This window comes from Daphnia pulicaria, chromosome 1 (genome assembly GCF_021234035.1).
Source record: "Daphnia pulicaria isolate SC F1-1A chromosome 1, SC_F0-13Bv2, whole genome shotgun sequence".
Taxonomy (NCBI): Eukaryota; Metazoa; Arthropoda; class Branchiopoda; order Diplostraca; family Daphniidae; genus Daphnia; species Daphnia pulicaria.
The window spans coordinates 22,086,658-22,227,941 of record NC_060913.1 but is presented as its reverse complement, the minus strand read 5'-3'; the positions used below and the strand labels follow the sequence as shown (position 1 = coordinate 22,227,941).

Here is a 141,284-nt window from a genome sequence, read left to right as displayed (position 1 = left end):
TGCGGTTACCTAATACAACTCGGATGCTCAATCAAGCGCGGGAAATTTTAAAAATAAAAAGGTTTTTAAAATGGAGGATAATTGCAATTTGCTTTTATTTCACATCATAATTCTTCGTTGTGTACACAGACATGAAAGCAAGATGCTGTGTGTAATTTCACGAACCGATGTTGTTGGAAGAACGAGAAATAGTGGCGAATAACGACGACAATTAATCGACGAGTTCCGAAGCTATTCGTGAGTGGCTTTTAAACCGTACGCTTATCGCGGATCAATTGGGCCGTGATCTCGGCCATTTGGCGGAGTTTTTTTAGTGTGGCGATTCTCTGCTGATATCCTAGGCGATTTTCTTGTTTCTCGGTGGCTATCATCAAGTCGATATAGTCGGGCGCGGAGAAAGGGTGAGGCCGGAGAGCGATTTCGTCCAGCCGCTGGATGCACGGATAAGTGGATTGCATCAACTCCATCAGCTGTGACTCGTATTTGTCAATTTCTTTCTGAATGTTTTTCAGCAGCTGTTCATTGGTTATCGCCTCATTCTTGGCCCCTTGATACTGTTGCCGGATGGCGTCAGATGAACGCTTGACTTTCTCCTTCACCATTTCGTACCTGTATACTTTTGATTGAAGTGTTCATTCCAAGGGCACTTGCAGATTCTGCAGCTACCGTTCGAATCCATAACGGAGCAAAGATGTTTATCTTCGTCATGAGCCCGTCCACAAGGGAAATGACAAGTTGTTCGACACTTTTGGCAGTTGGTGGTGAATTGGCCTGTCCCGCTAATGTCCGTCTCCTCTGGAACCAGAAATTCGACATCAAACTCAAAATTCTTGTTTGCGTCTATCTGTTCGTGATTATCTGTCAGAATCTTCTTGATTTGCTCAAACTCGTCGATACGGGCCAGTTTAATTTGTGTACGAAGTTGAAGACCTTCGACAAGAGCTTCAAGCCGCTTTCGTTCCTCGAAAACTTCCCGGGTCAGCGTCAAAGATTTGGCTTCCATGCGACTCAAATCGTCAAAGAATTTGTCAAAACCCTCGACTGCCATGTCGAAGTAGGTCCGGTTGAATTCGTTCGTCTGGCGGTCGCCCTTGTTTCGAAGTAAAGAAAATGGAATTATTAAATTTGTGGTGAAGAGGAAGACCGGTGGATGGATCCATGGCGACGGGATGCCGGCCTCTTTGACTGCACCAAGGACCGGCGGCAAAGCGCCGTCAGCAAATGTCACCATCAGCCGAATATTGTCCTTAATATCTTGTCCGAAAATAGACAAGATGGAGTCGAAAATGTACTGCTGAGTGGCCGTCAATCTGGAGAGAGACGACTGGACGACGAAACAGACGGCCTCCAGTTGCTGAATTCCATGACGGCATTGGAAATAATCCTGAATTCTGCATAATCTTCTTGTCTTTCTCCAGCCCACAAGTGTCACCAAATCCTGGAGTATCGACCACACAGCCGCGTTAAACTGCTTATTTTAACGATTTCCAGTACCTACACACCCCTAACAGTTTCAGTACCCTTCAATTTGGTCGAATATGCTACTGAAACGCAATTCAGTATTTTGCTGTACTTGCTTAACTACAAATTCTCTACTAACAATTCATTTGCCTACTTTTTATGTTATTCCTAGTGAAACTGTTAGTAGGCATAGTTGTGTTCAGTAGGTTGGTCCAGCAGTTTATAAAGATTTAGTTAGTAGTCTGAAAAATTCAGTATGTTCGGGTAGGGTTAGTAGTTTTATTTTGAAAAGTAATCAATAATAAAAGCAATGTAGGTTATAGCTAGTAGTTTACAAAAATTTAGTACTTTTGTTATATGAAGTATTAACAATTCAACGTTTTTCTGGACGGCAAATGATTTCCAGTTGTGAAATTGAATCGAGCGCCGAGACTTTCTTGCTGGAGCAACAACAATGTACCACCACTTCGTTTTGACGAACAAACGTTTCCGCCTTCCAGTCCGCCCAGTCGGCCGCGTACTGCCAAGCTCTTCCGGATGGTGGACGCAACATGCCGGTCATCAGACTCATCGCCGTGTGATTATCCATTCCTAAATAAGATAGCCAAGGCCCATCACATTCTGTTACATCGTCTTTATTATCACTGGTTTCCTCAGTCGCCATCGAATGAACCTTGACAGTTCCTTTTTTTTTCGTTTTTACGACGACCAAACTGACCACATCGTCTGGATCCCACAAGCGCATATCTGAATAACATTTCAAAGTACATTAATTACAAATTCTATGTGTTTATACAGTTATTGTAGCTTACTTGGCACGATTGTATCTTCGGCGTAATTGTAAAGTATTCCGATGGTGAATTGGCGGCCTAAAGTCATCATCTTGACACAATCTGGATCGGGTATTTCGAACAGTGTAGTTATACTTGCATATTTAACGTCTTAGCCGAAGAGTGTTATTAAAATCTGCAAACTAAACACCAAATTTTTTGAGTCTGTTGTTAAAACAAACAAATGCAATCGCTACGACTCCAAAATGCCCAATTTTCCTTGGATCTGATCGTGACGAATTCCGTGTCCGATTGCGTAGTGTTGACTGACTGACTTCATTTCACAATCGATGTCCTTGTCCTACGGTGACGCCACCTATTTAGTCCAGACTATTTCAACATATGCCTCGTGATCGGTTCATAAAAACATAAAAATAGCGTTATCTTTATCTAGAAAAAAACCTGAATGCTTTTGCCGACTAGTGAATAGAATGCACACACTATTTAAATTTGAGTTACAAAGTCTATGTAGATGGGCAGGGTTTTGTACACCTGAAAAACAAACTCTGCTGTTATCTTTTAATGGCCTGACCTTCTGTCCGCAATGATACCAACGTGAAGGGATGTTATCGGGGGTTGGCAACTCACAACTTGGGTGTACGAAGATTCGGGATTCTAGAGAAATTCCGGAAGATTCTATCAGAGGAGAGATAGGGAGATTCTGGCCAGGGCGGACCAGGGTGTACGAAGATTCTGGGGAGTTGCCAACCCCCGGATGTTATATTATCACTTGCATGCGGAACATCTACTTATAAAACTATCGGGCAGACCGTGCACCTGCGAGTTTCCTTAGCCATATAATTATCCGTGGCAGCACAATCAACTTTGCCGCTTAAAAACTTTGCCAGCTTAAATTGTGGATTGAACTGATTGATATGTAACGTTTTTGATCAGTGCCCTTGTTCAGTTTCTTCTGGATTCCGCCTGTATGAATTCCTAGCGTCAAAATATAATTCAAGACAACTTATGTTTTTACTCCATTGACTTAACGAATTAAACAATTCCTAAAGGCATAAGTTAAAAAAAAAAGATGAGTTCTAGTGCCTAGTCATGTGCAGTTCCATTTTGGATAGTTAGCCCTTTATCTGCCGTAGGGACTTTTTCTCTTTTTCTTTCTATTCTTCTCTTCCTTTACCTACGAAAGAAAAAGAGAAAAAGGCGCAAAATACTGGGGGTACGGTAGGCATCGTAGTATCCCTTCCGTCAAATTAAACTTAAAACATAGAGAGCCATTTGCCTGTTCAAGAAACTTTCACGGATGACTGTATGTAAAGGTTTTGAGGTGATAAAAAAACTGTTACTCAGTATTTTTGTTGAAGAAATTGTTTCTAGTTTTGAGAAAGTCGTATTTAAGGAGGTATAAAAGAAGTGTATTCCTGGAGTCCATAATTTTGGACATTCCTTTCATTGGAAACAGGCTGGATTACGTAAGGCAAGATGAATTTTGGTTTCGGCTGAGAATATCCTAATATATACACATAATATAACTTACAAAGTTATATTACACCGCATTTCACCATTTCTTCCCAAACGGACTCAACTCTCAACAGTAAAGTGGAAACAAGAAAGTCCATAGATAAACGGACATACAATATTTACGCTTATGAACAAACCCGAAACTTATTACTTGTCTCTTCCCCATAAAATTTTCACATTTTTATAGAGCTCAATGTAAAACATGTCATCATATATTTAAATTTTCATCGAAAAGTTAAATGAATAGCTGGCATCTGTTGTCCAGGTAAATGATTAGGTATATTTCATAGTCTTATGCGACTTATTTGATCTCCAATTCAAAATGACAATTTTTGAAAATCAATTTTTTAAATCAAAATGAAATGTTGAGAAAAGGAAACTTATCCTTTGGCTGATCCCTATATCTTTTGACCATTGTAAAGGAAAAGGAAATGTCACTACGAAAGTTGAGTTTATAAGTTACCCAGTATTTATTATTCTTTCTTTTATGGTTGTCATTGGGGTTATGGTAGTCTAAACAAAGAGCTATTTTAACGAATAAAATTTATACAGAAAAGCAGATTGAAGTAATCAGAGTTATACAATATAAATTACTGAAATAAAAACAATGAAATATTCACAGGTGTCCTTAGAAATAAATTTGTTATTGAAAAATTGGAGCTTCAGCCTATACCGCTAGTGTTTACACAAACGTAAACAACCAGCAAAAATGGTGGACCCCAAAACAATTGACACGCGAAACCGTGAAGTGAATTGTCTCTATAGCGACGAACACAAGGGAAGAGAACGACAGAGAAAACGACAGAAGTTGTACTTTTAAATAAAAGGCAACGTCGCATAAACAAAGCTCAAGGCAAATTTAAACGCTCTTCAATTTGATTAAGCATTGTTATAACTTGGCAACTTTGCCGCTTTCCTCTTAGAGAATGAATATTGCAGTTGGTCTTGAATCTTTGGTCCAGCAAGCACGCATTTTATGTCGTTCCTAATAGAGTCCAATCTAACTTCATTCCAAGCATTTTTCAAGCGATGAAATATTTACAGAATTGACCAGTATTTTATGGGATTCCGAACAATTTTATGGAAAGGTTAAACAAATAATTAGATTGAGTTTGGGTTTATCCAAAATGAAAATGCCATGAATGAGGGAATTCCTCAATCTGTGAATTTCTATAAAGTCATTGCTCACACTTATCCAGAATTCATAAATTCTCTTCCTGCGATAAACAAATATTTTAGTTTATTAAATCTATGCTTAAACATTTTTAATGTTTCTATAATCAGATAAACATGGACAAATACAGGTTTTTTTATTTGGAACATCATATCAATGGTATTTAGTCTCCTTTCTGGAATTCTTTCAATACCGAAAACAATCTAGATTAATAGGATGCGAATGAGTACGCAGTAGTCGGGATTTGGCTCAATGCTGTCCGTAGGTAAAGAGCGATATCACTACTACTGCCACAGCACTAAAAATAGATTGATTAAACGAAAAACTTGAGAAAAACTACTTTGAATTTGATGTTGAGATGAAAAATGAAAAAGTAGAGCAATTCATACACATACTAAGCATAAGCTTTAAAAATAATGCAAATATTTGGCCTACCTTGCATGGTTTTCGAACACGACCAAAGGTTCCACCAAGGCACCGGTTCAGTGACCATTCATCATCTTTCTAAACAATGTAAAATGAGCCTGTCAAATAAAGCATTTTTTAAGTGACTGGAAAAGTTGTAAAAAAAACAAAAAAAAAAAACAATTATCTTTCCAAACTCCTCTATTTTAAAAGCCAAATAATTTTCCACTTATTTCCCCACCGCATGGCCAACGCGCGGTGCTGATTCGTCTGTCAATGGGAAATGTCACCTTCAGGGGATCATGTACGTTTCACTGATCACAGTAGTTATTGTTAACACGTTGAAACAGTTTTCTTCATCGGCTGATAAGAGGCGAAAATAAGTTTCACCGTGTCATAGTCTTAAATAATAGATGAATATTGACAACAAACATTAAGAGCAGAGCATAATTCTCCACAACTCGTCACTCGTGAATCAGCAATAAAACAAGTTCCGATGTAAACAAGGCCTTGTGGACTGGGCTGGGTAGTGGATAAGTGCCAGCTCCCCCTAGGGCTGAAAACCACAAACAGTTTGTTTTATTTTGGTAGGCTTCATAGAGGATTGCAATTGTCTGGCAAATCTGTTTTCCTTTTTCAACTCTACCCTTCAGGCTTCCGCCAAAATAAAACGCCCATCGTGAAATATTTACTCTCAATTGAATAAAAAGAAAAACAAATTTCGATAAAGGATTTCGAGCAATGAAACTGACCCAGTGGCATTAACTTTTCAGTTTTCCTTCCTTTGCAGCTTCCGCATGTTCCTGAGAGCGAAGCGAATTTTCCAACGGCGTTCTCGACTATATGCGGAGTACGTCCGTCTGCGGGCCACGCTTTCTTCCCTGTAAGTTAATTTAAAAAAATGCCGTTTGTTAGTTGATGAATAGACCTACTTGACGGTGGAACACTAAGATAAAGTTTAAAAAAATTATGTTAAACAAAACTGCAGAATATACACATGGAGGTGGAGGAATGACACATCTTCTCATCCTAGTTCAATGGAAATGGAATGAAGACGTTTATATGTTTGAATTATTTTGTCTACATCTCTAATATCCGGAAAAGGTCAACACACGAAAAATCCTGTTAGACAAGAAAAAATATTTATGCAGAGAAGGAAAGCCTCTGTGGTTGTGTCTCTAGTCTCTGGGGTGTGCATAGCCCCTTGAAAATTCAAACGATTTCTTTTGTTTCCTTTGTCATACCCCAGGTAACAATTTTCATGTCGTTTTGATGTGCTGTTGAAATACTTTTGACATCAACTTTTAGACAAAAAAAGAATGAAAAGAGTAATATCGTTTGGACATCAATGTTGTCGCGCCAACGAAGTTCGTTTGGACATGAAAAAATAACATCAAATTTGTCACATGAAAATGACGTTTGAATATATTACCACCGTATGACATTGAAACCACGTCTAATTATGTTTATAATAAAGATATACAAAACACTGCCTTAAATGGATGTCAATTAAACCGCATGACATTGATATCAATAGAAATGCATGAATTAGATATCGTTTTAATGTTTCCTTTTAAATATTTTTAAATATCAATAAAACATCCAAAAGACATGTTTTTTTTAAATCCGAAATATCTGTATTGCAAGAAATTCAAGTGTCAACCAATTCAATAACTAAACAATTTCAAATAAATTATTAAATTGTTTATTTGTTGGCGGCTTTCTTCATCTGATTCCTTGTTTTGGTGAAAACTTCAATACATTTCCCATGTATAGCAGTCACGGTCTCCTTTGGAAATCTATTGCGGATCGCATCTGAAAAGTAATAGTTACATTTTGTTAATTTGATTGAAATGCCCTATATATTAACTAAAAATGATTACTTTCGATGCATTGATAGACGTCAAGGCCTTTGAACTTGCGAACAACGGTTTCGCCAGCTTTGCTTTCTATCCCACAAAATGTGTAAAACGACCATAAATCAGGGCCAATTACGTGTTTAAAAGTGTTGTTCACAGTTTTGTTGAACTTCCCTTCCTTGCCACAAAATGCAAGTTCTGACGTCTGTAAAAAAAGTGCATTGTTCATGACATATATATAGAGATCTGCGATGTAATAGAAACTAATTTACCAATTTTCTTACGACTTTACGGTCCATTTTCAATAAATTATCCAACCTTTCTAATTCCGCAATATTGTTTAACGGCAACTTAAATTTTGAATCGCGAACAATATCATCGTCTTCAGGTTCATCACATGCTACTTTCCTAACATTAAGCAAAGTTTTCATTCCTATTACGATAAAATAGTTGCAATTAGTGATATGATTCCATGAATAAATTGTAAGTTTAATGTTCTTGTTACCTTCTAGTAAACTATCCATTTTAAGGTCCATCTCAAAAATTTTTCTTTGCATGGCTTCTGGGCTACTACCAAACAAATTTTTCGTTAAACAATTAATATAACATTATAACAATCACAATTATTACTGGTTACTTACAGTACAATCTGCGGACGTGACATAGACTTATCAGGAACCAAACTCTCGTTGAAAGTATTCATGTTAGCAGGAGCTGCCTTGATTCTTCCTTTATCTCCCTTCTTGGTCAATTTCCTTTGGCTGTGTACAACATAATCATCTTGAGATCCGGATGAGTTATTGTCATCTATGAACCAAAAAAAAGTTGTAGTGAAGCGTTGAAGACATAACATTCAACAAAGGGAAATTAACCTGACAAGTTTTCTTCGTTCCTGGTTTCTTCATACTTCTCTGTATCAGAGCTTCCTGAACTGTTATCGTTGACTCCATTGTAGCTTGGATCTTCAAAATCACTTTCCGTTCCAAGAGGCTGAGCATCTTGATCATGTTCATCAGCACGTAACTCTTCATGGACTTTCTGGGTACTAGTAAGAAGAGGATCTCCAAGAACAGAAACAACTTGAGAGGCTGTGATATCTTCAAATACACCTGCAAAAATGTAATAAAATTAGTAATTGTTTTACAGTTTCATTATTCACTTTTACTGACCTAGTTCAGGGGCATCAGGTTTGTTAACTTTTGTAACACGAGTAATAGATTTAGGTTTTGTAGCTATTATTGTGTCATCATCCTCCCCGAAAACGGCCTTTCTTTTTCTTGGCCGGCTTGATTGTCTAAGCGAAGTTGTGTTACGATCAGTAGAACCACCAGCTTTAGGAGAACAACTTTCTACGGGATTTTGTGAACTATTAGCTCGTGCACCTCCTCTTACTGTGATTTTAGCAACGGTTTTCTGTTGTTTCAGTGCTTTCCCCTTATTACTACTCATCTTTCCTTTTGACGTTCACAATGAAAATGAGTACAATTGCGTCTTTCTCTTTGTTGACTTAAACAATATAAAATTAGTACACTCACTTCCATAAATAACTTTACAGGCCAAAGCGCGAAACAACGCACCAATGTTGGCTTTAACCAAAATTCTCTTTTCTTACATTGAGAAAAATCTAACCCTTCCCTCTCGATTACAAACAACAAAGACTGTACACCACTGTGGCCAACACAGGTGCGTTGTTTCGCGCTTTGGCCTGTAAAGTTATTTATGGAAGTGAGTGTACAATGGCGTCTATATATCTCTCTAACTGAAACACTCGAAAATTGGTACAATGGCGTCTATATCTCTTTTTTCACTGAAATAAGCCTTTGTTTGTCTTTTGTTGACAACGTTGCCATATATAATTATGATGAAATACGATATTTTTGATTTAATTATTATACTTGGTTATTGTGAAATAACTTTTTCAACTTATACTTCATAAATAACAAATAATTTATTTATCAAATTATATTTTGAATTTCTTAAAAATAAGTTTTAATAGCGAAAACTTAAAATGGATGTCCAATTTATGTCGCTGCGCCATCTATTGGTATTCGAGGTATGTATACTGCTCAAAAAAATAATAAGCAATTGCCGATGTCTATTAGACGAGCTCAGCAGTTGCTGTTCTGAAATTATAACTCGTGAATTCTCTATTATTTAACTATCAAGAAAACAAGTGTCGTTTTACCATGAATATGGATTATTCAAAAAGAACTTTGCAAAGATTAGTGACCAAGGAAATGAAACGGTTTAAAATGGAAGACAAACATCTCATTGATAACAGAATAAGCTCCCAAAGCAGTGATAATTCTGTTACAGCGGACACAGAAGACGTTTGTGAAAATAATTCTCTGTCACATGATGAATCTCCAGAAGGTCTTGAAGAATACATTGAACGTCCCGAAGTTCAAGAAGATGTTTTCATCGGGCGTGAAAGAATACATCTTGAAAAGTTCCAAGACTATCATACATCTTCAGACGAAACAAGTGACAACGACGACGATGGAAGTGAAAGCAGTGAAATGCCGAGTGAAATTCAAGGTTGGAAAACAAGTGACACAATTCATTTCTTTTTTATAAAGCAATTTTCCTTGCAGTATATATATTTTTTGAAATTAAATGGACATGAAATTGATATTTATTTTAATTTCTAATTACATAGATGAATCCGGTTCTTTTGTACGATATATGAATGCTGATGAAGACTATTTTGAGCGCAGCAATGACGACGCAAGCGCTTCTTCAATGGAATTCTCCAATAATTATGTCATAAAAATGAATAATGAATTAAGAGGAAATGTGGCTCGTATTTCCTTGAAAAACAATTTAACGCATACTGCAACCAATGACATTTTGCGTTTGTTATTATCACTTGGCCATGACGTACCCAAAGATGCTAGAACTCTTCTTGGAACCACAACCGAAAAAAGCGACAGCAACTTCGAACACTTAGGATTGATAAATGGAATTTTAAAAAAAATTAGACACGGTGTGAGTGATGATGTTCATTTCCTACAGTTGATCATCAACATCGATGGCGTTCCGCTGTATCGGTCATCTAAATCAAACGTGATGTGGCCTATTCTCGGAAGAATCACAAACATCACCGACACTAAACCTTTCGTGATCAGCATTTACTACGGACATTCAAAACCACCTAATTTAAATGAATTCTTGAGTCCATTCGTCGAGGAAATGAAAAAATTGGAAAACGGAATTTTAAAAGTAGACGGAAGATCATTCACCGTAAAACTAAATTGTGTCGTTTGTGACGCGTCAGCAAGAAGTTTTGTAAAAAAATGTGTTGGTCACGGTGGATTTTATGGATGCGAGCGTTGTGTTCAAAAAGGAGAGAAAGTAGGAGGTTCAATGACATTTCCAGCTACCAATTCTGATTTAAGAAGTAATATGTCGTTCCGACAGACAAGGAATAAACAACATCATCAGGGAACAAGTTCATTCACTGAATTAAACATCGATTGATACATGGTAATACTTATATATCAGAATCAAACTGTATGTACTGTACATTTTTTAAACATAGTAATTCACTTGCACTTTAAAATTTCGTAATATTCAATCCATTATATTTACATTGGCTGATTTTTATATATGATATTCTAGTTTAAAAGTATAGAAAATTCATAATTTATACATTTTTTGCTATAGCTATGATTATATTATATATTGCAAAATAATATCAATATTTATTTTTACTATTATATAGGTTTCCCTTTGGACTACATGCATTTAGTGTGCCTAGGCGTTATGAAAAAATTATTACTGCTCTGGCGAGGGGAAAAAGGAAAGGCAACAGATAGGAGGCCTCGGAAAACAAGTCGTTCCAACAAACAAGCAAAGGATCGCGTTTTTCGTCTTTCTTCTTCTTCACAGAAAACTATAAACGAGCGAATAACGACCTGCAGTAAGCGACTTCCAGAGGAATTTCAGCGAAAAGGGCGAAGTTTGAATGATTTAGAAGATTGGAAAGCTGTCGAGTTTCGAACATTTCTGTTATACACTGGACCATTAGTGTTGAAAGGCGTTCTTCCTGAGGAGCAGTATGAACATTTCTTACATTTCCACGCAGCAATTAGAATTCTTTGTTCACCTTCGTCCACAGAAAGTCAGATTAATTATGCCGATGAATGTTTAAAATATTTTTCTTATCAATTCGGTGTTCTTTACGGACGATACCAACTAATTTATAACGTCCACACTCTTAGTCACTTGGCAAATGAATGTAGAATGTTAAAAGGACCTTTGGATTGTTTTAGTGCATTTCCATTTGAAAATTTTCTTGGACGATTGAAGGTTCTGTTGCGTGGAACCAGAAGGCCATTAGCTCAATTAAAAAAACGTTTGTCCGAAATTGATAATTTTGACAATTTCGTTGAGGGTGATGTTACAAAACATCATTATGGCCCATATGCATTTCATTTTGAATCAATTAAAGCAAGGCCAGCTGACTTTTTTGTGATTAGTAATAAATGTCGGGTCCTGAAGATAGAGGGAAAGACAAAAGAATTTCTTTCTTTCAAAGAATATTGCTTAAAAGACGAACGCGGAAATTTCATTAATTTATATGAATTCCCAATGAAGGCCCATCTTCTAAAAATCTTCGTCTCTGACACACATGAACAGGATGAAGAAGGAGATAACATTATTATGCCAATTGCTGATTGCAAGGATGTTGTGAAATGTGTTTCCTTAAATTATGGAAAAAGCCTTGTTTTTTTTCCACTTCTTCACAAACTATGATTTCATTTTTGAACCATTTTTTTTATAATTCCCAGCAACTAATTGTCTTAAAATTGTTATCTCTGAGATGGGGTTATGCTTTCGGTAACTATTTTCCCCTAAACAAAGACATACTTAAAAAATTTGATGATTAATACACAATTTTGGTTCACTGCACGTCATTTTCATGTGATCTATCCTTTCAATTTTATTTGGGCAGTTAACAAAATATATGTTATTGGTAAAAGCAGTGGAACATTAATGTGTGCGTTTCATATTTCAAAAAGGATGTTAAGCAATAGCATTAATTTATTTATTAAGATGTCCATTTTCTGTTTGAAAATGTTATATAAAAATAGTACATAGTTTAAATGTCCGTTTCATAGCATAAATTGTAAAAGAAAAACTATGTGAATAACATAAATTTGTAAAGTACGTGTCCATTTTTTATTCGAAAAATGATATAACGAAAAGCATGTCAATAGCAAGTATTTGGAATATGATGTCAATATTAATATATCAATTTCATGTCAATTTTGCATTTCAAGCTTTTGTATCGTAAAACGTTACATCGATAACATGTCGTTATGATATTTTAAAAATGATATCGAATTTTACACTTAAAGTACGTGTCCATTTTTTATTCGAAAAATGATATTTAAAAAAGCATGTCAATAGCAAGTTATTTTCTTATTTGAAATATGATGTCAATATTAATATATCAATTTCATGTCAATTTTTTATTTCAAAAAATTGTATTGAAAAACGTTATACCAATAACATGTCGTTATGATATTTTAAAAATGATGTCAAATTTTACACATTATTTTCGCATGTTTTTAATTTACGTAAAATTACTTAATGTCAAATTCACGTGATTTGCATATACAAAAATTGATGTCAATTTTTGTATAGTAAATAATACATTAAAAAATATCAGAAAATAGATTAGAATTTTTCATTAACAAATGTAATGTCACATACATATCCATTTCGTATCATACATGGGATGTCAAATAATTTATAACAAATTCATGTGAAATTCATGTCAACTAATTGACAGGAACATCAAAATGACATGGGAATATCAAATAGACATCCCAATGACATCCAATGCTACCTGGGACTGGTTGTTATTTGTTACTTTCCGTAATTTAATAAATGCGAGGTTAAAAATAAATGAGCTTCATTTAACGGTGGATGGAAAAACCGACGCTTTCTACTGTGGAGCCCTTGTGTGTAGCAACCTATGTTTTAGAACCACTTATGAAATTAACGTTAAGCAGGCTGTCAATAGAAAAGGGAAATGTATAATTATTTAGCTTTATTGTTAGTATTTTCACAGTAAATTCGCTGTCCACGAAAAAACGGAACATTACGGAAATTTCACAAATGCGATTCAGAAAGCAGTGACGTGCTGTACTTCCGGATCCGGAAGATCTGAGGAAGTACCTGATACTTCATCGAGCAGCGAATTTACCTCCCTCTTAAAAACATTAAGAATAAATAGCGACTATAATTTAATTACGCAATAATTTGAAATGGCAAAATCTATAAACAAATACAGTATGGAAATACAACACGCAATTAACCTCCGCAAAATTAATTTTTTTAAATCTGCGCACCGAATACTGCTTGATATTGCTCGTTGTCAGAAAATTAATCAATTATTCACGCTTATTAATTGCTTTGAATAAAAATCTGAAAGTTTTACGCGGCGGACGGGAAGTGAAAACCAGTCAGCAAGATGATTTTGCAATGTTAGCAATCGCACTGTTGACTACAATCGCACGGGAATTACATTTTGAGATTGATTTATTACTAATTACAGTACCCACCAAACTATTAGGTACACCCCCCTATTTTCAATGCATTCTTATGGCACTACGTGTCCTAGAAAAAATGCAATAACTCTTGAACCGCTTAGGCTAGATTTTTTTCCTTTTGGCCCTGAGTAGATCTAATGATGATCTACATTTTTTCTACACATGAAGTTGTCGTAGGATTAACCCCCACGGCGCTACGGTATCGTTCAGTTTATTAGGTACACCCGTTTTCCCCCCCATATGCGCCGTGTTAAATACGGCGTTTTCAAAAATTTACAAAAAATACTAAAAATCAAGCTAAAATCTTTTCCTTTGTGCCAAAAGATGCACAATTCTTCACTCTATACGAATATAAAGAATGATTTACAATCAAACCAACTCAGAGAACCCTTCCCTATACCTCAAAGTTTTCCACTTCAAAATTTGTACTTTTTACTACACACTTGCACTGTCGCCCCCAGTTTTCCACTTCAAAATTTGTACTTTTTACTACACACTTGCACTGTCGCCCCCATAGGCATTAGAAATTTCGATAAATTTTGAAGTGGAAAACTTTGAGGTATAGGGAAGGGTTCTCTGAGTTGGTTTGATTGTAAATCATTCTTTATATTCGTATAGAGTGAAGAATTCTTCATCTTTTGGCACAAAGGAAAAGATTTTAGCTTGATTTTTAGTATTTTTTGTAAATTTTTGAAAACGCCGTATTTAACACGGCGCATATGGGGGGAAAACGGGTGTACCTAATAAACTGAACGATACCGTAGCGCCGTGGGGGTTAATCCTACGACAACTTCATGTGTAGAAAAAATGTAGATCATCATTAGATCTACTCAGGGCCAAAAGGAAAAAAATCTAGCCCAAGCGGTTCAAGAGTTATTGCATTTTTTCTAGGACACGTAGTGCGATAAGAATGCACTGAAAATAGGGGGGTGTACCTAATAGTTTGGTGGGTACTGTAAGTTACGACAACAATGTTAAAACAATGAACTATATTATTCTTTAAATAAAAAGTCAAAATATTCTGGTTCTCGTCCAATTGAAAGGTACCCGGTGCGAGTGTCTTCGTTCATGGACTGATAGTGACGCTATTAGTTAGTTGCAGAGAAACACTTTCTTTTTTCATTTTATTTCAATCCAATTCGGATAATGAGTGCTCACAAGACTATAACCTAGCTGAAATTTCAAAACCTTGTTACAGGAGTTAGCGTCTGAAATGGGTTGGCTAATTCCTAGCACCATCACATTGTAAAGAACTGGACTCAAAAATCCAGAAAATAAATACATCTTCGCTTACTAATCACCGATAGCTAAGTAAAATTAAAATATTCTACGAACTATGTGTAAGAAAAGAGACTCCGTCGAAAACAACTTGAGTTTTCGGCACACTATCAATGCAGTAATAAAGTTCACTGTCAACCTTCGATATAAAACTCGTTGATGACTAGAGTTACTTTTACCAGAGGCGGGACTGGAAGAAATAACTGAGATTGTCGTCCGCTTTTAGAATCGAATCAAGATCATCAAAATAAAAGATAGTCCTGATCGGTATAAATAGTGTCAGCTAAACAAGCAACCGGCAATCAGCCGGTGGTTGATATTCAATAAAGCACGACCAAACAACCGTCTAGGATGTCAATTCTTGCCTTCTTCTTGTCAAAGCTCGCCCACCACACCCCACACCACGGGTGTTTGTTACTTGAAAGAAAAAAGTGATTCGACCAAAATTCACGAGATGCAGCAATGGTAAATAGCTAACAAATCGGAAAAAATTGAAACCACTTAGAGCATCCCAGGTTCAAGAACAAAAGTAATGTAAGCATAACTAAAAAAAAAGTTAACAAATAATTCTATAATTACTAACCACGACCACCACCCGACCAGCTCTTAACAAGCTTTTTGCTGAACTCTAAAAAAATACTGTTTCTAAAAGATAATACGACCAAATAGATAGTGTTTATAAAGTATATGAAATTCTATTGAGATTACTTACTTAAGAGTAAGACTACAATAAAAAACAGGCATCTGCAGCTGGTTACGATGCGAAACAATAGAGGAACTGAGAAGGCGGTTCACGGAAGTCATCAGCTCAGTCAATTGCTTCTTCTTGTATTGTTTATCAACAACTCTGCACATTGACTGGATGAATAATGAACCTATACCAAAAATAAAACCCTAACACAGATTGCAACAATAAACTTAAATTAAAGAAATCGCGGTTTACTGTTCTGCTAAGCTCTTACCAGAGTCCCCATTCCTAATTGCCTGAAGTTCCTTGGGTTGACACGCCCATGCCAGGAAAAATGCTGATGTGGTGGGAAAGGCGCTGCGTACAACCACGTCCTGATTCACCCCGCTTCTACTTGATGGTTCGGAAGCGATAAACGGTGGAGTGGCTGAGCCACAGTATACATAACTGTTTAAAACGGTGAATAAAACGTTCAATATAATTTTCAAATGTCCAATGTTTAAAAAATTACTCTCATTAAGACGCTCTCTTCAACAGACGTCGAGGAAAACAATTTTTGGTTTCCATCACAGCCCAGGGAATTTTTCGCCAGAAAATTCTGAACAAATATCGTTTATGTCTTTTTCGCCGCTATCGGCAGTTAAAAATCTAAAGCGTGTTTAAAGCGTCTATGTGACATTATAGCAATGACCAAGTGATCAAATAGATTCCAGTCAATGTCCTGGAGACTGTCTATCTTTTTGATCTCTTGGTCATAGGCAAGATCTCTTTTTAATACAACTGTGACGCCTAAACTTATGAATGTGAAATCCAGTGCATTGACATCTTTTTCAGATCCTGTTCGAGTTTTGTCTAACTAAAATGTCATGCAATTAGTTTTACATGTTACACAAAGTAGTATACCTTTCAATTTTGCACGCAGTTTCCGATTTTCCTCTTGAACCATGGCGATGTTTTGCTCTTGTCCTGACCGGGGGATTGGCCCTTGAATTGGTGGAAGCAATTGCCGATTTCCTTTTGAAGAATGGCGATGTTTGCTCTTGTTCTTGGGGTTTAGACTTTGAATTAGTGAAAGCAGTTGCTGATTTTCATTTAAGAGGATGGAGATATTATTTTGCTCTGGTTTTTGCTGGGTCTGCACACATCAATCTTTAAACTTTATTTTTATTGAATTTCAACGAGTTTGTTAAACTAAATAAAAATATTTATTATATTAAAATTGATCCTGCAACAATCCTTGGCTTTTCGAAAACGGAACTGTAATTTTTGGTAAGGGCTTTATTTGCGTAACGTAAATTTCTTTGCAAAATTGTTTCATCAATTGACCCCATCGGTTTAAATGGCATTAAAAAAAGATCTAAAATCACTTCTAGCAGACTTCAAACCAAAAAAGCTATTGCAAGCATATGGTTTTGTTCCAAGATAAGCATGGAGATCACTTCTGCTGATAGAATATTAACAGAATCGAAGCAGAAAATGATGAAATTAAATTTTATATCCGGTTCTTTAAGCTGTTTTGCAGATTCCTCCGTTAATACGGGTCTCTTTATATTTGAAATTCTGTTTTTTAAACCTTCTTACTATCTTTGAGAACAAAAGCAACGTAAACAGTTTTGGAGGTAAAAATTTTTCTTTTTAAGATTATGGCGTGTACTACAACCAAGTTACTTTTCAAATTAAGAAACCGTCACAACTTCCCAACACCGCAATGCCGACATAAGTAAAATCTCAATTACCAAAACCACGATTTCGACACAAGTTCAAATTCCGACGTGCCAACTTCCGCCATTCGGCAGTATAAAAACTCCCGTATTTTCCTCCAGCAGGGCTGGCTCGTTCGAGCAAGACCACACTGGCAATCCCTCTTAAGTATTCAGTAGTAACTTGTGTCTTGATACTTCTTCTCTACTATCCCGTCGTTACTGAAATACATTATAGTCATCCTCAATCCAAATTTGTGCACCAATTTCATACGACTAAAGTAAGGCACAGAACAAACCTTACAATATTTTAAAATATATTTCTATTTCACTTTCAGAAGAACGGGAAAAATTCACTTGAGTCGTATACCAGGTATATACTAAACGGCCTAAGCTCCTACTAGTTAGTGTCTGCAAGCGGTCAGTTGAAATAAGCATCTATTTTTTAATATGATCAACTCATTATCAAAATTTTCGAATTGTTACTCTTCTTAAATCAAGCTAAAAACAACTTGTTTCTTTTTTTGCTTCTTTTCTTCCCTGGTTTCAAATTGTTTTTCCTACCCCGAAATGAGCAAGACGCGTAATTATAAAAAATACTTTAAATACTTTTACTGTTAAAAAATAAACGAAATACCAATTCTTTAGTAGTAATTATGGCTTCAAAATGCATAGTTAACAGCTGTGACTCGTGAGTCCCAAAAAGGTTATCACAAACAGGCCTATTTTACAGAATGCCTTCGGATAAGAAATAATGCAATTGTGAGTGTCTATTATCGAAAATTATTCCGGATTATGACCACTTATAGAAAACATTGTCAATTAAATAATGCGGTAGTAGGTGGAAAGCATTTTGGTGCTGAAAGTTTCCGTATAGCCATTCTGTGTATGAAAACCTCAAACTACTATCAATATCAATTGTCTTCGCTAATCAGGAATAGTAATCCTTCCTTCGCCTAAAACACTCCCTAGCTCGGCTCTATCTCGGCTCACCGAAAAGGGATGGTATTACAAATATCGCCAAGGAAGTAATGGGAGCAAAAATTGAAGAGCTGGGAGGAGGACTTAGGTTCCGTGAGTCTTATTTGAAGTTGAAATGAAACCAAATGAGACTTACGTTAGACATGCGACAAGCTGGGGGCGATTGGTTATCAATGGCCAATTATTATCTGCATATCTGTTTCTTCGTATTCGAGGTTTTTTACTGGAAAAAATTAAGGAACGACTGCTTGCTATTCTGATTACAACATAAACAATTGAATTGTACATTTGCAGCCAGGGGAAAAAAATTAAATAGATTACATTTTTCAAATCGATAAAATGTGCACAGATATACATAAATGTACCCTTTTTAAGGGTGTGCGACGTTCAGGCCCAGTCATTCAGGCCCACTTTTTCTTGGGGGGGGGGGGGGGGGGGGTGGCCTGAACGTCGCAAAAATTGGGCATGGAATCCGGACTAGAAAGTCATTCAGGCCAAATATTTTCTTTTTTTATATTGGGCCGTTGTAAAAACGTTGTAAAATGTCTGAAAAAAATATTTTCCTAAATGGAGTTACTCGGTAGCCCCTGTTACAGAGATTTATGCAAACAACATTAAATTGGCTGCCTTCATTTATAAAATTGATTCATCAGTAAGAAACATTAATAGTTTTAGATGAGATCAAGTAAAGGAATATTAGTCAAGGAATGCTTATCAAGGCAAAAAATTTAAAAATTGTATTATTAATATTGTAAAATTCAAACTTGGTTGGAAAGTCCATTGAATTATATTGTCAACATAAATTGTATCCTGGCATTGTATAACCAGGTTGTTTTGATTGCTTTCCTATTTGTACTCTTCTTTCTCTTCTTTCTTATGCATTCAGACCAGTAATCACAGCAGAGAACGGGGATTATCTAAAAGTGGGATGGATGATGGTACGGAACCACTACCGTCGGGCAGTAACGACGTAACGCGAGTCGTAAACTGCAGAATGATAAAGAATTTGGGCTAGTGAATATCAATTAAACATAAGATGTTTTATATTGTTTTAACTTTTGCTTAATAAAGAACATACCGAGGTCTATGTAGATCGTTCGCCGTTAGCTGGCAGTGAAATTTCGATTATTTTCCAATCGCGATAATATCCGGGTTGTTTCAATAACCAGAGTTTACACTGATGTATATTTTTCAGAGAAGGAATTCAAGCTTTATTAATTGTTCAATAATCCTAAAATTATAATGTAATTGTCAGCTAAATGGTTAACAGGGGTCTTATATTTTATACTTTATTTCGTGTTCCTTTTAGAATTTGAATTTACAAGAGATTTCAAGTTTGAGGTATTTCTTCTTGTATTCCTATTAATGACGCTTGGAACTGCTGCTAACAACAACAAAAAATTAATTTGCCACTTGAGTATCAATTGCGGCTATGACCCCTTCCAGTATCTCTTTCCTTGGGGTATAGAAATGAGTACAAAATAATTCAATTAAAATTGTCTTTGATTAGATCCTAACAGGACCCTATTGGTCCCACTTGATCCTGGAGCTCTTCCGATGCACATTGAACTTCCGGCAGACGTACTCGTCATCATTTCTCCACCCCATCTAGGGTACCCGTTTGCCCCATGGATCCATCCTCAGTTTTCAGTAACTGATTGACAAAAGCCTTCAGTCTAGAACTGTTCATTAACCGTACAAATAAGTCGTCAGGCGAGTTCTACTCTTCATGCCCAAGTGTCGATCCATTACCTCCGCGTCTGCAGAGCGAACCCAACTGCTCCAGACGGTGATCGTCAATAAAAAAAAGCAACAATCGATCCCAGACAGCAGTACAGTAAGTCCAGGGATTTGATTTGATTCAAAACACTGGGCTCCGTGGTTTTAGTTTTGGGCGGCAAAATGGATCAGTTGGTGGTTCTATGATGAATCAGAGCCAATTTGGGATTGGATATGCCGCTAATGAATATGCAACCGAACCTGCATCAGATCCCATTTCTGAGTACCATTTTCTTACTTTTTTTCAGGCTATGTTAGATCGCAAGGACCTCATAACCACTAAACACAGCTATCGACCAGTGTGCCTGAATCGATAACGAGTCCAAGGCCTGGTATGATTCTTAACGAACGGCACTGCAGGCGTAGCCATGCCTTCACCTCGGTCCGCTGCAGGTCTTAATTTCTTTGCTGATGGCCAGCTGATGGCTCTCCCCAATCCCAACAACGGTGGCAGAGACCGGTTGATGAACCACCGAATACCAGTACGCCACCAGCTGAACCATGACTGCATGTCTCTCCCAGAATAGTAACCTCATGTATGCAAGGCAACCTCAACCTGGTAATTAATCTAATAGAATCATTTTATGGTGTGCAGTTTTTTCAATAACATTTCGTGTTGTAAATGGCGTGTCTTCTTGGCCGCCAGCGGCAATCATTCAACCAGAAGTAGCAAGGTGATCAGTAACCGAACAAGCAGCGGCAGCAGCAGAAAGAACCTTATTTTCTGTCCGTTTTCCGAATATGATTGGCGGGGGGGGGATAGCGGAGTTATTATTTCAATCAATATAATAATTGTTTTAGGAATAATAGTTAACGAACTCGAAATTGTACGTGGCTTAACAAACGTTATCGTTGTCAAGCCAACTTGTCGCGTCATCACGCCCATTGAATTGACAGTTGCCACATCGAGATCCACATCCACATCCAATCGAATTTTCAACATTGAAAATGGCGGATTAAACCTCTGATGCATCCACTGGAAACTCTTTGGATGCCATTGAAAACAATAATGTCTTATCCCACTACTCTTTAAACATATGCTTTTCCACAAAAAATTATAAGAATAATTCTGAAATGGAATTGGGCACTCAAATCTTGGCTGATGATGCTAAAGGAATGAGTAATAAAGCAAAAATTATTTGTTTGGTCAAATCTATGCTAACAAGCCCAAAAAACTCAGTTGCTACCAGGGGGTAAAACATCAAAAATCGTCATTAAGGTGATCTAAAGGGTGTCGAAGAAGTGACTGAGCGTAACACTCAGAAAACAAAACAAATAATCAAACCCAAAATAAAGGCAGTTGATCGAATAACAAAAATTAATTGTGGTGGGCACATGCAAAAAATCAGCATACGTTTACTTCTAATTTATGTTGATGTATGTCTACGTAATCCAGTTGAAAATACTCCAAGTCCAGTAATGTCATTAACTGACTATTATGTGATACTGTGTCTTAGAGAAAACTGAGTCTCAAGTCTCTAGTCCACAAGGATTCCTGGAATCTGATTTAGATATTGGAGAAAATTTTATCTTGTGCAAAATGAAACCTCTACTTCACAAATATGCAACAAAAGACTGGCTGTTGGCCTTGATACATAGGGGAAGTGGAAGATCCCAAATTTCACTAGGATGTGTAGAAAAACACGCGAAGAACTTACGTAATTACATTTTCCAGCAGGAAAGCAAAGTTGGTTTCCAGGTAAATTTCCATTTGGAAATTTCATTATTCAGAATTTCATTAATTTATCTCTTTTTTCGAGAATATCTGTCAAAAGATATCTGCTTATTTGGGAAGTAAACGTCGTGAAAACCGATTTTACAAAAGTACTACAGAGGGTCGTCCCTCGCAACACCAAGATATTAAGGTTAATGCCGATGGCCATGGAAGAAGAACGACAGTAGCTGATGAACAATGTAATAATATACTGCCATAGGTAGTGCATGTTACTCACTTTTTTCTGGATTTTTTAGTGGATTAAGTTTCTTACGAAGAAAATGTGAACAAAATGATGGAGTTTATCACTTTTTTAAATCGGGAAATCGGAAACTTTTGGTGGCCGTCGTAAACAATTCGCAGAATGTGTTCTTTTTACAGTTGTCCAGGACATTGTTAAAAGTGTGTGTCCCCTGCTTCGGTTTCAGCCATTTGTAAGTAGGCAAAAAAATTGGCACTTGATTTATTTTGATTTATTTGAACAATGTGTGCATTTCTTCAGTTAAATAAAGAATTTAAAGGAATTTTGGGATGGAGGAATTGGGATGTGAAAATGATCTCATCAGATAACGGGAAGAAATCTTTAGCTAAAATTGTCTAGAGTTGTTGTCTTTACTAATCATACAGGGTATAAGAAAAAAGAATGCAAATCTTTATTTCATTGATTGCAGAGTAGTAAGTTGTGGTGTTATCGTTTTCTATAGTGGTTCAAGGTTGCCATCTTGGACAGGCGTTTTCCACCTTTAGTGCAACCACAACTACAAAGTATTGGCATTTTTGGGTTCTTTCATAAAGAATAATTATAATTTTCAAATCTTTGACTGGGAATATGAAAATGATATAATTTTCATGTCATGTAAATAAGATATTTTCTATACTATACCTACCGAAAGTCTTTGGAAGCGCGAGAGAACCCTATGCAATAACAATGTTTTTGCAGTCCTCTCCGTACTATATTTTTCAACAAACGATTGGATATCCATTTTGGTCATCCATCTTACGTAAAATCTCCCTCTTGATGTCACTAGTTTCTACGTTAACATGTCACGTCTGTGGGATATCCATTGTGGACGTAATCTGAGGGGTCGAATGCTGCTGAACCTCTGACTTGACTAAGTGTGAAACTTGACTTTCGGTGACTTGAGTCAAATGCAAGTGAATTCAAGTTTTCTTTCGGAAACCAAAATTTTTCAGCTCAAGTTTAAGTCTCGTTTTGAACCAAAAAATGTAAGATACTTGACTCGACTTTCAATAAGTTTTTTACCCGACTTGATTTAGGTAAATACTTTATCTAAGTTGTAGGCTCTTAACCGATGCGAAAACGACACCTGCTACTTTCGACACTGGCTACTCCGACACTGGCTACCCCACACTGGGTACCCATACGGCCGACACTGGCTACCCCGACACTGGCTACCCGAGACTGGCTACCCCCGATTTGCTACCCCTGGAACACGGTACTTACAGAATACTCCCCTGGCCTTGTGTGTTGTGCCTGGCTGATTATTGACTGTAACAAACAGTCTAAGACTTTTGGCATATGTCTGCCTTTTGTGATATATGCATCTTTCATACAATAGCCTATGCTTTAAATCTCTTATATAGAATAAATTTTTTGATAGTAGCGTAGAATTTAGTTTAAGAGGGATGCCCACGGTATTAAAAACCAGTGTTCTCGTCGGATTCGAACCTTGGCCATTTCAAACTATAAACAAACTTTAATTCAGTTATACAAGGTGCTATCCATTACACCTCAGATATTGTATTGATAGCTGTTTTTATTGTTGCACAACAGTAATTGTAACTGCACAACCAAAGGTAGATGGCGCTGGTGACTGTCCCGTATTCGGATCTTTGTCCCATATTTTTATCGGTGTCCTGACTTAGGAAGGTGTTCGGCCTATACCATAGCATGAGAAACGGCAATAGCCAAAAAAGTTTCCCGAATTAGGAACAATGCCCTACATGTTACATGAAACCTAAAAATACTTATTAATACCTTGATAGGTGAAAGGGAAACGATAAAACAAGTTACCAATGTGAGAAAATTATGCAACAGATTGATGTGATCTTTATTGCCAATTTTCGTGGTTTGCCCCTTTTTTTGGGACCTGGTTCTGCTAAATCTTTATTGCAGATAAAGCAAACCCAATATGCTAGGCAGAGGAGAAAGCTGTTGTAAGTTGTCATCTCCTAAAGCAACATGACCAGTCATTTTTTATTTAAGCAAATAAATATGTTTTGTTCACAAACCTGTAAATTGTAAATTTTCCTGTGGGAGATCTTGAAAAGAAACTTGTGTAGGATTGGGTAATATTTCGCCATGTCAATCACTTTGGACCTCTGAGGGCTCTGCAAAATTGCAAATCTCGTCTGTTGATTCATAAACATCATTCTTATCTGAAGAATTGATTTTTATCCTTTGCGTCAAGCTTTCGCTTTCGGAGTAGATCCAACTATTCAATATTTCATAAGATAAAGTATTATATTTAACTGGTAAATTGGATAAATGAAATAAAATACTTAATCATTCTTTTGAAGTAAGTGGATTTATTAGAATTTCTTTGCGAAGTAACAGTGTTATATGATTAGGTAAAGCTGGAATTGTTTGGGCCACTTTGGATGATCTGTCTTGATTTTCAACAAGCGATCCTTTCCAGTATTTAAAGAGGGACGCATGAATCACCTCTCCCTTCCATATTCCTCCAACCCTTTCCGTACTCTTAAACTCTTGCAACAAGGAAAATAGAATAGTTGATTCAACATGGGTTCTGGCGATGGCAGGCATGATATCCTGGAGAGCCCAAAACGCAATTTTACAGGAATCCACGTTCTGTTTTGGAAATAATGTTGGATTGGCTTGAACTGTTTTTTTTTCTGGAGTAATCTGCGACCCTATTTTACTCAATTAAATTATATGTCACCATAACTATAGTTAAATGATATAGTGTACTACCTGGGTGAAAGTTAGCTATATCCTTCCATACATACCAAACGGAAAAAAGTGTGTTAATACCAGTTATGTGTGTTTTAATTGTATTATTATATATAGATACGTTATGGAAAATCTTTTGGTTTCACCGCTCGCTTAAAAGTTCCCGTTCGTTCCTGTTCGTCTAGATGGTGATGAATATTTTTTTCTGGATCAAACCGACATTGACAGCATTTTTGTAGCGAAGGATATGCAGTTGGTCCCTATGCTCAATTATGTCCTGATTCATGAACAGCTATCTGTATAATCCGCGTTGTATAATTGCTGGTGAAACCGGCAAGTCTTTCCATTAAATAAAAAAAAACAAATTGCTTTTACTTTTGAAGTTTCATGAAATTCCCTTTTCTTAACACAGGCTTTTATCAAATGGAACACGAAATTTCTTTTATTATGTTCGTAACACACCAAGAAAATTTTTTTGTAGAAAGTCGTACACAAGAAGGTACTGCGTGTTTTCCATTGCCACCACATCGCACTTGTTCGCACTGGGCCAAACGAGGTACAATGAATTTCACCAAGTCATCAACGATTTTGCTTGTGGTCCATGATTGAGGAAATATTCTTCTGAAGAAAAAGAATAAAGTTCACTTTCTAGATTTCAGCCTTCACCAGGATATTTTAAACCACCTCTGTCTGAAGAAAAAGGTCACTTTGCAAAGATCAAGGTTAAATTCATATTGATAACGAATAATTACCAAGATTCTTATAATATTGCAGACTATGCAGAAATGGTCATGTTGACAATTTAAAACTTAAATAGTACATAACCAGTAATGTGAATTGGGATTGCTGGATAGGAAAACCTTAGTAAAAGGGAATATGGTCTAATTTTACAAAATAGTTTGTTAGATTTAACGAAATTCAGATATTTACAAACCTGTGGAAGAATTTAAGCTTCCCAATAAATATAAATTAACTGCATTCTTTTTATTCAAGATTTCTCTATCCCTTAATTTCGTGCATTTAGGTTTTCTTTGTTCATTATTAGGGCATTTCCTTTCTTTAGAACAGTCTCGGTTGCAAAGGCCTATTACAACTAATGGTCAATCGAGTTATATTAATTCTTTCAATCGCACTCATGCAGTGACCGGATAGCGGGATGACCATTGCTACCACAGTAATTCCGTACGGAAACATAAAAACATTCGAAGTTATCCGTGGAGAAACGTCTTGTGAGAACGAACTGAAGTCCACCATGTAGAAGAAACTTTATACCGTTTGCTGCAGAGCGGGAAGTCTTTGCTTCTAGTGTTTCTTTAGTAAAACATTCCATAGCATTTTTCTTTTGTTTATTCCACTTATGCCGGATATCCGGTATTTTCTAGTCGAGTTCATATAATCGTTTGTCGTTTTCATCCGAAAATGGTTGCTTGGGCTTCCCTCTGCCAAAAATGCTGACTGAGGTTGCAGATGTCGTGGTAGTTGTATCATTTTCAAAATAATTCAAGGAAATTTACGAGTGGTTCTACTTACTCAAAAACTCAATTCCTTGAAAACATGCATACTTCGCAATGCTGGAACAATCTCCGGTCTGAAAATATCCCTCGCATATGCAACTTTCATACTATCAAAATTTGTCGGATCAACATGTCTTCTGGTGAAGTCTACATAAAGAAATCCATCATTCATTGTGTTCGCAAACAGTACCTATATCAAGAAAAATAAATTAACTCCCCATTCCATTTCAGGAGGCGGTATATCATCTGGTTTCTGACATTTTTAAGAATGCGTCTGTGATCAAATGATACACACTAAAATCTAGTGAGATCCACCAGATTGGTGACTTTATAGTCTCGTCAATCTGTTGCTCTTCTCAAAAGCTTAAACAGTTTTACATTGACTTTTGCGTTATCTCCAACAATTCTGTAAACTTTAAATCCATTTTCTTTCAAGTTTTATAACGTGAATTGACAGGAAAAACTTATGATGTCTTCCGGTTAGTCTCGCAACTTGTCAACACCCAGCTAGCATGTCTTTATTGGTAAAATATTTTTTTCCGACAATATTCTTCGATCGATAACCCACATATTGGTATAATATTATATTATTACTTTGTTGCGACAAGGTGGCTGTTAAATTTTTTTGTTATTTTACCAATAAATGACTACTATCAAAGATGAATAAATTAATATAATTTTTTTTTATTTTCCCAATAACAGATCATTAAATAATGATTACATCGTTTTTTTATGAAAAAGCTATAGTCTTTTACATTTACCACATGTTCTAAATCCTAAATGATTGAATAGCTGCTGCCTTATAAGCCGAGAGTGGGTTTGAACCATCGTCCTTTGTGTCACCAATCCAACACTATAACCACTACACCAGAAACGGTGTTGATAATAAAGTCCCGATGTGACCGGATGGATAGTGCATACTTACAAATTGTCATGGTTATAGCCCAGCGTGAGCAAAATCGATTTAATTTACATCAGTGTAGGAATTTATGATTATTGAGACTATTTGTTTCATAAGTCATTTGTTTGCTGAAAGTGGGTTTGAACCAACCTCCATAGAATTACCTATATAGATATATAATAATAGCAGTTTTAACATTTCATCTCCTTAACGTTTAAGATAAATTATATCACGTTAGCGTGAAGGTAGAGTTTTAAATTCGAAGTACGTAAGTTAGTTGTTCGAGACTTGTGCAAGATATGGATTTTAAGACAATTGGATTGTTCAGTTAGGCAATTGTATGCAGAACTAACGAATTGAATACGATTTAAAACATTTAGGATTTTGAACGCATGTTAAATGTAAAAGACTATAGCTTTTTCATAAAAAAAGGATTTATTATTTTTTTAATGGTCCGTTATTGGGAAAATAACAAAAAGTAATATTGATTTATTCATCTTTCATAATAGCCATTCATTGGGAAAACAACAAAACAATTTAACAGCCACCTTGACGCAGCAAAGTAATAATCTAATATTATACCAATATGTGGGTTATCGACCGAATAATCTTCTCGGAAAACAATATTTTACCATTACGGGACTAGACTTATCCATTTTTTGGCCATAGGGACATCCTTGGCGAGATCCTCTGCATCTGTCTATTGCCTGTCGGGACAAACCCCTATAGGGAATCCCCTCTTAACCCTTGTTTACGTGGCTTCTAGAAGTTAAAAACTTTTATTGCATCAAGTCGAAAAATATTTGTAATACTGATCTTGGTGTAGTGGTTATAGCATTGGATAGGTGACACAAGGTGTGGTGGTTCAAACCCACTCAAGGCTAAAATCAAGAACTTGTCTAATAACAAGTTGAAGATGATGAAGATGAATAAATAGTCCACGCTGGACTATATAACCATAAACACAACAACCAGATTTCCGTCAATATTTTAAAAGTAGTAAAACTGTTATTTCACCAATAAAAGTGAAATAAGTAAAACAAGTTGAAAAAATATTGTGAGCCAACAAATTTGGGTGCAAAAATATATTGGAAAAATATTAAAAAAAATTATTTTACCAACATCTCAATTGTAGGAATATAATATTTTAGCAATATTTGGGAAATATACTCTGCTAGCTGGGCAGCCAACCAGAGCGGAAAATATCTTCGTTCAACCGGTTACGAAGAAGTTCAGAAGACTGTTCGCTAGAACGGGTGGTCCACCAGGATTCACTGCAAAGTCGTCGTGGGTGAATGCTGCATTTTTCTTAATGTTTCCTCCATCTTCATCTCTTTCGTGACCTACGATCTTCGTGACCCAGTTTCTTCCGGTTCCTCATCGTTATCATCTATTTCTTCTTCGCATTCTTTGTTGTTGAGGTGTTTGTAATCTTCATTCATAGAGACGTCACCAAAGTCGACTTCACCCACAAACTGCTGTCTTGATTGTATCCAGAGAAAAATTGATTTAAAGGCCATTAAATCAACCTCAAAGATAATTCGTTTTTCTTGATCTGTTAGTTCATCCGCAATCAATTTTAGTCATGCCAAGTTGACGTTTGTTATTCTGACTGCGCTCTTGGTTGTTCCGGTCTAGCTTATAATTGTGTTTTTGCAGGGAAAGGAAAGTAGGTTATGCCCTCTGATAAACCTGAGTTGGACTTCTTCCTTGGTCCAGTTGACAGCGTTACGTAAAGTAAATGTCATATTTGAGGGTAACCTATTCGCTTGGTTTTTTTGTTACATTTAATTTTTTTAAATGTAATGTTGTGTTACACAACCAGTGCACCGTCGTTTCTTACATTGAAGTGACATCTAGATAACCTGTCTACTATAGGGTGCGTTTTTCATGAAAGAAATTTCCTAACTTATTTCAGACAAGATGAAACACTGAACACTTAATTTTCTCCAAACTAAAAAACATTTTCAGATAACCAACTTTATCAGAGTCCCCATTTTTTCAGGGTCCAAAACTGTCCTAGAGTTTTTAACAAGTTTCTTTTTTTCGTATATAAATAACACGTAAGAAAATCTAGATTTTACATCGTTCTATGTATATCTAATTGACATAACAACGAATATATTGTAGAAAATATTTCTTACGTAAAAAATGCACTGAAATCTAATCAAAACAGTACCAGCAACTGTAATGTACTATTTCCATTCATAGTACAAAGCGTTTACATCTATAATATGTTAACGAAAAACGCAATGTTTATCGAAGTAACACGAAAAACAGTCAGTGAGATATAACGGTGCCGACAGGGGAATATATTCATTGACAATATCTTGATGGTTTCGGGGTTTTATTGAAATTTAGAAGCTAAATAAATAATAAATTGCTTTAATTTAATTTAGGAGTCTCAAATTGTCTATTTGGCTCAATAAAAATGTTTTTTTTTCATGTCCTTCAGAATGATTTTCGTTTTCTGCTTAAAAACTTCTATTAATGATTATAAAGCTGATTTCGTACGCTTTTCAGAATTATAGACATTGATCGTTTTTAATCCAACAACATGTTTCAATTTGTTATTCAACTCTTTTTAAAAACTCTGCACTCTATGATGAAGTTTTTTCACAACCGTTAGGTTATGGAGTAATGGATCCTTGGGAAGCTTTTTTTTGGAAGACTTCAATGTATTTTTCTTCGATTGAGGATCGGGGATTTCTTCAGATTGATTGGAAATTTCAACTTTCTTATATCTTTCAATTTGCAACAAATAACAAAAATTCAGTAAGTCATCGTTCGAAAAACCAGCAACTCTGTTTGAAATTTTATAGTTCAAATATCGCAATAGGTATCATATCCAAATCATCTAATTAACGTGAAACACCTTAATGGTGAAATTTAGTATAGTCGAGAAAGCACCAAGAACATTGAAAACTGATTAGTTTATTAAGAACTGTAACTGATTGTTCAAAAGAAACAACTTTTTCTTCGAATAACGCATGTAGCAGCAATAGTACTGAAGTTCGCCGTGGGTTGAACAGTGGAATCGGTCCAATCAGAAATATGTTCAGTTGCAGCATGAAAATGGAATTGCTTAGTTGTAATAGTTGATTGGATATTCACTGTTGAAACTGGTCGCATCTGATAATCAATGTAGATAGATCTTTTGGCTGAAAGAAAAAACAAAAGAGTTAATACTGTGATGCTTTCTTAGGTTCATGTTGTTAAGATTCAATTCAATAGACAAAGCTTAACAGCCACAAAATACCTGAGGTGACTGCATTTTTTGAGGACCAGAGAACAAGAACAAGTATACAAGATGAGATAAGACAGAGAGACAGGATAGACGACGTTGAAATGTTATAGAACGACAAAGAGACGATCTTGGTGAGTAGACGAAAGAGAGGTTGGTTTGCATGAATGACGCTAGATGTCATGAAACTTAACACATGTTTCTTGTAGTAACTGCATATGGTGGACAGACGCTGTAATGTCCCCAGCATATTAAAAATTAAGTATATGTAACACTCAAACAATCTTATCTGGTCAGTTAAGTTCTGGCACGAAATATCTGTAAGATTGTTGTGTTATTTTAGTGTAGGGATGAGCTATTGCTTCAAAACGACTATCACTATTTATATTTTGCAATACAGAAAATGCAGTAGTTATAATATGAATGACATGTAATAAAAGTTAAAGGCTTACAGAGCATTTTCGTTGCAGCACATTTCCACGAAAGGTAAGAGGCTGCTTCTGTTGAGATATTGTTGTCGAGAACCAATTTTTAGTTTATTTTTAGATGTTTTTTTAATATTCATACCACTGGATTCATACCACTGGTGTATTTCTATTGTAAATAAAAAAAAAACTGGTTTCACGCTAAGAAACGAACGCAACGTTCCTTTTAGCCGATTTCTAATTTAGTTAAACTAATCTGTACATACACCATGGAACGTCCGAAATTTGAGAACATAGGAATTTGAACGTTTGGATACGCTACCAATGAACAGAGTCCTCACAAGATGCCCAGGTTATGAATTATGTTTAACACTAAATTTATTGGGTATATAAGGCCCAACAGTTAAAGTAGTCCATATATGTTGAATATAATTGACACGTACAAGGGATTAGCCTTCAATAGGGCAATATACTGATTGTATTGAATATACCGTCTCTTGTTGTTCAGAGGGTCTCTTTGTGCCGTCTCGATACAGCGAGGGCCAGATGCCCTTATGGCTCGAATACAATATGACCTGATTACAATAATAGTAATGTCAAACACTACTTGAGGACATTAGCATACACATAGATAAAGAATTGAACTCACGTCTGGAATAATAACCAAGATGAGAAAGTATGAGGGAGAGTATAACGAGACGAATGTCTTCCAACAGAAGACGGGGAGAGAGAGAAAGAGAAATATAGGAAACGTTTCTTGATGTGAGACACACAGTAAAGATGCAGGGTCGATGACGACGCTAGAGACGAACAGATGACGTTTGTGTCGTCAAGGGGAGATGGGAGAACAAAAGACGATCGGGATGCGTAGGTATGGTTTTGGTGTTTGAATTCTAACAATATACCTGCATAAATATCGGTTGGGACAGCTGAAAGACGAGTTCCAAAACAACGTTAGTTCCATTTGTTTGGCTGGCATTCATTGAATGGAATTCAATTCATCCTTCCATTGTATAACAGTTTTAACCTGCTGGATCAAACGAGAAATCTTGACCAGAAAAAAGAAAGCATTCGAAAGCTGGCTGAAATTAAGGGTCGCCATAAAGAAATGAGACCGAAAATGACAGCAGACGTTGCGACAGCAATGAGGAATTCCATCATCATCTCATCGAACATCCGATCCCTTCAGCAGATACATTACATTTTTTTTAGTAAGGCCAACACTAATAAAATGTTGCAGAAACATTGTGGCGCTTCCATAGTGTAGAGGTTATCACATCAGCTTCACACGCTGAGGGTCCTCAGTTCGATCCTGAGTGGAAGCATCAGTGTAACGTTAGGAAAAAATAATCGTAGGAGAAAAGGAAATGAAATGGAATTAATAACTTGTAATGTATCTTATCTTGATGACAACTAAACCAGAACAAGTAGACATCTGGAAACTACACACAGACAACCAACCAATCATAGTAAAAGTTATCTCACGGTTCCTGGAAAGGAAAAAATGTCGTCAATAAGACTTGGTTCATTACATTGGAATAGAGCGCAATAGTAAGCCTGGCTAGCTCAGTCGGTAGAGCATGAGACTCTTAATCTCAGGGTCGGGGGTTCAAGCCCCCCGTTGGGCGTCATGTCATATATTTGCAAATAAATGCAGATGAAAGTTAGAAGTTGGGAGACGATCGTTAGAATTTTGTAATCATTCCAGAATAATTCTATAGCCGATTGTAGTTTCCATAGTGTAGTGGTTATCACGTCGGCCTAACACGCTGAAGGTCCTCAGTTTGATCCTGGGTGGAAACAGGACAATGTATTTTTAGAAAGACTATCAAAAAAGCACATTTTGGTTTTTTGAAAAAGCCAAGCATTCATGTTTCTTGTGAAAATGAAATCTACATTATGACAATGTGAAGATATTCGCAATGCTGTATCCGGAGGAAGTCAACAGAAAGCGGGAAATCAATGATGACTGTGGTTGTTGAAAAAGGTGCTATAACCCCGAAGAGACTTCTTCTGTAGCCAAACGTCAATGACTGTTGTTTTATGGAAATGAGAAATGACTTGCTCTGGATGGGGAAGAATTCCATAAACACCGGAGGGGAATCTATATAGATTACACCTGAACCTGGAACAGTAGCTCCGAACAGTGGAAGAACATCATGTGCGTGCACCCTACGCTGCAAATGTTCAGTAGATTTAACAGTCATCAGTTAAAGAAGCCATATCGCGAGTGTGCGCTCTTCATTGGACGCTTTAGTTGGTTAAAGGAGTCATGAGGCGAAGAAATTGAATTAAAACAACAGTAGTCATTCACCATGCGCCCCTGGGTGGGATCGAACCACCAGCCTTCCGTTTTTTTTTTTCTTTTTTATATTTAAACGATTTATTGTCACGATTAAAATTTAAATTGCTTTACAGATACTTGGGGCATTTACGAGATTTGTGACATAAGTGACTTGCTGTGGCCAAGGAGAAACATTACAAAGAAAAATAAACATTTCGAGACGGAAATGAAAGAGGACAAATGATTTTGGTGAAAAATGTGAAATTTAACAATACGACATCTGGGGGGGGGATCCAAGAAATAACTGTAATGAGAGAACAATGTTGTATAAAGATAAGAAGAAATCTGTTGAGAATTTTGAGAGGGAATATTTATGGATTAGAAGGTGACATCTGGGGAGAATTTTTTGAATGAAGGAGGCTTGACCAGAGAAACTGTATTTCATTGATTCCTGGGGTGAGGTTTTGGCTGCGGGCGGTCCAGACTGTGATGATGTAGGATTGGATGAGTGTCAGTATTTTCTCTTAATTTGGGCCATTTCCAACGTCCCCATTGATTGTTGATTTTAGTGGTTTTTGACATCCAAGTTTCGTTAGTTGAATTCGGAGCCATAAACTGATGTGAACTTTCTCAGAACATAGTAACATAAGATGGTCGTCAGTTTCTTGGCCGCCATTGCATAGAGGACATTGGTCATTTCTTGAAAGTCTGAGGCTTGTGAGGCGCATATTGGTAGGGAGCTGATTATGGTTGAAATCCCAGACCAGTTCAGCGTTTCTTCCTTTCATTTTGGCCACCCAACGCCAGATGGAAGCCCAGTCGAGGACTGGTTTCGCAACTTCGGTTCTCCCTGGTTGCCCAAGGTTAGCGATCAGGTGATTGTAGGTGGCGCGGTGATTGGATACGGTTGACGATGTGAAGATGCCAGCTTTAAGTAGATCGGTGATGGTTGAAAGTGCGGTGGTGAAGTATGGATGTGATGAATAGGTTGCATTAAATCTGGGCTGGATGATTTGTTGAAGGAGATTCTTGAGGTGTGGACCCAACCAATAAACGGCTGCAGCTCTCTCAATAGCCTCGGGATGGATTAAAGATTTAAAGATTTGACGGGTGAAAAGGGATTGGAAGAATTGAAAAAGTAAGGTGACTCCAAGTCCACCTTGGAGTCGGGGGCGGATCAAAACATTTAGGGGTGGGTGCTCTCTTCGTTGTGCCCAAAGAAATTTGTTGCATTTTTGTTGGAGGAGAAGAGCTTGGGTTTTGTTGCAAGGGAGTACATGAGCTATATGAACAAGTTGTGATAAGACATGTTGTTTGATGAATAGGACGCGACCATAAAAAGTGAAATGACGGTGTGTGTTTGTGATAAGAATATTTTGTATGATGTTGAACTGTCTTTGCCAATTGTCTCTTACTGTTGTTTTTATTTCAGAAGAAAAAGTAATTCCAAGAATTTTCAAGTTGTCTACTTGAGTTATCCAATCATGTGGCCAAGTACGTTTAGGATGAATTTGATTAAAATTGCTTCTACGTGGGATCGAACTCCTAACCTCAGGAATCCCAGCCGACGCCCCTACCGTCTGCGCAGCTACGGCTTGTGGATATTGATTTAAGGTCCAAGTGCCTAGACCAAGTAATTTTGTCTTCCCCTTGTTAATACGTGCATTTGTCCAGGCACACAATTCTAGAATAATCTCGCATGCACGACGTACATCTTTCATTGATGAGACAAAAACTACTAGATCATCTTCATATGCACGAACTTTGATGCGTTTTCCGTAGTGTTCAATTCCGTCAATACCCCTAGACAAGCAAACTAAAAGTGGTTCAATATAGAGGGCAAACAGATGGACTGACAGAGGGCACCCCTGTCGCACGGATTGTGCATTGTCCACAGTACCGACTATGTCATTACCGTTCAATGGGCAAAGTTCAGTTATACTGTACAGCGTTTTCAACCAATCAACAAAGAGGGGGGGATAGCCCATGGCTGTCATTACTTCCCACAGAACGTCTCGATTGACAAGGTCATATGCTTTCTCTAAATCGTACGCGATAATGGCGGCCGGTTTGAGAGAAGATACCTCTTTTGATTTACGACCTGTATTATCAATGACATCTCGGATTAAACACAAGCTGTCAAAGATATAGCGGCCGGGTACACCACCTTTTTGATGTGAGTCTAGAGAGTTTTGAAGAGATTTTCTCAGACGAAAAGCCAATACTGACGCGATTAACTTGTAATCGGTATTTAACAAAGAGATTGGTCGGTAATCGGTGATTTTACTCGGTGTTGGGATTTTTGGGACTAATCTTATAGCTGCCCTTCCCTGCGACGGCTGGAGTTTTCTTTTGTCGAGGACGCAATTCATCATTTCCAGAAAATGAACACCAATTACATCCCAAAATTTTATATAAAACTCAAAAGGAATGCCATCTGTACCCGGGGCCTTGTTCTTTTTAGTTGCCTTAAGGGCGTTGTTAATTTCATCTACTGTGAACGGATCTACAAGAAAGTTGCCACTCTCCGGGATCGAACCTAGTACTCCTCGATTCAACGCTTGAGCGTTTAACGACTGAGCTACCACTGATACACCCGAATCGTTTTTAGTGGGTTTTGTACGGGTAAGTGCACCTCTAATACCTTCTAGAATTTTCCAGCTAATTGGGTATTGGGGGAGGGCTGGTTCTGAAAAATTCTACTAAAGTGTTCAATTATTTCTTGGTTAATCTGCTCAGGTTGGGTAATTTTACAGTTATCATTAGTTTTGAGCTGAGTGATCAGAGACTTCTGGAAATTGCTCGTTGACTTGTTCATATGAAAGGTAGATGGCTCTTCTTCGGCTATACTTTGAACGCGTGAACGTATTGCAAATCCCCTCAATGCTTCTCGCTCCCAGGCTAAAAACTCACGATTCAACTCCATGTAACGCGCATGATTGAAATTTACATTGTTCACGGTTTCTTTTAGTTGATGTTGGAGCAATTTCCTTTTGACTCTCTGATCACAGATTCTCTTTTTACAATAGTTCATTGATAATTGCCTGAGGCTAGGTTTGAAAATAATCTCCCACCAATGATCTACGTTTTCAATACGGGATGGGTATTGAGACATTTCTTCAATAAAGACATGCACCAAGTTTATATATTCTTCTTCCTCAAGAATTGATGAGTTAAGTTTCCATAAATTCCTTGACTTGTTCCTCACTACACTAGGAGGGGTGGTGCTGTTTATATACCCTACGATTGGTCTGTGATCCCCGAGTGGTAAGTCGTGCAAATGGATATCAGAAAATTTTACGTGATGGTGGCAATAAATTCGGTCCAATCTAGCCTGGCTAGCCGCACAATTGTACGTCCAACAAGGTTCATTTTTCCGAATTTCTCTCCAGACATCTGTTAATGAAAGGGCTTTTACTAAATCTCGGAGGGGTTCTAGTAATGCTAGTCGAATTTTAGGTGGTGTTGTCTTGCTACTTTTACGGTCATCGATCTCGTCAACGGCATTAAAATCTCCCAATATAATTGCTGGTGCCTTATACTGGGCAACATAAGCCGGAATAGTTTGCCGGAGGAAAGAATCTCTATAACTTTTATTTTGGTCACCAGATGGGGCGTAAATACACACGAAAGCAAGACCCATTACTTCCATGGCTATCAGCCTCCCCTCCGGTTCAAACAAAATGTTTTTGGCGCTCAGCCCGTGTCGTACTAGGATGGCTGTCCCATGTTGTCTAAGACCGAGATTTGTGTGCATCTGGTAATGTTTAGTAAATACGGTGCTAGAGTGAAATACTACTTCTTGCAAACATATTATATCAAGTCTATGATGTAAAAAGAAATTGAGTATTATTTGAAGTTTGTCAGGTGACGATATTCTGTTGATATTATATGTCACGATGTTAGTCATGATTAATATTTAAATTTGGGTTTAGAGGGTTGGGTTTTGTTATTATTATTATTATTACAGGATTTATATAGCGCTTTTTCATGAAATGGTCAAAGCGCTTACATTGGGCAGAGACAAACTTGCGTAACTACATGTATGCTATCTTAAAGAGATGCGTCTTGAGACGAGATCTAAACAACGACATAGAATTGATCGCCCTAATATCCTCCGGTAGTTTGTTCCAGAGCGTCGGAGCGGCATGACTGAAAGAGCGAGCACCGTACGTCTCAAGACGAATCCTAGGGATACATAGAAGGTTAGGAGACGTTGCCGATCGGGACTGCAATGCTGGGCGATAGGGCTTGATGAGTTCAGATAAGTAAGCTGGAGCGGATCCATGAAGGCAGTGAAACGTTAAAACGAGGATCTTAAACACTATACGGCTCTTAATTGGGAGCCAGTGCAGGGCCATCAGATGCGGAGTAATGTGATCATGCTTCTTCACTCTTCTCACCATCCTCGCCGCCTTGTTTTGGACAAGTTGAAGTCTGTCCAGGAGCTTGTCGGGGAGTCCATACAAAAGAGAGTTGCAGCTGTCGATGGTGGAGAAAACAAAAGTATGCATAAGCTTCTCAGTGGTAGCGTCGTCCAGGAATCTGCGAATTCGGCCGATGCTCCAGATGTGGGAATTAGCTTTCTTGCACAGGCTCTGAACTTGCTCCTCCATTGAGAGATGCTTATCAATGATGACGCCCAGGTTCTTGACTGAGGCACGAGGGGTCAAGCTGCTCTCGCCAACTTGAAGAGGCAACGGAGAAGGTTGACAGCGCTTTCTTGATAAGTAGACCAGCAGGAGCTCAGACTTGTCGTCGTTAAACTTAAGCTTGTTCCTCTTCATCCAAGCCCTCGTCTCGTCCACGCAGCCCGCCAGTCGCCCGTATGTTTTTTTCTGGTTCAAATGCTCAGGGTCAAGCTCGAACTTTGCATAGAAGTCCGTGTCATCCGCGTAGAGCTGCGAGTTGATCCCGTGACGCACTGAGATGTGATATATTGGGCCAGAATAGGTAGAAAACAGAGTCGGACCCAGAACTGAGCCTTGTGGCAAACCCATTACGACGGCACTAGAGTCAGACGCAACATCACCAACAGTCACCGATTGACTCCGACCACTCAAATACGACTCGAACCAATTCAGAGCCCTACCCGAGACACCATAACGATCACAGAGCCTCTGAATGAGAATTGCATGGTCTACAGTGTCGAAGGCAGCACTCAAGTCCAGCAGAAGAAGAACAGACCCCATACCCTCGTCAACAGAGATAAGTAAGTCGTTTAAAACACGTATAAGAGAAGTTTCACAAGAATGAAACGCCCTATAGGAAGATTGAACAGGGAAATACAAATCATTTCTGTTTAGGTGAGATACAAACTGATCAGCTACCACACGCTCCGTAAGCTTAGATAAGTAAGACAGATTAGAGACAGGTCTGTAGTTGGAAAGTTGTTCTGGGCACAAAGAGGGCTTTTTCAAGAGTGGAGTGACATTAGCCATCTTAAAGGTATCAGAAAATATACCACTCTTCAATGACTCATTCACAATACAAGTAATTGCTGGGGCGAGTACAGATACAACACTTTTCAAAACATGAGTTGGAATTGGGTCGAGGGAGCATGATTTGTTGGAAGAAGAAAGAATTCTCTCTGTAATGTCAGAGACACCAACAGGAACAAACGAGTCGAACAGCGGAACAGGAGACGTTGTTTCCGGACTAGATTCGGCTTCAACCGGAGCAAGATCAAGTTGACTTCTGATTTCCATGGTCTTGTTGAGAAAGAACGATGAGAACTGATTCAGCAGATCCCGTTTTGAACTGTGCTGAGGTAGCCTAAGTGCCTTCGATCTTGACAGGAAGCCATTCACCAGCCGAAAAAGCGCCCTCTGATCAGAACCGCATTCAGCGATTAGTCCCTTCAGGTGAGAACTTTTGGCGCTCTCCATCAGGTCACCGAGCCGATTCCTCGCAGAGCTCAGTAGTTGGCGATGCACAACAATGGGATTCTTCCTCCATCGTCGCTCCGCCATACGACGAGTGCGCCTGGCGACCTTGATGTCTTCGTTCAGCCAAGGAGATGACGGACGTATGACGAAAACCTTCGTTTGAAGAGGTGCGTGTTTGTTCAGAGTAGACCGAACCCCATCATTATACTGTTTCAATAAGCCCTCCGATGTAGATGCTGGACACGTAAGAAGTGGCAGAGACGCCAGATCCTCCGCGAAATCATCGATCACGATGGACTTGAAAGGCCGAAAGGTCACCTTCTTAGTCGGCTGCTGAGGTCTGGCAAGTCGTAGTGAGCAGTGAACCACGAAATGGTCACTGAAAATGTCGGAGACCCACGTCGAAGTGACAATTTGTTTCGTCGCTCTTGAGAACACCAGGTCAAGAAGATGACCACTCACATGCGTTGGGGCAGAGACGTGCTGAACCAAATGAAAGGAGTCCATGAGACACAAGAACTCTAGCTCCACAGAATCTGGCCTGTCGACATGGAGATTGAAGTCGCCAGCAATCAGGAGATTGCCCGAAGACGAAGAGCCGATTGATTCAAGAAGCGCTGAGAATTCATGCAGAAACTGGATCTTATTCCGAGCCGGAGGCCTGTAGATGATCACAAGGCGGGTGGCAACCGATTTAACCGTGACGGTGATGTCCAGTAGTTCGAATGTTGAGAAAGAACCAGCCGGATGCGGGTGAATCTGTATGGTGTCCTTGTAAATAAGCGCCACACCCCCACCTCGCCTACCCATCCTTGGAACATGAGTCGAGGAGTAACCCTCAGGGGAACAAGCTTCGAGACAGGTGACTCCGTTCAGCGAAGAGAGCCAGGTTTCCGTAATTGCGAGCAAGTCAAGTTGTGAAGAGACAATAAGATCATGGACCATCGCACACTTGTTAACGACTGAGCGAGCATTCACAAGCCCAAACTGTGGCCAGCATTTGAACAGCCGTGATCTCTTTGCATCAGCCCCTCCTCTACAGCCCCGCCACCTACGATGGCCAGCGAGGCCGCTTACGGTGATAAGATCACGATAGTGAAGTCTTGCCGCCACAAGTGGCGACGCCAAGAGGGAGATGAGCTTGTCACGACTGTACACACAAGCCCTAACTGACTTGATTGAACACATAATCGGAGGAAAAAATACACAGTAAGGACGTTAAACTGTAGCACTCGAGTTGATTGATTGAAATCGCCAAAAGTAGCAACGACAAGAATCACACAGACACGATAATTACACAAGAAAACGGGTGCCCAGATTGCATGCAGCCACCAGGGCGCAAACGCAGACGACTTACTTATCGTGGGTTATCGTGGGCTTTTTTCCTTCTAACGGCCTCCATTGCTTTGAGAGTTTTATCTTCTATGGGGGTTGATGGAGTGCCGAGGGGGACGCCCAAGGTCTCCTGAGTCTCACTCACATGACTAGCCTCCTGGCTATCAAGTGGGCGTTGTCCTGGCTGAATACTCCCACCAGAAAAAAAAATGTCTTCATCAGGATTTGAAATCGAAACCACCTCGGTTGCATCCATCTCTTCAAACACCTCGTTATCCATCTGATCTATCGTGGATGGAATAGATGGTACTCCAGGTGAGATTGGAGCGGGTGGAACATCGTTCCCCCCAGAAAGGGCGGGAAAAGAATTAATGTCCATACCCGGTATCGAAACTGGAACCTCTCGAGTCGGAGACCCGAGTTCAACCAACTGAGCTACACCAGATGCAATTTCTTCAGCTACCTCGCCCGAGCCACAGGAAGAGGCAGTACGACTCCTCTTTTTTGATTGTTTTTGTTGGTCACGGAATTCTCTCGTATGTTTAATTTTCTTTTTCTTAACCGATTTGGACGCAACAGACGAACCTACACAGTTAGCGTCTTTAGCGTCAGAATCGGTGTCAGAAGAAGATTCAGTTCCATCGGGTCTCGAAATTGGATCTTCTGGAGCTCCATCAAGAACGACAACAGTCGACGTTATTGTCCTCTGGGCTAACTCAGGGAATGAATCAGCGTCAACAGTTGGAGCAATTGGCATTTTCCCGCCACCAATCGGGTCTGTCTCCTGGGGCTTCCTAGCAGTTGTCCTAACTGACCCACGATTTGTTAGTACACTACTATAGCTACGTGTTCCAATGTGGCCTTTTGAAATGGTGCTGGGAGTGGTTAAACTACGGGGTTGCTTGGGGCAATTAGCTAAAACATGGGTGGGAGAATCACACATGCGGCATGTCTGCATTTGCCCTGCATAAGACACCATTATTGGTTCCTTGTAGCTTCCAAAGGTGATATAAGACGGGATGCTCTTGTGGATTTCCATATCCACATTGACAACTCCAGTCTTTATCCCGTTCCACCTTGGAAGCGATCTATCTTGGTACGTGTCCCAAAAAATCCGAGAAATCACTCCATACTCACGCAATCTCTTGTTGAGCAGGCTAAGGTCATCATCGAATTTGAAATGTTGGATTCTAACGCGTACAAGGTTAACTGACCTATCTCTAACTCTAATTCGGACCTCTTTGCCACTAATAACAACAGACTCTTTAGCACTAAATTTATCCAAGAATTCAATGTGGTCTTTGACGGTCTTGAACCCAATTCGGAAAACACAAAAAGCTCGTCCTGGTAGGCGACAAACTGCATCAAAGATGCAATCAGATTCGTTACTACCCTTCTCGAAACATTCGTAGAATTCATGCCTGGTCACTTCAGTATTACCAAAAGAGATTTCGGCAGTACGTGGCCAGACGTCTGGGGATTCCGTTCCCATTTTACCCACAATAAAGGGGCAAGGAGACGGAAAAAGAAACAATACAAAAAAAATGGAACAAAAAGCAAAATGGCGCTTAACAAACAATAAGAGAAACACGAAAGACAAGCAACAATACAATAAAGAGAACAAAAAAAAGAACAAATAGTTTTTTTACTCACAGCAAGATGTCACACTCGGGAGATCAGTTAGACACGTCTAGTCACAGCCGAACGCGCTAGCCAATTGCGCCACAGAGGCATGGTGATTGGTTAACGACATACTCGTCCAGTTCAACAGGCAAACCAAACATTACATTTTTTTAGTGTGGCCAACACTAATAAAATGTTGCAGAAATATTGTGGGGCTTCCATAGTGTAGAGGTTATCAAGTCGGCTTCACACGCTGAAGGTCCTCAGTTCGATCCTGAGTGGAAGCATCAGTATAACGTTAGGAAAAAATAATTGTAGGAGAAAAGGAATTAATAACTTGTAATGTATCTTATCTTAATGACAACTAGACTAGAACAAGTAGACATCTTGAAATTACACACAGACAACCAACCAATCATAGAAAAAGTTATCTCACGGTTCCTGGAAAGGAAAAAATGTCGTCAATAAGACTTGGTTCATTACATTGGAATAGAGCGCAATGGTAAGCCTGGCTAGCTCAGTCGGTAGAGCATGAGACTCTTAATCTCAGGGTCGGGTGTTCGAGCCCCCCGTTGGGCGTCATATATTTGCAAATAAATGCAGATGAAAGTTAGAAGTTGGGAGACGATGTTAGAATTTTGTAATCATTCCAGAATAATTCTATAGCGGATTGTAGTTTCCATAGTGTAGTGGTTATCACGTCGGCCTAACACGCTGAAGGTCCTCAGTTCGATCCTGGGTGGAAACAGGACAATGTATTTTTAGAAAGACTATCAAAAAAGCACATTTTGGTTTTTTGAAAAAGCCAAGCATTCATGTTTCTTGTGAAAATGAAATCTACATTATGGCAATGTGAAGATATTCGCAATGCTGTATCCGGAGGAAGTCAACAGAAAGCGGGAAATCAATGATGACTGTGGTTGTTGAAAAAGGTGCTATAACCCCGAAGAGACTTCTTCTGTAGCCAAACGTCAATGACTGTTGTTTTAGGGAAATGAGAAATGACTTGCTCTGGATGGGGAAGAATTCCATAAACACCGGAGGGGAATCTATATAGATTACACCTGAACCTGGAACAGTAGCTCCGAACAGTGGAAGAACATCATGTGCGTGCACCCTACGCTGCAAATGTTCAGTAGATTTAACAGTCATCAGTTAAAGAAGCCATATCGCGAGTGTGCGCTCTTCATTGGACGCTTTAGTTGGTTAAAGGAGTCATGAGGCGAAGAAATTGAATTAAAACAACAGTAGTCATTCACCATGCGCCCCTGGGTGGGATCGAACCACCAGCCTTCCGTTTTTTTTTTTTTTTTATTTAAACGATTTATTGTCACAATTAAAATTTAAATTTCTTTACAGATACTTGGGGCATTTACGAGATTTGTGACATAAGTGACTTGCTGTGGCCAAGGAGAAGCATTACAAAGAGAAAAAGAAAACATTTCGAGACGGAAATGAAAGAGGACAAATGATTTTAGTAAAAAAAATGTGGAATTTAACAATACGACATCTGGGGGGGGGGGATCCAAGAAATAACTGTAATGAGAGAACAATGTTGTATAAAGATAAGAAGAAATCTGTTGAGAATTTTGAGAGGGAATATTTATGGATTGGAAGGTGACGTCTGGGGAGAATTTTTTGAAAGAAGGAGGCTTGACCAGAGAGACTGTATTTCGTTTATGGCTGGGGTGAGGTTTTGGCTGCGGGCGGTCCAGACGGTGATGATGTAGGATTGGATGAGGGCCAGTATTTTCTCTTTATTGGGGCCATTTCCAATGTCTCCATTTATTGTTGATTTGAGTGGTTTTTGACATCGAAGTTTCGTTAGTTGAATTCGAAGCCATAAACTGATGTGGACTTTCTCGGAACAGAGTAACATAAGATGGTCATCAGTTTCTTGGCCGCCATTGCATAGAGGACATTGGTCATTTCTAGAAAGTCTGAGGCTTGTGAGGCGCATTTTGGTAGGGAGCTGATTATGGTTGAAATCCCAGACCAGTTCAGCGTTTGTTCCTTTCATTTTGGCCACCCAACGCCAGATGGAAGCCCAGTCGAGGTCTGGTTTCGCAACTTCGGTTCTCCCTGGTTGCCCAAGGTTAGCGATCAGGTGATTGTAGGTGGCGCGGTGATTGGATACGGTTGACGATGTGAAGATGCCAGCTTTAAGTAGATCGGTGATGGTTGAAAGTGTGGTGGTGAAGTATGGATGTGATGAATGGGTTGCATTAAATCTGGGCTGGATGATTTGTTGAAGGAGATTCTTGAGGTGTGGACCCAACCAATAAACGGCTGCAGCTCTCTCAATAGCCTCGGGATGGATTAAAGATTTAAATATTTGACGGGTGAAAAGGGATTGGAAGAATTGAAAAAGTAAGGTGACTCCAAGTCCACCTTGGAGTCGGGGGCGGATCAAAACATTTAGGGGTGGGTGCTCTCTTCGTTGTGCCCAAAGAAATTTGTTGCATTTTTGTTGGAGGAGAATGGCTTGGGTTTTGTTGCAAGGGAGTACATGAGCTATATGAACAAGTTGGGATAAGACATGTTGTTTGATGAATAGGACGCGACCATAAAAAGTGAAATGACGGTGTGTGTTTGTGATAAGAATATTTTGTATGATGTTGAACTGTCTTTGCCAATTGTCTCTTACTGTTGTTTTTATTTCAGAAGAAAAAGTAATTCCAAGAATTTTCAAGTTGTCTACTTGAGTTATCCAATCATGTGGCCAAGTACGTTTAGCATGAGTTTGATTGAAATTGCTTCTACGTGGGATCGAACTCCTAAACTCAAGAATGCCAGCCGACGCCGCTACCGTCTGCGCTACTACGGCCTGTGGACATTGATTTAAGGTCCAAGTGCCTAGACCAAGTAATTTTGTCTTCCCCTTGTTAATACGTGCATTTGTCCAGGCACAAAATTCTAGAATAATCTCGCATGCACGACGTACATCTTTCATTGATGAGACAAAAACTACTAGATCATCTACATATGCACGAACTTTGATGCGTTTTCCGTAGTCTTCAATTCCGTCAATACCCCTAGACAAGCAAACTAAAAGCGGTTCAATATAGAGGGCAAACAGATGGACTGACAGAGGGCACCCCTGTCGCACGGATTGTGCATTGTCCACAGTACCGACTATGTCATTACCGTTCAATGGGCATAGTTCAGTTATACTGTACAGCGTTTTCAACCAATCAACAAAGAGGGGGGGATAGCCCATGGCTGTCATTACTTCCCACAGAACGTCTCGATTGACAAGGTCATATGCTTTCTCTAAATCGTACGCGATAATGGCGGCTGGTTTGAGAGAAGATACCTCTTTTGATTTACGACCTGTATTATCAATGACATCTCGGATTAAACACAAGCTGTCAAAGATATAGCGGCCGGGTACACCACCTTTTTGATGTGAGTCTAGAGAGTTTTGAAGAGATTTTCTCAGACGAAAAGCCAATACTGACGCGATTAACTTATAATCGGTATTTAACAAAGAGATTGGTCGGTAATCGGTGATTTTACTCGGTGTTGGGATTTTTGGGACTAATCTTATAGCTGCCCTTCCCTGCGACGGCTGGAGTTTTCTTTTTTCGAGGACGCAATTCATCATTTCCAGAAAATGAACACCAATAACATCCCAAAATTTTATATAAAACTCAAAAGGAATGCCATCTGTACCCGGGGCCTTGTTCTTTTTAGTTGCCTTAAGGGCGTTGTTAATTTCATCTACTGTGAACGGATCTACAAGAAAGTTGCCACTCTCCGGGATCGAACCTAGTACTCCTCGATTCAACGCTTGAGCGTTTAACGACTGAGCTACCACTGATACACCCGAATCGTTTTTAGTGTGTTTTGTACGGGTAAGTGCACCTCTAATCCCTTCTAGAAATTTTCCAGCTAATTGGGTATTGGGGGAGGGCTGGTTCTGAAAAATTCTACTAAAGTGTTCAATTATTTCTTGGTTAATCTGCTCAGGTTGGGTAATTTTACAGTTATCATTAGTTTTGAGCTGAGTGATCAGAGACTTCTGGAAATTGCTCGTTGACTTGTTCATATGAAAGGTAGATGGCTCTTCTTCGGCTATACTTTGAACGCGTGAACGTATTGCAAATCCCCTCAATGCTTCTCGCTCCCAGGCTAGAAACTCACGTTTCAACTCCATATAATGCGCATGATTGAAATTTACATTGTTCACGGTTTCTTTTAGTTGATGTTGGAGTAATTTCCTTTTGACTCTCTGATCACAGATTCTCTTTTTACAATAGTTAATTGATAATCGCCTAAGGCTAGGTTTGAAAATAATCTCCCACCAATGGTCTACGTTTTCAATACGGGATGGGTGTTGGGACATTTCTTCAATGAAGACATGCACCAAGTTTATATATTCTTCTTCCTCAAGAATTGATGAGTTAAGTTTCCATAAATTCCTTGACTTGTTTCTCACTACACTAGGAGGGGTGGTGCTGTTTATATACCCTACGATTGGTCTGTGATCCCCGAGTGGTAAGTCGTGCAAATGGATATCAGAAAATTTTACGTGAACGTGGCAATAAATCCTGTCTAATCTAGCCTGGCTAGCCGCACAATTGTACGTCCAACAAGGTTCATTTTTCCGAATTTGTCTCCAGACATCTGTTAATGAAAGGGCTTTTACTAAATCTCGGAGGGGTTCTAGTAATGCTAGTCTAATTTTAGGTGGTGTTGTCTTGCTACTTTTACGGTCATCGATCTCGTCAACGGCATTAAAATCTCCCAATATAATTGCTGGTGCCTTATACTGGGCAACATAAGCCGGAATAGTTTGCCGGAGGAAAGAATCTCTATAACTTTTATTTTGGTCACCAGATGGGGCGTAAATACACACGAAAGCAAGACCCTTTACTTCCATGGCTATCAGCCTCCCCTCCGGTTCAAACAAAATGTTTTTGGCGCTCAGCCCGTGTCGTACTAGGATGGCTGTCCCATGTTGTCTAGGACCGAGATTTGTGTGCATCTGGTAATGTTTAGTAAATACGGTGCTAGAGTGAAATACTACTTCTTGCAAACATATTATATCAAGTTTATGATGTAAAAAGAAATTGAGTATTATTTGAAGTTTGTCAGGTGTCGATATTCTGTTGATATTATATGTCGCGATGTTAGTCATGATTAATATTTAAATTTGGGTTTAGAGGGTTGGGTTTTGTTATCGTGGGCTTTTTTCCTTCTAACGGCCTCCATTGCTTTGAGAGTTTTATCTTCTATGGGGGTTGATGGAGTGCCGAGGGGGACGCCCAAGGACTCCTGAGTCTCACTCACATGACTAGCCTCCTGGCTATCAAGTGGGCGTTGTCCTGGCTGAATACTCCCACCAGAAAAAGAAGTGTCTTCATCAGGATTTGAAATCGAAACCACCTTGGTTGCATCCATCTCTTCAAGCTCCTCGTTATCCATCTGATCTATCGTGGATGGAATAGATGGTACTCCAGGTGAGATTGGAGCGGGTGGAACATCGTTCCCCCCAGAAAGGGCGGGAAAAGAATTAATGTCCATACCCGGTATCGAAACTGGAACCTCTCGAGTCGGATACCCAAGTTCAACCAACTGAGCTACACCAGATGCAATTTCTTCAGCTACCTCGCCCGAGCCAGAGGAAGAGGCAGTACGACTCCTCTTTTTTGATTGTTTTTGTTGGTCACGGAATTCTCTCGTATGTTTAATTTTCTGTTTCTTAACCGATTTGGACGCAACAGACGAACCTACACAGTTAGTGTCTTCAGCGTCAGAATCGGTGTCAGAAGAAGATTCAGTTCCATCGGGTCTCGAAATTGGATCTTCTGGAGCTCCATCAAGAACGACAACAGTCGACGTCGTTGGCCTCTGGGCTAACTCAGGGAATGAATCAGCGTCAACAGTTGGAGCAATTGGCATTTTCCCACCACCAATCGGGTCTGTCTTCTGGGGCTTCCTAGCAGTTGTCCTAACTGGCCCACGATTTGTTAGTACACTACTATAGCTACGTGTTCCAATGGGGCCTTTTGAAATGGTGCTGGGAGTGGTTAAACTACGGGGTTGCTTGGGGCAATTAGCTAAAACATGGGTGGGAGAATCACACATGCGGCATGTCTGCATTTGCCCTGCATAAGACACCATTATTGGTTCCTTGTAGCTTCCAAAGGTGATATAAGACGGGATGCTCTTGTGGATTTCCATATCCACATTGACAACTCCAGTCTTTATCCCGTTCCACCTTGGAAGCGATCTATCTTGGTACGTGTCCCAAAAAATCCGAGAAATCACTCCATACTCACACAATCTCTTGTTTAGCAGGCTTAGGTCATCATCGAATTTGAAATGTTGGATTCTAACGCGTACAAGGTTAACTGACCTATCTCTAACTCTAATTCGGACCTCTTTGCCACTAATAACAACAGACTCTTTAGCACTAAATTTATCCAAGAATTCAATGTGGTCTTTGACGGCCTTGAACCCAATTCGGAAAACACAAAAAGCTCGTCCTGGTAGGCGACAAACTGCATCAAAGATGCAATCAGATTCGTTACTACCCTGCTCGAAACATTCGTAGAATTCATGCCTGGTCACTTCAGTATTACCAAAAGAGATTTCGGCAGTACGTGGCCAGACGTCTGGGGATTCCGTTCCCATTTTACCCACAATAAAGGGGCAAGGAGACGGAAAAAGAAACAATACAAAAAAAATGGAACAAAAAGCAAAATGGCGCTTAAAAAACAACAAGAGAAACACGAAAGACAAGCAACAATACAATAAAGAGAACAAAAAAAAGAACAAATAGTTTTTTTACTCACAGCAAGATGTCACACTTGGGAGATCAGTTAGACACGTCTAGTCACAGCCGAACGTGCTAGCCAATTGCGCCACAGAGGCATGCTGGTTGATTAACGACACACTCGTCAAAATCAACAGGCAAACCAAACATTACCTTTTTTTAGTGTGGCCAACGCTAATAAAATGTTGCAGAAACATTCTGAGGCTTCCATAGTGTAGAGGTTATCACGTCGTCTTCACACGCTGAAGGTCCTCAGTTCGATCATGAGTGGAAGCATCAGTATAACGTTAGGAAAAAATAATCGTAGGAGAAAAGGAAATGAAATGGAATTAATAACTTGTAATGTATCTTATCTTGATGACAACTAGACTAGAACAAGTAGACATCTGGAAACTACACACAGACAACCAACCAATCATAGTAAAAGTTATCTCACGGTTCCTGGAAAGGAAAAAATGTCGTCAATAAGACTTGGTTCATTACATTGGAATAGAGCGCAATAGTAAGCCTGGCTAGCTCAGTCGGTAGAGCATGAGACTCTTAATCTCAGGGTCGGGTGTTCGAGCCCCCCGTTGGGCGTCATATATTTGCAACTAATGCAGATGAAAGTTAGAAGTTGCGAGACGATCGTTAGAATTTTGTAATCATTCCAGAATAATTCTATAGCGGATTGTAGTTTCCATAGTGTAGTGGTTATCACGTCGGCCTAACACGCTTAAGGTCCTCAGTTCGATCCTGGGTGGAAACAGGACAATGTATTTTTAGAAAGACTATCAAAAAAGCACATTTTGGTTTTTTGAAAAAGCCAAGCATTCATGTTTCTTGTGAAAATGAAATCTACATTATGACAATGTGAAGATATTCGCAATGCTGTATCCGGAGGAAGTCAACAGAAAGGGGGAAATCAATGATGACTGTGGTTGTTGAAAAAGGTGCTATAACCCCGAAGAGACTTCTTCTGTAGCCAAACGTCAATGACTGTTGTTTTAGGGAATTGAGAAATGACTTGCGCTGGATGGGGAAGAATTCCATAAACACCGGAGGGGAATCTATATAGATTACACCTGAACCTGGAACAGTAGCTCCGGACAGAGGAAGAACATCATGAGCGTGCACCCTACGCTGCAAATGTTCAGTAGATTTAACAGTCATCAGTTAAAGAAGCCATATCGCGAGTGTGCGCTCTTCATTGGACGCTTTAGTTGGTTAAAGAAGTCATGAGGCGAAGAAATTGAATTAAAACAACAGTAGTCATTCACCATGCGCCCCTGGGTGAGATCGAACCACCAGCCTTCCGGTTAACAGCCGAACGCGCTAGCCAATTGCGCCACAGAGGCATGCTGGTTGATTAACGACACACTCGTCAAGATCAACAGGCAAACCAAACATTACCTTTTTTTAGTGTGGCCAACGCTAATAAATGTTGCAGAAACATTGTGGGGCTTCCATAGTGTAGAGGTTGTCACGTCGGCTTCACACGCTGAAGGTCCTCAGTTCGATCCTGAGTGGAAGCATCAGTGTAACGTTAGGAAAAAATAATCGTAGGAGAAAAGGAAATGAAATGGAATTAATAACTTGTAATGTATCTTATCTGGATGACAACTAAACTAGAACAAGTAGACATCTGGAAACTACACACAGACAACCAACCAATCATAGTAAAAGTTATCTCACGGTTCCTGGAAAGGAAAAAATGTCGTCAATAAGACTTTGTTCATTACATTGGAATAGAGCGCAATAGTAAGCCTGGCTAGCTCAGTCGGTAGAGCATGAGACTCTTAATCTCAGGGTCGGGGGTTCGAGCCCCCCGTTGGGCGTCATGTCATATATTTGCAAATAAATGCAGATGAAAGTTAGAAGTTGGGAGACGATCGTTAGAATTTTGTAATCATTCCAGAATAATTCTATAGCGGATTGTAGTTTCCATAGTGTAGTGGTTATCACGTCGGCCTAACACGCTGAAGGTCCTCAGTTCGATCCTGGGTGGAAACAGGACAATGTATTTTTAGAAAGACTATCAAAAAAGCACATTTTGGTTTTTTGAAAAAGCCAAGCATTCATGTTTCTTGTGAAAATGAAATCTACATTATGACAATGTGAAGATATTCGCAATGCTGTATCCGGAGGAAGTCAATAGAAAGCGGGAAATCAATGATGACTGTGGTTGTTGAAAAAGGTGCTATAACCCCGAAGAGACTTCTTCTGTAGCCAAACGTCAATGACTGTTGTTTTATGGAAATGAGAAATGACTTGCTCTGGATGGGGAAGAATTCCAAAAACACCGGAGGGGAATCTATATAGATTACACCTGAACCTGGAACAGTAGCTCCGAACAGTGGAAGAACATCATGTGCGTGCACCCTACGCTGCAAATGTTCAGTAGATTTAACAGTCATCAGTTAAAGAAGCCATATCGCGAGTGTGCGCTCTTCATTGGACGCTTTAGTTGGTTCAAGGAGTCATGAGGCGAAGAAATTGAATTAAAACAACAGTAGTCATTCACCATGCGCCCCTGGGTGGGATCGAACCACCAGCCTTCCGGTTTTTTTTTTTTTTTTTTTTATATTTAAACGATTTATTGTCATGATTAAAATTTAAATTGCTTTACAGATACTTGGGGCATTTACGAGATTTGTGACATAAGTGACTTGCTGTGGCCAAGGAGAAACATTACAAAGAAAAATAAACATTTCGAGACGGAAATGAAAGAGGACAAATGATTTTGGTGAAAAATGTGAAATTTAACAATACGACATCTGGGGGGGGGATCCAAGAAATAACTGTAATGAGAGAACAATGTTGTATAAAGATAAGAAGAAATCTGTTGAGAATTTTGAGAGGGAATATTTATGGATTAGAAGGTGACATCTGGGGAGAATTTTTTGAATGAAGGAGGCTTGACCAGAGAAACTGTATTGCATTGATTGCTGGGGTGAGGTTTTGGCTGCGGGCGGTCCAGACGGTGATGATGTAGGATTGGATGAGTGCCAGTATTTTCTCTTTATTTGGGCCATTTCCAACGTTCCCATTGATTGTTGATTTTAGTGGTTTTTGACATCCAAGTTTCGTTAGTTGAATTCGGAGCCATAAACTGATGTGAACTTTCTCAGAACATAGTAACATAAGATGGTCGTCAGTTTCTTGGCCGCCATTGCATAGAGGACTTTGGTCATTTCTTGAAAGTCTGAGGCTTGTGAGGCGCATATTGGTAGGGAGCTGATTATGGTTGAAATCCCAGACCAGTTCAGCGTTTCTTCCTTTCATTTTGGCCACCCAACGCCAGATGGAAGCCCAGTAGAGGTCTGGTTTCGCAACTTTGGTTCTCCCTGGTTGCCCAAGGTTAGCGATCAGGTGATTGTAGGTGGCGCGGTGATTGGATACGGTTGACGATGTGAAGATGCCAGCTTTAAGTAGATCGGTGATGGTTGAAAGTGCGGTGGTGAAGTATGGATGTGATGAATAGGTTGCATTAAATCTGGGCTGGATGATTTGTTGAAGGAGATTCTTGAGGTGTGGACCCAACCAATAAACGGCTGCAGCTCTCTCAATAGCCTCGGGATGGATTAAAGATTTAAAGATTTGACGGGTGAAAAGGGATTGGAAGAATTAAAAAAGTAAGGTGACTCCAAGTCCACCTTGGAGTCGGGGGCGGATCAAAACATTTAGGGGTGGGTGCTCTCTTCGTTGTGCCCAAAGAAATTTGTTGCATTTTTGTTGGAGGAGAAGAGCTTGGGTTTTGTTGCAAGGGAGTACATGAGCTATATGAACAAGTTGTGATAAGACATGTTGTTTGATGAATAGGACGCGACCATAAAAAGTGAAATGACGGTGTGTGTTTGTGATAAGAATATTTTGTATGATGTTGAACTGTCTTTGCCAATTGTCTCTTACTGTTGTTTTTATTTCAGAAGAAAAAGTAATTCCAAGAATTTTCAAGTTGTCTACTTGAGTTATCCGATCATGTGGCCAAGTACGTATAGGATGAGTTTGATTAAAATTGCTTCTACGTGGGATCGAACTCCTAACCTCAGGAATCCCAGTCGACGCCGCTACCGTCTGCGCTACTACGGCCTGTGGACATTGATTTAAGGTCCAAGTGACTAGACCAAGTAATTTTGTCTTCCCCTTGTTAATACGTGCATTTGTCCAGGCACAAAATTCTAGAATAATCTCGCATGCACGACGTACATCTTTCATTGATGAGACAAAAACTACTAGATCATCTACATATGCACGAACTTTGATGCGTTTTCCGTAGTGTTCAATTCCTTCAATACCCCTAGACAAGCAAACTAAAAGCGGTTCAATATAGAGGGCAAACAGATGGACTGACAGAGGGCATCCCTGTCTCACGGATTGTGCATTGTCCACAGTACCGACTATGTCATTACCGTTCAATGGGCATAGTTCAGTTATACTGTACAGCGTTTTCAACCAATCAACAAAGAGGGGGGGATAGCCCATGGCTGTCATTACTTCCCACAGAACGTCTCGATTGACAAGGTCATATGCTTTCTCTAAATCGTACGCGATAATGGCGGCCGGTTTGAGAGAAGATACCTCTTTTGATTTACGACCTGTATTATCAATGACATCTCGGATTAAACACAAGCTGTCAAAGATATAGCGGCCGGGTACACCACCTTTTTGATGTGAGTCTAGAGAGTTTTGAAGAGATTTTCTCAGACGAAAAGCCAATACTGACGCGATTAACTTGTAATCGGTATTTAACAAAGAGATCGGTCGGTAATCGGTGATTTTACTCGGTGATGGGATTTTTGGGACTAATCTTATAGCTGCCCTTCCCTGCGACGGCTGGAGTTTTCTTTTGTCGAGGACGCAATTCATCATTTCCAGAAAATGAACACCAATAACATCCCAAAATTTGATATAAAACTCAAAAGGAATGCCATCTGTACCCGGGGCCTTGTTCTTTTTAGTTGCCTTAAGGGCGTTGTTAATTTCATCTACTGTGAACGGATCTACAAGAAAGTTGTCACTCTCCGGGATCGAACCTAGTACTCCTCGATTCAACGCTTGAGCGTTTAACGACTGAGCTACCACTGATACACCCGAATCGTTTTTAGTGGGTTTTGTACGGGTAAGTGCACCTCTAATCCCTTCTAGAAATTAGTTGATGTTGGAGCAATTTCCTTTTGACTCTCTGATCACAGATTTTCTTTTTACAATAGTTCATTGATAATCGCCTGAGGCTAGGTTTGAAAATAATCTCCCACCAATGATCTACGTTTTCAATACGGGATGGGTGTTGAGACATTTCTTCAATAAAGACATGCACCATAATTATATATTCATCTTCCTCAAGAATTGATGAGTTAAGTTTCCATAAATTCCTTGACTTGTTCCTCACTACACTAGGAGAGGTGGTGCTGTTTATATACCCTACGATTGGTCTGTGATCCCCGAGTGGTAAGTCATGCAAATGGATATCAGAAAATTTAACGTGATGGTGGCAATAAATTCGGTCCAATCTAGCCTGGCTAGCCGCACAATCGTACGTCCAACAAGGTTCATTTTTCCGAATTTGTCTCCAGACATCTGTTAATGAAAGGGCTTTTACTAAATCTCGGAGGGGTTCTAGTAATGCTAGTCGAATTTTAGGTGGTGTTGTCTTGCTACTTTTACGGTCATCGATCTCGTCAACGGCATTAAAATCTCCCAATATAATTGCTGGTGCCTTATACTGGGCAACATAAGCCGGAATAGTTTGCCGGAGGAAAGAATCTCTATAACTTTTATTTTGGTCACCAGATGGGGCGTAAATACACACGAAAGCAAGACAATTTACTTCCATGGCTATCAGCCTCCCCTCCGGTTCAAACAAAATGTTTTTGGCGCTCAGCCCGTGTCGTACTAGGATGGCTGTCCCATGTTGTCTAGGACCGAGATTTGTGTGCATCTGGTAATGTTTAGTAAATACGGTGCTAGAGTGAAATACTACTTCTTGCAAACATATTATATCAAGTTTATGATGTAAAAAGAAATTGAGTATTATTTGAAGTTTGTCAGGTGACGATATTCTGTTGATATTATATGTCGCGATGTTAGTCATGATTAATATTTAAATTTGGGTTTAGAGGGTTGGGTTTTGTTATTATTATTATTATTATTATTACAGGATTTATATAGCGCTTTTTCATGAAATGGTCAAAGCGCTTACATTGGGCAGAGACAAACTTGCGTAACTACATGTATGCTATCTTAAAGAGATGCGTCTTGAGACGAGATCTAAACAACGACATAGAATTGATCGCCCTAATATCCTCCGGTAGTTTGTTCCAGAGCGTCGGAGCGGCATGACTGAAAGAGCGAGCACCGTACGTCTCAAGACGAATCCTAGGGATACATAGAAGGTTAGGAGACGTTGCCGATCGGGACTGCAATGCTGGGCGATAGGGCTTGATGAGTTCAGATAAGTAAGCTGGAGCGGATCCATGAAGGCAGTGAAACGTTAAAACGAGGATCTTAATCACTATACGGCTCTTAATCGGGAGCCAGTGCAGGGCCATCAGATGCGGAGTAATGTGATCATGCTTCTTCACTCTTCTCACCATCCTCGCCGCCTTGTTTTGGACAAGTTGAAGTCTGTCCAGGAGCTTGTCGGGGAGTCCATACAAAAGAGAGTTGCAGCTGTCGATGGTGGAGAAAAAAAAAGCATGCATAAGCTTCTCAGTGGTAGCGTCGTCCAGGAATCTGCGAATTCGGCCGATGCTCCAGATGTGGAAATTAGCTTTCTTGCACAGGCTCTGAACTTGCTCCTCCATTGAGAGATGCTTATCAATGATGACGCCCAGGTTCTTGACTGAGGCACGAGGGGTCAAGCTGCTCTCGCCAACTTGAAGAGGCAACGGAGAAGGTTGACAGCGCTTTCTTGATGAGTAGACCAGCAGGAGCTCAGACTTGTCGTCGTTAAACTTAAGCTTGTTCCTCTTCATCCAAGCCCTCGTCTCGTCCACACAGCCCGCCAGTCGCCCGTATGTTTCTTTCTGGTTCAAATGCTCAGGGTCAAGCTCGAACTTTGCATAGAAGTCCGTGTCATCCGCGTAGAGCTGCGAGTTGATCCCGTGACGCACTGAGATGTGATATATTGGGCCAGAATAGGTAGAAAACAGAGTCGGACCCAGAACTGAGCCTTGTGGCAAACCCATTACGACGGCACTAGAGTCAGACGCAACATCACCAACAGTCACCGATTGACTCCGACCACTCAAATACGACTCGAACCAATTCAGAGCCCTACCCGAGACACCATAACGATCACAGAGCCTCTGAATGAGAATTTCATGGTCTACAGTGTCGAAGGCAGCACTCAAGTCCAGCAGAAGAAGAACAGACCCCATACCCTCGTCAACAGAGATAAGTAAGTCGTTTAAAACACGTATAAGAGAAGTTTCACAAGAATGAAACGCCCTATAGGCAGATTGAACAGGGACATACAAATCATTTCTGTTTAGGTGAGATACAAACTGATCAGCTACCACACGCTCCGTAAGCTTAGATAAGTAAGACAGATTAGAGACAGGTCTGTAGTTGGAAAGTTGTTCTGGGCACAAAGAGGGCTTTTTCAAGAGTGGAGTGACATTAGCCATCTTAAAGGTATCAGGAAATATACCACTCATCAATGACTCATTCACAATACAAGTAATTGCTGGGGCGAGTACAGATACAACACTTTTCAAAACATGAGTTGGAATTGGGTCGAGGGAGCATGATTTGTTGGAAGAAGAAAGAATTCTCTCTGTAATGTCAGAGACACCAACAGGAACAAACGAGTCGAACAGCGGAACAGGAGACGTTGTTTCCGGACTAGATTCGGCTTCAACCGGAGCAAGATCAAGTTGACTTCTGATTTCCATGGTCTTGTTGAGAAAGAACGATGAGAACTGATTCAGCAGATCCCGTTTTGAACTGTGCTGAGGTAGCCTAAGTGCCTTCGATCTTGACAGGAAGCCATTCACCAGCCGAAAAAGCGCCCTCTGATCAGAACCGCATTCAGCGATTAGTCCCTTCAGGTGAGAACTTTTGGCGCTCTCCATCAGGTCACAGAGCCGATTCCTCGCAGAGCTCAGTAGTTGGCGATGCACAACAATCGGATTCTTCCTCCATCGTCGCTCCGCCATACGACGAGTGCGCCTGGCGACCTTGATGTCTTCGTTCAGCCAAGGAGATGACGGACGTGACGAAAACCTTCGTTTGAAGAGGTGCGTGTTTGTTCAGAGTAGACCGAACCCCATCATTATACTGTTTCAATAAGCCCTCCGATGTAGATGCTGGACACGTAAGAAGTGGCAGAGACGCCAGATCCTCCGCGAAATCATCGATCACGATGGACTTGAAAGGCCGAAAGGTCACCTTCTTAGTCGGCTGCTGAGGTCTGGCAAGTCGTAGTGAGCAGTGAACCACGAAATGGTCACTGAAAATGTCGGAGACCCACGTCGAAGTGACAATTTGTTTCGTCGCTCTTGAGAACACCAGGTCAAGAAGATGACCACTCACATGCGTTGGGGCAGAGACGTGCTGAACCAAATGAAAGGAGTCCATGAGACACAAGAACTCTAGCTCCACAGAATCTGGCCTGTCGACATGGAGATTGAAGTCGCCAGCAATCAGGAGATTGCCCGAAGACGAAGAGCCGATTGATTGAAGAAGCGCTGAGAATTCATGCAGAAACTGGATCTTATTCCGAGCCGGAGGCCTGTAGATGATCACAAGGCGGGTGGCAACCGATTTAACCGTGACGGTGATGTCCAGTAGTTCGAATGTTGAGAAAGAACCAGCCGGATGCGGGTGAATCTGTATGGTGTCCTTGTAAATAAGCGCCACACCCCCACCTCGCCTACCCATCCTTGGAACATGAGTCGAGGAGTAACCCTCAGGGGAACAAGCTTCGAGACAGGTGACTCCGTTCAGCGAAGAGAGCCAGGTTTCCGTAATTGCGAGCAAGTCAAGTTGTGAAGAGACAATAAGATCATGGACCATCGCACACTTGTTAACGACTGAGCGAGCATTCACAAGCCCAAACTGTGGCCAGCATTTGAACAGCCGTGATCTCTTTGCATCAGCCCCTCCTCTAGAGCCCCGCCACCTACGATGGCCAGCGAGGCCGAGGCCGCTTACGGTGATAAGATCACGATAGTGAAGTCTTGCCGCCACAAGTGGCGACGCCAAGAGGGAGATGAGCTTGTCACGACTGTACACACAAGCCCTAACTGACTTGATTAAACACATAATCGGAGGAAAAAATACACAGTAAGGACGTTAAACTGTAGCACTCGAGTTGATTGATTGAAATCGCCAAAAGTAGCAACGACAAGAATCACACAGACACGATAATTACACAAGAAAACGGGAGCCCAGATTGCATGCAGCCACCAGGGCGCAAACGCAGACGACTTACTTATCGTGGGTTATCGTGGGCTTTTTTCCTTCTAACGGCCTCCATTGCTTTGAGAGTTTTATCTTCTATGGGGGTTGATGGAGTGCCGAGGGGGACGCCCAAGGACTCCTGAGTCTCACTCACATGACTAGCCTCCTGGCTATCAAGTGGGCGTTGTCCTGGCTGAATACTCCCACCAGAAAAAAAAATGTCTTCATCAGGATTTGAAATCGAAACCACCTCGGTTGCATCCATCTCTTCAAACACCTTGTTATCCATCTGATCTATCGTGGATGGAATAGATGGTACTCCAGGTGAGATTGGAGCGGGTGGAACATCGTTCCCCCCAGTAAGGGCGGGAAAATATTAATGTCCATACCCGGTATCGAAACTGGAACCTCTCGAGTCGGATACCCGAGTTCAACCAACTGAGCTACACCAGATGCAATTTCTTCAGCTACCTCGCCCGAGCCACAGTAAGAGGCAGTACGACTCCTCTTTTTTGATTGTTTTTGGTGGTCACGGAATTCTCTCGTATGTTTAATTTTCTTTTTCTTAACCGATTTGGACGCAACAGACGAACCTACACAGTTAGTGTCTTTAGCGTCAGAATCGGTATCAGAAGAAGATTCAGTTCCATCGGGTCTCGAAATTGGATCTTCTGGAGCTCCATCAAGAACGACAACAGTCGACGTTATTGGCCTCTGGGCTAACTCAGGGAATGAATCAGCGTCAACAGTTGGAGCAATTGGCATTTTCCCGCCACCAATCGGGTCTGTCTCCTGGGGCTTCCTAGCAGTTGTCCTAACTGACCCACGATTTGTTAGTACACTACTATAGCTACGTGTTCCAATGTGGCCTTTTGAAATGGTGCTGGGAGTGGTTAAACTACGGGGTTGCTTGGGGCAATTAGCTAAAACATGCGTGGGAGAATCACACATGCGGCATGTCTGCATTTGCCCTGCATAAGACACCATTATTGGTTCCTTGTAGCTTCCAAAGGTGATATAAGACGGGATGCTCTTGTGGATTTCCATATCCACATTGACAACTCCAGTCTTTATCCCGTTCCACCTTGGAAGCGATCTATCTTGGTACGTGTCCCAAAAAATCCGAGAAATCACTCCATACTCACGCAATCTCTTGTTGAGCAGGCTAAGGTCATCATCGAATTTGAAATGTTGGATTCTAACGCGTACAAGGTTAACTGACCTATCTCTAACTCTAATTCGGACCTCTTTGCCACTAATAACAACAGACTCTTTAGCACTAAATTTATCCAAGAATTCAATGTGGTCTTTGACGGTCTTGAACCCAATTCGGAAAACACAAAAAGCTCGTCCTGGTAGGCGACAAACTGCATCAAAGATGCAATCAGATTCGTTACTACCCTGCTCGAAACATTCGTAGAATTCATGCCTGGTCACTTCAGTATTACCAAAAGAGATTTCGGCAGTACGTGGCCAGACGTCTGGGGATTCCGTTCCCATTTTACCCACAATAAAGGGGCAAGGAGACGGAAAAAGAAACAATACAAAAAAAAATGGAACAAAAAGCAAAATGGCGCTTAACAAACAACAAGAGAAACACGAAAGACAAGCAACAATACAATAAAGAGAACAAAAAAAAGAACAAATAGTTTTTTGACTCACAGCAAGATGTCACACTCGGGAGATCAGTTAGACACGTCTAGTCACAGCCGAACGCGCTAGCCAATTGCGCCACAGAGGCATGGTGATTGGTTAACGACACACTCGTCCAGTTCAACAGGCAAACCAAACATTACATTTTTTTAGTGTGGCCAACTCTAATAAAATGTTGCAGAAACATTGTGGGGCTTCCATAGTGTAGAGGTTATCACGTCGGCTTCACACGCTGAAGGTCCTCAGTTCGATTCTGAGTGGAAGCATCAGTATAACGTTAGGAAAAAATAATCGTAGGAGAAAAGGAAATGAAATGGAATTAATAACTTGTAATGTATCTTATCTTGATGACAATTACACTAGAACAAGTAGACATCTGGAAACTACACACAGACAACCAACCAATCATAGTAAAAGTTATCTCACGGTTCCTGGAAAGGAAAAAATGTCGTCAATAAGACTTGGTTCATTACATTGCAATAGAGCGCAATAGTAAGCCTGGCTAGCTCAGTCGGTAGAGCATGAGACTCTTAATCTCAGGGTCGGGGGTTCGAGCCCCCCGTTGGGCGTCATATATTTGCAAATAAATGCAGATGAAAGTTAGAAGTTGGGAGACGATCGTTAGAATTTTGTAATCATTCCAGAATAATTCTATAGCCGATTGTAGTTTCCATAGTGTAGTGGTTATCACGTCGGCCTAACACGCTGAAGGTCCTCAGTTCGATCCTGGGTGGAAACAGGACAATGTATTTTTAGAAAGACTATCAAAAAAGCACATTTTGGTTTTTTGAAAAAGCCAAGCATTCATGTTTCTTGTGAAAATGAAATCTACATTATGACAATGTGAAGATATTCGCAATGCTGTATCCGGAGGAAGTCAACAGAAAGCGGGAAATCAATGATGACTGTGGTTGTTGAAAAAGGTGCTATAACCCCGAAGAGACTTTTTCTGTAGCCAAACGTCAATGACTGTTGTTTTAGGGAAATGAGAAATGACTTGCTCTGGATGGGGAAGAATTCCATAAACACCGGAGGGGAATCTATATAGATTACACCTGAACCTGGAACAGTAGCTCCGAACAGTGGAAGAACATCATGTGCGTGCACCCTACGCTGCAAATGTTCAGTAGATTTAACAGTCATCAGTTAAAGAAGCCATATCGCGAGTGTGCGCTCTTCATTGGACGCTTTAGTTGATTAAAGAAGTCATGAGGCGAAGAAATTGAATTAAAACAACAGTAGTCATTCACCATGCGCCCCTGGGTGGGATCGAACCACCAGCCTTCCGGTTAACAGCCGAACGCGCTAGCCAATTGCGCCACAGAGGCATGCTGGTTGATTAACGACACACTCGTCAAGATCAACAGGCAAACCAAACATTACCTTTTTTTAGTGTGGCCAACGCTAATAAATGTTGCAGAAACATTGTGGGGCTTCCATAGTGTAGAGGTTATCACGTCGGCTTCACACGCTGAAGGTCCTCAGTTCGATTCTGAGTGGAAGCATCAGTATAACGTTAGGAAAAAATAATCGTAGGAGAAAAGGAAATGAAATGGAATTAATAACTTGTAATGTATCTTATCTTGATGACAAGTAGACATCTGGAAACTACACACAGACAACCAACCAATCATAGTAAAAGTTATCTCACGGTTCCTGCAAAGGAAAAAATGTCGTCAATAAGACCACAGCCGTCATCGAACCACCAGCCTTCCGTTTTTTTTTTTTTTTTTTTTTTTAATATTTAAACGATTTATTGTCACGATTAAAATTTAAATTGCTTTACAGATACTTGGGGCATTTACGAGATTTGTGACATAAGTGACTTGCTGTGGCCAAGGAGAAACATTACAAAGAAAAATAAACATTTCGAGACGGAAATGAAAGAGGACAAATGATTTTGGTGAAAAATGTGAAATTTAACAATACGACATCTGGGGGGGGGATCCAAGAAATAACTGTAATGAGAGAACAATGTTGTATAAAGATAAGAAGAAATCTTTTGAGAATTTTGAGAGGGAATATTTATGGATTAGAAGGTGACATCTGGGGAGAATTTTTTGAATGAAGGAGGCTTGACCAGAGAAACTGTATTTCATTGATTCCTGGGGTGAGGTTTTGGCTGCGGGCGGTCCAGACGGTGATGATGTAGGATTGGATGAGTGCCAGTATATTCTCTTTATTTGGGCCATTTCCAACGTCCCCATTGATTGTTGATTTTAGTGGTTTTTGACATCCAAGTTTCGTTAGTTGAATTCGGAGCCATAAACTGATGTGAACTTTCTCAGAACATAGTAACATAAGATGGTCGTCAGTTTCTTGGCCGCCATTGCATAGAGGACTTTGGTCATTTCTTGAAAGTCTGAGGCTTGTGAGGCGCATATTGGTAGGGAGCTGATTATGGTTGAAATCCCAGACCAGTTCAGCGTTTCTTCCTTTCATTTTGGCCACCCAACGCCAGATGGAAGCCCAGTCGAGGTCTGGTTTCGCAACTTTGGTTCTCCCTGGTTGCCCAAGGTTAGCGATCAGGTGATTGTAGGTGGCGCGGTGATTGGATACGGTTGACGATGTGAAGATGCCAGCTTTAAGTAGATCGGTGATGGTTGAAAGTGCGGTGGTGAAGTATGGATGTGATGAATAGGTTGCATTAAATCTGGGCTGGATGATTTGTTGAAGGAGATTCTTGAGGTGTGGACCCAACCAATAAACGGCTGCAGCTCTCTCAATAGCCTCGGGATGGATTAAAGATTTAAAGATTTGACGGGTGAAAAGGGATTGGAAGAATTGAAAAAGTAAGGTGACTCCAAGTCCACCTTGGAGTCGGGGGCGGATCAAAACATTTAGGGGTGGGTGCTCTCTTCGTTGTGCCCAAAGAAATTTGTTGCATTTCTGTTGGAGGAGAAGGGCTTGGGTTTTGTTGCAAGGGAGTACATGAGCTATATGAACAAGTTGGGATAAGACATGTTGTTTGATGAATAGGACGCGACCATAAAAAGTGAAATGACGGTGTGTGTTTGTGATAAGAATATTTTGTATGATGTTGAACTGTCTTTGCCAATTGTCTCTTACTGTTGTTTTTATTTCAGAAGAAAAAGTAATTCCAAGAATTTTCAAGTTGTCTACTTGAGTTATCCAATCATGTGGCCAAGTACGTTTAGGATGAATTTGATTAAAATAGCTTCTATGTGGGATCGAACTCCTAACCTCAAGAATCCCAGCCGACGCCGCTACCGTCTGCGCTACTACGGCTTGTGTACATTGATTTAAGGTCCAAGTGCCTAGACCAAGTAATTTTGTCTTCCCCTTGTTAATACGTGCATTTGTCCAGGCACAAAATTCTAGAATAATCTCGCATGCACGACGTACATCTTTCATTGATGAGACAAAAACTACTAGATCATCTACATATGCACGAACTTTGATGCGTTTTCCGTAGTGTTCAATTCCGTCAATACCCCTAGACAAGCAAACTAAAAGCGGTTCAATATAGAAGGCAAACAGATGGACTGACAGAGGGCACCCCTGTCGCACGGATTGTGCATTGTCCACAGTACCGACTATGTCATTACCGTTCAATGGGCATAGTTCAGTTATACTGTACAGCGTTTTCAACCAATCAACAAAGAGGGGGGGATAGCCCATGGCTGTCATTACTTCCCACAGAACGTCTCGATTGACAAGGTCATATGCTTTCTCTAAATCGTACGCGATAATGGCGGCCGGTTTGAGAGAAGATACCTCTTTTGATTTACGACCTGTATTATCAATGACATCTCGGATTAAACACAAGCTGTCAAAGATATAGCGGCCGGGTACACCACCTTTTTGATGTGAGTCTAGAGAGTTTTGAAGAGATTTTCTCAGACGAAAAGCCAATACTGACGCGATTAACTTGTAATCGGTATTTAACAAAGAGATTGGTCGGTAATCGGTGATTTTACTCGGTGTTGGGATTTTTGGGACTAATCTTATAGCTGCCCTTCCCTGCGACGGCTGGAGTTTTCTTTTGTCGAGGACGCAATTCATCATTTCAAGAAAATGAACACCAATAACATCCCAAAATTTGATATAAAACTCAAAAGGAATGCCATCTGTACCCGGGGCCTTGTTCTTTTTAGTTGCCTTAAGGGCGTTGTTAATTTCATCTACTGTGAACGGATCTACAAGAAAGTTGTCACTCTCCGGGTCGAACCTAGTACTCCTCGATTCAACGCTTGAGCGTTTAACGACTGAGCTACCACTGATACACCCGAATCGTTTTTAGTGGGTTTTGTACGGGTAAGTGCACCTCTAATCCCTTCTAGAAATTAGTTGATGTTGGAGCAATTTCCTTTTGACTCTCTGATCACAGATTCTCTTTTTACAATAGTTCATTGATAATCGCCTGAGGCTAGGTTTGAAAATAATCTCCCACCAATGATCTACGTTTTCAATACGGGATGGGTGTTGAGACATTTCTTCAATAAAGACATGCACCAAGTTTATATATTCTTCTTCCTCAAGAATTGATGAGTTAAGTTTCCATAAATTCCTTGACTTGTTCCTCACTACACTAGGAGGGGTGGTGCTGTTTATATACCCTACGATTGGTCTGTGATCCCCGAGTGGTAAGTCGTGCAAATGGATATCAGAAAATTTTACGTGATGGTGGCAATAAATTCGGTCCAATCTAGCCTGGCTAGCCGCACAATTGTACGTCCAACAAGGTTCATTTTTCCGAATTTCTCTCCAGACATCTGTTAATGAAAGGGCTTTTACTAAATCTCGGAGGGGTTCTAGTAATGCTAGTCGAATTTTAGGTGGTGTTGTCTTGCTACTTTTACGGTCATCGATCTCGTCAACGGCATTAAAATCTCCCAATATAATTGCTGGTGCCTTATACTGGGCAACATAAGCCGGAATAGTTTGCCGGAGGAAAGAATCTCTATAACTTTTATTTTGGTCACCAGATGGGGCGTAAATACACACGAAAGCAAGACAATTTACTTCCATGGCTATCAGCCTCCCCTCCGGTTCAAACAAAATGTTTTTGGCGCTCAGCCCGTGTCGTACTAGGATGGCTGTCCCATGTTGTCTAGGACCGAGATTTGTGTGCATCTGGTAATGTCTAGTAAATACGGTGCTAGAGTGAAATACTACTTCTTGCAAACATATTATATCAAGTTTATGATGTAAAAAGAAATTGAGTATTATTTGAAGTTTGTCAGGTGACGATATTCTGTTGATATTATATGTCGCGATGTTAGTCATGCTTAATATTTAAATTTGGGTTTAGAGGGTTGGGTTTTGTTATTATTATTATTATTATTATTACAGGATTTATATAGCGCTTTTTCATGAAATGGTCAAAGCGCTTACATTGGGCAGAGACAAACTTGCGTAACTACATGTATGCTATCTTAAAGAGATGCGTCTTGAGACGAGATCTAAACAACGACATAGAATTGATCGCCCTAATATCCTCCGGTAGTTTGTTCCAGAGCGTCGGAGCGGCATGACTGAAAGAGCGAGCACCGTACGTCTCAAGACGAATCCTAGGGATACATAGAAGGTTAGGAGACGTTGCCGATCGGGACTGCAATGCTGGGCGATAGGGCTTGATGAGTTCAGATAAGTAAGCTGGAGCGGATCCATGAAGGCAGTGAAACGTTAAAACGAGGATCTTAAACACTATACGGCTCTTAATCGGGAGCCAGTGCAGGGCCATCAGATGCGGAGTAATGTGATCATGCTTCTTCACTCTTCTCACCATCCTCGCCGCCTTGTTTTGGACAAGTTGAAGTCTGTCCAGGAGCTTGTCGGGGAGTCCATACAAAAGAGAGTTGCAGCTGTCGATGGTGGAGAAAAAAAAAGCATGCATAAGCTTCTCAGTGGTAGCGTCGTCCAGGAATCTGCGAATTCGGCCGATGCTCCAGATGTGGAAATTAGCTTTCTTGCACAGGCTCTGAACTTGCTCCTCCATTGAGAGATGCTTATCAATGATGACGCCCAGGTTCTTGACTGAGGCACGAGGGGTCAAGCTGCTCTCGCCAACTTGAAGAGGCAACGGAGAAGGTTGACAGCGCTTTCTTGATGAGTAGACCAGCAGGAGCTCAGACTTGTCGTCGTTAAACTTAAGCTTGTTCCTCTTCATCCAAGCCCTCGTCTCGTCCACACAGCCCGCCAGTCGCCCGTATGTTTCTTTCTGGTTCAAATGCTCAGGGTCAAGCTCGAACTTTGCATAGAAGTCCGTGTCATCCGCGTAGAGCTGCGAGTTGATCCCGTGACGCACTGAGATGTGATATACTGGGCCAGAATAGGTAGAAAACAGAGTCGGACCCAGAACTGAGCCTTGTGGCAAACCCATTACGACGGCACTAGAGTCAGACGCAACATCACCAACAGTCACCGATTGACTCCGACCACTCAAATACGACTCGAACCAATTCAGAGCCCTACCCGAGACACCATAACGATCACAGAGCCTCTGAATGAGAATTGCATGGTCTACAGTGTCGAAGGCAGCACTCAAGTCCAGCAGAAGAAGAACAGACCCCATACCCTCGTCAACAGAGATAAGTAAGTCGTTTAAAACACGTATAAGAGAAGTTTCACAAGAATGAAACGCCCTATAGGCAGATTGAACAGGGACATACAAATCATTTCTGTTTAGGTGAGATACAAACTGATCAGCTACCACACGCTCCGTAAGCTTAGATAAGTAAGACAGATTAGAGACAGGTCTGTAGTTGGAAAGTTGTTCTGGGCACAAAGAGGGCTTTTTCAAGAGTGGAGTGACATTAGCCATCTTAAAGGTATCAGGAAATATACCACTCATCAATGACTCATTCACAATACAAGTAATTGCTGGGGCGAGTACAGATACAACACTTTTCAAAACATGAGTTGGAATTGGGTCGAGGGAGCATGATTTGTTGGAAGAAGAAAGAATTCTCTCTGTAATGTCAGAGACACCAACAGGAACAAACGAGTCGAACAGCGGAACAGGAGACGTTGTTTCCGGACTAGATTCGGCTTCAACCGGAGCAAGATCAAGTTGACTTCTGATTTCCATGGTCTTGTTGAGAAAGAACGACGAGAACTGATTCAGCAGATCCCGTTTTGAACTGTGCTGAGGTAGCCTAAGTGCCTTCGATCTTGACAGGAAGCCATTCACCAGCCGAAAAAGCGCCCTCTGATCAGAACCGCATTCAGCGATTAGTCCCTTCAGGTGAGAACTTTTGGCGCTCTCCATCAGGTCACAGAGCCGATTCCTCGCAGAGCTCAGTAGTTGGCGATGCACAACAATCGGATTCTTCCTCCATCGTCGCTCCGCCATACGACGAGTGCGCCTGGCGACCTTGATGTCTTCGTTCAGCCAAGGAGATGACGGACGTGACGAAAACCTTCGTTTGAAGAGGTGCGTGTTTGTTCAGAGTAGACCGAACCCCATCATTATACTGTTTCAATAAGCCCTCCGATGTAGATGCTGGACACGTAAGAAGTGGCAGAGACGCCAGATCCTCCGCGAAATCATCGATCACGATGGACTTGAAAGGCCGAAAGGTCACCTTCTTAGTCGGCTGCTGAGGTCTGGCAAGTCGTAGTGAGCAGTGAACCACGAAATGGTCACTGAAAATGTCGGAGACCCACGTCGAAGTGACAATTTGTTTCGTCGCTCTTGAGAACACCAGGTCAAGAAGATGACCACTCACATGCGTTGGGGCAGAGACGTGCTGAACCAAATGAAAGGAGTCCATGAGACACAAGAACTCTAGCTCCACAGAATCTGGCCTGTCGACATGGAGATTGAAGTCGCCAGCAATCAGGAGATTGCCCGAAGACGAAGAGCCGATTGATTGAAGAAGCGCTGAGAATTCATGCAGAAACTGGATCTTATTCCGAGCCGGAGGCCTGTAGATGATCACAAGGCGGGTGGCAACCGATTTAACCGTGACGGTGATGTCCAGTAGTTCGAATGTTGAGAAAGAACCAGCCGGATGCGGGTGAATCTGTATGGTGTCCTTGTAAATAAGCGCCACACCCCCACCTCGCCTACCCATCCTTGGAACATGAGTCGAGGAGTAACCCTCAGGGGAACAAGCTTCGAGACAGGTGACTCCGTTCAGCGAAGAGAGCCAGGTTTCCGTAATTGCGAGCAAGTCAAGTTGTGAAGAGACAATAAGATCATGGACCATCGCACACTTGTTAACGACTGAGCGAGCATTCACAAGCCCAAACTGTGGCTAGCATTTGAACAGCCGTGATCTCTTTGCATCAGCCCCTCCTCTACAGCCCCGCCACCTACGATGGCCAGCGAGGCCGAGGCCGCTTACGGTGATAAGATCACGATAGTGAAGTCTTGCCGCCACAAGTGGCGACGCCAAGAGGGAGATGAGCTTGTCACGACTGTACACACAAGCCCTAACTGACTTGATTAAACACATAATCGGAGGAAAAAATACACAGTAAGGACGTTAAACTGTAGCACTCGAGTTGATTGATTGAAATCGCCAAAAGTAGCAACGACAAGAATCACACAGACACGATAATTACACAAGAAAACGGGTGCCCAGATTGCATGCAGCCACCAGGGCGCAAACGCAGACGACTTACTTATCGTGGGTTATCGTGGGCTTTTTTCCTTCTAACGGCCTCCATTGCTTTGAGAGTTTTATCTTCTATGGGGGTTGATGGAGTGCCGAGGGGGACGCCCAAGGACTCCTGAGTCTCACTCACATGACTAGCCTCCTGGCTATCAAGTGGGCGTTGTCCTGGCTGAATACTCCCACCAGAAAAAAAAATGTCTTCATCAGGATTTGAAATCGAAACCACCTCGGTTGCATCCATCTCTTCAAACACCTTGTTATCCATCTGATCTATCGTGGATGGAATAGATGGTACTCCAGGTGAGATTGGAGCGGGTGGAACATCGTTCCCCCCAGTAAGGGCGGGAAAAGAATTAATGTCCATACCCGGTATCGAAACTGGAACCTCTCGAGTCGGATACCCAAGTTCAACCAACTGAGCTACACCAGATGCAATTTCTTCAGCTACCTCGCCCGAGCCAGAGGAAGAGGCAGTACGACTCCTCTTTTTTGATTGTTTTTGTTGGTCACGGAATTCTCTCGTATGTTTAATTTTCTTTTTCTTAACCGATTTGGACGCAACAGACGAACCTACACAGTTAGTGTCTTTAGCGTCAGAATCGGTATCAGAAGAAGATTCAGTTCCATCGGGTCTCGAAATTGGATCTTCTGGAGCTCCATCAAGAACGACAACAGTCGACGTTATTGGCCTCTGGGCTAACTCAGGGAATGAATCAGCGTCAACAGTTGGAGCAATTGGCATTTTCCCGCCACCAATCGGGTCTGTCTCCTGGGGCTTCCTAGCAGTTGTCCTAACTGACCCACGATTTGTTAGTACACTACTATAGCTACGTGTTCCAATGTGGCCTTTTGAAATGGTGCTGGGAGTGGTTAAACTACGGGGTTGCTTGGGGCAATTAGCTAAAACATGGGTGGGAGAATCACACATGCGGCATGTCTGCATTTGCCCTGCATAAGACACCATTATTGGTTCCTTGTAGCTTCCAAAGGTGATATAAGACGGGATGCTCTTGTGGATTTCCATATCCACATTGACAACTCCAGTCTTTATCCCGTTCCACCTTGGAAGCGATCTATCTTGGTACGTGTCCCAAAAAATCCGAGAAATCACTCCATACTCACGCAATCTCTTGTTGAGCAGGCTAAGGTCATCATCGAATTTGAAATGTTGGATTCTAACGCGTACAAGGTTAACTGACCTATCTCTCACTCTAATTTTGACCTCCTTGCCACTAATGACTACTGATTCTTTAGCACTAAATTTATTCAAAAATTTAATATGGTCATTGACGGTCTTGAACCCAATTCGGAAAACGCAAATAGCTCGTCCTGGTAGGCGAGAAACTGCATCAAAGATGCTATCAGATTCATTACTGTCGTGCTCGAAACATTCGTAGAACTCATGCCTGGTCACTTCAGTATTACCAAAAGAGATTTCGGCAGTACGTTGCCAGACGTCTGGGGATTCCGATCCCATTTTACCCACAATAACAGGGGCAAAAGGAAGGGGAGAAAAATGCAAAAAGAGGGAACAAAACCAAAATGGCGCTCAACAAACAACAAGGGAAACAGGACACACAAGCAACAATACAACAAAAGAGAAACAAAAAAAGAACAAATAGTTTTTTGACTCACAGCAAGATGTCACACTTGGGAGCTCAGTTAGACACGTCTAGTCACAGCCGAACGCGCTAGCCAATTGCGCCACAGAGGCATGCTGGTTGATTAACGACACACTCGTCAAGATCGACAGGCAAAACAAACATTACCTTTTTTTAGCGTGGCCAACGCTAATAAAATGTTGCAGAAACATTGTGGGGCTTCCATAGTGTAGAGGTTATCACGTCGGCTTCACACGCTGAAGGTCCTCAGTTCGATTCTGAGTGGAAGCATCAGTATAACGTTAGGAAAAAATAATCGTAGGAGAAAAGGAAATGAAATGGAATTAATAACTTGTAATGTATCTTATCTTGATGACAACTAGACTAGAACAAGTAGACATCTGGAAACTGCACACAGACAACCAACCAATCATAGTAAAAGTTATCTCACGGTTCCTGGAAAGGAAAAAATGTCGTCAATAAGACTTGGTTCATTACATTGGAATAGAGCGCAATAGTAAGCCTGGCTAGCTCAGTCGGTAGAGCATGAGACTCTTAATCTCAGGGTCGGGGGTTCGAGCCCCCCGTTGGGCGTCATGTCATATATTTGCAAATAAATGCAGATGAAAGTTAGAAGTTGGGAGACGATCGTTAGAATTTGTAATCATTCCAGAATAATTCTATAGCGGATTGTAGTTTCCATAGTGTAGTGGTTATCACGTCGGCCTAACACGCTGAAGATCCTCAGTTCGATCCTGGGTGGAAACAGGACAATGTATTTTTAGAAAGACTATCAAAAAAGCACATTTTGGTTTTTTGAAAAAGCCAAGCATTCATGTTTCTTGTGAAAATGAAATCTACATTATGACAATGTGAAGATATTCGCAATGCTGTATCCGGAGGAAGTCAACAGAAAGCGGGAAATCAATGATGACTGTGGTTGTTGAAAAAGGTGCTATAACCCCGAAGAGACTTCTTCTGTAGCCAAACGTCAATGACTGTTGTTTTAGGGAAATGAGAAATGACTTGCTCTGGATGGGGAAGAATTCCATAAACACCGGAGGGGAATCTATATAGATTACACCTGAACCTGGAACAATAGCTCCGAACAGTGGAAGAACATCATGTGCGTGCACCCTACGCTGCAAATGTTCAGTAGATTTAACAGTCATCAGTTAAAGAAGCCATATCGCGAGTGTGCGCTCTTCATTGGACGCTTTAGTTGGTTAAAGGAGTCATGAGGCGAAGAAATTGAATTAAAACAACAGTAGTCATTCACCATGCGCCCCTGGGTGGGATCGAACCACCAGCCTTCCGGTTAACAGTCGAACGCGCTAGCCAATTGCGCCACAGAGGCATGCTGGTTGATTAACCCTTTATCAACCGCCACAAAACCGATGGTCGGATTCAATTGAATGCTCGATCGAAATATCATTGAGTGGTCCTAAGACCACTCATTAAAAAAAAATTCGGAATATCCGATTTTTTCCGGCCTAACCGCGTTTCGGCCACCGTTGTCCCGACAGGAATGTCCCTTCAGGCGGACATGGTCTCTAAAAAGAGACACTTTTTTCGACTCGAGCCGTCTAGCGGGACATAAAATTTGTCCCGACAGTTGCATGCAACTACCACTTGTTCAAATTTTTGTCCCGACAGACGGCTCGAGTTTTTTTCGTCATATTTGTCCCGAGAGACTTTTGCCGTTTAATGTGCCTCTTGTGTCCCGTCAGGCGGGCTTGACTCTCATTCACCTGGCAGAATGAAAGGCGCCCCGCCTGACGTTGAGGTCTTTACCATCGACCAGGGGTCTTTCCAGTCGACGGCTTCTTATGAAAAGGAATAGGATCTCTAATTAGAAAAGTCAGTCAGATCCTTTGTCGGACACCACTCTGGCAAGTAGCCGCACTTTCGAGTAAAAATGCACAAGGACGTAAGAAAAAACACAAATTTATTGTTGGAAATCATCATAATCATCAATCATATAGCCTTCACGTCGGTTAGAATATTCTAGCTCGTCGGAATCAGCGGATGAAGAAGAACACTCCTTGTTGGTTGGCTCATGGTCAGAAGCTTGGCCGTCTGATTCCTCCGAAGCGGAATAGACAGCTTCCACCTCGTCCAGCGGAGCATCCTCAGATGTGTAATTATCATCGTGAAACTCGACAAAGCAATTCCTCTTCTTCCCGAGGCACAAAAACACATTACATTGTTTGCACTTTGAGAATGGTCTTGATTCCAATTTTTTGGGTGTCGTTGCCTGGCACCACTCGCACCTGCCTCTCGCCTCCCCAAAGATGGGTAGATGGTTGCCCACACAAGTTAACCGAATGTCGTCCCTTACACTCAGTCGACTTTTCCGCCGCTTTGCTCCTGGTTCAGCGGAAGGGTGTATGGTTGGCATCATTCGCCCGGCTCGACCAGCTTTGGTTTTATTTTCGTTCAGGGCGTGGGACAAAAGACCCATCGTGACGTTCCGTTTGAACTCGAGAAATGGCATCTGAACTTCGTAACTCTCCAGATAATTTTCCTCGACCTAAGTCAAGAAAAAAACGGAAATTATTGTGTGTTTAAAGTTTTAATTTCCGCCATCTGTGATCTCACCATATCATTGAAGCATATCCAGCTGTTCACCAGACATGTCTCCAAGAGAGAGTATAAGAGACGGTGCCACCATTTTTTGGCTTTACGGTCTCTCTCGTAGTAAGAACGCAGCTGGTTCGCCGTGTCTACACCGCCCATGTTATTGACGTAATCGTCAATAGCCTTTGGACAAGACTTGGATCGGAACGAACCATCACGCTGCTTTCTCCTGACCTTGACAATATCTGAGCCGTGATAGTTGGAAGCGACCCGAAACGCCTTAGTGTCTCTCCATACGAAGATTCCCTTTCGGCATGTTCCGGGCTCACCACCGAACTTGGCTGCAAATTCGTCCGGCCGCAGGTTCGACTCATTCTTCGTCATGATGGGTTGGTTGACCCGACTTGGAAGAATCGTTCCAACGGCGTTGACACCATTCTCGCGGAGCTTGTCCAGGAGGGCAATGCTCGTAAAGAACCGGTCAAAGGCCACTACGAAACCTTGATCTGTCAGGGGTTGACAAAGATCAACGACAACTCTCTCCACCGCCTCGTTATTACGAGATCTTTTTTGCTTTTCCCCAAAGCGAGCTCCTTGATAGATCTCAAACTTATAGGTATACCCACGAAGGCAACAGCGGCTCCAAATTTTGAAACCAGACTTGATCGGTTTGTTCTTCATCGTCTGCCTCAGCATTGAGCGGCCTTTGTATTTGACCATAGACTCGTCGATGCTCTGACCCCTAGGAGGCTTTCTACACACATGATAGCTTTCATTGAGTCTTTTGACCAGAGGACGGATCTTACGGATAGGATCCGGTCGCTCTGGCTCCTGATCCGGGTCGTCAGAATTAGGGTCAACATCATCCCATGGGCTTGCGCAAGCTATGTGTTTAGAAATGAATTTGAATCGCTCGCGAGTCATGGCCTGTTGAATTATTCCGAGCCCGAGACCAGTGTCTGGTTGCTGCTCCCAGAACATCGACAGCTCGGGCAGACGGTGATATCCGATCAAGAACTGTATGCCAAAGAAGGCTATAAGTTCGTGGTCTGTGACAAAACCTCCAGCAGGCAACCGCGGGCCGATTAACCTGCCTTCAGGCTTGCCACCCACTTTTCGAGACGGTGGCGTCTTCCTTGAATTCCAGAATTCAGCGATGTAGTCATTTGTTGCCTCCCGAAGAAGGTACAAAGTGTCCTCACCACCAAGCATCGTCTTGAAAACTCCGAGGGGACTCGAAAAACGACTGAATTGACTCAACACGGGGCCTGGTTCTTCTAGGGGTGCAAACTGAATTGCCCTTTCCTGGAACTGAGGCCTCGGTGAATCATCATCAGCCCGTGATTGTCTCCCAACGTCGCCCCAGACTTTGCATTCTTTCCAATTCCGGTTGACGGCTTTATGTTGGGCGACTTTTTTGGCATCGGCCTTCTTTTGCATGTTCAGCTTGGCCGAATCTGAGTTCGTTTTTTTGGCCAGCCGGAACGGATGCGCTGTAAGAACGCGAGGCCCACGACACCTCAAAGTCGCGTTCGTGAGACCGACCTTTTTCCCTGTGTAGTGCCGTGTTACTTCACCATCGGGATCGGCCGTTTCAGAAGAAGACCCTGCACTAGTTGGTCTTCGGGTCTGACTTCTGGTTCGTTTTGGTGGGGAGGAGCCACTCTTTGAACTGTCTTCACGTTCCTTTCTTTTTTTCGCTTTTTGAACTCTTTTGAGTCTTTGAAGCGTCGCCGGTGATAGTTCCAATCGTTCAAGTTGAACTGTAACGTCTTTCGGGGTTAATGGCTCTACCACCGGCTCCTCTTCTTCTGTCCCAGCTTTTTGTTCATCATCCTCTGAGGCAGATTGTTCATCCTCTATTTCCGGATCCTGATCAAGTTCCGGCCGCTGCGAAGCAACCAACTCCTGACCAGGCTCCTCATCCGGCTTCTCAACCGGCTCCTCGACCGGCTCCTCGACCGGCTCCTCGACCGGCTCCTCGACCGGCTCCTCGACGGCAACCGCCTCCTCCTCCTGATCTTGAGCCTCCGGTACAGCATCAAAATTGATTACCGGCTCTTGATCTCCAGCTAAACGTTCTCTTTCTTCTTTCAGCTGCCTCCTTTTTAATACAGCTGCGGCGGCGGCATTCTTGGCTGAATTTTTCACGGCTCTCGACTTAGTATATCTTGGGTCTCTTTTTTTTTTATTTTTCGCCATTTTTAATCAATCTGAAAATACAGAATCGAAAAAAAAGGCACGATTAGTCTTTGTGAATTCGGCAAAAGGATAACGAATTGCCTTACGTCCTAAGCCTTATACGACGGTCTTATTTTATCATGCAGGGGAAAAGCATGCACATGCAGGAGTTACCGGGGCTGATTCTTATCCAGCGCCTTTCACCACCTTTCGGAGTTTCCTCACGAGACAGCAGTAATCAACGCACGGATAAGAAAGTACAAGAGGCTTTGTGTAAAATTTAATTACACGGGCACTAATAGCGCCTCGAAGACTTCAAGATCAATTCAAAAGAACCGTTGGACGGAAAGGAGCTCAGCTACGATGGAAATGAAACTACAACTAACGCCGAACCGGACAACTTCCCATTCTGCGTCTTCGTTCCATTTCCCAAAGCTCCCCGTCGATACCAAAGTTTTTGCGTCGAAGCTACTAAAGAAATTTCGCGCTTTCCTTTTCGCCTCTTTCGCCTTCCCTTCGATATCTATCCAACCACCGGCTTCAAATTCACTTGAACCCTTTTTTTTTATTTGTATTTGAGGCATCGCGGACACTTAAGTCGCGCGGCACCCAGATAGGAATAAAATAAATAAGGAGCGTCGGGCGGAAAGGAGCTCAGCTACGGTGGAAATGAAACTACAACTAACGCCGAACCGGACAACTTCCCATTCTGCGTCTTCGTTCCATTTCCCAAAGCTCCCCGTCGATACCAAAGTTTTTGCGTCGAAGCTACTAAAGAAATTTCGCGCTTTCCTTTTCGCCTCTTTCGCCTTCCCTTCGATATCTATCCAACCACCGGCTTCAAATTCATTTCATTCGATTACACGGACCGGAACGGAATAAAAATACCGCCTGGAAAAAAACTATTTAGAACTGACACTTCCCGTTCTGTTTTCGCTAATTCCCAGGGGAATTCATTACAACCACCCCTTCATTTTTCTTTCATCCGTGTTGTCCAATATATTTCTGACATATCTGAACTTAGAATTTCTGACATCTCTAACCGGCCAGTCTGCTCTGGCTTCATCGAATTTGCATCCGGCTCTAGGTTAAATTAGGAGCCAATTCACGAGACATTCGTCTCTACGCCACTTCCAAAAAATTCTTAGGACTTTAATTTTTATTGCCATGTTTATTTAAGGCTTCTATATTGGCCAAAAGGATCCAATTTTATTTGGTTCGACGGTCTCCTCATGCTGGGACATGCATGCACATTCAATAATACGGGGTTTGTTTCTCATCTTATCCAGCGCTTTTCACATCTGCCGCAGATTGCCGCACATTTGTGATCAACGCACAGAAAAGACAAGACAAGAGGCATTGCTGACCACCCAACGGGCACTATAAATCCGGAAAGATTTCTGGTTGAATCAGGATCATTTCTAGGCGGCCCAAAACCCGGCAATCGGGCAAATGAATCGGAGTTACTCTTGTATTGGAAAGATTACTAGGTTTTTAAGTTTCATCAGTATTCGAACAAAAAGTTCAGCAGGATGAATTGCACCGTTCGTCTATTATTTTGTCTTCCACAAGCTCGCATTCATCCAAGTCCCGGCAACGACGTCACTACCCCGTCGTCGGGACTTGGCAAGGTTCGATTTTTCAAGACTCGGCGCCTGGCGCATTCGCCCGGTACTGCAATGGGCACGGGGACCAGCCCAAATAAACGTGTTAGGAGTTATCTGCCAAAACGCTTTCGTCTCTGATTCGAACCATTCACCGACCGCTTCGACCATATCCATCATTTAAAACCATTACGCGAACTGTGTACAGAAGTGGAATTCCACGATCTTGGACCGGTGAGTAGAACACGAAAGATGAAAACTACTAAGATTCGAATTGGGGATGAACTCTCCTCTTTTCGTCTCCAATCTTTCGCTTTGCTGTTCCATCGGTAATCAAGGAAGAATTAATAATACCATCACCATCAGGTATTCACTTCCTGATTAAGCAACCGACTTTCGAGACTTCCTAGGGTAAAATTGCTTTCGCGGGTCGATACCCTCGTCTCTCTCATAATCTTTCGGTTCGGATTTATATCTTCCGGCCGTAGACAGGTGGGTACTATAAGACCGAGAAGCGACGCAACGGAATCGAAACTGAATTCATTTGAAGCGGCGGGTAGGTTAAGGAGCTCTGGCCACAAGGAATGAAACTAGTAACTTTGAATCGGACACTTCTGATTCTTCGTTTTTGACCCATTCCAACAGAGCTTCCCATCCAAACACAACTTCGAATTCATTTCTTTCACCCGCCATGCTCTCGAACTCATATATGCCCGTGCGGAATCAAAATAAAACCAATTGATGGTCGGAAAGGAGCTCAGCTACGATGGAAATGAAACTACAACTAACGCCGAATCGGACAACTTCCCATTCTGCGTCTTCGTTCCATTTCCCAAAGCTCCCCGTCGATACCAAAGTTTTTGCGTCAAAGCTACTAAAGAAATTTCGCGCTAACTCTTCGCTTCTTTCGCCTTCCCTTCGATATCTATCCAACCATCGCTCGATCCCATTTCTTTCGACCGCGCCTGCCTGGCTGGTCAGCTCTACTTCTTTGTTTTTTTTTAATGAGGAACACAAATAAAACCTCATAATTTCTGACATCTCTAACCAGGGTGGTTGGTTCCCTTTTATCAAATATCTACTGAGCGCGGCATCACTAATTCTGACTCCTGAAATGATCCTACTATCGAAATGAACCGAATTTCAGATCATCCCAGTGCACGTTACACTAGGAGCTCACCACTGATCAATACTTGAAAAAGTGCCCAACCACCTGGTGGTTCAAATCTGGCCGGGCTTTTGATAAAATTGCAGCCGCCTGGAGGGACATATCTGGCGGAGACTTATATGTCCCGACAGTCCAGATCGAAGGTTCTCGTGTAGACTTCGATCAGAGCCGCCTGACGGGCCAGAAATGTCCCGTCACCGAAAACTCGGTAAAACACGAGAAATACTCGTTTTAATTTCTCCTCCTTTTTATCATTGAAAGACGGTAGGTCAATTAATTTTTCGTTGTAAGGCAATTCAATTCTGTAGGATGGATTTCGAGATATCAGCTTTGATAGGAATGAATTTAGCCGATTTGAAATCTCTCGTGTCTGTGGGCGAGGTCCCACCAGACCCTACTGAAAGCCGTCGAAAAAGAAACGTCCCGTCAGTCGAAAAAGGGTTAACGACACACTCGTCAAGATCAACAGGCAAACCAAACATTACCTTTTTTTAGTGTGGCCAACGCTAATAAAATGTTGCAGAAACATTGTGGGGCTTCCATAGTGTAGAGGTTATCACGTCGGCTTCACACGCTGAAGGTCCTCAGTTTGATCCTGAGTGGAAGCATCAGTGTAACGTTAGGAAAAAATAATCGTAGGAGAAAAGGAAATGAAATGGAATTAATAACTTGTAATGTATCTTATCTTGATGACAACTAAACTAGAACAAGTAGACATCTGGAAACTACACACAGACAACCAACCAATCATAGTTAAAGTTATCTCACGGTTCCTGGAAAGGAAAAAATGTCGTCAATAAGACTTGGTTCATTACATTGGAATAGAGCGCAATAGTAAGCCTGGCTAGCTCAGTCGGTAGAGCATGAGACTCTTAATCTCAGGGTCGGTGGTTCGAGCCCCCCGTTGGGCGTCATGTCATATATTTGCAAATAAATGCAGATGAAAGTTAGAAGTTGGGAGACGATCGTTAGAATTTTGTAATCATTCCAGAATAATTCTATAGTGGATTGAAGTTTCCATAGTGTAGTGGTTATCACGTCGACCTAACACGCTGAATGTCCTCAGTTCGATCCTGGGTGGAAACAGGAAAATGTATTTTTAGAAAGACTATAAAAAAAGCACATTTTGGTTTTTTGAAAAAGCCAAGCATTCATGTTTCTTGTGAAAATGAAATCTACATTATGACAATGTGAAGATATTCGCAATGCTGTATCCGGAGGAAGTCAACAGAAAGCGGGAAATCAATGATGACTGTGGTTGTTGAAAAAGGTGCTATAACCCCGAAGAGACTTCTTCTGTAGCCAAACGTCAATGACTGTTGTTTTAGGGAAATGAGAAATGACTTGCTCTGGATGGGGAAGAATTCCATAAACACCGGAGGGGAATCTATATAGATTACACCTGAACCTGGAACAGTAGCTCCGAACAGTGGAAGAACATCATGTGCGTGCACCCTACGCTGCAAATGTTCAGTAGATTTAACAGTCATCAGTTAAAGAAGCCATATCGCGAGTGTGCGCTCTTCATTGGACGCTTTAGTTGGTTAAAGGAGTCATGAGGCGAAGAAATTGAATTAAAACAACAGTAGTCATTCACCATGCGCCCCTGGGTGGGATCGAACCACCAGCCTTCCGGTTAACAGCCGAACGCGCTAGCCAATTGCGCCACAGAGGCATGCTGGTTGATTAACGACACACTCGTTAAGATCAACAGGCAAACCAAACATTACCTTTTTTTAGTGTGGCCAACGCTAATAAATGTTGCAGAAACATTGTGGGGCTTCCATAGTGTAGAGGTTATCACGTCGGCTTCACACGCTGAAGGTCCTCAGTTTGATCCTGAGTGGAAGCATCAGTGTAACGTTAGGAAAAAATAATCGTAGGAGAAAAGGAAATGAAATGGAATTAATAACTTGTAATGTATCTTATCTTGATGACAACTAAACTAGAACAAGTAGACATCTGGAAACTACACACAGACAACCAACCAATCATAGTAAAAGTTATCTCACGGTTCCTGGAAAGGAAAAAATGTCATCAATAAGACTTGGTTCATTACATTGGAGTAGAGCGCATTAGTAGACCTGGCTAGCTCAGTCGGTAGAGCATGAGACTCTTAATCTCATGGTCGGGGGTTCAAGCCCCCCGTTGGGCGTCATGTCATATATTTGCAAATAAATGCAGATGAAAGTTAGAAGTTGGGAGACGATCGTTAGAATTTTGTAATCATTCCAGAATAATTCTATTGCCGATTGTAGTTTCCATAGTGTAGTGGTTATCACGTCGGCCTAACACGCTGAAGGTCCTCAGTTCGATCCTGGGTGGAAACAGGACAATGTATTTTTATAAAGACTATCAAAAAAGCACATTTTGGTTTTTTAAAAAAGCCAAGCATTCATGTTTCTTGTGAAAATGAAATCTACATTATGACAATGTGAAGATATTTGCAATGCTGTATCCGGAGGAAGTCAACAGAAAGCGGGAAATCAATGATGACTGTGGTTGTTGAAAAAGGTGCTATAACCCCGAAGAGACTTCTTCTGTAGCCAAACGTCAATGACTGTTGTTTTAGGGAAATGAGAAATGACTTGCTCTGGATGGGGAAGAATTCCATAAACACCGGATTGGAATCTATATAGATTACACCTGAACCTGGAACAGTAGCTCCGAACAGTGGAAGAACATCATGTGCGTGCACCCTACGCTGCAAATGTTCAGTAGATTTAACAGTCATCAGTTTAAGAAGACATATCGCGAGTGTGCGCTCTTCATTGGACGCTTTAGTTGGTTAAAGGAGTCATGAGGCGAAGAAATTGAATTAAAACAACAGTAGTCATTCACCATGCGCCCCTGGGTGGGATCGAACCACCAGCCTTCCGTTTTTTTTTTTTTTTTTTTTTTTATATTTAAACGATTTATTGTCACGATTAAAATTTAAATTGCTTTACAGATACTTGGGGCATTTACGAGATTTGTGACATAAGTGACTTGCTGTGGCCAAGGAGAAACATTACAAAGAAAAATAAACATTTCGAGACGGAAATGAAAGAGGACAAATGATTTTGGTGAAAAATGTGAAATTTAACAATACGACATCTGGGGGGGGATCCAAGAAATAACTGTAATGAGAGAACAATGTTGTATAAAGATAAGAAGAAATCTGTTGAGAATTTTGAGAGGGAATATTTATGGATTAGAAGGTGACATCTGGGGAGAATTTTTTGAATGAAGGAGGCTTGACCAGAGAAACTGTATTTCATTGATTGCTGGGGTGAGGTTTTGGCTGCGGGCGGTCTAGACGGTGATGATGTAGGATTGGATGAGTGCCAGTATTTTCTCTTTATTTGGGCCATTTCCAACGTCCCCATTGATTGTTGATTTTAGTGGTTTTTGACATCCAAGTTTCGTTAGTTGAATTCGGAGCCATAAACTGATGTGAACTTTCTCAGAACATAGTAACATAAGATGGTCGTCAGTTTCTTGGCCGCCATTGCATAGAGGACTTTGGTCATTTCTTGAAAGTCTGAGGCTTGTGAGGCGCATATTGGTAGGGAGCTGATTATGGTTGAAATCCCAGACCAGTTCAGCGTTTCTTCCTTTCATTTTGGCCACCCAACGCCAGATGGAAGCCCAGTCGAGGTCTGGTTTCGCAACTTTGGTTCTCCCTGGTTGCCCAAGGTTAGCGATCAGGTGATTGTAGGTGGCGCGGTGATTGGATACGGTTGACGATGTGAAGATGCCAGCTTTAAGTAGATCGGTGATGGTTGAAAGTGCGGTGGTGAAGTATGGATGTGATGAATAGGTTGCATTAAATCTGGGCTGGATGATTTGTTGAAGGAGATTCTTGAGGTGTGGACCCAACCAATAACGGCTGCAGCTCTCTCAATAGCCTCGGGATGGATTAAAGATTTAAAGATTTGACGGGTGAAAAGGGATTGGAAGAATTGAAAAAGTAAGGTGACTCCAAGTCCACCTTGGAGTCGGGGGCGGATCAAAACATTTAGGGGTGGGTGCTCTCTTCGTTGTGCCCAAAGAAATTTGTTGCATTTTTGTTGGAGGAGAAGAGCTTGGGTTTTGTTGCAAGGGAGTACATGAGCTATATGAACAAGTTGTGATAAGACATGTTGTTTGATGAATAGGACGCGACCATAAAAAGTGAAATGACGGTGTGTGTTTGTGATAAGAATATTTTGTATGATGTTGAACTGTCTTTGCCAATTGTCTCTTACTGTTGTTTTTATTTCAGAAGAAAAAGTAATTCCAAGAATTTTCAAGTTGTCTACTTGAGTTATCCAATCATGTGGCCAAGTACGTATAGGATGAGTTTGATTGAAATTGCTTCTACGTGGGATCGAACTCCTAACCTCAGGAATCCCAGTCGACGCCGCTACCGTCTGCGCTACTACGGCCTGTGGACATTGATTTAAGGTCATTGATTTAAGGGAAGTAATTTTGTCTTCCCCTTGTTAATACGTGCATTTGTCCAGGCACAAAATTCTAGAATAATCTCGCATGCACGACGTACATCTTTCATTGATGAGACAAAAACTACTAGATCATCTACATATGCACGAACTTTGATGCGTTTTCCGTAGTGTTCAATTCCTTCAATACCCCTAGACAAGCAAACTAAAAGCGGTTCAATATAGAGGGCAAACATATGGACTGACAGAGGGCATCCCTGTCTCACGGATTGTGCATTGTCCACAGTACCGACTATGTCATTACCGTTCAATGGGCATAGTTCAGTTATACTGTACAGCGTTTTCAACCAATCAACAAAGAGGGGGGGATAGCCCATGGCTGTCATTACTTCCCACAGAACGTCTCGATTGACAAGGTCATATGCTTTCTCTAAATCGTACGCGATAATGGCGGCCGGTTTGAGAGAAGATACCTCTTTTGATTTACGACCTGTATTATCAATGACATCTCGGATTAAACACAAGCTGTCAAAGATATAGCGGCCGGGTACACCACCTTTTTGATGTGAGTCTAGAGAGTTTTGAAGAGATTTTCTCAGACGAAAAGCCAATACTGACGCGATTAACTTGTAATCGGTATTTAACAAAGAGATTGGTCGGTAATCGGTGATTTTACTCGGTGTTGGGATTTTTGGGACTAATCTTATAGCTGCCCTTCCCTGCGACGGCTGGATTTTTCTTTTTTCGAGGACGCAATTCATCATTTCCAGAAAATGAACACCAATAACATCCCAAAATTTGATATAAAACTCAAAAGGAATGCCATCTGTACCCGGGGCCTTGTTCTTTTTAGTTGCCTTAAGGGCGTTGTTAATTTCATCTACTGTGAACGGATCTACAAGAAAGTTGTCACTCTCCGGGTCGAACCTAGTACTCCTCGATTCAACGCTTGAGCGTTTAACGACTGAGCTACCACTGATACACCCGAATCGTTTTTAGTGGGTTTTGTACGGGTAAGTGCACCTCTAATCCCTTCTAGAAATTAGTTGATGTTGGAGCAATTTCCTTTTGACTCTCTGATCACAGATTCTCTTTTTACAATAGTTCATTGATAATCGCCTGAGGCTAGGTTTGAAAATAATCTCCCACCAATGATCTACGTTTTCAATACGGGATGGGTGTTGAGACATTTCTTCAATAAAGACATGCACCAAGTTTATATATTCTTCTTCCTCAAGAATTGATGAGTTAAGTTTCCATAAATTCCTTGACTTGTTCCTCACTACACTAGGAGGGGTGGTGCTGTTTATATACCCTACGATTGGTCTGTGATCCCCGAGTGGTAAGTCGTGCAAATGGATATCAGAAAATTTTACGTGATGGTGGCAATAAATTCGGTCCAATCTAGCCTGGCTAGCCGCACAATTGTACGTCCAACAAGGTTCATTTTTCCGAATTTCTCTCCAGACATCTGTTAATGAAAGGGCTTTTACTAAATCTCGGAGGGGTTCTAGTAATGCTAGTCGAATTTTAGGTGGTGTTGTCTTGCTACTTTTACGGTCATCGATCTCGTCAACGGCATTAAAATCTCCCAATATAATTGCTGGTGCCTTATACTGGGCAACATAAGCCGGAATAGTTTGCCGGAGGAAAGAATCTCTATAACTTTTATTTTGGTCACCAGATGGGGCGTAAATACACACGAAAGCAAGACAATTTACTTCCATGGCTATCAGCCTCCCCTCCGGTTCAAACAAAATGTTTTTGGCGCTCAGCCCGTGTCGTACTAGGATGGCTGTCCCATGTTGTCTAGGACCGAGATTTGTGTGCATCTGGTAATGTTTAGTAAATACGGTGCTAGAGTGAAATACTACTTCTTGCAAACATATTATATCAAGTTTATGATGTAAAAAGAAATTGAGTATTATTTGAAGTTTGTCAGGTGACGATATTCTGTTGATATTATATGTCGCGATGTTAGTCATGATTAATATTTAAATTTGGGTTTAGAGGGTTGGGTTTTGTTATTATTATTATTATTATTATTACAGGATTTATATAGCGCTTTTTCATGAAATGGTCAAAGCGCTTACATTGGGCAGAGACAAACTTGCGTAACTACATGTATGCTATCTTAAAGAGATGCGTCTTGAGACGAGATCTAAACAACGACATAGAATTGATCGCCCTAATATCCTCCGGTAGTTTGTTCCAGAGCGTCGGAGCGGCATGACTGAAAGAGCGAGCACCGTACGTCTCAAGACGAATCCTAGGGATACATAGAAGGTTAGGAGACGTTGCCGATCGGGACTGCAATGCTGGGCGATAGGGCTTGATGAGTTCAGATAAGTAAGCTGGAGCGGATCCATGAAGGCAGTGAAACGTTAAAACGAGGATCTTAAACACTATAAGGCTCTTAATCGGGAGCCAGTGCAGGGCCATCAGATGCGGAGTAATGTGATCATGCTTCTTCACTCTTCTCACCATCCTCGCCGCCTTGTTTTGGACAAGTTGAAGTCTGTCCAGGAGCTTGTCGGGGAGTCCATACAAAAGAGAGTTGCAGCTGTCGATGGTGGAGAAAACAAAAGCATGCATAAGCTTCTCAGTGGTAGCGTCGTTCAGGAATCTGCGAATTCGGCCGATGCTCCAGATGTGGAAATTAGCTTTCTTGCACAGGCTCTGAACTTGCTCCTCCATTGAGAGATGCTTATCAATGACGACGCCCAGGTTCTTGACTAAGGCACGAGGGGTCAAGCTGCTCTCGCCAACTTGAAGAGGCAACGGAGAAGGTTGACAGCGCTTTCTTGATGAGTAGACCAGCAGGAGCTCAGACTTGTCGTCGTTAAACTTAAGCTTGTTCCTCTTCATCCAAGCCCTCGTCTCGTTCACACAGCCCGCCAGTCGCCCGTATGTTTCTTTCTGGTTCAAATGCTCAGGGTCAAGCTCGAACTTTGCATAGAAGTCCGTGTCATCCACGTAGAGCTGCGAGTTGATCCCGTGACGCACTGAGATGTGATATATTGGGCCAGAATAGGTAGAAAACAGAGTCGGACCCAGAACTGAGCCTTGTGGCAAACCCATTACGACGGCACTAGAGTCAGACGCAACATCACCAACAGTCACCGATTGACTCCGACCACTCAAATACGACTCGAACCAATTCAGAGCCCTACCCGAGACACCATAACGATCACAGAGCCTCTGAATGAGAATTTCATGGTCTACAGTGTCGAAGGCAGCACTCAAGTCCAGCAGAAGAAGAACAGACCCCATACCCTCGTCAACAGAGATAAGTAAGTCGTTTAAAACACGTATAAGAGAAGTTTCACAAGAATGAAACGCCCTATAGGCAGATTGAACAGGGACATACAAATTATTTCTGTTTAGGTGAGATACAAACTGATCAACTACCACACGCTCCGTAAGCTTAGATAAGTAAGACAGATTAGAGACAGGTCTGTAGTTGGAAAGTTGTTCTGGGCACAAAGAGGGCTTTTTCAAGAGTGGAGTGACATTAGCCATCTTAAAGGTATCAGGAAATATACCACTCATCAATGACTCATTCACAATACAAGTAATTGCTGGGGCGAGTACAGATACAACACTTTTCAAAACATGAGTTGGAATTGGGTCGAGGGAGCATGATTTGTTGGAAGAAGAAAGAATTCTCTCTGTAATGTCAGAGACACCAACAGGAACAAACGAGTCGAACAGCGGAACAGGAGACGTTGTTTCCGGACTAGATTCGGCTTCAACCGGAGCAAGATCAAGTTGACTTCTGATTTCCATGGTCTTGTTGAGAAAGAACGATGAGAACTGATTCAGCAGATCCCGTTTTGAACTGTGCTGAGGTAGCCTAAGTGCCTTCGATCTTGACAGGAAGCCATTCACCAGCCGAAAAAGCGCCCTCTGATCAGAACCGCATTCAGCGATTAGTCCCTTCAGGTGAGAACTTTTGGCGCTCTCCATCAGGTCACAGAGCCGATTCCTCGCAGAGCTCAGTAGTTGGCGATGCACAACAATCGGATTCTTCCTCCATCGTCGCTCCGCCATACGACGAGTGCGCCTGGCGACCTTGATGTCTTCGTTCAGCCAAGGAGATGACGGACGTGACGAAAACCTTCGTTTGAAGAGGTGCGTGTTTGTTCAGAGTAGACCGAACCCCATCATTATACTGTTTCAATAAGCCCTCCGATGTAGATGCTGGACACGTAAGAAGTGGCAGAGACGCCAGATCCTCCGCGAAATCATCGATCACGATGGACTTGAAAGGCCGAAAGGTCACCTTCTTAGTCGGCTGCTGAGGTCTGGCAAGTCGTAGTGAGCAGTGAACCACGAAATGGTCACTGAAAATGTCGGAGACCCACGTCGAAGTGACAATTTGTTTCGTCGCTCTTGAGAACACCAGGTCAAGAAGATGACCACTCACATGCGTTGGGGCAGAGACGTGCTGAACCAAATGAAAGGAGTCCATGAGACACAAGAACTCTAGCTCCACAGAATCTGGCCTGTCGACATGGAGATTGAAGTCGCCAGCAATCAGGAGATTGCCCGAAGACGAAGAGCCGATTGATTCAAGAAGCGCTGAGAATTCATGCAGAAACTGGATCTTATTCCGAGCCGGAGGCCTGTAGATGATCACAAGGCGGGTGGCAACCGATTTAACCGTGACGGTGATGTCCAGTAGTTCGAATGTTGAGAAAGAACCAGCCGGATGCGGGTGAATCTGTATGGTGTCCTTGTAAATAAGCGCCACACCCCCACCTCGCCTACCCATCCTTGGAACATGAGTCGAGGAGTAACCCTCAGGGGAACAAGCTTCGAGACAGGTGACTCCGTTCAGCGAAGAGAGCCAGGTTTCCGTAATTGCGAGCAAGTCAAGTTGTGAAGAGACAATAAGATCATGGACCATCGCACACTTGTTAACGACTGAGCGAGCATTCACAAGCCCAAACTGTGGCCAGCATTTGAACAGCCGTGATCTCTTTGCATCAGCCCCTCCTCTACAGCCCCGCCACCTACGATGGCCAGCGAGGCCGAGGCCGCTTACGGTGATAAGATCACGATAGTGAAGTCTTGCCGCCACAAGTGGCGACGCCAAGAGGGAGATGAGCTTGTCACGACTGTACACACAAGCCCTAACTGACTTGATTAAACACATAATCGGAGGAAAAAATACACAGTAAGGACGTTAAACTGTAGCACTCGAGTTGATTGATTGAAATCGCCAAAAGTAGCAACGACAAGAATCACACAGACACGATAATTACACAAGAAAACGGGAGCCCAGATTGCATGCAGCCACCAGGGCGCAAACGCAGACGACTTACTTATCGTGGGTTATCGTGGGCTTTTTTCCTTCTAACGGCCTCCATTGCTTTGAGAGTTTTATCTTCTATGGGGGTTGATGGAGTGCCGAGGGGGACGCCCAAGGACTCCTGAGTCTCACTCACATGACTAGCCTCCTGGCTATCAAGTGGGCGTTGTCCTGGCTGAATACTCCCACCAGAAAAAAAAATGTCTTCATCAGGATTTGAAATCGAAACCACATCGGTTGCATCCATCTCTTCAAACACGTTGTTATCCATCTGATCTATCGTGGATGGAATAGATGGTACTCCAGGTGAGATTGGAGCGGGTGGAACATCGTTCCCCCCAGTAAGGGCGGGAAAAGAATTAATGTCCATACCCGGTATCGAAACTGGAACCTCTCGAGTCGGATACCCGAGTTCAACCAACTGAGCTACACCAGATGCAATTTCTTCAGCTACCTCGCCCGAGCCAGAGGAAGAGGCAGTACGACTCCTCTTTTTTGATTGTTTTTGTTGGTCACGGAATTCTCTCGTATGTTTAATTTTCTTTTTCTTAACCGATTTGGACGCAACAGACGAACCTACACAGTTAGTGTCTTTAGCGTCAGAATCGGTATCAGAAGAAGATTCAGTTCCATCGGGTCTCGAAATTGGATCTTCTGGAGCTCCATCAAGAACGACAACAGTCGACGTTATTGGCCTCTGGGCTAACTCAGGGAATGAATCAGCGTCAACAGTTGGAGCAATTGGCATTTTCCCGCCACCAATCGGGTCTGTCTCCTGGGGCTTCCTAGCAGTTGTCCTAACTGACCCACGATTTGTTAGTACACTACTATAGCTACGTGTTCCAATGTGGCCTTTTGAAATGCTGCTGGGAGTGGTTAAACTACGGGGTTGCTTGGGGCAATTAGCTAAAACATGGGTGGGAGAATCACACATGCGGCATGTCTGCATTTGCCCTGCATAAGACACCATTATTGGTTCCTTGTAGCTTCCAAAGGTGATATAAGACGGGATGCTCTTGTGGATTTCCATATCCACATTGACAACTCCAGTCTTTATCCCGTTCCACCTTGGAAGCGATCTATCTTGGTACGTGTCCCAAAAAATCCGAGAAATCACTCCATACTCACGCAATCTCTTGTTGAGCAGGCTAAGGTCATCATCGAATTTGAAATGTTGGATTCTAACGCGTACAAGGTTAACTGACCTATCTCTAACTCTAATTCGGACCTCTTTGCCACTAATAACAACAGACTCTTTAGCACTAAATTTATCCAAGAATTCAATGTGGTCATTGACGGTCTTGAACCCAATTCGGAAAACACAAAAAGCTCGTCCTGGTAGGCGACAAACTGCATCAAAGATGCAATCAGATTCGTTACTACCCTGCTCGAAACATTCGTAGAATTCATGCCTGGTCACTTCAGTATTACCAAAAGAGATTTCGGCAGTACGTGGCCAGACGTCTGGGGATTCCGTTCCCATTTTACCCACAACAAAGGGGCAAGGAGACGGAAAAAGAAACAATACAAAAAAAAATGGAACAAAAAGCAAAATGGCGCTTAACAAACAACAAGAGAAACACGAAAGACAAGCAACAATACAATAAAGAGAACAAAAAAAAGAACAAATAGTTTTTTGACTCACAGCAAAATGTCACACTCGGGAGATCAGTTAGACACGTCTAGTCACAGCCGAACGCGCTAGCCAATTGCGCCACAGAGGCATGGTGATTGGTTAACGACACACTCGTCCAGTTCAACAGGCAAACCAAACATTACATTTTTTAGTGTGGCCAACGCTAATAAAATGTTGCAGAAACATTGTGGGGCATCCATAGTGTAGAGGTTATCACGTCGGCTTCACACGCTGAAGGTCCTCAGTTCGATCCTGAGTGGAAGCATCAGTATAACGTTAGGAAAAAATAATCGTAGTAGAAAAGGAAATGAAATGGAATTAATAACTTTTAATGTATCTTATCTTGATGACAACTAAACTAGAACAAGTAGACATCTGGAAACTACACACAGACAACCAACCAATCATAGTTAAAGTTATCTCACGGTTCCTGGAAAGGAAAAAATGTCGTCAATAAGACTTGGTTCATTACATTGGAATAGAGCGCAATAGTAAGCCTGGCTAGCTCAGTCGGTAGAGCATGAGACTCTTAATCTCAGGGTCGGGGGTTCGAGCCCCCCGTTGGGCGTCATGTCATATATTTGCAAATAAATGCAGATGAAAGTTAAAAGTTGGGAGACGATCGTTAGAATTTTGTAATCATTCCAGAATAATTCTATAACGGATTGTAGTTTCCATAGTGTAGTGGTTATCACGTCGGCCTAACACGCTGAAGATCCTCAGTTCGATCCTGGGTGGAAACAGGACAATGTATTTTTAGAAAGACTATCAAAAAAGCACATTTTGGTTTTTTGAAAAAGCCAAGCATTCATGTTTCTTGTGAAAATGAAATCTACATTATGACAATGTGAAGATATTCGCAATGCTGTATCCGGAGGAAGTCAACAGAAAGCGGGAAATCAATGATGACTGTGGTTGTTGAAAAAGGTGCTATAACCCCGAAGAGACTTCTTCTGTAGCCAAACGTCAATGACTGTTGTTTTAGGGAAATGAGAAATGACTTGCTCTGGATGGGGAAGAATTCCATAAACACCGGAGGGGAATCTATATAGATTACACCTGAACCTGGAACAGTAGCTCCGAACAGTGGAAGAACATCATGTGCGTGCACCCTACGCTGCAAATGTTCAGTAGATTTAACAGTCATCAGTTAAAGAAGCCATATCGCGAGTGTGCGCTCTTCATTGGACGCTTTAGTTGGTTAAAGGAGTCATGAGGCGAAGAAATTGAATTAAAACAACAGTAGTCATTCACCATGCGCCCCTGGGTGGGATCGAACCACCAGCCTTCCGTTTTTTTTTTTTTTTTTTTAAATATTTAAACGATTTATTGTCACGATTAAAATTTAAATTGCTTTACAGATACTTGGGGCATTTACGAGATTTGTGACATAAGTGACTTGCTGTGGCCAAGGAGAAACATTACAAAGAAAAATAAACATTTCGAGACGGAAATGAAAGAGGACAAATGATTTTGGTGAAAAATGTGAAATTTAACAATACGACATCTGGGGGGGGGGATCCAAGAAATAACTGTAATGAGAGAACAATGTTGTATAAAGATAAGAAGAAATCTGTTGAGAATTTTGAGAGGGAATATTTATGGATTAGAAGGTGACATCTGGGGAGAATTTTTTGAATGAAGGAGGCTTGACCAGAGAAATTGTATTTCATTGATTGCTGGGGTGAGGTTTTGGCTGCGGGCGGTCCAGACGGTTATGATGTAGGATTGGATGAGTGCCAGTATATTCTCTTTATTTGGGCCATTTCCAACGTCCCCATTGATTGTTGATTTTAGTGGTTTTTGACATCCAAGTTTCGTTAGTTGAATTCGGAGCCATAAACTGATGTGAACTTTCTCAGAACATAGTAACATAAGATGGTCGTCAGTTTCTTGGCCGCCATTGCATAGAGGACTTTGGTCATTTCTTGAAAGTCTGAGGCTTGTGAGGCGCATATTGGTAGGGAGCTGATTATGGTTGAAATCCCAGACCAGTTCAGCGTTTCTTCCTTTCATTTTGGCCACCCAACGCCAGATGGAAGCCCAGTCGAGGTCTGGTTTCGCAACTTTGGTTCTCCCTGGTTGCCCAAGGTTAGCGATCAGGTGATTGTAGGTGGCGCGGTGATTGGATACGGTTGACGATGTGAAGATGCCAGCTTTAAGTAGATCGGTGATGGTTGAAAGTGCGGTGGTGAAGTATGGATGTGATGAATAGGTTGCATTAAATCTGGGCTGGATGATTTGTTGAAGGAGATTCTTGAGGTGTGGACCCAACCAATAAACGGCTGCAGCTCTCTCAATAGCCTCGGGATGGATTAAAGATTTAAAGATTTGACGGGTGAAAAGGGATTGGAAGAATTGAAAAAGTAAGGTGACTCCAAGTCCACCTTGGAGTCGGGGGCGGATCAAAACATTTAGGGGTGGGTGCTCTCTTCGTTGTGCCCAAAGAAATTTGTTGCATTTTTGTTGGAGGAGAAGGGCTTGGGTTTTGTTGCAAGGGAGTACATGAGCTATATGAACAAGTTGTGATAAGACATGTTGTTTGATGAATAGGACGCGACCATAAAAAGTGAAATGACGGTGTGTGTTTGTGATAAGAATATTTTGTATGATGTTGAACTGTCTTTGCCAATTGTCTCTTACTGTTGTTTTTATTTCAGAAGAAAAAGTAATTCCAAGAATTTTCAAGTTGTCTACTTGAGTTATCCAATCATGTGGCCAAGTACGTTTAGGATGAGTTTGATTGAAATTGCTTCTACGTGGGATAGAACTCCTAACCTCAGGAAATCCCAGTCGACGCCGCTACCGTCTGCGCTACTACGGCCTGTGGACATTGATTTAAGGTCCAAGTGCCTAGACCAAGTAATTTTGTCTTCCCCTTGTTAATACGTGCATTTGTCCAGGCACAAAATTCTAGAATAATCTCGCATGCACGACATACATCTTTCATTGATGAGACAAAAACTACTAGATCATCTACATATGCACGAACTTTGATGCGTTTTCCGTAGTGTTCAATTCCGTCAATACCCCTAGACAAGCAAACTAAAAGCGGTTCAATATAGAGGGCAAACAGATGGACTGACAGAGGGCACCCCTGTCGCACGGATTGTGCATTGTCCACAGTACCGACTATGTCATTACCGTTCAATGGGCATAGTTCAGTTATACTGTACAGCGTTTTCAACCAATCAACAAAGAGGGGGGGATAGCCCATGGCTGTCATTACTTCCCACAGAACGTCTCGATTGACAAGGTCATATGCTTTCTCTAAATCGTACGCGATAATGGCGGCCGGTTTGAGAGAAGATACCTCTTTAGATTTACGACCTGTATTATCAATGACATCTCGGATTAAACACAAGCTGTCAAAGATATAGCGGCCGGGTACACCACCTTTTTGATGTGAGTCTAGAGAGTTTTGAAGAGATTTTCTCAGACGAAAAGCCAATACTGACGCGATTAACTTGTAATCGGTATTTAACAAAGAGATTGGTCGGTAATCGGTGATTTTACTAGGTGTTGGGATTTTTGGGACTAATCTTATAGCTGCCCTTCCCTGCGACGGCTGGAGTTTTCTTTTTTCGAGGACGCAATTCATCATTTCCAGAAAATGAACACCAATAACATCCCAAAATTTTATATAAAACTCAAAAGGAATGCCATCTGTACCCGGGGCCTTGTTCTTTTTAGTTGCCTTAAGGGCGTTGTTAATTTCATCTACTGTGAACGGATCTACAAGAAAGTTGTCACTCTCCGGGATCGAACCTAGTACTCCTCGATTCAACGCTTGAGCTTTTAACGACTGAGCTACCACTGATACACCCGAATCGTTTTTAGTGGGTTTTGTACGGGTAAGTGTACCTCTAATCCCTTCTAGAAATTTTCCAGCTAATTGGGTATTGGGGGAGGGCTGCTTCTGAAAAATTCTACTAAAGTGTTCCATTATTTCTTGGTTAATCTGCTCAGGTTGGGTAATTTTACAGTTATCATTAGTTTTGAGCTGAGTGATCAGAGACTTCTGGAAATTGCTCGTTGACTTGTTCATATGAAAGGTAGATGGCTCTTCTTCGGCTATACTTTGAACGCGTGAACGTATTGCAAATCCCCTCAATGCTTCTCGCTCCCAGGCTAGAAACTCACGTTTCAACTCCATGTAACGCGCATGATTGAAATTTACATTGTTCATGGTTTCTTTTAGTTGAAGTTGGAGAAGTTTCCTTTTGACTCTCTGATCACAGATTCTCTTTTTACAATAGTTCATTGATAATCGCCTGAGGCTAGGTTTGAAAATAATCTCCCACCAATGGTCTACGTTTTCAATACGGGATGGGTGTTGAGACATTTCTTCAATAAAGACATGCACCAAGTTTATATATTCTTCTTCCTCAAGAATTGATGAGTTAAGTTTCCATAAATTCCTTGACTTGTTTCTCACTACACTAGGAGGGGTGGTAATGTTTATATACCTTACGATTGGTCTGTGATCCCCGAGTGGTAAGTCGTGCAAATGGATATCAGAAAATTTTACGTGAACGTGGCAATAAATTCTGTCTAATCTAGCCTGGCTAGCCGCACAATTGTACGTCCAACAAGGTTCATTTTTCCGAATTTGTCTCCAGACATCTGTTAATTAAAGGGCTTTTACTAAATCTCGGAGGGGTGCTAGTAATGCTAGTCTAATTTTAGGTGGTGTTGTCTTGCTACTTTTACGGTCATCGATCTCGTCAACGGCATTAAAATCTCCCAATATAATTGCTGGTGCCTTATACTGGGCAACATAAGCCGGAATAGTTTGCCGGAGGAAAGAATCTCTATAACTTTTATTTTGGTCACCAGATGGGGCGTAAATACACATGAAAGCAAGACCCTTTACTTCCATGGCTATCAGCCTCCCCTCCGGTTCAAACAAAATGTTTTTGGCGCTCAGCCCGTGTCGTACTAGGATGGCTGTCCCATGTTGTCTAGGACCGAGATTTTTGTGCATCTGGTAATGTTTAGTAAATACGGTGCTAGAGTGAAATACTACTTCTTGCAAACATATTATATCAAGTTTATGATGTAAAAAAAATTGAGTATTATTTGAAGTTTGTCAGGTGACGATATTCTGTTGATATTATATGTCGCGATGTTAGTCATGATTAATATTTAAATTTGGGTTTAGAGGGTTGGGTCTTGTTATCGTGCGCTTTTTTTCTTCTAACGGCCTCCATTGCTTTGAGAGTTTTATCTTCTATGGGGTTGATGGAGTGCCGAGGGGGACGCCCAAGGACTCCTGAGTCTCACTCACATGAAAAGCCTCCTGGCTATCAAGTGGGCGTTGTCCTGGCTAAATACTCCCACCAGAAAAGGAAATGTCTTCCTCAGGATTTGAAATCGAAACCACCTCGGTTGCATCCATCTCTTCAACCACCTCGTTATTCATCTGATCTATCGTGGATGGAATAGATGGTACTCCAGGTGAGATTGGGGCGGGTGGAACATCGTTCCCCCCAGAAAGGGCGGGAAAAAAATTAATGTCCACACCCGGTATCGAAACTGGAACCTCTCGAGTCGGAGAATTGAGTTCAACCAACTAAGCTACACCAGATTCAATTTCCTCAGCTACCTCGCCCGAGCCATAGGAAGAGGCAGTACGACTCCTCTTTTTTTATTGTTTTTGTTGGTCACGGAATTCTCTCGTATGTTTAATTTTCTTTTTCTTAACCGATTTGGACGCAACAGATGAACATACACAGTAAGTGTCTTCAGCGTCAGAATCGGTGTCAGAAGAAGATTCAGTTCCATCGGGTTTCGAAATTGGATCTTCTGGAGCTCCATCAAGAACGACAACAGTCGACGTCGTTGGCCTCTGGGCTAACTCAGGGAATGAATCAGCGTCAACAGTTGGAGAAATTGGCATTTTCCCGCCATCAATCGGGTCTGTCTCCTGGGGCTTCCTAACAGTTGTCCTAACTGGCCCACGATTTGTTAGTACACTACTATAGTTACGTGTTCCAATGGGGCCTTTTGAAATGGTGCTGGGAGTGGTTAAACTACGGGGTTGCTTGGGGCAATTAGCTAAAACATGGGTGGGAGAATCACAAATACGGCATGTCTGCATTTGCCCTGCATAAGACACCATTATTGGTTCCTTGTAGCTTCCAAAGGTGATATAAGACGGGATGCTCTTGTGGATTTCCATATCCACATTGACAACTCCAGTCTTTATCCCGTTCCACCTTGGAAGCGATCTATCTTGGTACGTGTCCCAAAAAATCCGAGAAATCACTCCATACTCACGCAATCTCTTGTTGAGCAGGCTAAGATCATCATCGAATTTGAAATGTTGAATTCTAACGCGTACAAGGTTAACTGACCTATCTCTAACTCTAATTCGGACCTCCTTGCCACTAATAACAACAGACTCTTTAGCACTTAATTTATCCAAGAATTCAACGTGGTCTTTGACGGTCTTGAACCCAATTCGGAAAACACAAAAAGCTCGTCCTGGTAGGCGACAAACTGCATCAAAGATGCAATCAGCGTTACTACCCTGCTCGAAACATTCGTAGAATTCATGCCTGGTCACTTCAGTATTACCAAAAGAGATTTCGGCAGTACGTGGCCAGACGTCTGGGGATTCCGTTCCCATTTTACCCACAATAAAGGGGCAAGGAGACGGAAAAAGAAACAATACCAAAAAATGGAACAAAAAGCAAAATGGCGCTTAACAAACAACAAGAGAAACACGAAAGACAAGCAACAATACAATAAAGAGAACAAAAAAAAGAACAAATAGTATTTTGACTCACAGCAAGATGTCATACTTGGGAGATCAGTTAGACATGTCTAGTCACAGCCGAACGCGCTAGCCAATTGCGCCACAGAGGCATGCTGATTGGTTAACGACACACTCGTCAAGTTCAACAGGCAAACCAAAAATTACATTTGTTTAGTGTGGCCAACGCTAATAAAATGTTGCAGAAACATTGTGGGGCTTCCATAGTGTGGAGGTTATCACGTCGGCTTCACACGCTGAAGGTCCTCAGTTCGATCCTGAGTGGAAGCATCAGTATAACTTTAGGAAAAAGTAATTGTAGGAGAAAAGGAAATGAAATGGAATTAATAAATTGTAATGTATCTTATCTTGATGACAACTAGACTAGAACAAGTAGACATCTGGAAACTACACACAGACAACCAACCAATCATAGTAAAAGTTATTTCACGGTTCCTGGAAAGGAAAAAATGTCGTCAATAAGACTTGGTTCATTACATTGGAATAGAGCGCAATAGTAAGCCTGGCTAGCTCAGTCGGTAAAGCATGAGACTCTTAATCTCAGGGTCGGGGGTTCGATCCCCCCGTTGGGCGTCATATATTTGCAAATAAATGCAAATGAAAGTTAGAAGTTGGGAGACGATCGTTAGAATTTTGTAATCATTCCAGAATAATTCTATAGCGGATTGTAGTTTCCATAGTGTAGTGGTTATCACGTCGGCCTAACACGCTGAAGGTCCTCAGTTCGATCCTGGGTGGAAACAGGACAATGTATTTTTAGAAAGACTATCAAAAAAGCACATTTTGGTTTTTTGAAAAAGCCAAGCATTCATGTTTCTTGTGAAAATGAAATCTACATTATGACAATGTGAAGATATTCGCAATGCTGTATCCGGAGGAAGTCAACAGAAAGCGGGAAATCAATGATGACTGTGGTTGTTGAAAAAGGTGCTATAACCCCGAAGAGACTTCTTCTGTAGCCAAACGTCAATGACTGTTGTTTTAGGGAAATGAGAAATGACTTGCTCTGGATGGGGAAGAATTCCATAAACACCGGAGGGGAATCTATATAGATTACACCTGAACCTGGAACAGTAGCTCCGAACAGTGGAAGAACATCATGTGCGTGCACCCTACGCTGCAAATGTTCAGTAGATTTAACAGTCATCAGTTTAAGAAGACATATCGCGAGTGTGCGCTCTTCATTGGACGCTTTAGTTGGTTAAAAGGAGTCATGAGGCGAAGAAATTGAATTAAAACAACAGTAGTCATTCACCATGCGCCCCTGGGTGGGATCGAACCACCAGCCTTCCGGTTAACAGCCGAACGCGCTAGCCAATTACGCCACAGAGGCATGCTGGTTGATTAACGACACACTCGTCAAGATCAACAGGCAAACCAAACATTACCTTTTTTTAGTGTGGCCAACGCTAATAAAATGTTGCAGAAACATTGTGGGGCTTCCATAGTGTAGAGGTTATCACGTCGGCTTCACACGCTGAAGGTCCTCAGTTCGATCCTGAGTGGAAGCATCAGTTTAACGTTAGGAAAAAATAATCGTAGGAGAAAAGGAAATGAAATGGAATTAATAACTTGTAATGTATCTTATCTTTATGACAATTAGACTAGAACAAGTAGACATCTGGAAACTACACACAGACAACCAACCAATCATAGTAAAAGTTATCTCACGGTTCCTGGAAAGGAAAAAATGTCGTCAATAAGACTTGGTTCATTACATTGGAATAGAGCGCAATAGTAAGCCTGGCTAGCTCAGTCGGTAGAGCATGAGACTCTTAATCTCAGGGTCGGGGGTTCGAGCCCCCCGTTGGGCGTCATATATTTGCAAATAAATGCAGATGAAAGTTAGAAGTTGGGAGACGATCGTTAGAATTTTGTAATCATTCCAGAATAATTCTATAGCGGATTGTAGTTTCCATAGTGTAGTGGTTAACACGTCGGCCTAACACGCTGAAGGTCCTCAGTTCGATCCTGGGTGGAAACAGGACAATGTATTTTTAGAAAGACTATCAAAAAAGCACATTTTGGTTTTTTGAAAAAGCCAAGCATTCATGTTTCTTGTGAAAATGAAATCTACATTATGACAATGTGAAGATATTCGCAATGCTGTATCCGGAGGAAGTCAACAGAAAGCGGGAAATCAATGATGACTGTGGTTGTTGAAAAAGCTGCTATAACCCCGAAGAGACTTCTTCTGTAGCCAAACGTCAATGACTGTTGTTTTAGGGAAATGAGAAATGACTTGCTCTGGATGGGGAAGAATTCCATAAACACCGGAGGGGAATCTATATAGATTACACCTGAACCTGGAACAGTAGCTCCGAACAGTGGAAGAACATCATGTGCGTGCACCCTACGCTGCAAATGTTCAGTAGATTTAACAGTCATCAGTTAAAGAAGCCATATCGCGAGTGTGCGCTCTTCATTGGACGCTTTAGTTGGTTAAAGGAGTCATGAGGCGAAGAAATTGAATTAAAACAACAGTAGTCATTCACCATGCGCCCCTGGGTGGGATCGAACCACCAGCCTTCCGGGTTTTTTTTTTTATATTTAAACGATTTATTGTCACGATTAAAATTTAAATTGCTTTACAGATACTTGAGGCATTTACGAGATTTGTGACATAAGTGACTTGCTGTGGCCAAGGAGAAACATAACAAAGAAAAAGAAACATTTCGAGACGGAAATGAGAGAGGACACATGATTTTGGTGAAGAATATGAAATTTAACAATACGACATCTGGGGGGGATCCAAGAAATATTAATTGTAATGAGAGAACAATTTTGTATAAAGATAAGAAGAAATCTGTTGAGAATTTTGAGAGGGAATATTTATGGATTAGAAGGTGACATCTGGGGAGAATTTTTTGAATGAAGGAGGCTTGACCAGAGAGACTGTATTTCATTGATGGCTGGGGTGAGGTTTTGGCTGCGGGCGGTCCAGACGGTGATGATGTAGGATTGGATGAGTGCCAATATTTTCTCTTTATTGGGGCCATTTCCAATGTCTCCATTTATTGTTGATTTGAGTGGTTTTTGACATCCAAGTTTCGTTAGTTGAATTCGGAGCCATAAACTTATGTGAACTTTCTCAGAACATAGTAACATAAGATGGTCGTCAGTTTCTTGGCCGCCATTGCATAGAGGACATTGGTCATTTCTAGAAAGTCTGAGGCTTGTGAGGCGCATTTTGGTAGGGAGCTGATTATGGTTGAAATCCCAGACCAGTTCAGCGTTTCTTCCTTTCATTTTGGCCACCCAACGCCAGATGGAAGCCCAGTCGAGGTCCGGTTTTCCAACTTCGGTTCTCCCTGGTTGCCCAAGGTTAGCGATCAGGTGATTGTAGGTGGCGCGGTGATTGGATACGGTTGACGATGTGAAGATGCCAGCTTTAAGTAGATCGGTGATGGTTGAAAGTGCGGTGGTGAAGTATGGATGTGATGAATGGGTTGCATTAAATCTGGGCTGGATGATTTGTTGAAGGAGATTCTTGAGGTGTGGACCCAACCAATAAACGGCTGCAGCTCTCTCAATAGCCTCGGGATGGATTAAAGATTTAAAGATTTGACGGGTGAAAAGGGATTGGAAGAATTGAAAAAGTAAGGTGACTCCAAGTCCACCTTGGAGTCGGGGGCGGATCAAAACATTTAGGGGTGGGTGCTCTCTTCGTTGTGCCCAAAGAAATTTGTTGCATTTTTGTTGGAGGAGAAGGGCTTGGGTTTTGTTGCAAGGGAGTACATGAGCTATATGAACAAGTTGTGATAAGACATGTTGTTTGATGAATAGGACGCGACCATAAAAAGTGAAATGACGGTGTGTGTTTGTGATAAGAATATTTTGTATGATGTTGAACTGTCTTTGCCAATTGTCTCTTACTGTTGTTTTTATTTCAGAAGAAAAAGTAATTCCAAGAATTTTCAAGTTGTCTACTTGAGTTATCCAATCATGTGGCCAAGTACGTTTAGGATGAGTTTGATTGAAATTGCTTCTACGTGGGATCGAACTCCTAACCTCAGGAATCCCAGCCGACGCCGCTACCGTCTGCGCTACTACGGCCTGTGGACATTGATTTAAGGTCCAAGTGCCTAGACCAAGTAATTTTGTCTTCCCCTTGTTAATACGTGCATTTGTCCAGGCACAAAATTCTAGAATAATCTCGCATGCACGACGTACATCTTTCATTGATGAGACAAAAACTACTAGATCATCTACATATGCACGAACTTTGATGCGTTTTCCGTAGTGTTCAATTCCGTCAATACCCCTAGACAAGCAAACTAAAAGCGGTTCAATATAGAGGGCAAACAGATGGACTGACAGAGGGCACCCCTGTCGCACGGATTGTGCATTGTCCACAGTACCGACTATGTCATTACCGTTCAATGGGCATAGTTCAGTTATACTGTACAGCGTTTTCAACCAATCAACAAAGAGGGGGGGATAGCCCATGGCTGTCATTACTTCCCACAGAACGTCTCGATTGACAAGGTCATATGCTTTCTCTAAATCGTACGCGATAATGGCGACCGGTTTGAGAGAAGATACCTCTTTTGATTTACGACCTGTATTATCAATGACATCTCGGATTAAACACAAGCTGTCAAAGATATAGCGGCCGGGTACACCACCTTTTTGATGTGAGTCTAGAGAGTTTTGAAGAGATTTTCTCAGACGAAAAGCCAATACTGACGCGATTAACTTGTAATCGGTATTTAACAAAGAGATTGGTCGGTAATCGGTGATTTTACTCGGTGTTGGGATTTTTGGGACTAATCTTATAGCTGCCCTTCCCTGCGACGGCTGGAGTTTTCTTTTGTCGAGGACGCAATTCATCATTTCCAGAAAATGAACACCAATAACATCTCAAAATTTTATATAAAACTCAAAAGGAATGCCATCTGTACCCAGGGCCTTGTTCTTTTTAGTTGCCTTAAGGGCGTTGTTAATTTCATCTACTGTGAACGGATCTATAAGAAAGTTGTCACTCTCCGGGATCGAACCTAGTACTCCTCGATTCAACGCTTGAGCGTTTAACGACTGAGCTACCACTGATACACCCGAATCGTTTTTAGTGGATTTTGTACGGGTAAGTGTACCTCTAATCCCTTCTAGAAATTTTCCAGCTAATTGGGTATTGGGGGAGGGCTGGTTCTGAAAAATTCTACTAAAGTGTTCAATTATTTCTTGGTTAATCTGCTCAGGTTGGGTAATTTTACAGTTATCATTAGTTTTGAGCTGAGTGATCAGAGACTTCTGGAAATTGCTCGTTGACTTGTTCATATGAAAGGTAGATGGCTCTTCTTCGGCTATACTTTGAACGCGTGAACGTATTGCAAATCCCCTCAATGCTTCTCGCTCCCAGGCTAGAAACTCACGTTTCAACTCCATGTAACGCGCATGATTGAAATTTACATTGTTCACGGTTTCTTTTAGTTGATGTTGGAGCAATTTCCTTTTGACTCTCTGATCACAGATTCTCTTTTTACAATAGTTCATTGATAATCGCCTGAGGCTAGGTTTGAAAATAATCTCCCACCAATGATCTACGTTTTCAATACGGGATGGGTGTTGAGACATTTCTTCAATAAAGACATGCACCAAGTTTATATATTCTTCTTCCTCAAGAATTGATGAGTTAAGTTTCCATAAATTCGTTGACTTATTCCTCACTACACTAGGAGGGGTGGTGCTGTTTATATACCCTACGATTGGTCTGTGATCCCCGAGTGGTAAGTCGTGCAAATGGATATCAGAAAATTTTACGTGATGGTGGCAATAAATTCGGTCCAATCTAGCCTGGCTAGCCGCACAATTGTACGTCCAACAAGGTTCATTTTTCCGAATTTCTCTCCAGACATCTGTTAATGAAAGGGCTTTTACTAAATCTCGGAGGGGTTATAGTAATGCTAGTCTAATTTTAGGTGGTGTTGTCTTGCTGCTTTTACGGTCATCGATCTCGTCAACGGCATTAAAATCTCCCAATATAATTGCTGGTGCCTTATACTGGGCAATATAAGCCGGAATAGTTTGCCGGAGGAAAGAATCTCTATAACTTTTATTTTGGTCACCAGATGGGGCGTAAATACACACGAAAGCAAGACCCTTTACTTCCATGGCTATCAGCCTCCCCTCCGGTTCAAACAAAATGTTTTTGGCGCTCAGCCCGTGTCGTACTAGGATGGCTGTCCCATGTTGTCTAGGACCGAGATTTGTGTGTATCTGGTAATGTTTAGTAAATACGGTGCTAGAGTGAAATACTACTTCTTGCAAACATATAATATCAAGTTTATTATGTAAAAAGAAATTGAGTATTATTTGAAGTTTGTCAGGTGACGATATTCTGTTGATATTATATGTCGCGATGTTAGTCATGATTAATATTTAAATTTGGGTTTAGAGGGTTGGGTTTTGTTATCGTGGGCTTTTTTCCTTCTAACGGCCTCCATTGCTTTGAGAGTTTTATCTTCTATGGGGGTTGATGGAGTGCCGAGGGGGACGCCCAAGGACTCCTGAGTCTCACTCACATGACTAGCCTCCTGGCTATCAAGTGGCCATTGTCCTGGCTGAATACTCCCACCAGAAAAAGAAATGTCTTCCTCAGGATTTGAAATCGAAACCACCTCGGTTGCATCCATCTCTTCAACCACCTCGTTATCCATCTGATCTATCGTGGATGGAATAGATGGTACTCCAGGTGAGATTGGAGCGGGTAGAACATCGTTCCCCCCAGAAAGGGCGGGAAAAGAATTAATGTCCACACCCGGTATCGAAACTGGAACCTCTCGAGTCGGAGACCCGAGTTCAACCAACTGAGCTACACTAGATTCAATTTCCTTAGCTACCTCGCCCGAGCCAGAGGAAGAGGCAGTACGACTCCTCTTTTTTGATTGTTTTTGTTGGTCACGGAATTCCCTCGTCTGTTTCATTTTCTTTTTCTTGACCAATTTGGACGCAACAGACGAACCTACACAGTTGGTGTCTTCAGCGTCAGAATCGGTGTCAGAAGAAGATTCAGTTCCATCGGGTTTCGAAATCGGATCCTCTGGAGCTCCATCAAGAACGACAACAGTCGACGTCGTTGGCCTCTGGGCTAACTCGGGGAATGTATCAGCGTCAACAGTTGGAGCAATTGGCATTTGCCCGCCACCAATCGGGCCTGTCTCCTGGGGCTTCCTAACAGTTGTCCTAACTGGGCCACGATTTGTTAGTAATACACTACTATAGCTACGTGTTCCAATGGGGCCTTTTGAAATGGTGCTGGGGTTGGTTAAACTACGGGGTTGCTTGGGGCAATTAGCTAAGACATGGGTGGGAGAATCACACATGCGGCATGTGTGCATTTGCCCTGCATAAGACACCATTATTGGTTCCTTGTAGCTTCCAAAGGTGATATAAGACGGAATGCTCTTGTGGATTTCCATATCCACGTTGACAATTCCAGTCTTTATCCCGTTCCACCTTGGGAGCGATCTATCCTGATACGTGTCCCAAAAAATCCGAGAAATCACTCCATACTCACGCAATCTCTTGTTTAGCAGGCTTAGGTCATCATCGAATTTGAAATGTTGAATTCTAACGCGTACAAGGTTAACTGACCTATCTCTCACTCTAATTTTGACCTCCTTGCCACTAATGACTACTGATTCTTTAGCACTAAATTTATTCAAAAATTCAATATGGTCATTGACGGTCTTGAACCCAATTCGGAAAACGCAAATAGCTCGTCCTGGTAGGCGAGAAACTGCATCAAAGATGCTATCAGATTCATTACTGTCGTGCTCGAAACATTCGTACAACTCATGCCTGGTCACTTCAGTATTACCAAAAGAGATTTCGGCAGTACGTGGCCAGACGTCTGGGGATTCCGATCCCATTTTACCCACAATAACAGGGACAAAAGGACGGGGAGAAAACTGCAAAAAGAGGGAACAAAACCAAAATGGCGCTCAACAAACAACAAGGGAAACAGGACACACAAGCAACAATACAACAAAAGAGAAACAAAAAAAGAACAAATAGTTTTTTGACTCACAGCAAGATGTCACACTTGGGAGCTCAGTTAGACACGTCTAGTCACAGCCGAACGCGCTAGCCAATTGCGCCACAGAGGCGTGCTGGTTGATTAACGACACACTCGTCAAGATCGACAGGCAAACCAAACATTACCTTTTTTTAGTGTGGCCAACGCTAATAAATGTTGCAGAAACATTGTGGTGCTTCCATAGTGTAGAGGTTATCACGTCGGCTTCACACGCTGAAGGTCCTCAGTTCGATCCTGAGTGGAAGCATCAGTATAACGTTAGGAAAAAATAATCGTAGGAGAAAAGGAAATGAAATGGAATTAATAACTTGTAATGTATCTTATCTTGATGACAATTACACGAGAACAAGTAGACATCTGGAAACTAAACGCAGACAACCAACCAATCATAGTAAAAGTTATCTCACGGTTCCTGGAAAGGAAAAAATGTCGTCAATAAGACTTGGTTCATTACATTGGAATAGAGCGCAATGGTAAGCCTGGCTAGCTCAGTCGGTAGAGCATGAGACTCTTAATCTCAGGGTCGGGAGTTCGAGCCCCCCGTTGGGCGTCATATATTTGCAAATAATTGCAGATGAAAGTTAGAAGTTGGGAGACGATCGTTAGAATTTTGTAATCATTCCAGAATAATTCTATAGTGGATTGTAGTTTCCATAGTGTAGTGGTTATCACGTCGGCCTAACACGCTGAAGGTCCTCAGTTCGATCCTGGGTGGAAACAGGACAATGTATTTTTAGAAAGACTATCAAAAAAGCACATTTTGTTTTTTTGAAAAAGCCAAGCATTCATGTTTCTTGTGAAAATGAAATCTACATTATGGCAATGTGAAGATATTCGTAATGCTGTATCCGGAGGAAGTCAACAGAAAGCGGGAAATCAATGATGACTGTGGTTGTTGAAAAAGGTGCTATAACCCCGAAGAGACTTCTTCTGTAGCCAAACGTCAATGACTGTTGTTTTAGGGAAATGAGAAATGACTTGCTCTGGATGGGGAAGAATTCCATAAACACCGGAGGGGAATCTATATAGATTACACCTGAACCTGGAACAGTAGCTCCGAACAGAGGAAAAACATCATGAGCGTTCACCCTACGCTGCAAATGTTCAGTAGATTTAACAGTCATCAGTTAAAGAAGTCATATCGCGAGTGTGCGCTCTTCATTGGACGCTTTAGTTGGTTAAAGGAGTCATGAGGCGAAGAAATTGAATTAAAACAACAGTAGTCATTCACCATGCGCCCCTTGGTGGGATCGAACCACCAGCCTTCCGGTTAACAGCCGAACGCGCTAGCCAATTACGCCACAGAGGCATGCTGGTTGATTAACGACACACTCGTCAAGATCAACAGGCAAACCAAACATTACCTTTTTTTTAGTGTGGCCAACGCTAATAAAATGTTGCAGAAACATTGTGGGGCTTCCATAGTGTAGAGGTTATCACGTCGGCTTCACACGCTGAAGGTCCTCAGTTCGATCCTGAGTGGAAGCATCAGTATAACGTTAGGAAAAAATAATCGCAGGAGAAAAGGAAATGAAATGGAATTAATAACTTGTAATGTATCTTATCTTGATGACAACTAGACTATAACAAGTAGACATCTGGAAACTACACACAGACAACCAAACAATCATAGTAAAAGTTATCTCACGGTTCCTGGAAAGGAAAAAATGTCGTCAATAAGACTTGGATCATTACATTGGAATAGAGCGCAATAGTAAGCCTGGCTAGCTCAGTCGGTAGAGCATGAGACTCTTAATCTCAGGGTCGGGTGTTCGAGCCTCCCGTTGGGCGTCATATATTTGCAAATAAATGCAGATGAAAGTTAGCAGTTGGGAGATGATCGTTAGAATTTTGTAACCATTCCAGAATAATTCTATAGCGGATTGTAGTTTCCATAGTGTAGTGGTTATCACGTCGGCCTAACACGCTGAAGGTCCTCAGTTCGATCCTGGGTGGAAACAGGACAATGTATTTTTAGAAAGACTATCAAAAAAGCACATTTTGGTTTTTTGAAAAAGCCAAGCATTCATGTTTCTTGTGAAAATGAAATCTACATTATGGCAATGTGAAGATATTCGTAATGCTGTATCCGGAGGAAGTCAACAGAAAGCGGGAAATCAATGATGACTGTGGTTGTTGAAAAAGGTGCTATAACCCCGAAGAGACTTCTTCTGTAGCCAAACGTCAATGACTGTTGTTTTAGGGAAATGAGAAATGACTTGCTCTGGATGGGGAAGAATTCCATAAACACCGGAGGGGAATCTATATAGATTACACCTGAACCTGGAACAGTAGCTCCGAACAGTGGAAGAACATCATGTGCGTGCACCCTACGCTGCAAATGTTCAGTAGATTTAACAGTCATCAGTTAAAGAAGCCATATCGCGAGTGTGCGCTCTTCATTGGACGCTTTAGTTGGTTAAAGGAGTCATGAGGCGAAGAAATTGAATTAAAACAACAGTAGTCATTCACCATGCGCCCCTGGGTGGGATCGAACCACCAGCCTTCCGGTTTTTTTTTTATATTTAAACGATTTATTGTCACAATTAAAATTTAAATTGCTTTACAGATACTTGGGGCATTTACGTGATTTGTGACATAAGTGACTTGCTGTGGCCAAGGAGAAACATAACAAAGAAAAACAAAAAGAACCAATTTCGAGACGGAATTGAAAGAGGACAAATGATTTTGGTGAAAAATATAAAATTTAACAATACGACATCTGGGGGGGATCCAAGAAATTATAATTGTAATGAGAGAACAATGTTGTATAAAGATAAGACGAAATTTGTGGAGAATTTTGAGAAAGAATATTTAAGGATTAGGAGGTGACATCTGGGGAGAATTTTTTGAAAGAAGGAGGCTTGACCAGAGAGACTGTATTTCGTTTATGGCTGGGGTGAGGTTTTGGCTGCGGGCGGTCCAGACGGTGATGATGTAGGATTGGATGAGGGCCAGTATTTTCTCTTTATTGGGGCCCTTTCCAATGTCTCCATTTATTGTTGATTTGAGTGGTTTTTGCCATCCAAGTTTCGTTAGTTGAATTCGAAGCCATAAACTGATGTGGACTTTCTCAGAACAGAGTAACATAAGATGGTCGTCAGTTTCTTGGCCACCATTGCATAGAGGACATTGGTCATTTCTAGGAAGTCTGAGGCTTGTGAGGCGCATTTTGGTAGGGAGCTGATTATGGTTGAAATCCCAGACCAGTTCAGCGTTTCTTCCTTTCATTTTGGCCACCCAACGCCAGATGGAAGCCCAGTCGAGGTCTGGTTTCGCAACTTCGGTTCTCCCTGGTTGCCCAAGGTTAGCGATCAGGTGATTGTAGGTGGCGCGGTGATTGGATACGGTTGACGATGTGAAGATGCCAGCTTTAAGTAGATCGGTGATGGTTGAAAGTGCGGTGGTGAAGTATGGATGTGATGAATGGGTTGCATTAAATCTGGGCTGGATGATTTGTTGAAGGAGATTCTTGAGGTGTGGACCCAACCAATAAACGGATGCAGCTCTCTCAATAGCCTCGGGATGGATTAAAGATTTAAAGATTTGACGGGTGAAAAGGGATTGGAAGAATTGAAAAAGTAAGGTGACTCCAAGTCCACCTTGGAGTCGGGGGCGGATCAAAACATTTAGGGGTGGGTGCTCTCTTCGTTGTGCCCAAAGAAATTTGTTGCATTTCTGTTGGAGGAGAAGGGCTTGGGTTTTGTTGCAAGGGAGTACATGAGCTATATGAACAAGTTGGGATAAGACATGTTGTTTGATGAATAGGACGCGACCATAAAAAGTGAAATGACGGTGTGTGTTTGTGATAAGAATATTTTGTATGATGTTGAACTGTCTTTGCCAATTGTCTCTTACTGTTGTTTTTATTTCAGAAGAAAAAGTAATTCCAAGAATTTTCAAGTTGTCTACTTGAGTTATCCAATCATGTGGCCAAGTACGTTTAGGATGAGTTTAATTGAAATTGCTTCTACGTGGGATCGAACTCCTAACCGTAGGAATACCAGCCGACGCCGCTACCGTCTGCGCTACTACGGCCTGTGGACATTGATTTAAGGTCCAAGTGCCTAGACCAAGTAATTTTGTCTTCCCCTTGTTAATACGTGCATTTGTCCAGGCACAAAATTCTAGAATAATCTCGCATGCACGACGTACATCTTTCATTGATGAGACAAAAACTACTAGATCATCTACATATGCACGAACTTTGATGCGTTTTCCGTAGTGTTCAATTCCGTCAATACCCCTAGACAAACAAACTAAAAGCGGTTCAATATAGAGGGCAAACAGATGGACTGACAGAGGGCACCCCTGTCGCACGGATTGTGCATTGTCCACAGTACCGACTATGTCATTACCGTTCAATGGGCATAGTTCAGTTATACTGTACAGCGTTTTCAACCAATCAACAAAGAGGGGGGGATAGCCCATGGCTGTCATTACTTCCCACAGAACGTCTCGATTGACAAGGTCATATGCTTTCTCTAAATCGTACGCGAGAATGGCGGCCGGTTTGAGAGAAGATACCTCTTTTGATTTACGACCTGTATTATCAATGACATCTCGGATTAAACACAAGCTGTCAAAGATATAGCGGCCGGGTACACCACCTTTTTGATGTGAGTCTAGAGAGTTTTGAAGAGATTTTCTCAGACGAAAAGCCAATACTGACGCGATTAACTTATAATCGGTATTTAACAAAGAGATTGGTCGGTAATCGGTGATTTTACTCGGTGATGGGATTTTTGGGACTAATCTTATAGCTGCCCTTCCCTGCGACGGCTGGAGTTTTCTTTTTTCGAGGACGCAATTCATCATTTCCAGAAAATGAACACCAATAACATCCCAAAATTTTATATAAAACTCAAAAGGAATGCCATCTGTACCCGGGGCCTTGTTCTTTTTAGTTGCCTTAAGGGCGATGTTAATTTCATCTACTGTGAACGGATCTACAAGAAAGTTGCCACTCTCCGGGATCGAACCTAGTACTCCTCGATTCAACGCTTGAGCGTTTAACGACTGAGCTACCACTGATACACCCGAATCGTTTTTAGTGGGTTTTGTACGGGTAAGTGCACCTCTAATCCCTTCTAGAAATTTTCCAGCTAATTGGGTATTGGGGGAGGGCTGGTTCTGAAAAATTCTACTAAAGTGTTCAATTATTTCTTGATTAATCTGCTCAGGTTGGGTAATTTTACAGTTATCATTAGTTTTGAGCTGAGTGATCAGAGACTTCTGGAAATTGCTCGTTGACTTGTTCATATGAAAGGTAGATGGCTCTTCTTCGGCTATACTTTGAACGCGTGAACGTATTGCAAATCCCCTCAATGCTTCTCGTTCCCAGGCTAGAAACTCACGTTTCAACTCCATGTAACGCGCATGATTGAAATTTACATTGTTCACGGTTTCTTTTAGTTGATGTTGGAGTAATTTCCTTTTGACTCTCTGATCACAGATTCTCTTTTTACAATAGTTAATTGATAATCGCCTGAGGCTAGGTTTGAAAATAATCTCCCACCAATGGTCTACGTTTTCAATGCGGTATGGGTGTTGGGACATTTCTTCAATAAAGACATGCACCAAGTTTATATATTCTTCTTCCTCAAGAATTGATGAGTTAAGTTTCCATAAATTCCTTGACTTATTTCTCACTACACTAGGAGGGGTGGTGCTGTTTATATACCCTACGATTGGTCTGTGATCCCCGAGTGGTAAGTCGTGCAAATGGATATCAGAAAATTTTACGTGATGGTGGCAATAAATTCGGTCCAATCTAGCCTGGCTAGCCGCACAATTGTACGTCCAACAAGGTTCATTTTTCCGAATTTCTCTCCAGACATCTGTTAATGAAAGGGCTTTTACTAAATCTCGGAGGGGTTCTAGTAATGCTAGTCTAATTTTAGGTGGTGTTGTCTTGCTACTTTTACGGTCATCGATCTCGTCAACGGCATTAAAATCTCCCAATATAATTGCTGGTGCCTTATACTGGGCAACATAAGCCGGAATAGTTTGCCGGAGGAAAGAATCTCTATAACTTTTATTTTGGTCACCAGATGGGGCGTAAATACACACGAAAGCAAGACAATTTACTTCCATGGCTATCAGCCTCCCCTCCGGTTCAAACAAAATGTTTTTGGCGCTCAGCCCGTGTCGTACTAGGATGGCTGTCCCATGTTGTCTAGGACCGAGATTTGTGTGCATCTGGTAATGTTTAGTAAATACGGTGCTAGAGTGAAATACTACTTCTTGCAAACATATAATATCAAGTTTATTATGTAAAAAGAAATTGAGTATTATTTGAAGTTTGTCAGGTGACGATATTCGGTTGATATTATATGTCGCGATGTTAGTCATGATTAATATTTAAATTTGGGTTTAGAGGGTTGGGTCTTGTTATCGTGGGCTTTTTTCCTTCTAACGGCCTCCATTGCTTTGAGAGTTTTATCTTCTATGGGGGTTGATGGAGTGCCGAGGGGGACGCCCAAGGACTCCTGAGTCTCACTCACATGACTAGCCTCCTGGCTATCAAGTGGGCGTTGTCCTGGCTGAATACTCCCACCAGAAAAAGAAATGTCTTCATCAGGATTTGAAATCGAAACCACCTCGGTTGCATCCATCTCTTCAACCTCCACGTTATCCATCTGATCTATCGTGGATGGAATAGATGGTACTCCAGGTGAAATTGGAGCGGGTGGAACATCGTTCCCCCCAGAGAGGTCGGGAAAAGAATTAATGTCCACACCCGGTATCGAAACTGGAACCTCTCGAGTCGGAGACCCGAGTTCAACCAACTGAGCTACAGAAGATTCAATATCCTCAGCTACCTCGCCCGAGCCAGAGGAAGAGGCAGTACGACTCCTCTTTTTTGATTGTTTTTGGTGGTCACGGAATTCTCTCGTATGTTTAATTTTCTTTTTCTTAACCGATTTGGACGCAACAGACGAACCTACACAGTTAGTGTCTTCAGCGTCAGAATCGGTGTCAGAAGAAGATTCAGTTCCATCGGGTTTCGAAATCGGATCCTCTGGAGCTCCATCAAGAACGACAACAGTCGACGTCGTTGGCCTCTGGGCTAACTCGGGGAATGTATCAGCGTCAACAGTTGGAGCAATTGGCATTTGCCCGCCACCAATCGGGCCTGTCTCCTGGGGCTTCCTAACAGTTGTCCTAACTGGGCCACGATTTGTTAGTAATACACTACTATAGCTACGTGTTCCAATGGGGCCTTTTGAAATGGTGCTGGGGTTGGTTAAACTACGGGGTTGCTTGGGGCAATTAGCTAAGACATGGGTGGGAGAATCACACATGCGGCATGTCTGCATTTGCCCTGCATAAGACACCATTATTGGTTCCTTGTAGCTTCCAAAGGTGATATAAGACGGAATGCTCTTGTGGATTTCCATATCCACGTTGACAATTCCAGTCTTTATCCCGTTCCACCTTGGGAGCGATCTATCCTGATACGTGTCCCAAAAAATCCGAGAAATCACTCCATACTCACGCAATCTCTTGTTTAGCAGGCTTAGGTCATCATCGAATTTGAAATGTTGAATTCTAACGCGTACAAGGTTAACTGACCTATCTCTCACTCTAATTTTGACCTCCTTGCCACTAATGACTACTGATTCTTTAGCACTAAATTTATTCAAAAATTCAATATGGTCATTGACGGTCTTGAACCCAATTCGGAAAACGTAAATAGCTCGTCCTGGTAGGCGAGAAACTGCATCAAAGATGCTATCAGATTCATTACTGTCGTGCTCGAAACATTCGTACAACTCATGCCTGGTCACTTCAGTATTACCAAAAGAGATTTCGGCAGTACGTGGCCAGACGTCTGGGGATTCCGATCCCATTTTACCCACAATAACAGGGACAAAAGGACGGGGAGAAAACTGCAAAAAGAGGGAACAAAACCAAAATGGCGCTCAACAAACAACAAGGGAAACAGGACACACAAGCAACAATACAACAAAAGAGAAACAAAAAAAGAACAAATAGTTTTTTTACTCACAGCAAGATGTCACACTTGGGAGCTCAGTTAGACACGTCTAGTCACAGCCAAACGCGCTAGCCAATTGCGCCACAGAGGCATGCTGGTTGATTAACGACACACTCGTCAAGATCGACAGGCAAAACAAACATTACCTTTTTTTAGCGTGGCCAACGCTAATAAAATGTTGCAGAAACATTGTGAGGCTTCCATAGTGTAGAGGTTATCACGTCGTCTTCACACGCTGAAGGTCCTCAGTTCGATCCTGAGTGGAAGCATCAGTATAACGTTAGGAAAAAATAATCGTAGGAGAAAAGGAAATGAAATAGAATTAATATCTTGTAATGTATCTTATCTTAATGACAACTAGACTAGAATAAGTAGACATCTGGAAACTACACACAGACAACCAACCAATCATAGTAAAAGTTATCTCACGGTTCCTCGAAAGGAAAAAATGTCGTCAATAAGACTTGGTTCATTACATTGGAATAGAGCGCAATGGTAAGCCTGGCTAGCTCAGTCGGTAGAGCATGAGACTCTTAATCTCAGGGTCGGGGGTTCGAGCCCCCCGTTGGGCGTCATATATTTGCAAATAATTGCAGATGAAAGTTAGAAGTTGGGAGACGATCGTTAGAATTTTGTAATCATTCCAGAATAATTCTATAGTGGATTGTAGTTTCCATAGTGTAGTGGTTATCACGTCGGCCTAACACGCTGAAGGTCCTCAGTTCGATCCTGGGTGGAAACAGGACAATGTATTTTTAGAAAGACTATCAATGTTCCGGCGAAATTATGTTTGTGTCGATTTATCGCAATCTGGCAACACTCTTTTCCCTTTCTTTCCCGCTGTCAGAAATACGCCCTAACATTCGTCTGCCCCTCGTTTCTAGGTCAGGTTGTCAGAGTTTGAGTTCTTGTAAATCACCGGCATTTACGTTTCTTTCTGTGATTTTGTTTCCGTTTTTCTGTCTAACAGAGGTGAGGAATGTCTCATATATATTTTCATATGTCTCGTACTAATTATCTATATCTGCAGCTCAACTGTCTTGAGATATTCTGCAGTCTGTCAGTTTATTCCACTGTGTGATTCATTCTATGGTCTACAAAGCTTGCAAGCAACTTATGTTTTGTCCTTGCTTCGCAGGTATAATTAGTGCTAGTCTTATTATATATTATGTTACATGTTCTTATTCTATCTTTGCCTCTTTCAGGCACCATCGTTAACTCTCATAGTCATACTGCCATTCTGGCAGACAAATCTTACTCGAATACATTGAAGAGAAAACCCACTGCCGGCCTATGCTCTAATTTAGCTTCTGAACATTTTGGTCCTTCGAACCGGAGCTTTAGTCAGTGAAGGTGGTGGCCAGCTTATTGTTCAGCCAACATCATCATCGTTGGCCCCTCATCATTCTGCTACATGAGTTCCTGTAGCCAGCCTTCTACTGCCAGCATTTACAACGTTGGCCTGTCACCATCCTGCTGTTCAAGTCCATCGTGTGCAGCCATTCTACACAGCCAACATCCATTGTTGGCCAGCCATCATTCTGCTACACGAGTCCTGTAGCCAGCCTACTACAGCCAGCATTCACAACGTTGGCCTGTCACCATCCTGCTGTTTAAGTCCATCGTGTGCAGCCATTCTACACAGCCAACATCCATTGTTGGCCAGCCATCATTCTGCTACACGAGTCCTGTAGCCAGCCTACTACAGCAAGCATTTACAACGTTGGCCAGTCATATCACTGCTGCCCAGTTCTTCATGGTCAGCTGCTTCCCACATTCGTCATTAGTTCTTCATCCCTCTGCTGTCCAGGCCTTCGTGGTCAGCTTGCGTCAACCAACGCTTCCGTCAACGTGAGCTGTGTGTTTCCACCCATATGCCTTATCTGATTCATCCAACTAGATCAACCGAAGCCCAGGCAGCTCCTGCCCAATCAGCTCAAGCCAATTCAGCCATGCCGAATCCTGGTTTCGGATCCAGCTTAGAAGAAGACGAAAGTCGAAAGGTGAGCCCACCTGCTGGAGATGTCGAGCTCACAAAGAAGAGGAGAACCACCGTCCGCAGTCAGATCACCTCGACGATTCGACAGATTCGTGCCAGTATCGATCAGTGTGGATCGCGTGGAAGTATAGCTGGCCTCGTCAAACACCTCCAGAGCTTAGCAACAACAGCTACACTCTTGCACACTGACTTGCTTATAGTCGAAGATGCAAGTGAGAACGAAAGGCAAGAGGAAAAACATTTGATGTATGTTCAACAGATAGGGGACGCGATCGCCGAAGCTGATGAACACCTGAAGTCAAGAGCTGACGAAGCCCCTTCGGTAGTGAACGGCGGACGCGCTAAGAGAGTAACCGAAGAGGAGATTCTCGCAGCAAAGCAACTGATCGAGCAGACCCGTACACAAGCAGAGCAGGCTCGGAAGCGAGCGGAGGAACTTCAGATTCAACAACAACAAGCAGAGGAGGCTCTCCAAGATCTACAGCAAGACGATGCCAACCCCGACAACTTCTCTTCCGTCAGCAATAGGGGCGGATCATTTACGAAATTGGCAGCAGATTGGAAACGAAAACAAGCCCAGCAGAATACCGCTCCCGACGATTGGATTGACGGGTATGCCAACGGAACATTGAAACCTATCTACACAGCGGGATCCCGATCGTCAGTGAAAGCAGACCTAGAGCCCTTTTCCGGAAGATCCCTGGACTGGTTCGCGTGGATCGACCTTTTCCGCGCTTTAGTTCACGACACAGCAAAATCACCAGGGGAAAAGTTGGCGTTGCTTCATCGTTACGTGAGAGGAGATTGTCTCGACGTGATCCATGGCCTAGGAGGAGGAGAAGGAGCTTATATTGAGGCTCTGATACGCCTCAAGGAGTCATGTGGTCGGCGCGATGTGATGCGGGCCGCTCATATACAAGCCATAGAAGGCCTCGAACTCAAAAACGATCCCGCCATCTTTAAAAGGTACGCTGAAAAGGTACGGACTCATCTGTTTGACCTCTCTCGTATTGGGGAGACGTCTTCTGCGGGATTGATTGAGAAGATTTGCTTGAGGCTTCAGCTACACGACCGTCTAGCATGGAACGATGGCCGAAAAGGAGGTTTGGAGACAAGAAGCTTAAATACGTTTGGAGTTTGGCTTTGTGAGAGGGCTGCTGCCTATCAAAACGCTTACAGTATAGCGGCTGAACAGACGAGAGCGGCTCAGAAACCCAACGTACGCTTTGCTGCCCGTGCTAACCCAGTTTCTTCCAAACAATCATCCACGCCACAAACCTCATCGAAATCCGCTTCACGCCCGTTTTGTTTCAAGTGTGAAGGTGATCATAAACTCGAGATTTTCGGCGCCTTTAAATCATCTTCTGTAGGGGATCGTGTCGGCTTCTGTGCAAAGCATCGACTGTGTTTTGGTTGTCTGAAACCAAGACATTCGATCCGTTTCTGTCCTCAACGGAAGCCCTGTAGTCAATCCGGCTGCACCTTGTTTCATCACGCGCTACTACACGACGTCAATCGAGCTAATCCGGATACTTCCATCACTGCGCGTCCAGCTAATCTACTCAGCGACACCGGAAGAAATCGAAGAGTGGCGATGGGAATGATGCGGCTCAAGATACAAGATGCAGACGGGCACTGGATAACGGCAAATGTTTTCGTGGATGAAGGAAGCGACTCCACCTTGATGCGGCAAGGATTCGCCAAACTCTTGAAGCTTCGTGGCGCTCATCACATCCTTACCGTCGTCGGAGCCGGGAACGTCATCAACCACTACCCCTCCCAGCGAATCAGTTTCGGCATTAGAGACTCAGATGGATCTATCGTCGCCATTACCTGCTCAACGTTACACACCGTGGCCAGTGATACACCTGTAACCGATTGGCCAGTTCTAAAGAAACGTTGGAGCCATCTAGCTGATCTACCAGTGACGATGACAGGTGGTAAAGTGGACATATTAATCGGTACTGATCGTTCTCCTCTCGTCACAGCATTGGAATCAAGAATTGGCGGTGATTATGAACCTACGGCAGTCCGAAACAGGTTCGGGTGGTTGATCCGAGGAGTGGTGCAGGATGGAACCACAATCACAGCTGTCAGAACCAACACCATCATCGGATCGACCCAATTGGCTCAACTTACCGACGTGATGAGACAATTCTGCGAGACAGAAAATTTCGGCACCGAATATCAAGTCGCCGGGATGTCGGAAGATCATCGAAAGGCCGTCTCAATTTTAGACGGTGAAACCCGGAAGTTGAATGTGGGATATGAAGTGCCCATTACGTGGCGAGAAGGGGAGCCGAATTTGATGTGCAATCGTCGGATGGCCGACGACCGGTTCAAGAGTCTGCTGCGCCGATTTGAACGCGATCCAGAGTTCGAAGCCGATTACAGAAAAGCCATGCAGAAGAATTTTGAAAAGGGCTACGCATCTTTACTATCCGGTACAGCTGCAGAAGAAGCGAAATACTTACTACAGGGAAGTGTTTAAACGACGCCATACTGAGTGGACCAGCTTTACAACCAGTGTTACCGGCCGTGTTGACCCAGTTTCGAGAGGGAGAAGTAGCTTGGGCTGCTGATGTGGAGGCCATGTTTAGTCGCTTCCGTCTTCGCCCTACCGACGCCAACTACTTTTGCTTCTTGTGGAGGGAGGTGGAGTCAGCTGAAACAATCGTCTGCCGTATGGATCGCCTTCCGTTTGGAGCCACATGTTCCCCTTTTATCGCCATCCATACCTGCCGTCGAGCCGCGATTGATGCAAAGGCGGATGAGAAAATTGTGGAAGTCATCAAGAAGAAGGTATACGTCGACGACTATTTAAGTTCAGCCAGTTCCGTCAGAAAAGGATTGGAGGAAGCTGTTGTCGTCGAGAAGATACTGTCCGCCGCCGATTTGCATCTCCAAGGGTGGATTTCAAATTCACCCGAATTTGTCCAGTCAATCATGAAGCGCGACGCATCAGATTCAAGCAAAGCCACTCCGCCACCCATCAGTCATTCACTTTCGAATACCGAGAGCGGTAAGGTGCTCGGCCTGGTTTGGAACACACTGACAGATTCTCTAGGTTTCAGAGTGGAGAATCTGGAGGAGATTGAATTCACCCGTGCCGGAATCGCCAGCAAAGTGGCCAGCATCTTTGATCCTCTGGGAACGGCGGCCCCTTTAATTGTAAAGGCGAAAATTCGTTTACGATCTCTCGGGATGAAAGGAGTGAATTGGCTTGGAGCAGTGGACGAGAGCGACGAGAGCTGGTGGAAGTGCTGGTTTGCTGTCGTCCGTCAACTAATCAACACATCTTTGGATCGCTGCCTGTTTCCGGAAGAAAACGAGATCGAGAATTCACAGCTGCACACCTTCTGCGATGCGTCCGAAGAAGCCTACGCCGCCGTTATTTACGTTCGGAATGCCTACCGTGACGGAAGGATCCGCATCCATCAGATCAAGGCCAGCAACAAGTTGGCGCCGAAGAAAACTATTTCCGTCCCCAAGCTGGAATTGAATGCAGCTCTCTTATGTTCCAGATTAGCCAGATTCGTCAGCAGCTCTATTAGCCGCAAAATCGATAATCGATTTTTTTGGACCGACAGTAGCACCGTCCGGAACTGGATCAGAGCCACAGCCTCTTACTACCAGGTTTATGTATCGAATCGTGTGGGAGAAATCCAGACGCTGACCGAGCCGGAAGAATGGCGCTTCGTCCCGGGCAAGCTGAATCCAGCAGATGAAGCCACTCGATCGGTCATCGAAGAAGAAGGTCTCTCACAACGCTGGCTGAATGGTCCCGAATTTCTCTTCCAGCCGGGATCAGAATGGCCTCAAGATCTTCCTTGGATTGCTGTTCCGGACGAGATGCGTACCTGCCGAACCTATGCAGCTCAACTAGCAACAGATGTTTCCGATTGGTCCGACATCCCACTGAATCAATCCAACATCTCAGAATTCCTCAAGCTGGAGGGCCCCTCCTACCAGTTGATCGAGAGATGCCAAAAGGAGAGTTTTTATGAAGAGATAAACTGTTTGAAGAAAGGAAAGGCTATTCGTTCTACCTCCCATCTCCTCCAGCTCAGCCCATTTTTAGGACCGGATAATTTATTACGTTTGGGCGGGCGGATTGGCCACGCAAAATTGCCGTACGACTCCATCCATCCACCGATTCTACCCAGTAAGCATCCGCTGACGGAAAGGTTGATTGCCGTTCTCCACGAGCACACACATCATGCTGGAACGAACTTTCTCCTCGCGAAGATCAATCAGCATTTTTGGATCGTGAGGGGGGGAGAAACTGTGAAGAAAATACGGCAAACCTGTCCGGTGTGCATTCGAGAGAGAGGTGCTCCTGTTGGTCAGCTAATGGGAGATTTGCCAGCCTTTCGTTTGGACTCTTACTCTCCGCCATTTTCTCATGTCGCCATAGATTGTTTCGGACCATTGGAGACCAGCCCTGGGAGAAACAGAGTATTCAAGCGTTACGGCGTCATCATTACCTGCTTGGTGACTAGAGGAGTCTTTTTAGCGCTCGCGGAATCTCTCTCCACTGAAGACTTTTTGCTGGTTTTTCGGCGCTTCATAGGTATCTACACCAAACCTGCAACCGTCCACTCGGACAATGGGACTAATTTCGTGGGAGCCGAGAACGAGCTTAATTCATTTATTCAAGAATTGTCAAAGAGTGGAGCGTTTCAACAGTTCCTGAAGGTGGAAAATATCGACTGGCGTTTCCAACCTCCGCGTGCTCCTCACTTTGGAGGCGCACATGAAAGTCTCATTCGCTCAACAAAACGGGCGCTCTACCGGGCTCTGGAAATCGAGAAGGCTGGTTTGCGGTATCCGTCAGATGAAATGCTTCGTACTCTATTGGCAGAAGTTGGTGGGATGCTTAATGCCCGTCCTCTAACTTACACCAGCACGGATCCAGCGGATTTTCGGCCTTTAACTCCAAACGATTTTTTGAATCGTCCGCCGACTTACGACTTACCGCCAGGAGATTTCTCAGACGCCCTGCCCCGGGAGCGTTTTCGATATGTGCAACGCACAGCTCAACTCTTCTGGGACCTCTGGACCAAATTTTACCTTCCATCGCTCGTTCCGCGGAAGAAGTGGAAGACTAAACAGCAGAATCTCGCTATAGGAGACGTCGTGTTGATGATCGATTCCAATCAGCCCCGCGGTCAATGGAAGCTCGGACATATAATCAAAACTTTCCCTGGAGAAGACGGCCTGGTCAGAGTGGTCGAGGTCCAAGCCGACACCGGAATTTATAAGAGAGCTGTTCATCGCCTGTGTCTTCTAGAACGTGCGCCGAAGGATTCCTCTACGATCGAGAATAGTCAAGCTGATCCAGCGGAGGCGAGTAGGAAGATCTCAACTGCTCATTGTCATCGCCTCAGAGGTTATTATTGTTCTATTTCACCGTAACTGACTCATCGATGTTGCGTTTCGATTCGGGGGAGAATGTTCCGGCGAAATTATGTTTGTGTCGATTTATCGCAATCTGGCAACACTCTTTTCCCTTTCTTTCCCGCTGTCAGAAATACGCCCTAACATTCGTCTGCCCCTCGTTTCTAGGTCAGGTTGTCAGAGTTTGAGTTCTTGTAAATCACCGGCATTTACGTTTCTTTCTGTGATTTTGTTTCCGTTTTTCTGTCTAACAGAGGTGAGGAATGTCTCATATATATTTTCATATTTCTCGTACTAATTATCTATATCTGCAGCTCAACTGTCTTGAGATATTCTGCAGTCTGTCAGTTTATTCCACTGTGTGATTCATTCTATGGTCTACAAAGCTTGCAAGCAACTTATGTTTTGTCTTTGCTTCGCAGGTATAATTAGTGCTAGTCTTATTATATATTATGTTACATGTTCTTATTCTATCTTTGCCTCTTTCAGGCACCATCGTTAACTCTCATAGTCATACTGCCATTCTGGCAGACAAATCTTACTCGAATACATTGAAGAGAAAACCCACTGCCGGCCTATGCTCTAATTTAGCTTCTGAACAATCAAAAAAGCACATTTTGGTTTTTTGAAAAAGCCAAGCATTCATGTTTCTTGTGAAAATGAAATCTACATTATGACAATGTGAAGATATTCGCAATGCTGTATCCGGAGGAAGTCAACAGAAAGGGGGAAATCAATAATGACTGTGGTTGTTGAAAAAGGTGCTATAACCCCGAAGAGACTTCTTCTGTAGCCAAACGTCAATGACTGTTGTTTTAGGGAATTGAAAAATGACTTGCTCTGGATGGGGAAGAATTCCATAAACACCGGAGGGGAATCGGTATAGATTACACCTGAACCTGGAACAGTAGCTCCGAACAGAGGAAGAACATCATGAGCGTGCACCCTACGCTGCAAATGTTCAGTAGATTTAACAGTCATCAGTTAAAGAAGCCATATCGCGAGTGTGCGCTCTTCGTTGGTCGCTTTAGTTGGTTAAAGGAGTCATGAGGCGAAGAAATTGAATGAAAACAACAGTATTCATTCACCATGCGCCCCTGGGTGGGATCGAACCACCAGCCTTCCGGTTAACAGCCGAACGCGCTAGCCAATTGCACCACAGAGGCATGCTGATTGGTTAACGACACACTCGTCAAGTTTAACAGGCAAACCAAACATTACATTTTTTTAGTGTGGCCAACACTAATAAAATGTTGCAGAAACATTGTGGGGCTTCCATAGTGTGGAGGTTATCACGTCGGGTTCACACGCTGAAGGTCCGCAGTTCGATTCTGAGTGGAAGCATCAGTATAATGTTAGGAAAAAATAATCGTAGGAGAAAAGGAAATGAAATGGAATTAATAACTTGTAATGTATCTTATCTTGATGACAACTAGACTAGAACAAGTAGACATTTGGAAACTACACACAGACAACCAACCAATCATAGTAAAAGTTATCTCACGGTTCCTCGAAAGGAAAAAATGTCGTCAATAAGACTTGGTTCATTACATTGGAATAGAGCGCAATGGTAAGCCTGGCTAGCTCAGTCGGTAGAGCATGAGACTCTTAATCTCAGGGTCGGGGGTTCGAGCCCCCCGTTGGGCGTCATATATTTGCAAATAATTGCAGATGAAAGTTAGAAGTTGGGAGACGATCGTTAGAATTTTGTAATCATTCCAGAATAATTCTATAGCGGATTGTAGTTTCCATAGTGTAGTGGTTATCACGTCGGCCTAACACGCTGAAGGTCCTCAGTTCGATCCTGGGTGGAAACAGGACAATGTATTTTTAGAAAGACTATCAAAAAAACACATTTTGGTTTTTTGAAAAAGCCAAGCATTCATGTTTCTTGTGAAAATGAAATCTACATCATGACAATGTGAAGATATTCGCAATGCTGTATCCGGAGGAAGTCAACAGAAAGGGGGAAATCAATGATGACAGTGGTTGTTGAAAAAGGTGCCATAACCCCGAAGAGACTTCTTCTGTAGCCAAACGTCAATGACTGTTGTTTTAGGGAAATGAGAAATGACTTGCGCTGGATGGGGAAGAATTCCATAAACACCGGAGGGGAATCTATATAGATTACACCTGAACCTGGAACAGTAGCTCCGGACAGAGGAAGAACATCATGAGCGTGCACCCTACGCTGCAAATGTTCAGTAGATTTAACAGTCATCAGTTAAAGAAGCCATATCGCGAGTGTGCGCTCTTCATTGGACGCTTTAGTTGGTTAAAGGAGTCATGAGGCGAAGAAATTGAATTAAAAACAACAGTATTCATTCACCATGCGCCCCTGGGTGGGATCGAACCACCAGCCTTCCGTTTTTTTTTTTATATATTTAAACGATTTATTGTCACAATTAAAATTTAAATTGCTTTACAGATACTTGGGGCATTTACGTGATTTGTGACATAAGTGACTTGCTGTGGCCAAGGAGAAACATAACAAAGAAAAACAAAAAGAACCAATTTCGAGACGGAATTGAAAGAGGACAAATGATTTTGGTGAAAAATATAAAATTTAACAATACGACATCTTGGGGGGATTATAAAGGGAAATTATAATTGTAATGAGAGAACAATGTTGTATAAAGATAAGACGAAATTTGTGGAGAATTTTGAGAAAGAATATTTAAGGATTAGGAGGTGACATCTGGGGAGAATTTTTTGAAAAAAGGAGGCTTGACCAGAGAGACTGTATTTCGTTTATGGCTGGGGTGAGGTTTTGGCTGCGGGCGGTCCAGACGGTGATGATGTAGGATTGGATGAGGGCCAGTATTTTCTCTTTATTGGGGCCATTTCCAATGTCTCCATTTATTGTTGATTTGAGTGGTTTTTGACATCCAAGTTTCGTTAGTTGAATTCGAAGCCATAAACTGATGTGGACTTTCTCAGAACAGAGTAACATAAGATGGTCGTCAGTTTCTTGGCCACCATTGCATAGAGGACATTGGTCATTTCTAGAAAGTCTGAGGCTTGTGAGGCGCATTTTGGTAGGGAGCTGATTATGGTTGAAATCCCAGACCAGTTCAGCGTTTCTTCCTTTCATTTTGGCCACCCAACGCCAGATGGAAGCCCAGTCGAGGTCTGGTTTCGCAACTTCGGTTCTCCCTGGTTGCCCAAGGTTAGCGATCAGGTGATTGTAGGTGGCGCGGTGATTGGATACGGTTGACGATTTGAAGATGCCAGCTTTAAGTAGATCGGTGATGGTTGAAAGTGCGGTGGTGAAGTATGGATGTGATGAATGGGTTGCATTAAATCTGGGCTGGATGATTTGTTGAAGGAGATTCTTGAGGTGTGGACCCAACCAATAAACGGCTGCAGCTCTCTCAATAGCCTCGGGATGGATTAAGGATTTAAAGATTTGACGGGTGAAAAGGGATTGGAAGAATTGAAAAAGTAAGGTGACTCCAAGTCCACCTTGGAGTCGGGGGCGGATCAAAACATTTAGGGGTGGGTGCTCTCTTCGTTGTGCCCAAAGAAATTTGTTGCATTTCTGTTGGAGGAGAAGGGCTTGGGTTTTGTTGCAAGGGAGTACATGAGCTATATGAACAAGTTGGGATAAGACATGTTGTTTGATGAATAGGACGCGACCATAAAAAGTGAAATGACGGTGTGTGTTTGTGATAAGAATATTTTGTATGATGTTGAACTGTCTTTGCCAATTGTCTCTTACTGTTGTTTTTATTTCAGAAGAAAAAGTAATTCCAAGAATTTTCAAGTTGTCTACTTGAGTTATCTAATCATGTGGCCAAGTACGTTTAGGATGAATTTGATTAAAATTGCTTCTACGTGGGATCGAACTCCTAACCTCAGGAATCCCAGCCGACGCCGCTACCGTCTGCGCTACTACGGCTTGTGGACATTGATTTAAGGTCCAAGTGCCTAGACCAAGTAATTTTGTCTTCCCCTTGTTAATACGTGCATTTGTCCAGGCACAAAATTCTAGAATAATCTCGCATGCACGACGTACATCTTTCATTGATGAGACAAAAACTACTAGATCATCTACATATGCACGAACTTTGATGCGTTTTCCGTAGTGTTCAATTCCGTCAATACCCCTAGACAAGCAAACTAAAAGCGGTTCAATATAGAGGGCAAACAGATGGACTGACAGAGGGCACCCCTGTCGCACGGATTGTGCATTGTCCACAGTACCGACTGTGTCATTACCGTTCAATGGACATAGTTCAGTTATACTGTACAGCGTTTTCAACCAATCAACAAAGAGGGGGGGATAGCCCATGGCTGTCATTACTTCCCACAGAACGTCTCGATTGACAAGGTCATATGCTTTCTCTAAATCGTACGCGAGAATGGCGGCCGGTTTGAGAGAAGATACCTCTTTTGATTTACGACCTGTATTATCAATGACATCTCGGATTAAACACAAGCTGTCAAAGATATAGCGGCCGGGTACACCACCTTTTTGATGTGAGTCTAGAGAGTTTTGAAGAGATTTTCTCAGACGAAAAGCCAATACTGACGCGATTAACTTATAATCGGTATTTAACAAAGAGATTGGTCGGTAATCGGTGATTTTACTCGGTGATGGGATTTTTGGGACTAATTTTATAGCTGCCCTTCCCTGCGACGGCTGGAGTTTTCTTTTTTCGAGGACGCAATTCATCATTTCCAGAAAATGAACACCAATAACATCCCAAAATTTTATATAAAACTCAAAAGGAATGCCATCTGTACCCGGGGCCTTGTTCTTTTTAGTTGCCTTAAGGGCGATGTTAATTTCATCTACTGTGAACGGATCTACAAGATAGTTGTCACTCTTCGGGATCGAACCTAGTACTCCTCGATTCAACGCTTGAGCGTTTAACGACTGAGCTACCACTGATACACCCGAATCGTTTTTAGTGGGTTTTGTACGGGTAAGTGCACCTCTAATCCCTTCTAGAAATTTTCCAGCTAATTGGGTATTGGGGGAGGGCTGGTTCTGAAAAATTCTACTAAAGTGTTCAATTATTTCTTGATTAATCTGCTCACGTTGGGTAATTTTACAGTTATCATTACTTTTGAGCTGAGTGATCAGAGACTTCTGGAAATTGCTCGTTGACTTGTTCATATGAAAGGTAGATGGCTCTTCTTCGGCTATACTTTGAACGCGTGAACGTATTGCAAATCCCCTCAATGCTTCTCGTTCCCAGGCTAGAAACTCACGTTTCAACTCCATGTAACGCGCATGATTGAAATTTACATTGTTCACGGTTTCTTTTAGTTGATGTTGGAGTAATTTCCTTTTGACTCTCTGATCACAGATTCTCTTTTTACAATAGTTAATTGATAATCGCCTTAGGCTAGGTTTGAAAATAATCTCCCACCAATGGTCTACGTTTTCAATTCGGGATGGGTGTTGGGACATTTCTTCAATAAAGACATGCACCAAGTTTATATATTCTTCTTCCTCAAGAATTGATGAGTTAAGTTTCCATAAATTCCTCGACTTATTTCTCACTACACTAGGAGGGGTGGTGCTGTTTATATACCCTACGATTGGTCTGTGATCCCCGAGTGGTAAGTCGTGCAAATGGATATCAGAAAATTTTACGTGATGGTGGCAATAAATTCGGTCCAATCTAGCCTGGCTAGCCGCACAATTGTACGTCCAACAAGGTTCATTTTTCCGAATTTCTCTCCAGACATCTGTTAATGAAAGGGCTTTTACTAAATGTCGGAGGGGTTCTAGTAATGCTAGTCTAATTTTAGGTGGTGTTGTGTTGCTACTTTTACGGTCATCGATCTCGTCAACGGCATTAAAATCTCCCAATATAATTGCTGGTGCCTTATACTGGGCAACATAAGCCGGAATAGTTTGCCGGAGGGAAGAATCTCTATAACTTTTATTTTGGTCACCAGATGGGGCGTAAATACACACGAAAGCAAGACAATTTACTTCCATGGCTATCAGCCTCCCCTCCGGTTCAAACAAAATGTTTTTGGCGCTCAGCCCGTGTCGTACTAGGATGGCTGTCCCATGTTGTCTAGGACCGAGATTTGTGTGCATCTGGTAATGTTTAGTAAATACGGTGCTAGAGTGAAATACTACTTCTTGCAAACATATAATATCAAGTTTATTATGTAAAAAGAAATTGAGTATTATTTGAAGTTTGTCAGGTGACGATATTCGGTTGATATTATATGTCGCGATGTTAGTCATGATTAATATTTAAATTTGGGTTTAGAGGGTTGGGTCTTGTTATCGTGGGCTTTTTTCCTTCTAACGGCCTCCATTGCTTTGAGAGTTTTATCTTCTATAGGGGTTGATGGAGTGCCGAGGGGGACGCCCAAGGACTCCTGAGTCTCACTCACATGACTAGCCTCCTGGCTATCAAGTGGGCGTTGTCCTGGCTGAATACTCCCACCAGAAAAAGAAATGTCTTCCTCAGGATTTGAAATCGAAACCACCTCGGTTGCATCCATCTCTTCAACCACCTCGTTATCCATCTGATCTATCGTGGATGGAATAGATGGTACTCCAGGTGAAATTGGAGCGGGTGGAACATCGTTCCCCCCAGAGAGGTCGGGAAAAGAATTAATGTCCACACCCGGTATCGAAACTGGAACCTCTCGAGTCGGAGACCCGAGTTCAACCAACTGAGCTACAGAAGATTCAATATCCTCAGCTACCTCGCCCGAGCCAGAGGAAGAGGCAGTACGACTCCTCTTTTTTGATTGTTTTTGTTGGTCACGGAATTACCTCGTCTGTTTCATTTTCTTTTTCTTGACCAATTTGGACGCAACAGACGAAGCTACACAGTTGGTGTCTTCAGCGTCAGAATCGGTGTCAGAAGAAGATTCAGCTCCATCGGGTTTCGAAATCGGATCCTCTGGAGCTCCATCAAGAACGACAACAGTCGACGTCGTTGGCCTCTGGGCTAACTCGGGGAATGTATCAGCGTCAACAGTTGGATCAATTGGCATTTGCCCGCCACCAATCGGTTCTGTCTCCTGGGGCTTCCTAGCAGTTGTCCTAACTGGCCCACGATTTGTTAGTACACTACTATAGCTACGTGTTCCAATGGGGCCTTTTGAAATGGTGCTGGGGTTGGTTAAACTACGGGGTTGCTTGGGGCAATTAGCTAAGACATGGGTGGGAGAATCACACATGCGGCATGTCTGCATTTGCCCTGCATAAGACACCATTATTGGTTCCTTGTAGCTTCCAAAGGTGATATAAGACGGAATGCTCTTGTGGATTTCCATATCCACGTTGACAATTCCAGTCTTTATCCCGTTCCACCTTGGAAGCGATCTATCCTGATACGTGTCCCAAAAAATCCGAGAAATCACTCCATACTCACGCAATCTCTTGTTTAGCAGGCTTAGGTCATCATCGAATTTGAAATGTTGAATTCTAACGCGTACAAGGTTAACTGACCTATCTCTCACTCTAATTTTGACCTCCTTGCCACTAATGACTACTGATTCTTTAGCACTAAATTTATTCAAAAATTCAATATGGTCATTGACGGTCTTGAACCCAATTCGGAAAACGCAAATAGCTCGTCCTGGTAGGCGAGAAACTGCATCAAAGATGCTATCAGATTCATTACTATCGTGCTCGAAACATTCGTAGAACTCATGCCTGGTCACTTCAGTATTACCAAAAGAGATTTCGGCAGTACGTGGCCAGACGTCTGGGGATTCCGACCCCATTTTACCCACAATAACAGGGGCAAAAGGACGGGGAGAAAAATGCAAAAAGAGGGAACAAAACCAAAATGGCGCTCAACAAACAACAAGGGAAACAGGACATACAAGCAACAATACAACAAAAGAGAAACAAAAAAAGAACAAATAGTTTTTTGACTCACAGCAAGATGTCACACTTGGGAGATCAGTTAGACACGTCTAGTCACAGCCGAACGCGCTAGCCAATTGCGCCACAGAGGCATGCTGATTGGTTAACGACACACTCGTCAAGTTCAACAGGCAAACCAAACATTACATTTTTTTAGTGTGGCCAACACTAATAAAATGTTGCAGTAACATTGTGTGGCTTCCATAGTGTAGAGGTTATCACGTCGGCTTCACACGCTGAAGGTCCTCAGTTCGATCCTGAGTGGAAGCATCAGTATAACGTTAGAAAAAATTAATCGTAGGAGAAAAGGAAATGAAATGGAATTAATAACTTGTAATGTATCTTATCTTAATGACAACTAGACTAGAACAAGTAGACATCTGGAAACTACACACAGACAACCAACCAATCATAGTAAAAGTTATCTCACGGTTCCTGGAAAGAAAAAAATGTCGTCAATAAGACTTGGTTCATTACATTGGAATAGAGCGCAATGGTAAGCCTGGCTAGCTCAGTCGGTAGAGCATGAGACTCTTAATCTCAGGGTCGGGGGTTCGAGCCCTCCGTTGGGCGTCATATATTTGCAAATAATTTCAGATGAAAGTTAGAAGTTGGGAGACGATCGTTAGAATTTTGTAATCATTCCAGAATAATTCTATAGCGGATTGTAGTTTCCATAGTGTAGTGGTTATCACGTCAGCCTAACACGCTGAAGGTCCTCAGTTCGATCCTGGGTGGAAACAGGACAATGTATTTTTAGAAAGACTATCAAAAAAGCACATTTTGGTTTTTTGAAAAAGCCAAGCATTCATGTTTCTTGTGAAAATGAAATCTACATTATGACAATGTGAAGATATTCGCAATGCTGTATCCGGAGGAAGTCAACAGAAAGCGGGAAATCAATGATGACTGTGGTTGTTGAAAAAGGTGCTATAACCCCGAAGAGACTTCTTCTGTAGCCAAACGTCAATGACTGTTGTTTTAGGGAATTGAGAAATGACTTGCGCTGGATGGGGAAGAATTCCATAAACACCGGAGGGGAATCTATATAGATTACACCTGAACCTGGAACAGTAGCTCCGGACAGAGGAAGAACATCATGAGCGTGCACCCTACGCTGCAAATGTTCAGTAGATTTAACAGTCATCAGTTAAAGAAGCCATATCGCGAGTGTGCGCTCTTCATTGGACGCTTTAGTTGGTTAAAGGAGTCATGAGGCGAAGAAATTGAATTAAAACAACAGTATTCATTCACCATGCGCCCCTGGGTGGGATCGAACCATCAGCCTTCCGGTTTTTTTTTTTATATTTAAACGATTTATTGTCACGATTAAAATTTAAATTGCTTTACAGATACTTGGGGCATTTACGAGATTTGTGACATAAGTGACTTGCTGTGGCCAAGGAGAAACATAACAAAGAAAAAGAAACATTTCGAGACGGAAATGAGAGAGGACAAATGATTTTGGTGAAAAATGTGAAATTTAACAATACGACATCTGGGGGGGATCCAAGAAATATTAATTGTAATGAGAGAACAATTTTGTATAAAGATAAGAAGAAATCTGTTGAGAATTTTGAGAGGGAATATTTATGGATTAGAAGGTGACATCTGGGGAGAATTTTTTGAATGAAGGAGGCTTGACCAGAGAGACTGTATTTCATTGATGGCTGGGGTGAGGTTTTGGCTGCGGGCGGTCCAGACGGTTCTTTGTGCTTCTGACTATCTAGTGACTCTGGTGAACTGTTCTGTGCATTGATTGTGACTCAACTTGACTGATATTCATTAAGATCTATCTTGGAGTGTCCATTGTTTTGATTATGCTCGTCATGTCGCCCAGGGCGATGTCTAGACAGCAGCTTCTCACGACTATTCACTCCATGCTTATTCCACCCATTCTTCCTAAAGCACTTCTGTTTACCATCCGATTTCATGGAATTGCTAGAACACCACCAACAAAACGTGGAAGAAGAGGTGGAAAGTCAGCACAAGCGAGCTACAGCAGAGCCAAGCAGTTCCTTCATTGTTCACTTGTCAATGCCAGATCATTGCTTAGCAGATCGCACATCGTTCAACATCATATTATTGAAAACAATCTTGACTTTGTAGCCATTACAGAATCCTGGCTACCAGTTGAAGGTGGTGATGAAATCTTACGGGGAACTTGTCCAGCTGGCTACTCGGGCCTTCACGTACCGCGGACGGGCAGGAGAGGTGGAGGAGTGGCAGTCATCTACCGTAACACAGTAAGATGTCGCCTCCTCTCTCTTGACTTCGTAGCTCAATCATTCGAGTTTCTCGCAGTTTCACTGTCTGTGAACTCAGTGGCAATCGTCCTTCTCGTAGTGTATCGTCCCCCAACCAACAACGCCAATCAGTTTAGTGATGAATTTGCATGTCTACTAGAATCTTTAGTGTCGGCCCCCGGTCGACTACTAATTGTGGGTGATTTTAATTTTCACGTTGATGACAAGTCAAGCCATGTCGCTCGCTCTTTCATCTCCCTAACTGACTCATTCGACCTTAAACAATACGTAAGCGATTCGACTCATAGTGGTGGCCACACATTGGACCTTGTGTTTTCACGTGCAGCAGATGACTTCATATCGACCTGTTATGTCTCTGACGTAATTAGTGATCATCGTGCTGTCCAGTGGTATGCTAGTGTTAATCAACCTCTCCGGCCAAAGAAGACAGTGGAGTTTAGGAAGACTAAGTCAATTGACTTTAATTCATTCATCTCTGACTTGTCCTCTCTTCCAATTGTAACAGGCCGTTCTGTCGACTGTGAGAGTGCTGTGCTACAGTATAACGATGGTCTATCTGATGTGTTAAATCGCCATGCCCCATTGATCAAAAGAACTTTTATTGTCCACCCGGACAACCCGTGGGACAATGAGATGATTCATTCTGCAAGGAGGAGAGCTAGAAGAGCTGAGCGACGTTGGAGAGTGACCGGTCTCACAGTTGACAAGGAGATAATGAATCAGACTTTACTGAACCTCCATACAATGATTAATGAAGCGAAAGCTTCCTTTCTGGAATCAAAAATCCTGGAGTCAACAGGAAAGAAGTCCCTCTTCCGTATTGTCGATTCGTTTCTCCTCGTCAAACCCGGTCTCCGTTTGCCTTCACATGACTGCCTCTCTGCGCTGGTTGAGCAATTCAGCAGCTTCTTTCTTCGTAAGATCCAGGATATACGAACGAGCCTTGATGCTGTTGCTGATGGTTGGGTTCCTGAGATAAGGAAATCAGTCATTCCATTCTCATCATTCCTACCTGTATCTGTTGAAGAGGTTTCTGCTCTGTTACTAGCCTCCCCATCAAAGTCGTCTCCACTTGATCCGTTGCCTACTTCAATCCTGAAAGAATGTGTGACTATACTGGCTCCACCCATCACTGATATTGTAAATCTATCTTTTTCCTCTGGTGTATTCCCACACACAATGAAACTTGCTTTAATCACTCCTCTGTTAAAGAAAAATGATCTTGACCCTGATGTTCTTTCTAACTATAGACCTGTATCAAACCTTTCATTTCTATCCAAACTTCTTGAGAGACTGGCTGCTAAACAACTGTTAAATCATATTGAACTGCGATCTCTTTTTGTCCCTGTGCAATCTGCCTACAGAGCTGCACACTCTACTGAAACTGCTCTTCTCAAAGTCTTGAATGACCTACTATTGGCAGTGGATAGAGGTGATGCCGTAATTCTTGCTTTACTTGATCAAAGTGCTGCTTTTGATACGATTGATCATGACATTCTACTTGATCGTCTATCAGCTCGATTTGGTATCTCAGGCACTGCTTTGTCCTGGTTCACCTCCTACCTTTCTGATAGGAGGCAATCTGTCAGTGTTAGCGGTTTTTCTTCCTCCCCATGTCCCCTTCTCTATGGAGTTCCACAAGGTTCTGTGCTTGGCCCCATTTTGTATGTCCTTTACATATCGCCAATGCATGATATAATTGCCTCAACTGGAATCTTGGATCACTACTACGCGGATGATACCCAAGAATATCAGTCATTTCATCTCAAACCAGGTGCAATTGACCAGCAACTAGCCTTCTCTTGTCTCTCGGCGTCCATCACGGAACAAAAGAAGTGGCTATCAAACAATCGGCTGAAACTGAATTCAGAAAAGACCGATGCTCTTCTCGTTTCATCACCATCCAATGTAAAGTCCTTAGTATCCTGTCCTCTTGAGCTGGGTGATGCCCTTATCATCCCATCACCTGTCGTTCGAAACCTTGGAGTACTGCTCGACTCTCATCTCACAATGGATCATCAGATACGCTCCACCTGTAGGAAGGCGTATTTTCACCTTCGACGGATTGCCAGAATAAAGAGATTCCTATCGCGTCCCGCAATTTGTCAGCTGGTGAGTGCGTTTGTCATCTCCCAGCTTGACTATGGAAACTCCTTACTCGTTGGTCTTCCTAACTCACAACTAGAGAGACTTCAGCGTGTGCAAAACTCAGCAGCTCGCTTAATTTCTGGTGCTCGTCGCTTTGATCACATCACTCCGATACTTCGTACTCTTCACTGGCTCCCCATTAAACAGCGGATTATATTCAAGATAGCTGTACTTGTCTTTCGTTGTTTGATTGGTGTTGCCCCCCAGTACCTCATTGATGCAATTGAAATTCGTCGTCCCTGTCGAGAACTCCGCTCTTCATCCCAACTTCTTCTTCATTCTCCTCCCTAACGCACCAAAACGTATGGCGACCGATCTTTCTCTGTTGCTTCCTCTCGTATTTGGAACTCGCTTCCAATTGACCTGCGTTTACTGGCAATCTACCCCTACTCTATTTCTTTTTCTCTGATACAGTTCCGTTGTAAATTAAAAACACATCTCTTTCAAATTTCCTTTTGTAATTGAATTCTCCTGTTTCTGTCGAAGCTCATAGCGCCTTTGATCATATAATGGAAAAGGCGCTATTCAATATAAATGCAATACATTATTATTATTATTATTATTGTTAGTTGAATTCGGAGCCATAAACTTATGTGAACTTTCTCAGAACATAGTAACATAAGATGGTCGTCAGTTTCTTGGCCGCCATTGCATAGAGGACATTGGTCATTTCTAGAAAGTCTGAGGCTTGTGAGGCGCATTTTGGTAGGGAGCTGATTATGGTTGAAATCCCAGACCAGTTCAGCGTTTCTTCCTTTCATTTTGGCCACCCAACGCCAGATGGAAGCCCAGTCGAGGTCCGGTTTCGCAAATTCGGTTCTCCCTGGTTGCCCAAGGTTAGCGATCAGGTTATTGTAGGTGGCGCGGTGATTGGATACGGTTGACGATGTGAAGATGCCAGCTTTAAGTAGATCGGTGATGGTTAAAAGTGCGGTGGTGAAGTATGGATGTGATGAATGGGTTGTATAAAATCTGGGCTGGATGATTTGTTGAAGGAGATTCTTGAGGTGTGGACCCAACCAATAAACGGCTGCAGCTCTCTCAATAGCCTCGGGATGGATTAAAGATTTAAAGATTTGACGGGTGAAAAGGGATTGGAAAAATTGAAAAAGTAAGGTGACTCCAAGTCCACCTTGGAGTCGGGGGCGGATCGAAACATTTAGGGGTGGGTGCTCTCTTCGTTGTGCCCAAAGAAATTTGTTGCATTTTTGTTGGAGGAGAAGGGCTTGGGTTTTGTTGCAAGGGAGTACATGAGCTATATGAACAAGTTGTGATAAGACATGTTGTTTGATGAATAGGACGCGACCATAACAAGTGAAATGACGGTGTGTGTTTGTGATAAGAATATTTTGTATGATGTTGAACTGTATTTGCCAATTGTCTCTTACTGTTGTTTTTATTTCAGAAGAAAAAGTAATTCCAAAAATTTTCAAGTTGTCTACTTGAGTTATCCAATCATGTGGCCAAGTACGTTTAGGATGAGTTTGATTGAAATTGCTTCTACGTGGGATAGAACTCCTAACCTCAGGAATCTCAGCCGACGCCGCTACCGTCTGCGCTACTACGGCCTGTGCAAATTGATTTAAGGTCCAAGTGCCTAGACCAAGTAATTTTGTCTTCCCCTTGTTAATACGCGCATTTGTCCAGGCACAAAATTCTAGAATAATCTCGCATGCACGACGTACATCTTTCATTGATGAGACAAAAACTACTAGATCATCTACATATGCACGAACTTTGATGCGTTTTCCGTAGTGTTCAATTCCGTCAATACCCCTAGACAAGCAAACTAAAAGCGGTTCAATATAGAGGGCAAACAGATGGACTGACAGAGGGCACCCCTGTCGCACGGATTGTGCATTGTCCACAGTACCGACTAAGTCATTACCGTTCAATGGGCATAGTTCAGTTATACTGTACAGCGTTTTCAACCAATCAACAAAGAGGGGGGGATAGCCCATGGCTGTCATTACTTCCCACAGAACGTCTCGATTGACAAGGTCATATGCTTTCTCTAAATCGTACGCGATAACGGCGGCCGGTTTGAGAGAAGATACCTCTTTTGATTTACGACCTGTATTATCAATGACATCTCGGATTAAACACAAGCTGTCAAAGATATAGCGGCCGGGTACACCACCTTTTTGATGTGAGTCTAGAGAGTTTTGAAGAGATTTTCTCAGACGAAAAGCCAATACTGACGCGATTAACTTGTAATCGGTATTTAACAAAGAGATTGGTCGGTAATCGGTGATTTTACTAGGTGTTGGGATTTTTGGGACTAATCTTATAGCTGCCCTTCCCTGCGACGGCTGGAGTTTTCTTTTGTCGAGGACGCAATTCATCATTTCCAGAAAATGAACACCAATAACATCCCAAAATTTTATATAAAACTCAAAAGGAATGCCATCTGTACCCGGGGCCTTGTTCTTTTTAGTTGCCTTAAGGGCGTTGTTAATTTCATCTACTGTGAACGAATCTACAAGAAAGTTGTCACTCTCCGGGATCGAACCTAGTACTCCTCGATTCAACGCTTGAGCGTTTAACGACTGAGCTACCACTGATACACCCGAATCGTTTTTAGTGGGTTTTGTACGGGTAATTGCACCTCTAATCCCTTCTAGAAATTTTCCAGCTAATTGGGTATTGGGGGAGGGCTGGTTCTGAAAAATTCTACTAAAGTGTTCAATTATTTCTTGGTTAATCTGCTCAGGTTGGGTAATTTTACAGTTATCATTAGTTTTGAGCTGAGTGATCAGAGACTTCTGGAAATTGCTCGTTGACTTGTTCATATGAAAGGTAGATGGCTCTTCTTCGGCTATACTTTGAACGCGTGAACGTATTGCAAATCCCCTCAATGCTTCTCGCTCCCAGGCTAGAAACTCACGTTTCAACTCCATGTAACGCGCATGATTGAAATTTACATTGTTCACGGTTTCTTTTAGTTGATGTTGGAGTAATTTCCTTTTGACTCTCTGATCACAGATTCTCTTTTTACAATAGTTAATTGATAATCGCCTGAGGCTAGGTTTGAAAATAATCTCCCACCAATGGTCTACGTTTTCAATACGGGATGGGTGTTGGGACATTTCTTCAATAAAGACATGCACCAAGTTTATATATTCTTCTTCCTCAAGAATTGATGAGTTAAGTTTCCATAAATTCCTTGACTTGTTCCTCACTACGCTAGGAGGGGTGGTGCTGTTTATATACCCTACGATTGGTCTGTGATCCCCGAGTGGTAAGTCGTGCAAATGGATATCAGAAAATTTTACGTGATGGTGGCAATAAATTCGGTCCAATCTAGCCTGGCTAGCCGCACAATTGTACGTCCAACAAGGTTCATTTTTCCGAATTTCTCTCCAGACATCTGTTAATGAAAGGGCTTTTACTAAATCTCGGAGGGGTTCTAGTAATGCTAGTATAATTTTAGGTGGTGTTGTGTTGCTACTTTTACGGTCATCGATCTCGTCAACGGCATTAAAATCTCCCAATATAATTGCTGGTGCCTTATACTGGGCAACATAAGCCGGAATAGTTTGCCGGAGGAAAGAATCTCTATAACTTTTATTTTGGTCACCAGATGGGGCGTAAATACACACGAAAGCAAGACCCTTTACTTCCATGGCTATCAGCCTCCCCTCCGGTTCAAACAAAATGTTTTTGGCGCTCAGCCCGTGTCGTACTAGGATGGCTGTCCCATGTTGTCTAGGACCGAGATTTGTGTGCATCTGGTAATGTTTAGTAAATACGGTGCTAGAGTGAAATACTACTTCTTGCAAACATATAATATCAAGTTTATGATGTAAAAAGAAATTGAGTATTATTTGAAGTTTGTCAGGTGACGATATTCTGTTGATATTATATGTCGCGATGTTAGTCATGATTAATATTTAAATTTGGGTTTAGAGGGTTGGGTTTTGTTATCGTGGGCTTTTTTCCTTCTAACGGCCTCCATTGCTTTGAGAGTTTTATCTTCTATGGGGGTTGATGGAGTGCCGAGGGGGACGCCCAAGGACTCCTGAGTCTCACTCACATGACTAGCCTCCTGGCTATCAAGTGGCCGTTGTCCTGGCTGAATACTCCCACCAGAAAAAGAAATGTCTTCATCAGGATTTGAAATCGAAACCACCTCGGTTGCATCCGTCTCTTCAACTACCTCGTTATCCATCTGATCTATCGTGGATGGAATAGATGGTACTCCAGGTGAGATTGGAGCGGGTGGAACATCGTTCCCCCCAGAGAGGTCGGGAAAAGAATTAATGTCCACACCCGGTATCGAAACTGGAACCTCTCGAGTCGGAGACCCGAGTTCAACCAACTGAGCTACACCAGATTCAATTTCCTCAGCTACCTCGCCCGAGCCAGGGGAAGAGGCAGTACGACTCCTCTTTTTTGATTGTTTTTGTTGGTCACGGAATTCCTTCGTCTGTTTCATTTTATTTTTCTTGACCAATTTGGATGCAACAGACGAACCTACACAGTTGGTGTCTTCAGCGTCAGCATCGGTGTCAGAAGAAGATTCAGTTCCATCGGGTTTCGAAATCGGATCCTCTGGAGCTCCATCAAGAACGACAACTCGGGGAATGTATCAGCGTCAACAGTTGGAGCAATTGGCATTTGCCCGCCACCAATCGGGCCTGTCTCCTGGGGCTTCCTAACAGTTGTCCTAACTGGGCCACGATTTGTTAGTACTACACTACTATAGCTACGTGTTCCAATGGGGCCTTTTGAAATGGTGCTGGGGTTGGTTAAACTACGGGGTTGCTTGGGGCAATTAGCTAAGACATGGGTGGGAGAATCACACATGCGGCATGTCTGCATTTGCCCTGCATAAGACACCATTATTGGTTCCTTGTAGCTTCCAAAGGTGATATAAGACGGAATGCTCTTGTGGATTTCCATATCCACGTTGACAATTCCAGTCTTTATCCCGTTCCACCTTGGGAGCGATCTATCCTGATACGTGTCCCAAAAAATCCGAGAAATCACTCCATACTCACGCAATCTCTTGTTTAGCAGGCTTAGGTCATCATCGAATTTGAAATGTTGAATTCTTACGCGTACAAGGTTAACTGACCTATCTCTAACTCTAATTCGGACCTCTTTGCCACTAATAACAACAGACTCTTTAGCACTAAATTTATCATTCAAATTCAATATGGTCATTGACGGTCTTGAACCCAATTCGGAAAACGCAAATAGCTCGTCCTGGTAGGCGAGAAACTGCATCAAAGATGCTATCAGATTCATTACTGTCGTGCTCGAAACATTCGTAGAACTCATGCCTGGTCACTTCAGTATTACCAAAAGAGATTTCGGCAGTACGTGGCCAGACGTCTGGGGATTCCGATCCCATTTTACCCATAATAACAGGGGCAAAAGGACGGGGAGAAAAATGCAAAAAGAGGGAACAAAACCAAAATGGCGCTCAACAAACAACAAGGGAAACAGGAAGCACAAGCAACAATACAACAAAAGAGAAACAAAAAAAGAACAAATAGTTGTTTGACTCACAGCAAGATGTCACACTTGGGAGATCAGTTAGACACGTCTAGTCATAGCCGAACGCGCTAGCCAATTGCGCCACAGAGGCATGCTGATTGGTTAACGACACACTCGTCAAGTTCAACAGGCAAACCAAACATAACATTTTTTTAGTGTGGCCAACACTAATAAAATGTTGCAGAAACATTGTGGGGCTTCCATAGTGTAGAGGTTATCACGTCGGCTTCACACGCTGAAGATCCTCAGTTCGATCCTGAGTGGAGGCATCAGTATAACGTTAGGAAAAATTAATCGTAGGAGAAAAGGAAATGAAATGGAATTAATAACTTGTAATGTATCTTATCTTAATGACAACTAGACTAGAACAAGTAGACATCTGGAAACTACACACAGACAACCAACCAATCATAGTAAAAGTTATCTCACGGTTCCTGGAAAGGAAAAAATGTCGTCAATAAGACTTGGTTCATTACATTGGAATAGAGCGCAATGGTAAGCCTGGCTAGTTCAGTCGGTAGAGCATGAGACTCTTAATCTCAGGGTCGGGGGTTCGAGCCCCCCGTTGGGCGTCATATATTTGCAAATAATTGCAGATGAAAGTTAGAAGTTGGGAGACGATCGTTAGAATTTTGTAATAATTCCAGAATAATTCTATGGAGGATTGTAGTTTCCATAGTGTAGTGGTTATCACGTCGGCCTAACACGCTGAAGGTCCTCAGTTCGATCCTGGGTGGAAACAGGACAATGTATTTTTAGAAAGACTATCAAAAAAGCACATTTTGGTTTTTTGAAAAAGCCAAGCATTCATGTTTCTTGTGAAAATGAAATCTACATTATGACAATGTGAAGATATTCGCAATGCTGTATCCGGAGGAAGTCAACAGAAAGCGGGAAATCAATGATGACTGTGGTTGTTGAAAAAGGTGCTATAACCCCGAAGAGACTTCTTCTGTAGCCAAACGTCAATGACTGTTGTTTTAGGGAATTGAGAAATGACTTGCGCTGGATGGGGAAGAATTCCATAAACACCGGAGGGGAATCTATATAGATTACACCTGAACCTAGAACAGTAGCTCCGGACAGAGGAAGAACATCATGAGCGTGCACCCTACGCTGCAAATGTTCAGTAGATTTAACAGTCATCAGTTAAAGAAGCCATATCGCGAGTGTGCGCTCTTCATTGGACGCTTTAGTTGGTTAAAGGAGTCATGAGGCGAAGAAATTGAATTAAAACAACAGTATTCATTCACCATGCGCCCCTGGGTGGGATCGAACCACCAGCCTTCCGGGTTTTTTTAAATATTTAAACGATTTATTGTCACGATTAAAATTTAAATTGCTTTACAGATACTTGGGGCATTTACGAGATTTGTGACATAAGTGACTTGCTGTGGCCAAGGAGAAACATAACAAAGAAAAAGAAACATTTCGAGACGGAAATGAGAGAGGACAAATGATTTTGGTGAAAAATGTGAAATTTAACAATACGACATCTGGGGGGGATCCAAGAAATATTAATTGTAATGAGAGAACAATTTTGTATAAAGATAAGAAGAAATCTGTTGAGAATTTTGAGAGGGAATATTTATGGATTAGAAGGTGACATCTGGGGAGAATTTTTTGAATGAAGGAGGCTTGACCAGAGAGACTGTATTTCATTGATGGCTGGGGTGAGGTTTTGGCTGCGGGCGGTCCAGACGGTGATGATGTAGGATTGGATGAGTGCCAATATTTTCTCTTTATTGGGGCCATTTCCAATGTCTCCATTTATTGTTGATTTGAGTGGTTTTTGACATCCAAGTTTCGTTAGTCGTCTGCTGGATCGCGCTCTCAGTAGCAGCACCGAAAAAGAGCTCCCGACTTTATTCAGTTTTAATTGAGAAATTACAGAATTTTTGTGTTTTACTATAGTTCTTTGTGCTTCTGACTATCTAGTGACTCTGGTGAACTGTTCTGTGCATTGATTGTGACTCAACTTGACTGATATTCATTAAGATCTATCTTGGAGTGTCCATTGTTTTGATTATGCTCGTCATGTCGCCCAGGGCGATGTCTAGACAGCAGCTTCTCACGACTATTCACTCCATGCTTATTCCACCCATTCTTCCTAAAGCACTTCTGTTTACCATCCGATTTCATGGAATTGCTAGAACACCACCAACAAAACGTGGAAGAAGAGGTGGAAAGTCAGCACAAGCGAGCTACAGCAGAGCCAAGCAGTTCCTTCATTGTTCACTTGTCAATGCCAGATCATTGCTTAGCAGATCGCACATCGTTCAACATCATATTATTGAAAACAATCTTGACTTTGTAGCCATTACAGAATCCTGGCTACCAGTTGAAGGTGGTGATGAAATCTTACGGGGAACTTGTCCAGCTGGCTACTCGGGCCTTCACGTACCGCGGACGGGCAGGAGAGGTGGAGGAGTGGCAGTCATCTACCGTAACACAGTAAGATGTCGCCTCCTCTCTCTTGACTTCGTAGCTCAATCATTCGAGTTTCTCGCAGTTTCACTGTCTGTGAACTCAGTGGCAATCGTCCTTCTCGTAGTGTATCGTCCCCCAACCAACAACGCCAATCAGTTTAGTGATGAATTTGCATGTCTACTAGAATCTTTAGTGCCGGCCCCCGGTCGACTACTAATTGTGGGTGATTTTAATTTTCACGTTGATGACAAGTCAAGCCATGTCGCTCGCTCTTTCATCTCCCTAACTGACTCATTCGACCTTAAACAATACGTAAGCGATTCGACTCATAGTGGTGGCCACACATTGGACCTTGTGTTTTCACGTGCAGCAGATGACTTCATATCGACCTGTTATGTCTCTGACGTAATTAGTGATCATCGTGCTGTCCAGTGGTATGCTAGTGTTAATCAACCTCTCCGGCCAAAGAAGACAGTGGAGTTTAGGAAGACTAAGTCAATTGACTTTAATTCATTCATCTCTGACTTGTCCTCTCTTCCAATTGTAACAGGCCATTCTGTCGACTGTGAGAGTGCTGTGCTACAGTATAACGATGGTCTATCTGATGTGTTAAATCGCCATGCCCCATTGATCAAAAGAACTTTTATTGTCCGCCCGGACAACCCGTGGGACAATGAGATGATTCATTCTGCAAGGAGGAGAGCTAGAAGAGCTGAGCGACGTTGGAGAGTGACCGGTCTCACAGTTGACAAGGAGATAATGAATCAGACTTTACTGAACCTCCATACAATGATTAATGAAGCGAAAGCTTCCTTTCTGGAATCAAAAATCCTGTAGTCAACAGGAAAGAAGTCCCTCTTCCGTATTGTCGATTCGTTTCTCCTCGTCAAACCCGGTCTCCGTTTGCCTTCACATGACTGCCTCTCTGCGCTGGTTGAGCAATTCAGCAGCTTCTTTCTTCGTAAGATCCAGGATATACGAACGAGCCTTGATGCTGTTGCTGATGGTTGGGTTCCTGAGATAAGGAAATCAGTCATTCCATTCTCATCATTCCTACCTGTATCTGTTGAAGAGGTTTCTGCTCTGTTACTAGCCTCCCCATCAAAGTCGTCTCCACTTGATCCGTTGCCTACTTCAATCCTGAAAGAATGTGTGACTATACTGGCTCCACCCATCACTGATATTGTAAATCTATCTTTTTCCTCTGGTGTATTCCCACACACAATGAAACTTGCTTTAATCACTCCTCTGTTAAAGAAAAATGATCTTGACCCTGATGTTCTTTCTAACTATAGACCTGTATCAAACCTTTCATTTCTATCCAAACTTCTTGAGAGACTGGCTGCTAAACAACTGTTAAATCATCTTGAACTGCGATCTCTTTTTGTCCCTGTGCAATCTGCCTACAGAGCTGCACACTCTACTGAAACTGCTCTTCTCAAAGTCTTGAATGACCTACTATTGGCAGTGGATAGAGGTGATGCCTTAATTCTTGCTTTACTTGATCAAAGTGCTGCTTTTGATACGATTGATCATGACATTCTACTTGATCGTTTATCAGCTCGATTTGGTATCTCAGGCACTGCTTTGTCCTGGTTCACCTCCTACCTTTCTGATAGGAGGCAATCTGTCAGTGTTAGCGGTTTTTCTTCCTCCCCATGTCCCCTTCTCTATGGAGTTCCACGAGGTTCTGTGCTTGGCCCCATTTTGTATGTCCTTTACATATCGCCAATGCATGATATAATTGCCTCAACTGGAATCTTGGATCACTACTACGCGGATGATACCCAAGAATATCAGTCATTTCATCTCAAACCAGGTGCAATTGACCAGCAACTAGCCTTCTCTTGTCTCTCGGCGTCCATCACGG

The 141,284-nt window shown here is 42.0% G+C and overlaps 2 protein-coding genes, 1 long non-coding RNA gene and 56 other non-coding genes across 59 annotated transcripts; 51 read left to right on the top strand and 8 right to left on the bottom strand.

Annotated features, from left to right (window-relative positions):
- Positions 1-31,376: 31,376 nt before the first annotated feature.
- On the bottom strand, positions 31,377-31,828 carry LOC124321274. Its single transcript, XR_006914233.1, has 2 exons — positions 31,577-31,828; positions 31,377-31,502 (listed from the first exon to the last, which is right to left on the bottom strand). It is a non-coding gene; the product is annotated as an uncharacterized LOC124321274 (long non-coding RNA).
- Positions 31,829-32,179: 351 nt separating this feature from the next.
- On the top strand, positions 32,180-32,252 carry Trnav-cac. The gene has a single exon. It is a non-coding gene; the product is annotated as a tRNA-Val (tRNA).
- Positions 32,253-32,482: 230 nt separating this feature from the next.
- Positions 32,483-32,555, top strand: Trnak-cuu. The gene has a single exon. It is a non-coding gene; the product is annotated as a tRNA-Lys (tRNA).
- Positions 32,556-32,657: 102 nt separating this feature from the next.
- Trnav-aac lies at positions 32,658-32,730 on the top strand. Its single transcript has one exon. It is a non-coding gene; the product is annotated as a tRNA-Val (tRNA).
- Positions 32,731-42,271: 9,541 nt separating this feature from the next.
- On the top strand, positions 42,272-42,344 carry Trnav-cac. The gene has a single exon. It is a non-coding gene; the product is annotated as a tRNA-Val (tRNA).
- Positions 42,345-42,563: 219 nt separating this feature from the next.
- Positions 42,564-42,636, top strand: Trnak-cuu. The gene has a single exon. It is a non-coding gene; the product is annotated as a tRNA-Lys (tRNA).
- A 96-nt stretch (positions 42,637-42,732) lies between these two features.
- Trnav-aac lies at positions 42,733-42,805 on the top strand. The gene has a single exon. It is a non-coding gene; the product is annotated as a tRNA-Val (tRNA).
- A 6,542-nt stretch (positions 42,806-49,347) lies between these two features.
- Positions 49,348-49,420, top strand: Trnak-cuu. The gene has a single exon. It is a non-coding gene; the product is annotated as a tRNA-Lys (tRNA).
- Positions 49,421-49,516: 96 nt separating this feature from the next.
- Positions 49,517-49,589, top strand: Trnav-aac. The gene has a single exon. It is a non-coding gene; the product is annotated as a tRNA-Val (tRNA).
- A 515-nt stretch (positions 49,590-50,104) lies between these two features.
- Positions 50,105-50,178, bottom strand: Trnan-guu. Its single transcript has one exon. It is a non-coding gene; the product is annotated as a tRNA-Asn (tRNA).
- Positions 50,179-50,282: 104 nt separating this feature from the next.
- Trnav-cac lies at positions 50,283-50,355 on the top strand. The gene has a single exon. It is a non-coding gene; the product is annotated as a tRNA-Val (tRNA).
- Positions 50,356-50,585: 230 nt separating this feature from the next.
- Positions 50,586-50,658, top strand: Trnak-cuu. Its single transcript has one exon. It is a non-coding gene; the product is annotated as a tRNA-Lys (tRNA).
- Positions 50,659-50,760: 102 nt separating this feature from the next.
- On the top strand, positions 50,761-50,833 carry Trnav-aac. Its single transcript has one exon. It is a non-coding gene; the product is annotated as a tRNA-Val (tRNA).
- Positions 50,834-60,074: 9,241 nt separating this feature from the next.
- Positions 60,075-60,147, top strand: Trnav-cac. The gene has a single exon. It is a non-coding gene; the product is annotated as a tRNA-Val (tRNA).
- A 230-nt stretch (positions 60,148-60,377) lies between these two features.
- Trnak-cuu lies at positions 60,378-60,450 on the top strand. The gene has a single exon. It is a non-coding gene; the product is annotated as a tRNA-Lys (tRNA).
- A 97-nt stretch (positions 60,451-60,547) lies between these two features.
- Trnav-aac lies at positions 60,548-60,620 on the top strand. The gene has a single exon. It is a non-coding gene; the product is annotated as a tRNA-Val (tRNA).
- Positions 60,621-61,135: 515 nt separating this feature from the next.
- Positions 61,136-61,209, bottom strand: Trnan-guu. The gene has a single exon. It is a non-coding gene; the product is annotated as a tRNA-Asn (tRNA).
- A 104-nt stretch (positions 61,210-61,313) lies between these two features.
- Positions 61,314-61,386, top strand: Trnav-cac. The gene has a single exon. It is a non-coding gene; the product is annotated as a tRNA-Val (tRNA).
- An 8,902-nt stretch (positions 61,387-70,288) lies between these two features.
- On the top strand, positions 70,289-70,361 carry Trnav-cac. Its single transcript has one exon. It is a non-coding gene; the product is annotated as a tRNA-Val (tRNA).
- A 230-nt stretch (positions 70,362-70,591) lies between these two features.
- Trnak-cuu lies at positions 70,592-70,664 on the top strand. Its single transcript has one exon. It is a non-coding gene; the product is annotated as a tRNA-Lys (tRNA).
- Positions 70,665-70,765: 101 nt separating this feature from the next.
- Trnav-aac lies at positions 70,766-70,838 on the top strand. Its single transcript has one exon. It is a non-coding gene; the product is annotated as a tRNA-Val (tRNA).
- Positions 70,839-71,353: 515 nt separating this feature from the next.
- Trnan-guu lies at positions 71,354-71,427 on the bottom strand. The gene has a single exon. It is a non-coding gene; the product is annotated as a tRNA-Asn (tRNA).
- A 6,711-nt stretch (positions 71,428-78,138) lies between these two features.
- On the top strand, positions 78,139-78,211 carry Trnav-cac. The gene has a single exon. It is a non-coding gene; the product is annotated as a tRNA-Val (tRNA).
- Positions 78,212-78,441: 230 nt separating this feature from the next.
- Trnak-cuu lies at positions 78,442-78,514 on the top strand. Its single transcript has one exon. It is a non-coding gene; the product is annotated as a tRNA-Lys (tRNA).
- A 102-nt stretch (positions 78,515-78,616) lies between these two features.
- Positions 78,617-78,689, top strand: Trnav-aac. The gene has a single exon. It is a non-coding gene; the product is annotated as a tRNA-Val (tRNA).
- A 515-nt stretch (positions 78,690-79,204) lies between these two features.
- Positions 79,205-79,278, bottom strand: Trnan-guu. The gene has a single exon. It is a non-coding gene; the product is annotated as a tRNA-Asn (tRNA).
- A 104-nt stretch (positions 79,279-79,382) lies between these two features.
- Positions 79,383-79,455, top strand: Trnav-cac. Its single transcript has one exon. It is a non-coding gene; the product is annotated as a tRNA-Val (tRNA).
- Positions 79,456-79,685: 230 nt separating this feature from the next.
- Trnak-cuu lies at positions 79,686-79,758 on the top strand. The gene has a single exon. It is a non-coding gene; the product is annotated as a tRNA-Lys (tRNA).
- Positions 79,759-79,860: 102 nt separating this feature from the next.
- On the top strand, positions 79,861-79,933 carry Trnav-aac. Its single transcript has one exon. It is a non-coding gene; the product is annotated as a tRNA-Val (tRNA).
- A 9,239-nt stretch (positions 79,934-89,172) lies between these two features.
- Trnav-cac lies at positions 89,173-89,245 on the top strand. The gene has a single exon. It is a non-coding gene; the product is annotated as a tRNA-Val (tRNA).
- Positions 89,246-89,475: 230 nt separating this feature from the next.
- Positions 89,476-89,548, top strand: Trnak-cuu. Its single transcript has one exon. It is a non-coding gene; the product is annotated as a tRNA-Lys (tRNA).
- A 102-nt stretch (positions 89,549-89,650) lies between these two features.
- On the top strand, positions 89,651-89,723 carry Trnav-aac. The gene has a single exon. It is a non-coding gene; the product is annotated as a tRNA-Val (tRNA).
- A 6,235-nt stretch (positions 89,724-95,958) lies between these two features.
- Positions 95,959-96,031, top strand: Trnav-cac. Its single transcript has one exon. It is a non-coding gene; the product is annotated as a tRNA-Val (tRNA).
- A 230-nt stretch (positions 96,032-96,261) lies between these two features.
- On the top strand, positions 96,262-96,334 carry Trnak-cuu. Its single transcript has one exon. It is a non-coding gene; the product is annotated as a tRNA-Lys (tRNA).
- A 97-nt stretch (positions 96,335-96,431) lies between these two features.
- On the top strand, positions 96,432-96,504 carry Trnav-aac. Its single transcript has one exon. It is a non-coding gene; the product is annotated as a tRNA-Val (tRNA).
- Positions 96,505-97,020: 516 nt separating this feature from the next.
- Positions 97,021-97,094, bottom strand: Trnan-guu. Its single transcript has one exon. It is a non-coding gene; the product is annotated as a tRNA-Asn (tRNA).
- A 105-nt stretch (positions 97,095-97,199) lies between these two features.
- Positions 97,200-97,272, top strand: Trnav-cac. Its single transcript has one exon. It is a non-coding gene; the product is annotated as a tRNA-Val (tRNA).
- Positions 97,273-97,502: 230 nt separating this feature from the next.
- Trnak-cuu lies at positions 97,503-97,575 on the top strand. The gene has a single exon. It is a non-coding gene; the product is annotated as a tRNA-Lys (tRNA).
- A 97-nt stretch (positions 97,576-97,672) lies between these two features.
- On the top strand, positions 97,673-97,745 carry Trnav-aac. Its single transcript has one exon. It is a non-coding gene; the product is annotated as a tRNA-Val (tRNA).
- Positions 97,746-103,976: 6,231 nt separating this feature from the next.
- On the top strand, positions 103,977-104,049 carry Trnav-cac. The gene has a single exon. It is a non-coding gene; the product is annotated as a tRNA-Val (tRNA).
- Positions 104,050-104,279: 230 nt separating this feature from the next.
- On the top strand, positions 104,280-104,352 carry Trnak-cuu. The gene has a single exon. It is a non-coding gene; the product is annotated as a tRNA-Lys (tRNA).
- Positions 104,353-104,449: 97 nt separating this feature from the next.
- Trnav-aac lies at positions 104,450-104,522 on the top strand. The gene has a single exon. It is a non-coding gene; the product is annotated as a tRNA-Val (tRNA).
- A 515-nt stretch (positions 104,523-105,037) lies between these two features.
- Positions 105,038-105,111, bottom strand: Trnan-guu. Its single transcript has one exon. It is a non-coding gene; the product is annotated as a tRNA-Asn (tRNA).
- Positions 105,112-105,217: 106 nt separating this feature from the next.
- Positions 105,218-105,290, top strand: Trnav-cac. The gene has a single exon. It is a non-coding gene; the product is annotated as a tRNA-Val (tRNA).
- A 400-nt stretch (positions 105,291-105,690) lies between these two features.
- On the top strand, positions 105,691-105,763 carry Trnav-aac. Its single transcript has one exon. It is a non-coding gene; the product is annotated as a tRNA-Val (tRNA).
- A 6,237-nt stretch (positions 105,764-112,000) lies between these two features.
- Positions 112,001-112,073, top strand: Trnav-cac. Its single transcript has one exon. It is a non-coding gene; the product is annotated as a tRNA-Val (tRNA).
- Positions 112,074-112,303: 230 nt separating this feature from the next.
- Trnak-cuu lies at positions 112,304-112,376 on the top strand. The gene has a single exon. It is a non-coding gene; the product is annotated as a tRNA-Lys (tRNA).
- Positions 112,377-112,473: 97 nt separating this feature from the next.
- On the top strand, positions 112,474-112,546 carry Trnav-aac. Its single transcript has one exon. It is a non-coding gene; the product is annotated as a tRNA-Val (tRNA).
- A 33-nt stretch (positions 112,547-112,579) lies between these two features.
- LOC124311542 lies at positions 112,580-116,294 on the top strand. The gene is made up of 2 exons (XM_046776086.1): positions 112,580-112,776; positions 112,835-116,294. Exon 2 carries the CDS (start codon positions 113,679-113,681, stop codon positions 116,292-116,294), a length of 2,616 nt encoding a protein of 871 aa, XP_046632042.1. The 5' UTR covers positions 112,580-112,776; positions 112,835-113,678.
- A 101-nt stretch (positions 116,295-116,395) lies between these two features.
- On the top strand, positions 116,396-119,221 carry LOC124311466. The gene has a single exon (XM_046776011.1). It carries the CDS (start codon positions 116,396-116,398, stop codon positions 119,219-119,221), a length of 2,826 nt encoding a protein of 941 aa, XP_046631967.1.
- A 1,074-nt stretch (positions 119,222-120,295) lies between these two features.
- Trnan-guu lies at positions 120,296-120,369 on the bottom strand. The gene has a single exon. It is a non-coding gene; the product is annotated as a tRNA-Asn (tRNA).
- Positions 120,370-120,777: 408 nt separating this feature from the next.
- Trnak-cuu lies at positions 120,778-120,850 on the top strand. The gene has a single exon. It is a non-coding gene; the product is annotated as a tRNA-Lys (tRNA).
- A 97-nt stretch (positions 120,851-120,947) lies between these two features.
- On the top strand, positions 120,948-121,020 carry Trnav-aac. Its single transcript has one exon. It is a non-coding gene; the product is annotated as a tRNA-Val (tRNA).
- A 6,241-nt stretch (positions 121,021-127,261) lies between these two features.
- On the top strand, positions 127,262-127,334 carry Trnav-cac. Its single transcript has one exon. It is a non-coding gene; the product is annotated as a tRNA-Val (tRNA).
- Positions 127,335-127,564: 230 nt separating this feature from the next.
- Positions 127,565-127,637, top strand: Trnak-cuu. Its single transcript has one exon. It is a non-coding gene; the product is annotated as a tRNA-Lys (tRNA).
- Positions 127,638-127,734: 97 nt separating this feature from the next.
- Trnav-aac lies at positions 127,735-127,807 on the top strand. The gene has a single exon. It is a non-coding gene; the product is annotated as a tRNA-Val (tRNA).
- Positions 127,808-137,180: 9,373 nt separating this feature from the next.
- On the top strand, positions 137,181-137,253 carry Trnav-cac. Its single transcript has one exon. It is a non-coding gene; the product is annotated as a tRNA-Val (tRNA).
- A 230-nt stretch (positions 137,254-137,483) lies between these two features.
- On the top strand, positions 137,484-137,556 carry Trnak-cuu. The gene has a single exon. It is a non-coding gene; the product is annotated as a tRNA-Lys (tRNA).
- Positions 137,557-137,653: 97 nt separating this feature from the next.
- On the top strand, positions 137,654-137,726 carry Trnav-aac. Its single transcript has one exon. It is a non-coding gene; the product is annotated as a tRNA-Val (tRNA).
- The last annotated feature ends 3,558 nt before the right edge of the window (positions 137,727-141,284 follow it).

Excerpts from the sequence above, each read along its gene's own strand:
- LOC124311466 (XM_046776011.1), top strand. The coding sequence starts at position 116,396 with ATGTTTAGTCGCTTCCGTCTTCGCCCTACCGACGCCAACTACTTTTGC.
- LOC124311542 (XM_046776086.1), top strand. The coding sequence starts at position 113,679 with ATGCCTTATCTGATTCATCCAACTAGATCAACCGAAGCCCAGGCAGCT.